The sequence below is a fragment of the Pleurodeles waltl genome, chromosome 10 (genome assembly GCF_031143425.1).
Source record: "Pleurodeles waltl isolate 20211129_DDA chromosome 10, aPleWal1.hap1.20221129, whole genome shotgun sequence".
Taxonomy (NCBI): Eukaryota; Metazoa; Chordata; class Amphibia; order Caudata; family Salamandridae; genus Pleurodeles; species Pleurodeles waltl.
The window spans coordinates 844,997,437-845,141,615 of record NC_090449.1 but is presented as its reverse complement, the minus strand read 5'-3'; the positions used below and the strand labels follow the sequence as shown (position 1 = coordinate 845,141,615).

General features: G+C 45.0%; 1 protein-coding gene across 1 annotated transcript; it reads right to left on the bottom strand.

The window, feature by feature from the left end:
* Positions 1-39,330: 39,330 nt before the first annotated feature.
* TOMM7 (translocase of outer mitochondrial membrane 7) lies at positions 39,331-140,665 on the bottom strand. Its single transcript, XM_069211538.1, has 3 exons — positions 140,465-140,665; positions 76,690-76,738; positions 39,331-40,304 (listed from the first exon to the last, which is right to left on the bottom strand). The coding sequence occupies exons 1-3, from the start codon at positions 140,565-140,567 to the stop codon at positions 40,289-40,291; spliced, it is 168 nt and encodes a 55-aa protein (XP_069067639.1). The 5' UTR covers positions 140,568-140,665; the 3' UTR covers positions 39,331-40,288.
* Positions 140,666-144,179: the final 3,514 nt, after the last annotated feature.

The window sequence follows — 144,179 nt, the reverse complement described above, 5'->3', positions numbered from 1 at the left end:
TCTATTCGTTTTCGATGGTCCAGCTCAAGATCGTCCCTTCCCTTGCGGAAACACTATTAACTGTATTTCTCCATCAGTGCGCCATTTCAGTAAATTTTGTAAATCTTGTTTCTTATATTATCATATTTGCTGTGCATTCAAAGACAGAGGTCAAATGTCAGGCTGTCTTCCAGGGAGCTTGGTGTTTACCTTTCTTTCTTTGACTTAAAAGTGAGAGGATTTATGTAACAATCAGGCTGACTCAGGGGAGTGCTTGAGGAAAGCTATCTGATGTTATTTTTTTCTCATATACAACAAAACTTAAATGTCTGTAAATGAAGTGTGCAGATATTTCAGAATTGGAAAAGCCCAAATGAAGCACATTTCTAAAATGTGGTGGAAACAAATATTTTAAAATGATCAAAACAAACCAATTCTCTAGGTGATGTCATTTACACATTTTATAATTTGTGCACTGTATACGTTTATCAGTAAAACTGTCTGCTGTGCAAATGAAATGGTAATTTCAAGTGGAGTTGTGTTGCCTTAAATGGAAGTACGCTACCACACCATGCATATTCCACCCTAAGCCACTCCGCTCCTCTCTGCATCACTTCACACAACGCCACTCCATGCAATGCCATGGAACTCTATGCCCCACTCCATGTCACTTCACTCTACACCTCTCTACTCTATACCACTCTACTCTATCCTAAACAACTCTAATATCCACAACTGCACTCTACATTCTGTGCCACTCCACTCTTTACTATTCTGCTCTGCAACATTGCACCCCATGCCACTGCACTCTGCTCTGTACCATTCCACTCCAACACAAGTGCGCTCTATGCCATCCACTCTAATTCACTTTGCACTCTATGCCATTGTACTCTACTTTGCACCACTCTACTTTGAAACAATTTACTCTATGCAATTCCCAGGTGCCACCCCACTCTACGCCACTGCACTCAGTTCTGCACCATTGAACTCCACTCTGCATCACACCACTACACTCTGCTCTGCACCACAGCACTTTACAGCAATGCACTCTTCACCACTTTACTTAAAACCAATGTTTTCTATTCTGAACCAGTGGTTCCTATTCTGGTAATAACACTGCGATTTAGGGCGACAGCACCACAGTGTGGTCCCACACCACCTTGGAAGCTGACTAGCCCACAGTGACTCACGCAACCCTAGAAAGGTAAGGTGATTTGTGGCAACCTAAACCTGACACTCTGACTCCTCAGGGAAGCCGTGGTGAACAGACAATAACCCTTTCACTCACTTACTCAGACACACATGCTGAGGCTGAACAAAAGATGTCAAATGGGTTTCAATTTATTTATTGAAACAACTGTATTCTATTATAGAAAGCTTGAGCTGCGATAATTAGACAGATGAAACATAGTACAGTAGTCATCATTACAATAAGTGTGAAGAGCATAAACAACCCCACCATCCTGGTATGATCCTAAAAGCCTGAAGATTCCTATGTATACCCTATGTTTAAAATTTGAGAGCATAGCAGTGGTAACCCTTCTGCCTGCCCAATCTAAGGGAGGGACCCCTGACTCCATGCCTGAAGAGGCTGGAAAGGGTCTGCCTGTTGTCTGGATGGCAATTTTCTCAGGTAGCTGAATACTCAGCGGCAGGATCAGTGCAACTGTCAATGGAATGACGTACACGCCTGGACTTCCTTGACCGGAATACCATCAGCACTCTTAAGTCTATGTGGTGTTTATATAACAAATCCTACAGTGTTCTAAGAACAGGCCTAGGAAACTAATGTGTCTAGGAATTGGGGACTGACTCCTGAGCTCCTTGAGTGGCAATACGAGTTATAGTATCATGTATCGAACATAACTGCCTTGAACAGGGCACAAAGTAAAATGTGTACAAGGCGCTGTAACACAAACAACTATGGGGGTGATTCTGACCTCGGCGGTAAAATGCCCTTACCGCCGGTCAGAAGACCGCCATAACACCGCCGCGGCCGCGGTCAACCGCCACGGTCATTCTGACCCATAACGGCCAAACCTCCAAAAATCCGTCCTCCACTGCAGCCCGCCACATCGGCGGGCAGCGATAAACTGGAGATGACCAAACCTCCACCGTCACGCCAACAGAAATACGCCCATGCCATTACGACCCACGAATCCACACGGCGGTCATTCAAACGCGGTATTCCATTGGCGCTACACACCGCCGCGGTCAGAATACACACACATCACCAAAACACAGCCACATTGGACAATTTGAAAAACACACACCTGATACACATACACACACCCCTCCCACACAATCAACCAACTATAAAACACACACCCACATCACCCACAAACCCCTGCGACCCCAAATACTGAGAGAAGGAGAGAGAGACACAGCAGACAATCCAAAGCAAGACACACTGAGGCACACTACACCATCACACACACCACATAGTAGCACAAAGCACCACTCACCAACACACTCCTCATCACATACACCACCCCACACCTCACCCACACCACCCCATGGCACCCCAAAGGCATACACGCTTTTCGGACCAAGAACTCCGGGTCATGGTGGAGGAAATCCTAAGAGTGGAACCCCAGCTCTTCGGCTCGCAGGTGCAGCACACCAGTATAGCCAGGAAGGCGGAGCTATGGCAGCGGATCGTGGACAGGGTCAACGCGGTGGGACAGCATCCCAGGAATAGGGAGGACATCCGCAAAAGATGGAACGACCTACGGGGGAAGGTCCGGTCGATGGTCTCGAGGCACAACATCGCGGTCCAGAAGACTGGCGGCGGACCCCCACCCACCCCTCCCGAATTTACATTGTGGGAACAAGAGGTCTTGACCATCCTGCATCCTCAGGGCCTCGCAGGAGTAGCCAGAGGAATGGACTCTGGTAAGTCCCATCTCAACTACTATATCCCCCACACACCACCAGCTTGCCAACCCACACCCCCACCCTCACCCCCAACCCCCCAGCACACATCCTTCCTGACAATGTCTCACCAGCACAACCCACCCATCCCAACACCAACTCCTGCATGCCAACACAAACCATGGGCACCCATCACCTAAGCATGACCACTGCACTAACCCCTCCCCCCCACTAAATACCCTCACAACACCTCCCTCCAGGGAATGCCTGCACTGGGGGACAAGGGCACCCACAACATGCATGCTATTGCACACACAGAAACAATAACCAAACTCTCTTACCCCATGCAGGACCCGAACGACAACACACCAGCCAGGAGGGTCCAGAAGTGTCCATCCCACCACCGGAACAGGCCCACACTGAGGATAGCAGCTCTGTCGACAGTGAACCTGATGACCAGCCCGGACCATCGGGGACCTCTGGGCAGTCGGTTCCCCTCACCCAGACACAGGCCACACCAGACCCGACCCCCTCTGCCGACACCAGCACAGCTCCCACCCAGCGGGCCCATGCCTCTGTCTCTAGGACAGCTCAATCAGCGGTGTGTCTGCCACTACAGGGCACCCAGGCTAACCCGACACCCCAACAACAACAGGGACCTGGGGGCAGTGGGAGCGGGCACACCGGCCAGGGGACAGAGGCCGGGGGAAACCGGGCAGCTCGGAGGGCTGCTGTGCGACAGGGGGGGGAGGAGAGGCCCAGGGAACCCACTCTCCAAGAGGCCCTCACCACCCTCATGGGGGCCTACCACCACTCCCAAGAAACGATGGCGACGGTACTGGCCAGGTTCACTGAGATCCAGGCACAGCAGGAGGAACGCTACATGGGCTTCAGGGAGGAGCTGAGAATCATCGGGACCGCAATGGGGACCATCGTCCTGGCCCACCACAGGATAGAGGACGCATTGCGGGACCATGGTGCACCACACAGAGCCCCTGTCACTAGGCCGGACCAGGAACAGCCTACCACCTCTGCCGGCGCTAGTGGACAGGAGGTCCCAACACCTCGACAGCCCCCCAGAACCCCACCTCCTGCTGAAGAACAACCACCCCGTAAGAGGAGCCTGAGACCAAAGAAAAAGACAGAGTAGGATGTCAAGACCCCCGCCAGCAGGACATACCCCCTCAAGTCTTCCCACTGTCCCACATTGCCACCCTGTCCAACCATGAACTGCCTATGCTCCATCCTTCCACAGGCAAAAGAACAATGCACCTGTGAGACTGAGAACTGGACTCTGCCATGGATATTCCTCCACCCCCACCCATCACCCTTAGAATCACATGTACCGGTATCTAGCACTGTAAATAAATCACATTTTGCACACAAACCTGTTTTGAGTCATGCTGTATTATTAACAAAGGGATAACATATTACTGTTCAATTTCTGTTCTGTCAATTAGTCATGACAACATACCAATGTCAATACGCTGTATTTCATGGGCGAACCAAGCAGAAGTCAGGTACTGAGTCAGACAGCACTGAGAAGGGAAGGGAAAGGCATAAATTAATAAAAAACATCTGTGGGGAACTACAGAAAGTATAGATGCAGGAGGCTAGAAGCAAGGTGAAATGGCGTGGGTGAGTCTTACCTGGGTGTTACTGGAAATACTGTTGTATCACTCTGTCCCTATTGTCTGTGTCGTCCTCAGAGTCTTCCTCCTCTTCACTCTCCACAGGCTCCACGGCTTCTACAACACCACCATCTGGACCATCCTCCTGCAGGAAAGGCACCTGGCGTCGCAAAGCCAGGTTGTGAAGCATACAGCACGCCACGATGATATGGCACACCTTCTTTGGTGAGTACATTAGGGATCCACCAGTCATATGCAGGCACCTAAACCTGGCCTTCAGGAGGCCAAAGGTTCGCTCAATCACCCTCCTTGTACGCCCATGGGCATCATTGTAGCGTTCCTCTGCCCTTGTCCGGGGATTCCTTACTGGGGTCAGTAGCCACGGCAGGTTGGGGTAACCAGAGTCACCTATTAGCCACACACGTTGTCTCTGTAGCTGCTCCATCACATAGGGGATGCTGCTATTTCGCATCACATACGCGTCATGCACTGACCCTGGGAACTTGGCATTTACATGGGAGATGTACTGGTCAGCCAAACAGACCACCTGGACATTCATCGAATGATAATTCTTTCTGTTTCGGTACACCTGCTCATCGTCTTTTGGGGGTACCAAAGCCACATGGGTCCCATCAATGGCACCAATGATGTTGGTGATATGTCCAAGGGCATAGAAATCACCCTTCACTGTGGGCAAGTCACCCTCCTCGGGGAAAATGATGTAGCTCCGCATGAGTTTCATCAGGGCAGACAACACTCTGCTCAAAATCTTAGAAAACATAGGCTGAGACATTCCAGATGACATGGCCACTGTGGTCTGGAATGACCCACTGGCCAAAAAATGGAGGACTGACAAAACCTGCACCAGAGGGGGAATCCCTGTGGGTTGGCGGATGGGGGACATCAGGGCTGGCTCCAGCTGGGCACACAGTTCATGGATAGTGGCACGGTCAAGTCGGTATCGAAGGATTATATGGCGTTCTTCCATTGTCGACAGGTCCACCAGCGGTCGGTACACGCGAGGATTCCTCCTTCTCATCCCAAGTCCCAGCGGACGGTGCCTAGGAAGGACAACATGGAGCACAGAGTCAGCCAAACCACAGGTACGTACAGACAGCTTGCACAGTTAAAGAATGGCAATGGGTTGAAAGGCGTGTATGTGTGGCAATGCAAGGCCTAGGCCTGTGTGTCGCAGTCAAAATTAAGCCATGTGGGCCCTTGAAATGGCGGCTGCCTGACCTGTGAAGTGGGACTATGGGATGTGAGGTCACTGCGCTGGCGGGGCACACCGTGGCGGTAGGCGGTCGAAGACCGCGGCGCAAAGCCGCATTGGTTAACATTGAAGCCTATGGGTTTCAGGAGCCAATAACGAAGTGCGCCGGCGGTCGCGGTACGCACCGCCGCGGTACGCACCGCCGCGGACGTGACCGCCATTTTCTATCTGCTTAATCACTCGAGACCTGATCATCCACAGGAGAGGACCTATACTGCAAGTGCTGCTGTGACCTCGGTCTGGAAGATACAATGGCTGCTGTGACTGGGGAAAGGGCCCCTGCCTTCACGTCTGAAGAATTGGACAAGCTCGTGGATGGGGTCCTCCCCCAGTATGCGCTACTCTACGGTCCTCCAGACCAACAAGTGAGTACCCCGGGTGCTAATGGAATGGGCTATGCCTGTGTGGATTGGGGTGGATGTAAGTTGGTGGGGTGGGGTGGGGGGCGAATGAGGAGTGCAACGCCCGACAGATGAGAGCATGTGCCATATGGCAAAGTGGGTGGGGGGGGCCAATTACATCTAACATGCAGGCCATTGATGATCTCCTCCTTTCCACCCTGTACATGTCTAATAGGTCAGCGCCCATCAGAAGATCGATATTTGGCGTGCCATCGCCAAGGAAGTCCGGACCTTGGGGGTCCACAACAGACGGGGCACCCACTGCCGCAAGAGGTGGGAGGACATCCGCCGCGGAACAAGGAAGACCGCAGAAACACTGCTGGGGATGGCCTCCCAACCTAGGAGGGGTGCCAGTCGCACCATGACCCCCCTGATGTCCCGGATCCTGGCGGTGGCCTACCCTGAATTGGATGGGCGCTTTAAGACATCACAGCAGACACAAGGGGGTGAGTATCAGCACATTCTCCTATCTTTCTGCGCAGTGGAGGCGTCTGGGTGGGGGAGGAGGGCTGTGGGTGACATTAGGCCAGGGCGCTTTCTGTAGTGTAGTCCTCTCCCTTAGGCATGGCCCTGTGCCCCCGGCCCCCACCTCTGTAGGGTGACAAGTACAGCCATTGAAGGTCCAGCATCTCCCATGTGCGCGTTTGACGTCTCTTGGCCTGTTGTCTTAGTCAGTAGTACTGAGTAGTGTACCCCGAATGCGCGGCTTAGTGCATTAGGCACCTGTGTCTGTCCTCTCCGCCAACGGTGTTGACATTGCATGCACTCAACCTGGTCTTCTTTTTTCTCCCCCCACCCTTTCTCTTCATCTTCTTGTGCATGTGTGCATTAGCATCATCAGGCGGAGGAGATATGGCATCGGAGCACGAGGGAGCTGCAGGACACAAGGCCCCGGTGGGCCCAGGAACAGACACCGAGGGCACCAGTGATCCGGAGGGCGAGGGGAGCACCACGACGGGGACCGCTGGTGAGAGCAGCGAAAGCGACATGTCCTCGGATGGGAGCTCCCTAGGGGTGGCGGCAACATCCGTGCCCCCCGCCTCTACAGGTACAGCCGCCACCGAGCGCACCAGCCCCGCCCTCCCAGCAGCCCCTCAGTCTTCGCTCCGTGCCGCTTCGCCCAGGAAGGCGCGCGTCTCCTTCGCCCCAGGCACCTCAGCCCCTGCCCCTGTTGCCCCTGCTGCCCTCAGTGCGGAGCTCATTGACCTGGTAAGGACGCTCATTGTTGGGCAGACGACCCTTCTGAATGCCATCCAGGGTGTGCAAAGGGAGGTGCAACAGAGCAATGCGTACCTGGAGGGCATTCATTCGGGTCAGGCTGCCCATCAACGAGCGTTCACTGCTCTGGCCTCAGCACTGACGGCAGCCATTGTCCCTGTTTCCAGCCTCCCTCTTCTGACTGCCTCCAGCCTGTCTCTGTCTCCTGTTCCTCAGCCTATCCCATCCACACCATCAGACCAGCCTGCACACACCTCAACACCCAAGAGCAGCTCATCCAAACACAAGCACCACAGATCCCGCAAACACTCACCCGAGCAACACCCAGATGCAGACATGCCAACAGCCACTGCCACCCCTGTGTCCCCCTCCTCCTCGTCTCCCTCCTCCCTCCCTGTGACGTCTACACTCACACCTGCATGCACCCCAACATCAGCCAGTGCTTCCATCACCACCTCACCCTCCAGTACAGTCCACACTCGTGCAGTCACCACCCCCACTGCCATGTACACGTCCCCTGTGTCCACTCCCACTGTGTCTGTCACCCCCTCTTCCAAGACACACAAACGCAGGCAGCCACCCACCCAACAGCCATCCACCTCACGACAGCCTACAGCACCAGCACCTTCAACCAATGACAGCACACCTGACTCTCCTACAACCACCTCCTCTACCTCCACTTCCATCTCCACTTCTCCTACCCTTTACCTTGGCCCTAAAAAACTTTACCTGGCTAACCTTAACCTCTTTCCCCCCGATGACCTCCCCCATCCATCTTCAAAGAGTCCCAAGAGCACCGCAGCCACCACCAGCCCAGCTTCGGGTGTCCCTGTTGTGCCTGGGTTCTGGAGCCCACCCTTTGCCAGCAGTGACACATCGAGCTGCAGCAAGGACACGTCCAGCCCCCCCCCCCGGCAAGAGGACCCGCAAAACCAAGGACCGCCGTGCGAGGACCGACAGGGCTGCCCCCAAGGAGCAATGTGCGGCCACTTCACCACCCACACCATCTGGGGGAGGCAAGGGCCCGAGAGCCCCATCAAAGGAGCGGAAGGGCAGCAGGAGCGCGGAGAAGGTGGACCCCACATGCCACATCCCAGCTGGGAAGGAGGACACTAAGGAGGCCAGGAGTCCGTCCCCGAAGGGTCCAGATACGTCACGGTCCGAGGGCGACTGAACAGGGAGTCCAGGCCAGGTCTGGCTCCCTTGACCTGCTGGATGGGCACCGCTGAACAGGGCCCGCGGTGCAGAAGAGCACCGCTGAACAGGGCCCCGCCGTGGAGATAGGCACCGCTGAACAGGGCCCGCGGTGCAGAAGAGCACCGCTGAACAGGGCCCCGCCGTGGAGATATTCACCGCTGAACAGGGCCCGCCGTCTCAAGCACCGCTCCGCTGGGCCCCGCCGTCTCAAGCACCGCTCCGCTGGGCCCCGCCGTCTCAAGCACCGCTCCGCTGGGCCCCGCCGTCTCAAGCACCGCTCCGCTGGGCCCTTCCTCTCAAGCACCGCTCCGCTGGGCCCCGCCGTCTCAAGCACCGCTCCGCTGGGCCCCGCCGTCTCAAGCACCGCTCCGCTGGGCCCTTCCTCTCAAGCACCGCTCCGCTGGGCCCTTCCTCTCAAGCACCGCTCCGCTGGGCCCCGCCGTCTCAAGCACCGCTCCGCTGGGCCCCGCCGTCTCAAGCACCGCTCCGCTGGGCCCTTCCTCTCAAGCACCGCTCCGCTGGGCCCTGCCGTCTCAAGCACCGCTCCGCTGGGCCCCGCCGTCTCAAGCACCGCTCCGCTGGGCCCCGCCGTCTCAAGCACCGCTCCGCTGGGCCCCGCCGTCTCAAGCACCGCTCCGCTGGGCCCCGCCATCTCAAGCACCGAGCGCTGGGCCCTTCCTCTCAAGCACCGCTCCGCTGGGCCCCGCCGTCTCAAGCACCGCTGAACAGGGCACCGCCGTCTCAAGCACCGTTGATGGTTCATAGTGCCCACCATGCCTCCTCCTTGACCAGTGGAGACTGTCATCCACATGATGGACTGTGGCTTTGCACTCCCCAGGATGGTCCAGTGGGCAATCCACCCACTGCAGAGACATTGAGAGACTGTGGCTTTGCACTCCCCAGGTTGGTCCAGTGGGCAGCCCACCCACTGTAGAGACATTGAGAGACTGTGGCTTTGCACTCCCCAGGATTGAACAGTGGGCATGTTGGCTCCTCGTGGATCTGGCGTCGTGGACTCATGTGGCTGTGGTGCCTCCCCCTTCCCTTCCCCCTGAGGTGCCTGTAGTTTTTACATCTGATGCCCCTGCAGTGTTCTCTCCAAAGGACTCAGGTCTCCTGTGTGGGCTTTGCCCTTGTTTCTCAAGACTTTGGCCCACGGACATGCTGAATTCGTAGGATGTGCAAGACTTGGTACTTCAGTTATACACTGATGTGTATGTCATTTGTTTTGTTGTGGATATCTTTCATGGTTGTACGCTAATTTTCTGGAGCTTTTTGGTACATAAATATTTATTCCAAATATGATTATGTCCTAGCATTTTTCAGGGGTGTTTGGGTGGTGTCACTGTGACTTGGTGCTCTGCATTGGTGAGTACATGATTGGGGGGGGGGGGGAGGGGGGCGCATATGTGTGTGCCCGTAACCTTTCGTCCTCCCCCTCCCGTGTGTCGTAGGTGCAGTACTCACCGTTGTCGTCTGCGCCGGACTTCGTACTCGTGGTAGATGAGAAGGTAGACGAGAGCAGGTATGATGTTCAATTCGGGTTCCATGCTGTCCTCCGTCCTCGTGGAGTGCGTAAAGGTGAGCGTTTTCCCGTTCGTAGTCTGTTTCCGCCGTGTTTTTATCGGCGGTGCTCCCGCCCCGGAAAAGGTGGCGGATTGGTGAGTTATGATAGTGTGGGCGGTACATTGTCTGCCGCCTGCCTGTTGGCGGTGACCGCCGCGCTGTTTGTCTGTACCGCCGCGGCGGTCGGAGTGTTAAGTTGGCGGGCTGTGTTGGCGGTTCCCGCCAGGGTCAGAATTCAATTTTTTGGACCGCCAGCCTGTTGGCGGGTTGGCCGCCACTTTAACACCGACCGCCAGGGTTAGAATCACCCCCTATGTCTTCTCAGAATAAAGCAGCTGATTAAAATGTGAAAACAATGAGCCAAAGGTCGGCTGTGCTAAAACGGGTCTAATGCTAAAATAATGGTGACCAACCCAGGCACTAAGGAGAACCCACAACAAAAGCACTATATGCCAACTATGCTGCAACACTGCACACTACTCTACACAATGACAGTTGACTCTGCCACTACACTCTATGCTATTGCACTCTATTTTGCATCGCTCCACTCTACGCCACTCTTATCTATTCCACAGCACTCTATCACACTGCATTCTACATGAATGCACTGTACACTGCTACACTTTACACCACTCTTTTCTGCACCACTACACTATGACACCGGACTGTACTCAAACAATGTACTGTTCGCCACTGCACCCTATGCAAATCTATGCAACTCAGCATCATTCCACTCTATGCCACTGCAATCTGCCCTGCGCCACTCTATTCTAGGCCACTGCACTCCACACTAATGTACTCTACACTATTTTACTTAAAAAATAAACACTATGCCAATCTACTCTGCACCACTGCACTGCATGCAACTATATTCTACTCTGCAACACTCTACTTTGTGCCACTCTACACCATTGCACTCTAGGTCACTTTACTCTGCCCCACTCTACTTCATTGCACTCTAAGCCAATGCACTCTACTCTGCAACACTGCACTCTCTGCCACTCTACACCTATGCACTCTATGCCAATGTACTCTAAATGTCTGTGCATCACTGCACTGTAGGCCACTTCCCTCTACACCACTCTGCTCTGCGCCAGTGCACTCTACCCTGCTCTATTATGCACCACTGCATTCTTTGCCACTATACTCAACATCACTCCAGTCTAAGCCACTCCACTCTACATTGCACCTCCCAAATCTATGCCACTGGACTTTGCAACACTGCTTTCTTACTTATACCTACTACCCCTCCTGGGATAAGGCCATCAACCAAGACTCTCCAGCCACCTCTATCCTGGGCTTTTCTGTCAATCTGAGTCCAGGTGTAACCCATCTCCTTGTAATCGGCCTTGAGTTCTCAGCAACAGGTGTTTTTTGGCCTTCCTCTTTTCCTTTTCCCTCGAGGGTTCCAGGTCAGGCTTTGCCTGGTGATGTTTGATGTGGGCTTGCGGAGGGTGTGACTTATCCAGCCCCAGTGTCTTTTCATCATTTCTTCATCAGCAGAGAGTTGAAAAATCTGCTGCCATAGGTCATTGTTGCTGATGGCGTTTTGTCAGTGGATTTAGAGGATTTTCCTCAGGCAGGTGTTGACTAAGGTCTGGATTCTGTTGGTGATGTTCACTGTTGCCTTCCAAGTTTCTGCTCCAAATTTATGTTGGTGTTAGAAAGCCCGATCTTGGTTTGCAGAGTATGAAACCAGCCCTTGCTTTGTCGATTCTTGCCTTGACGTCTGTGCCGTCCTGCTTGTCTGTGACACTGCCCATGTAGGTGAAGACCTAAATCTCTTCCAGTGCATCACCTGCAAGAGAGACTTCATTTGTGCTGGCTGTGTTAGCTTTCAGGATCTTTTCCCCTGTGCCATTGCACTCCACACCACTACTCTATGCTGCTGACCTCTGCCATGCACCACTCTACTTTGCCCTGCACCACTCCATTCTACCCCACTTCATACTACTCTAAGCCACTGCATTCAACCCTGCACCACTTCACTTTACTCTGAAACCATCTACTCTATGCTGCAGCACACTACGCCATTCTACTCCACTCTGTGCCCCTCCTCTCTAGGCCATTCTACTCTAAACCACTACACTATATGCCAATGCACCCAACACCACTTTACTGAAAACCACAGCATGCTACCCCACTGCACTCAATGCCAGTCTACTCTGCACCACTGTACTTTACGGCACTTCACTCTAGACCACTCTACTCTAGTCCAACACATGACTATGACATTACACTCTACGATACTCCACTCTATCATGCTCTACTCCACTCTACACTACTCCACTCTACAACACTCTAAGCAACTGTCTCTATGCCACTTTACTCCACTTTGCTTTATGACACACTACCTCACGCTACTATTCATCTCAACACTGCTCCACTCCACTCTGCCACTTCACGCGACTAAATAGCACTCTGCTCTACTTCACTTTACAACACTTCATGCCGCTCTATTAGCCCACTAACGTTTAGCCATGCTGAACAGCAGCCAAGGTGGTGTACAACATGGCTAAACCATACTGGCAAAACCAACAGCTCTTGCACTGGCGAGCCCTATTAGCTTTGCCAATACTCGTTTATAATTTAGACCTCCATTAGGGTAGGATGGACAGTAAATACGCTATTAGGGTTCGTGTTGGAAGCAGAATGCACTGGGCTGATTTTCGTTAATCACCAAAACATTTTTGGGAAATAACCTACAGAATGGCTTTAGAAGCCCCAATTACAAACACCAGTCTAAAGAATAAGGAGATCCAGACCGTCAGAACTGGCTTAAGAAGTTTAGGAGAGGTTTCATTTGCATAGGAAAGTATTTATTGTGAAAAAAATAAGATATCACCAGCATGATTCAGCAAAAATCTTCAATACAGCAAACGTGTGTACAGTACAGTGTGTTAGGCAGAGGGATTCCCGCTCAAAAAAATGCTATGCAGCAACAATTAATGATGATTTATTAGTGATATAAAAGTAGTGTGAGCAGGAGGACACTAATAATGGGAAAGAACCTACTACTGGTGTGTCGGCTCGCATTATACTAATGAGACTGGTGGATTTGGGCAGAAGAACCACCAGGTTGTGGGAACTGAGTCCAGCTCCACATCATGTGACAACTGTTGGCATTACCCTTCCGTCCAGCTAGCAGTACCTCACCAACATCGGGAAGTGGCAGTGATTTGTGGCAGCCGTACGCAGGACATTCTCATTTCTCACGGAAATTGTGGTGTAACAGATTTCAGCCTTTTCTCACAGTTACAAACAGAAGCAGGAATTGGTTCAGTGTGTTTTATGCTGCATTCTAGATAAAATAGCATGTACTGCAACGATTAGGACGATAAAACATAATAGCAATGCGGTGACAAGGAAAGTGAAACATAACAAAACATAATAATAGCAATTCGGAGACAAGGAAAGTGAAACGTAACAAAACATAAGAAAAGTCCCACCATAGTGTCAGAATGCTATGGCCAGCAGTGTTAGCCCTAAGGTGCCCTTCAGGGTCCCTAAGAAGGCACCATCCCCCTTACCTGGATATGGTAGTAGCAAAGAGCGCTGTTGGTCTTACTGAGAGTCCTCTCTCATGTTGGCAGAAAAAACATCAAGTCTCAGTGGACAGCTGCAGTGAAGCGACAGCATGCAGTGGTAGTTTTCTGGCTGGAACTCTCCCTCCGACGTATAGGGGCAGATGGATGTTTTATAACAAAACAGCCTGTGTTCTGAGAAAACTGTCCTAACGTAAGAACACATATGTTTCCTGTGAAGTGTTCAAGATTTTGGTGTTCCTACTTTGTACTGACAACAATATTGAGCACAGCCTTGAACAGAGCACAGAACGAGAATTTCCTACTAAGAATAATAAAAACATAAATGAAGCACTGCTTAGCAAAAATGCGCCTCTGGAATGGACTTCCAATAAGTATTACTGGATGGTGCAGTATCATTAAAATGAATATTTGGCCAACGTTTCTTTATTTTTGGCAATACCACTGTGTGTACCCAACTCCTTTTCAAATGATTAGACTGCCATAGGTAGCTTTATTAGTTGCTCATAATTAATACGAACAATATAGTTCAAATTGCTAGTAAACTTAATCCAGAGATATGCAGCGGACTCAACCACATATGTAGTCTTTTTAGGAGGATGATTAAACATTATCTGTATTCATGGCTATTCATCTTACAGCCTGATAAATGTTTGAGCCTTCGCTGCAGTAAGTTCCACAGCACGCACAGTAAGCTGAGTATATGGCTATATCATCTGCAAAGGTGCATAATTTAATAACAGCCTCATTGTGTATTACAGGGGCTATTGCCCGATTATTGATAATTTGCTGTAAACATGGGTCTAAGTAAATAGTGAATAAAAGAAGGGACATTCGGCACTTCTGGCTGGTGCCACAATCAATTCTGAATAGCTCGGATGTTTGACCATCTAAAACAAATCTGGCTGTGGAAATCTTATATAGAATCTGAACTGATTTCATGAGTTTGGCGAAAAATACCCAAATTCCTCATTGCTGCCCAGCGATATGTCCATGCAACCTTGTCAAATGCTTTTGCAGCATCGAACAGAATCATACCAGCTGATTGTTTTAATGTATTAATTAGCATCATCAACAAGTATGGGCAAAGCCACTAAGTCTCACCTTTGGGACCTACTGAGTTTGCCAGTGGCATTAGCCATGCGGTACATTATCCCGATGTTCTGCAGCATGGCTTTAGGACAGCCTCTGACCTCAACAATGGTGCTCATAAGACTGTGTGCTGGTCCCCCAACAATTGAGAATTTCAGCTCCTTGCGTTCTGCTCCACTTCTCACTTTATCAGCACCCATGAGAAGACACAAAGAAAAAGACAAGGAGGAGAGTTAATGGAAAGAATGAAAGAAGAGTTCAGCAACAAATAAATATATAAAACAAGTCCTGTGTGTCCTGGTATTACCAAACTTACGTTGCACTGGCTCCACACATGTCTGAGGGCCTGGGGAGACACGAGTCCTCAATCAGCACGTAGACTGCTACAGCAATTAGCTGAACTAATATGGGTAGGCTCTGTACAGATGCTCAGAGTTATGTATAAAAAAAATATTGGGCTTGCCAGCTTCACATCTTAATACAAACTGCTTTTTTGAAATCTACATTTATTGTCAGCTAGAGCTGGTAAGATTTCATAAAGGAATTTGGTCTGCTGCCATGATTTAAAGTACAAGTCTCGGGAAAACCTGCCTTGCAGAATCCACCACAAACCAAGATAAGCATGGGGCCTCCTTTAAAAATGACAGGGCTACAATGGGGTAGGGTAGACCAGGAAAGCAATGGGTGAAGCAGCAAAAAGGAAGGGGTGGGATGCAGGAAGCTATTGTTTTGATGTGTATAATATGTATTTAAAAAAAATAAAAATAAAAAAATAAATAAAAAAAAAGGATCGAGAGGGTGGCGCTACGGTGACCTGCCTGGGCTTTGAGTACCTAGCCTACAGTAGCTGCCCAGCTCTATTACAGGATGTAAATAGCTGCAGCTTACTTTAATGTGATTTCTGGCTCTCAGTTTTTAGAACTGTGGCCAATCGTGGGGCATTCCCATCAGTAATGAAACAGCACATATACTCTAGCATAGGAGGAGAGGCTGGGATGCCAACACAGGCCTTGTCTTTCCCGCAGCCACTCATTTATCAACTGTGCGGCGGAAAGAAAGCTTGTTAAGCTACTGGCCCTGCACATAACTCAAATATTAATAGGCAGACGGGTTTTATTTCACACATGCCACTGAATCTGCGTGCAGCACGTTTTCACTCGAAAGTTCATTCTCAAGCAACACGTAGCCCAGCGGAATGAGCTGGGTATTTGAGTGGCACTGGAAAGACATTTTGATGTGCAAGACTTTGCTCTGAATATTACATTAAATCATGCACAAGGAACAACCGGGCGAATTCCCAAAGCACGGGCTGAGCTGAAAGCAACTAAAACCGCACGCTGGGCTTGGGCTGGGCTGAAAGCAACGAAAAAAATAGTGTGGATACACAAGCAGAAATAGGCATAGGGAAGAGATACAAGTAATATGGCCACTGCTCCCTGGGAGGGAGCAAGAAACCAAAAGGAGGGACAAAAACACTGATTAACCACATACAAGCAAGCTTTTGGACAGGCCACATGAACAAACAAATCAAAAGCAATGGGCAGGCTGTAAGCCCATAGAGTAGGCACGCCTCTAAGAGACAGAGCATGCGCTGCCTAGGCGAGATTAAAAAATGCCTTTTGGCGGTAATAATAGTGGCTAATCGAGTGGTCAATATCTTTATATTGGTATTTGTATTGATTACAAAGATAGGCTGGTATAGTCCTCTTTCTTCAGGTGGTTTTCCTTTTTAAAAGAAAGATACTCATGACATTCTATGCTTCCGGTATGTCACCACCTTGATCTATATCAGATATGATATGCAAAAGAACAGGTATAAGAATATCTGCAAGTGTTGAGTAATACTCTGGGAGGTATAGAGCCTCTCTTTTAGCCTTGCTGGGTGGTAAAGATACAAAAGCCAGCCAGATTTTAGAGGTGGCGATATTGCCTTCTAGCATCAGCACCTGTGGACAGCTGTTACACTTTGGTTGATTTTAAATACTAAACTATTTGTGCATGTGATCTACTAGCGTCACCACCATACCAGTAAGATAATAATGCTTACATTGACCGAGAATGGCACATGGGCTCACAGCGTGTTCCCTCACTTTGATTGATGCATATGATCATGGTTTTATGTTGTTTCACTGTGATTTTATAAGCCAATATTTTGCCAACAAACTTCCCATACTCATAGTTTAACCCCTTTTTTGTTCAGTAGATAGTAGCAGCTTTCTCCGTAAACACACTCCCGGCTGTACTTCAGCACTTAGTTAGTGCTAAATAGAAATAGCGCTCCCTCTCGCACTGATGTTGATTATAGTTAGCTGTGAATGTTTGCTTTTAAATCTAAGTAGTCTAGCCTGATGCTGTTGGAGTTTCAGAGATTCAGCCTTGTTTTGTTTTGCAATAAACTGTGTGGGTACTCTGCAAATGTATGCTTTAATAGCCTCCAATATTATAGGGAGGAGCGCATCCCATGTGGATGGTATAAATCACTCAGTAAGACAGCCATCAAGGCATTATAAGTTGGATTTGAGAGTAGAGAGAAAGAAAAGTCAATTGCTGCACACGCTTAATAGAATCTGGACTTCAATAATAATACCTAAGAGGTTATGAGCTGATATTTCTTTGGGATACATTTCTATACTGGCGCCAGTAATGACCCTTTAAGGAACCAGAATCATGTCTACTCGAGAACAGTCTATGTGGTGCGGAATAATAAGTATGTCCAGGATTTTCTTTCTTCAAAGTTACCCAGGCATCCATTAAACCACTCTCCCTAATTAGATCCAATATAGATTATCTAGTCTTAACCATGCAGGGAGTAGCCCGAAAATTAGCAGTCTATTTTATAATTTATAACATAATAAAAATCCCCCCATCACTAGAATTTCCTTGCACCATCCTGTAAGTTCTAAGAGTAGCTTATCAAAGAGCCCAGGTTCATCAATATTTGGGCCATAAACTGCACATAGGCTGTGGAACAGTAGTTCACTACTTGTGGTCCGGGGACCCCTCGGGGTCCACAAAGGCTCTTCAGGCGGGGTCCATGACTGCTTAGATAATTAAATATTAACAGATTAATAAAGGTTATATAAATAAACTGGCTAAATGTACAACTGAGCATCTTTAAAACGTATTGTAAATGTCAAGGAATTTGAAATTGGAGTCTAAAAATGTAATTAGTGTCCTCAGATTGATTTGTGGAGGCACTGCAGGTGCATCAAACAGAATATACTATGGACAGTGTGTGGCTTCAATTGAATTTAGAAAAGCGCCAACCTATTAAATTTAAAAATGTTTCTTTTTTTATTTGTTAGCAAATTAAAAAAAATGTGCTATCATTTGTGTATGTGTTGGATGAATGATTGTTTCTGTATTTTTTGTGCATTGTTTTGAGGTTCAAATCATCAACAATGTTTAGGCCGGGGTCACCGTTTCCAGTAATGACTCAGTGGAGTATCCCTGGATTCCAACAATGATTTAGTGGGGGTACCCAGGTTCCAGTAATGATAAACTGGGGGTCCGCAGAAGTCAAAAGGTAAGGGACCACTGCTACAGGGCATTCTACTTGGTTTAAGTTAATAGCCCACCATCAGTGTTTCTCCACAGCTAACTTTATCACACTTATATGAGCAGTCCCAGAGCATATAATAAAAACCCTGGAGAGATAATACCTTCTGTCTTGTACATCCCACTAAACTATATCCCAATTGTTGTAGACCTGCTTGTTCTTTATATGCTATACTATTTTCCACCAAACAGAATATCTGAGGCTTATACATCATAACATCTTTGATGACTACCTGACACTTTAAGGGACGATTTAATCTGAACAGATTACAGCCCATTATTTTAAGACTAAATATAGTTATTTCATTAACAAATATTTAGAAGCCAAGAGTCACCTTATATTCCCTCTTCTTATTAGTACATTTTTTAGCTTAACAAGTCTGCAAACTGAAATCAGACACAGAAATCACTCATGTTACCCTTTTGAGTCCTAGTGCATGCTTATTACAGTGCAGAACACAAACTGAATCACCTAACCCCCAACCCATACCCTGCCAGAAACCTGCTGGGGAAAAAAAAATCCAAACTTAACTATCTGTTGTCTGACAGCTGTGTGAACAGTTCGCCCCCAACCAGACTCGCCGGTGCTTACCCTCGACAAACCTACTTAAATTCAATATTAGGCTTCTCTCATATCACACCCTCTGCTACGTGACACTGCTCAGCCTTCTGCTCCCTCCTCAGAAGAGCAACAGCATTTTCTTAGGAGAGCAGATGTTTTTTTTTTTTTCTACAATCACTCTCAGCATAACTGCCTTCAGAGAATCAGTCATCTACCACAGTCACCATCTACATTCCATAGTTGGGTGGTAAAAAACTGAGCAGAAAAAGTTATTGGAGACACTGTTAAAGGTGAAGAGGGGCTTGTCCTAAAGTAGAAAGTCATGGAGAAAGAAGCTCTGAATATGGATCAAAATTGAGTGCAATCTATCACCATTAGGCAGGGATGCACTTGCATTGGAATATAGTGGGCTCACTGTATCTGGCAATCCAGATCCCAATTAGACAGTTCTGGAAACACTTGTTGGAATAGTCAAATAATGTATTGTTGAGGATCACCTCTTTCTGACCCCCTCAGACACCTATCAGTCTAAGGTTATTCCACCAATGGTGTATTTACAGGTTCTCAATCTCATGTTGGATGGTCTTAATGACCCTTCACAATTTCAGCTGTGTGGGTTACTGCCTCATCCCAGGGATGTGGAATTCCTATAGCCCAACCACTGGGACATATTGTTTGGGGTCAAGGGCAAAGTGTTTTCATGTTTATTTTGTTCTTGGGACAAGTAGGCCCAACCCCCTGCAGCACAAAGCCTTTGGCTGCCAGTTGACAGAGAAGGGAACTGTCTGCAATTGAGGTAATGTGTGTTCATATGTTACTACTGTTCAAACTTGTATTCATGGTTCATTATTGAAAAGCCTTTATTAATAGGGTGAGCACTGTAAATAAATGTTTTAAGGTTACACTGCAGTACTGACAATAGCTACAGTAAAAAACAAAAAATAAAAAAAAAATAATACACACTTGTTTGAAAGGTTTAACAATATGAGGCTAAATATAATGCTCACAGAATGCTCTCTGATTAGATGCAAATGTTTGCAGAAGCTTGTAAGCAAGAACAATGATTTTTAGCTTTCAAAATAAAATGTTCAGAAAAAATGGAAGTAGGGAAAAAACATTTTGCTGCAATGAAATATTAGGTGCCTTTACTTTGAAGCGTCATTTTGCTAGTATTTCCCAAAAATATTCAAAATGGAAAAAATCAGTGTAACCGTCTTCAACAAGATTATGGGAAGCATGAAAATAAACAAGTACTGGCACAGCCACCCAAATTGACATTTGTTGTGAGCTTTTTGTTTTTTTCAATGCGTGCCTCGTTTTGACAGGCCTTTTTTTTTTAACACATTTTTGTGGGAACTGCCAGCCCCTCACCATTGTAACCAGCACTGGGGAAAAAAATAAAAATAAATTGTTTTTGTCTCAAAAAGCACACATTGCCCTCACTGGCGTAACATAGGCCCCACAGACCCTGCGTTGCAGGGGCCCTCCAGAAGGCCACCTCAGCACAGCACATGCACTGAGTAAGTCTGGGCCCCCGTTCCCGTTTTGTTACGCCATTGATTGCCACAGTAGTTCCTGGCGCTGAACAAAACTACTTTGTGTGTCAAAATGCTCCTTGTGGAAGAGCAGAATACGATCACTTACACCAAAGCCAACCCATAGACAGAGAGAAAAATAGAAGTTTATAAAAAACAAAATGTCTTTGTTAACGTCAGACCTCATTAAGGAGCCAATTGTTAAAGAAAGTTAAAAAAAAAAGTACACTTATGGTATAAGTCTTTTAATTACTATCTTTCATGAATTCACAAGAACTTACAGAAGTAGACCTGGAAGTCGTACTCCTAGAAAATATTTGTGAACTGTATTTTAGCATGAGCAAATATGCATGTGTAGATTTGCTCAAGTGAAAATCTATTGAGCGTTTACCCAACCTTGGAAGAACTTCTACTTCTGCCATTGCCAGGAGTAAATATCCAGCCTTTCTCAGTATGGGAAAAGATTAGAGAAGAACTGGTGACAATCCTTAAACATGCAACTTAGTAGGCTTGCGGACTCAGGTATTCCAGCCCTGGAACTATTGCATACTACTTCCTCCAGCCCCAATATGTAGATCTGCGAAAAGGTGCCAAAATAAGGAAATTGCTAAAGTAGGGATTGAAATTGCAAGGATTCAAGCCCTACTATAGTAGTAGCCCTGGCATATTCAGAGGCTATTATCAGAGCTCTTAGATGTGATTGCTGCCATAATTTGTCATCTAACTACATGGTGCCAAAAGGACAAGTAGATTTCTTTTTTTTTTTTTTTTTTAACAGGACAAGTACATTTAATAAGCAACCTGTCCCATGGACAAGTAGGTATTTTATTAAATTCTACCCCCTCCACTCACCCATATCTGCAGTTCTGTTCTCTAGTTCTTTTATTTGGGCAATAAGGTGTGGATAGCACTAGCGACATCCGCAAGATATTATCAAGTGCAAAGGATATTTGCTTTGCCCTTAGCGTGATTTGCTGATGCTTCCTGTCAAACACCTGTATTCAATGAAAGACAGTGGCTAAGGATGGTCCAGGATCAGAGGTAAATGATTTTCTCAGATTGTCCTCGCTCTCAGGTTCCTCTAATATAGTTTGAGCTCTTGGAAACTGAATTAACTGCTACTGGAGGGCATGACAAATTCTAAGCACTTTCCAATTCTTGGCATGGTCACTGCCTATCTTGGCTTGGAGAGAACTTGGTACGGCTAGCATTTCTGACTTCCTTTAAGTTTAAGATTTTTGGTGCCTTGTATATTTTTTATGCTGAAGTACCCTCTTTATTTTTATTTGTTCACTTTGGTTTCCCATTCAGCATATTAGAGCTTTCATGGTTTTTCCAGCTTGTTCAGATTGGAGCCACCTCCCCCCCCCCCAGGGCATTTTAATTGCCCAGTGAATTATCTGTTGGTGTGGTTCTCATAGCTTTGATGCTAGAGCCAACAAAGCCCAGGATTTTTTAATTCATTATCGGTTAACCCCCTCCACCCCCCAAATAATGCTTATAGCGAAGCCCGCTTCTCTATGCCGATTCACATGTTTACCACATTATCCATAATCCTTTCACCAGCCCAAAGATTAACGAACTCTTGGAAATGTGTGACCTGTTTTGCAGTGGTAACAGCAATTTATTGTGCTTATTGAGAAATCAAAGTCTGCATGTGTGTATGACTGTATTCGTAATGGAAGCTGAAACAGTGGTGGTAGCATGGTAACATTAGTATGTTCAATAGAGTGTTCTGAAGCAGCTCCTATTGCTTTGCTAATAACAACATTACTTTCTTACAGTCTTGTCAGTCACATGCTCAGTAATGGTAACATCTTGCTGCGTGAAAACTCTGGCTGAATGCTGGGTGACAGCGAAAACCGGTGAATCTTGAGAGGCTGCTTCACTGTCCACTGGCTCCTCTCTTCAAGAACCCTGGTTGGTGAGCCAGTACCGACTGGGATCCTGATGACCTGCATCCACCCTGACCTGCAGTTTAGCTGCTCATGTACCTGGATTTCTAACAAGTTGGGAAGACGGAATGGGAAGATGTTGGCTGGGTTTTCAGCCAGCCAACCACCTTCCCCCAGAAGGAAAAGATAAAAAGCTCTTTGGCTGTGCATATTAAATTCAGTAAAGACCTAATTTATGATTAAAACAATTTCCCTAAAAGCTAAAAAAAGCTATTTAAAAAGTGAGCAAATAACCATTGCAATTGATTGGGCTGATATGTTTTTAGTTTGCTTGGAGGAATCATTTACTTTCCAAGTTTTTTTTTTCAAGTCAACTTTAATATACAGTGCGAGTTTAAAGTTTTTCCCATTATCATTGAATCAACAAACAAGGATGAGTTACTTACCTGTAAATCCTAGTTATCCTCCAGGGGTATCCTCATCAGAGTCATAAACAGTGAATATTCCCGCCCTCGTGCGGGGACCCCGGAGCATCTATAAAATACACACATATAAAAGTATGAAATATGCACAAAAAATATATATGTATAGCATTTTTAGTAGACAAATTTTCATACTAAACTCATATATACATGTGTATAACAGCAATGCAGACTATATTCATGAACAGGCTAAAATGCTTTATTTCCATGGAGGTTTTTTTTTTAAACAATAAGAGAAAAAAACTTTCAAAAGCCCCATAGCTGGGCCCAGGGAAAGAAGCAGTAGCAACATCAGTAAAAAAAGAGAAAAAACTACATTGAAAACAATGGTGCATTATTAGCCAATAGGCTGCATGCAGGTTAACACAGGAGAACCATAAAATTCTGGCACCGTGCCTTTAAGACCCTGAGCACCTCCAGTATCCCACCATGCCTCAGGGGTGAAGGAGAGGTGACAGCTGGTTCACAGTTAGGTCAATACTTTTTTACGGTGACAACTTGTCCAGCAGATTCAAAAGATAGTGTGTCCTGCACTTCTAGGAGACTTGCGTCCGGGGAGGAGGGTGGGTTGTTTATGACTTTGATGAGGATACCCTTGGAAGAGAACTAGGATTTATATGTAAGTAACTTATCCAGGGGATCCTCATCAATAGTCATAAACATTGAATAGATTAGCAAGCCCATCCCTTAACTTTGCGGACTGTCTAATAGAAGTGCAGGAAGAGATATGTATTATGCATACAAATTTCTAAGAGATGCTTGCCCAACTTGGGCGTCTTCTCTGGATTCTGAGTCCAAACAGTAATGCCTAGTAAATGTATGTACAGACTTCCATGTAGCAGCCTTACAAATTTCAGAGTTTGGAACATTATTAAGGAGGGCAGCCGTAGCCGCCTTTCCTCTTGTCGAATGAGCCTTAGGCCTAGCAAGTAGCTGTTTGTTAGCCAATTGATATGCAGTAACAATACATGAAACTATCCATCTAGATATGGTTTGTTTTCGAGGCTGCCTCGCCTGTTCTCAAATGGACGTAATTAACAAATAAGTGGTGAGATTGTTTAATTAGTTTGGTCTTATCCAAGTAAAATTTTAGCACTCTTTTCGAATCCAGGGAGTGCAAAGCTTTCTCCGCCAGAGTATCCGGATTGGGGAAAAACGTTGGTAGTGAAATAGTCTGATTAATGTGAAATTCTGACACCACCTTCGGCAAGAATGATGGATGAGTTCGCAGAACCACTCTATTCTCGTGGAAGACTGTGTATGGTTCTTTGGAGGACACAGCCTGAAATTTCACTGACCCTCCTCGCGGAAGTAATGGCTACCAGAAAAGCCGTCTTCCACGTAAGGTGTTGCAAAGACGCTTTGTGGATAGGTTCGAAAGGAGGGCCCATGAGTTTTGATAGTACTATGTTTAGCTCCCATGGAGGGGAGGGTTTTCGAATGGGTGGAAAAACTTTTTTCAAACCTTCTAAGAAATCCTTGACTACTGGCCTTGTAAAAAAGGATTCCTGAGAAGGTGACTTACGATAGGCTGTAATGGCAGATAAATGTACCTTAATAGATGACACTTGCAGGCCCGATTTTGCCAAATGGAGTAGGTAAGACAGTATGACCTCCTCCTGAGCCAGTATAGGATTCTGACCCTGCTGACGACACCATATGTAGAACCGCTTCCACTTGAATGCGTAAGAATGCCGCGTGGAAGGTCGTCTGGACTCCTTTAAGATGTTCATGCACTCCTGCGAGAGCCCTAGGTGCCCATACTGCAGGAATTCAAGAGCCACGCCGTCAAGCTCAGAGAGGGAAGGTTGGGGTGAAGTATCCTGCCTCCCAGCCTGCAAAGGAGATCCGGTCTGCACGGCAGCCTCCTGTGAGGCTGTTCAGATAAGTTGAGGAGATCTGTGTACCAGAACTGACGAGGCCATTGCGGAGCTATGAGAATCATTCTGGTGCTGGATCTGTAGAGTTTGTTTATCACCGCAGGTATGAGGGGAATCAGTGGAAAAGCATAGAGAAATATCCCTGACCAGTCGATCAACAGGGCATTCCCTCCAGACCCCGGACGGTAAAACCTGGACGCGAAGTCTGGGCATTTCTGGTTTTCCTCGTCTGCGAAGAGATCTAATTGAGGCCGACCCCATTGACAGAAGATGCCTCAGACGACCTCGTCGTGAAGAACCCAATCGTGGGCGTCCTCGAGAGTTCTGCTCAGGAAGTCCGCCTCCACGTTTTGTTATCCTGGTAGGTGAACTGCTGTAAGAGATATTCTCCACACTAAGCCAATGCCAGATGGCCTGAGACTCCCGAGATAGGGGCAGGGATCTTGTTCCTCCTTGTCTGTTCAGATAATACATTGTCGTCGTATTGTCCGTTTGCACTAGAAGAGATTTCCCCGGAATCGATGGAGCAAAAGACTTTAGAGCCAGATGAACTGCTCTGAGCTCCAGCAGGTTGATGTGGTACTGCCTTTCGCTGTCGGACCACAGGCCCTGAGCTTGAAGGGAACCCAGATGAGCTCCCCATCCCTGAAGAGACGCATCCGTTACCAGAGTGTCGGACAGGATTGGCTGGTGAAACGGAACTCCTACTGATAGGGGAGGTCTGTGCATCCACCATCGTAACGATTGTCGTGCTCCTATCGGAAGACGCATTCTGTCCTCCCAGCGGCCTGTGCTCTGGTTCCAGGTGTTTTCCAGCGCATCTTGAAGAGGCCTCATATGTAGCCTGGCATTCGGGACAATGAAAATGCACGAGGCCATGGAGCCCAGTAGAGATGTCACCTGACAGCCCGTAGGTGTGTCGGACCTCAGAAGGTCTTGACACTTTCTCTTTAGTGATAATAGTCGTTCCTCCGAAGGATACACTCTTTCGAGCTCTGTATTCAGTATTGCTCCCAGGTAGTGGAGGTTTTGCGTTGGGATGAGGGTGGACTTTTGATAGTTGACTTGTAGACCTAGAGATCTGAAAACATTGAGCACAATGTCCCGATGGCTTTTCCCCTGCTCCGGAGAGGAGGCTTTCAGTAGCCAGTCGTCTAGGTATGGGTAAATGAAGATTTTTTTGCTTCCTTAGATGCACCGCTACCGTTCCTACGCATTTTGAGAAAACGCGAGGGGCCGATTTTAGGCCGAATGGAAGCACCTTGAACTGATAGTGCTGGGAGGCTATCAGGAAGCGTAGGAATTTCCGATGCTTGGGAATGATCGGGATATGAAAGTACGTGTCTTGCAGGTCTATGGAGCACATCCAGTCTCCTCGATGCAGCTGAGGGAAAATCTGTTGGAGAGCCAGCATCCTGAACTTTTGCTTTTTTTCTGTACTTGTTCAGTAGTCGTAAGTCCGGAATCGGTCTGAAAACTCATTTTCGACCTTTTTTTGCTACCAGGAAGTAGCAGGAGTATACTCCTTTCCCTCTTTGCGCGACTGGGACTTTTTCTATTGCTTTTTTCCATAAAAGGGCGTGAGCCTCTTTGCGTAATAGGCTCATGTGAGCCGGATTGCATTTGGTTGGTGGCAAGTGAGGGGGAGGTTGTCTGAAAAGAAGAGTACCCATTCTCTACAATGTTCAGCAGCCATTTGTCTTTTGTTATGCCACTCCACTCGTGAATGAACGCTGTGATACTTCCCCCCACCGAAGTGGTGCACGGTGCTAAGGGAAGCAAGTCCTCATTTGACCCTCGGTCTCCCGTGGCCTTACGAGATTGGAAGAGTGGATGCCCTTGCCTCTGTTGTGGCCTCTGAGACCAATGAGGGGCTTGAACACTCTGCTGAAAAGGGCGCCTGTCGTAAGGTCTATACCTTCGCCTGAAGCCCTTCCTTTTCTCCAGGCCCACTGCCCTCATGGTGTCCACTTCCGCCTTCATACGCGCCATCTCCTCGTCTGTGTGGGTTCCAAAAAGCGAGTTGCCGTTGAATGGAAGGTTTAAGATACGCTGCTGCGCTTCCTGCTTCAATCCTGTAAGTCTCAGCCAGGAAGACCTCCTCGCACAAACCCCATGCGCTGCTAAGTCTGCCCCATCGGCTGCTGCACTGATGACCTGATTGGAGACCAGACTCCACTCCTGAAGGATCTCCTGAAAATCCTGCCTGTCCTCCCTAGGCAGCTTCTCTGTGAACCTGCTCAGCGAGTCCCAGAGTGATCGGTCGTATCTGATCTGCCTAGGAGTGCGGAAGCGCTGGAGACCATCATGGAAGCCACCGTGCCACACATCTTCCTCCCCAGAGAGTCCAGGTGCCTACTCTCCTTGTCCGGTGGAACCGTGGAGAATGATGCCACGGAGTGCGTCTTCCGGGCTGAGGCCAATATGACTGCAGTGGATCAGTCCTGAGAAACAAAGGATCTTGCTCAGGTGCCTTATACTTCTTTAAGATCCTAGCAGGAGCTGATCTGAGGGTGGCTGGCGCTAAAAAGGTGTCCATGTTTGGTTGTAAAAGACCAGGCACCAGCTGTAGCAATTTCTTCGAAACCGCTCTCTGTTGCAGGGTTTCAAAGATCACGGATGAGGAGGTTGAAGGTACCGGGACCTCTATATTCAGCTTCTGTGCTCCCCTGAGAATTGTTTTGTTTTGCGAATTTGTTTGGTTCTATCAATGTAGTACCCTTTTGATGTCTAATGTATGTAATGCTCTCTCAGCTACAGAATCTGGTTCTGGAAAGAACACTGGGAGTTCCACTGTTTGATTTAAGTGGAACGGTGATATGACTTTAGGTAAGAATTTAGGATTTGTGCGTAGAACTACTTTATGTTTGTGTATTTGTATAAATGGTTCTTTTATGGTAAATGCTTGTATTTCACTTACTCTTCTGAGAGATGTGATAGCTATTAGAAAGGCTACTTTCCATGTTAGGTACTGTATCTCACATGAGTGCATGGGTTCAAATGGTGGACCCATGAGTCGTGTTAATACGATGTTGAGGTTCCACAAAGGAACTGGTGGTGTTCTTGGTGGGATAATCCTTTTCAGACCCTCCATAAATGCTTTTATGACTGGGATTTTGAATAATGAAGTTGAATGCTTGATTTGTAGATAAGCCGAAATTGCTGTTAGATGTATTTTAATGGATGAGAAAGCTAACTTGGACTTTTGTAAGTGTAGTAGGTAGCTTACGATGTTTTTTGCAGATGCGTGTAATGGTTGGATTTGCTTATTATGGCAGTAATAAACAAACCGTTTCCATTTATTTGCATAGCAATGTCTTGTAGTAGGTTTTCTAGCCTGTTTGATGACCTCCATACATTCTTGTGTAAGGTCTAGATGTCCGAATTCTAAGACTTCAGGAGCCAGATCGCTAGATTGAGCGATGCTGGACTCGGGTGTCTGATCTGCTGTTTGTGTTGAGTTAACAGATCCGGTCTGTTTGGTAGTTTGATATGAGGCACTACTGACAGGTCTAGTAATGTTGTGCACCAAGGTTGTCATACCCAAGTTGGTGCTATTAGTATTAGTTTGATTTGACTCAACTTGTTTACAAGATACGGAATGAGTGGGAGAGGGGGTAAAGCGTACGCAAATATCCCTGACCAACTCATCCATAACGCATTGCCTTTGGAGTGAGGCTGTGGGTACCTGGATGCGAAGTTTTGGCATTTTGCATTTTCTTTTGTTGCAAATAGGTCTATTTGCGGTGTTCCCCACTTTTGGAAGTAAGTTTGCAGTATCTGGGGATGAATTTCCCATTCGTGGATCTGTTGGTGATCCCGAGAGAGATTGTCGGCTAACTGGTTCTGAATTCCTGGTATGAATTGCGCTATTAGGCGAATGTGGTTGTGAATCGCCCAATGCCATATTTTTTGAGCTAAGAGACACAATTGTGTCGAGTGTGTCCCTCCCTGTTTGGTCAGATAATACATTGTTGTCATGTTGTCTGTTTTGACAAGAATGTGTTTGTGGGTTATTAGTGGTTGAAATGCTTTCAACGCTAGAAATACTGCTGGTAGTTCTAAGTGATTTATATGAAGTTGTTTCTGTTGAGTGTTCCATTGTCCCTGGATGCTGTGTTGGTTGAGGTGTGCTCCCCACCCTACCATGGAAGCATCTGTTGTGATCACGTATTGAGGCACTGGGTCTTGGAAAGGCCGCCCTTGGTTTAAATTTATAGTATTCCACCATTGAAGCGAGGTGTATGTTTGGCAGTCTAACAACACGAGATCTTGAAGTTGACCCTGTGCTTGTGACCATTGTGATGCTAGGCACTGTTGTAAGGTCTGCATGTGTAATCTTGTGTTTGGGACACAGGCTATGCATGAGGACATCATGCCTAGTAGTTTCATCACTAATTTTACCTGGAACTTTTGGTTTGGGTGCATGGCCTGTATTACGTTTTGGAATGCTTGTACCCTTTGTGGACTTGGAGTGGCAATCCCTTTTTTTGTGTTGATTGTTGCTCCTAACTACTGTTGTATTTGACCCGACTGTAGGTGTGATTTTTGGTAGTTGAGTGAGAACCCTAGCTTGTGAAGGGTTTCTACAACGTATTTTGTGTGTTAACACCGTTCTTGCGTATTGGTTTTGATTAACCAATCGTCCAGATACGGGAACACATGTATTTGCTGTCTTCTGATATGGGCTGCCACTACGGCAAGGCATTTTGTAAAGACTCTTGGCGCTGTTGTTATCCCGAATGGCAACACTTTGAACTGGTAATGTATCCCTTGTATTACAAACCTTAAGTATTTTCTGTGGGAAGGATGCATGGGTATATGGAAATACGCATCCTTGAGGTCTAATGTTGTCATATAATCTTGTTGTTTGAGCAAGGGGATTACGTCTTGAAGTGTCACCATGTGAAAGTGATCTGATTTGATGTAAAGATTTAGTGTACTGAGATCTAATTTTGGGTATGAGAAAGTACAGGGAGCAAACACCCGTTCCTTTCTGATGAATTGGTACTAGTTCTATTGCATCTTTTTGCAACAACGCTTGGACCTCCAGTTGTAATAAATCCATGTGTTTGGACATGTTGTGTGTTTTCGGTGGGACATTTGGAGGGAATTGTAGGAATTCTATGCAATAACCATGTTGGATAATGGCTAGGACCCACATGTCTGTTGTTATTTCCTCCCAGTTTTGGTAAAAACTTGTTAGTTTTCCCCCCCACTGGTGTTATGTGTTGGGGATTTGTGACACTGAAGTCACTGTTTATTTTGCGGTGTCTTGGGACTTTGGAACTTCCCTCTAGTTTTAGGGAACTGTCCCCCTCTGTATTGTCCCCGAAAACTTCCCCTCTGATACTGGCTCTGGTATGTGGGCCTTGTTTGTGAGGTTGAGGGTTCTGTGCTCTGTCCTCAAAACCCCCCTCTAAACTGTGTTTTCCGAAATATGCCTCTGCTCTGTGGGGAGTAGAGAGCGCCCAAGGCCTTGGCCGTATCTGTGTCCTTTTTAAGTTTCTCGATAGCAGTGTCCACTTCCGGCCCAAACAACTGCTGTCCATTAAAAGGCATATTCAGCACCGCCCGTTGAATTTCTGGCTTAAATCCTGAGGTGCGTAGCCATGCGTGTCTCTGTATGGTGACCGCTGTATTTACAGTTCTTGCAGCTGTGTCTGCTGCATCCATTGCCAACCGTATCTGGTTATTAGAGATACTCTGGCCTTCTTCAACCACTTGTTGCGCACGCTTTTGGAATTCTTTGGGTAAATGCTCGATGAAGTGATGCATTTCGTCCCAATGAGCCCTATCGTATCTTGATAGCAAGGCCTGTGAATTGGCAATGCGCCATTGGTTGGCTGCTTGTGCCGCAACCCTTTTCCCCGCTGCGTCGAACTTGCGACTTTCCTTGTCGGGTGGTGGTGCATCTCCCGATGTGTGCGAGTTCGCCCTTTTGCGAGCTGCGCCTACTACCACGGAGTCCGGAGTTAATTGCTGCATGATGTACACAGGGTCTGTTGGTGGTGGTTTGTACATTTTTTCCACCCTTGGACTGATGGCCCTGCCTTTCACAGGCTCTTGTAACATAGGGAGACTCTGGTACTGACTATGTGTAGACAACAGAGTATTAAACAAAAAGTAATCTTCAATTGGTTCTGCGTGCAAGGTGACATTGTGAAATGCGGCTGCTCTGGACACCACCTGTGTGTAAGCAGTACTGTCCTCAGGTGGTGATGGCCTCGCTGGGTAGCAGTAGGGACTGTTATCTGATACAGGTGCATCATAAAGATCCCATGTGTCAGGGTCATCTTGGCTCACCCCTGTATGTGTTGGGGACTGCATCATTGGTGGAGTGGCCATTGGTGATGGTTGTGGTGAGCGATGTGGTGATGGTGGCGGAGTTACTTGTCTTGCCACCTTTGCCTGTGGCTGTTTGTCTTTCTCTTGGAAAGCAAGTTTCCTTTTCATTCGGATTGGAGGGAGAGTTCTTATCCTCCTTGTCTCTTTCTGAATGTGGAGCCTTGTTTGCGTGTAATCTGGCTCCACAGCTTCTAGCTCCTGCCCAAATTTGTGTCTTTGCAATTGTGAGGATAGTCCCTGCTCCTCTGTGTAGGAACTTGGTTTCGGCTCCGAAGCTGGATGTTTCGGTATCGAAACTTTTTCAACCGTCTTTTTCGGCTCCGAAGACACTTTTTTGGCTTTCGGTGTTCCGATATCTCAGTGCCGGTTTCTCGATGTCCAGATGGCTCTGACCCGGTGTCAAGCCTGTTCTGTGCCGGTATCTCGACCGGAGTCGGATGACTTCGACGCGTGCGTGCCCTTTTTCGGTGCCGATGGTCGGTCACCTAATTTTCGGGTTAAGTCATGGCCTGCTGGCGGTGGCGTCCCCTGGGCTTTTATGTATTTTCCGTGAGTTTTGGCCAGGGGTGTTTTACTCACGGTTTTTGGCGTATGTTCGGTTTCGGCCTCGTCAGAGTCCGAATCCGTGATGGAGAAGGTTTTTTTCTTCTTCTTCCAAGTGTTGGTGTCCTGCCGGCGCCGACGCCATTTTAAGTCTTCTTGCTCTCCGGTCTCTTAGCGTTTTCCTCGACCGAAACGCTTGACAGGCCTCGCAGGTATCCTCTTTGTGTTCTGGAGACAAACACAAATTACAGACCAGATGCTGATCTGTGTAAGGATACTTGTTGTGGCATTCGGGGCAGAAGCGGAATGGGGTCTGTTCCATTAGCCTTGAAGACGCACGTGGTCGGCCCGACCAGGCCCCGCCGGGAAATCGGAACCCCGAAGGGCCACCGGAGCTCTTCAAATTTCGGTGTCGATCTGCGTTAACTAACCTGATACCGAACGCAAACAATACCGTCAAATTTTACGTAATTTAACTAACTTTCTGAACCGAAACACAGAGCGAAGAGGAACACGTCCGAACCCGATGGCGGAAAGAAAACAATCTAAGATGGAGTCGACGCCCATGCGCAATGGATCTGAAAGGGGAGGAGTCCCTCGATCTCGTGACTCGAAAAGACTTCTTCGAAGAAAAACAACTTGTAACACTCCGAGCCCAACACCAGATGGCGGGATGTGCACAGCATGTGTATCTGCAGCTACACATGCCATCGAACATATATTTTTCGTGCATATTTCATACTTTTATATGTGTGTATTTTATGGATGCTCCGGGGTCTCCGCACGAGGGTGGGAATATTCAATGTTTATGACTATTGATGAGGATCCCCTGGAAGAGAATATACTTTACCTTATATGTCAACAATATTAATCGGGCCCGACACACTCTGGACCTCCCCTTGATACCCATTTATATCTTATGATATTTTTGGGCTGGAGGCTCTAGAAACACCCATGTGTGGGTAGGGCAACTGACCCTCTTGTTCAGGATGAGTACGTGGTACATGTGAGTGTGTCCTCCAAGGATGTAAATTTAAAGATTAAGTTAGGAGTCAAAATAAATTGTGTATTCCTAGGTTCAATCTTTTATTGTAGCAGTACCTCTTTACTTTAATCCATACAAAGCGGTTTTCAACATTTCATGACACAGCCAACACGCGTTTCACCTTTGTATGGCCTGTGGGCCTAGGGCTTTCTCAAGGGTTCGAAGACATCTAGACATCGTTTCAGTTTCTGCGGTCCCCTCAGTCTCAAAGTTTAGCGAAACACTGAGACTGAGGGGACTGCAGAGACTGAAACCTTAGAACGTGCATAACCTACAACTATGAACTAATCAACAAATTTGGAAAGTTTTCATTAATGCCTACTCGTATGTGTCTACGAGGCATTGCCCTGCAGGCCACATAACGGAGGAACATGTGTGGGCTAGGTCATTGGAGGACACACTCACACATACCAAGTACTTACATGAAACTGATCTTCAGTCTGCAAGACAACTGAGCTTTACTAAGCCAACAAGACAGCCTACGAGGGTATGAGTGGTGATGTGAAGTGCTTGTACCCAGTGTACATCTGTTTGTGGCATGTAGTGCTGCAGATTCACATGCTATGAACAGGTCCTGCCATCTAGTGTTGGGCTCGGAGTGCTACAAGTTTTTTCTTTTTAGAAGAAGTATTTTTGTTTGGAGTCACGGAATCGAATGACTCCTCCTTTCTGTGATAGTGCGCATGGGCATTGACTCCTTTGTTAGATTGTTTTCCCGCAGAAGCGTGTAGGAAGGAATGATAGAGTGAAAGAATGTAAATGTACAACTAAATGTATTAAGTAAATAAGATGTCCATGCAAATTTAATATAAATATATATATATATAAAATGTTTTTTTTTCTCTCTTTTTTTTTGCAACACAAATGTCTAAAAAAGTGACAAACTCACTCTGCTGGTGCTAGCGTTAGGGTTAAGACCAAGACCCTCGTAATGTGTAGAACAAAGAAAACACGTTACACATCCGTTGGCTTAAAAATTACATACACACATATATATATATATATATATATATATATATATATATATATATATATACACACATACATACATACACACACACGTAAAAATAAATACTGCAACAACTACAGGCTTTCGGGGAGGAGGAGGGAGGGTGCATGCGAGTCTGCAGCACTACATGCCTGGATCAGATGTACACTGGGTAAGTGACATTTTCCGTTTGATGGCATGTGTAGCTGCAGATATAAGTTTGAAATAAAGTTTTAAGTACTGCTTTACCAACATTGGCCTATTGCTTTGAAAATACAGCCACACAGTAATGTTTTGTAAATGTATGTGGAGTGGACTTTACCTACGTCTGCCATTGGTATGCTACCTGGAAAAGCCATGGAAGCACCTTTTTTCCAAGCGGAATGCGCTTTAGGTGTTATTAAAAGTTGTCTTTTTGCTTAAATGTAACATGTTTGGATGCATTTTACAATCCATCAAGCTAATCCTTGTTTAGAGATAGGATTTCCTTTGTGTGGTTGCTGAAAAGCAAAAGTTGTTAAGTTTTTCTAAACTCTTGTTCTATCAACATAGTACATTAGAGCTCTTTTAAGGTCAAGAGTATTAAGAGCTCTTTCAGCAGTTGAGCCTGGCTGTGGGAAGAAGACTGGCATTTCCACTGTTTGGTTAATGTGAAAAGGAGAAACTACTTTTGGCAAAAATGTTGGATTTGTCTTAAGTACTACTTTATGTTTGTGTATTTGGAAAAATGGTTCCTCCAGAGTGAATGCTTGTATTTCACTAACTCTTCTCAATGAAGTAATTGCTACTAAGAAAGCAACTTTCCAAGTTAGAAACTGAATATCACATGAATGCCTGGGCTCAAATTGTGGTCCAATTAATCTTGTGAGTACAATATTCAGATTCCAAGCAGGAACTTCCATAAAGGTTTCAATAACAGGAAATCTAAGGAGAGAAGTATGTTGTATATTTTGTAAGTATGCTGATATAGCAGTAAGATGAATTTTAATAGAAGAAAAAGCTACATTTGTTTTTTGTAGATGAAGCAGGTAGCATACAGTATCTTGTATTGATGCTTTAAGTGGGTCTATATTAATGGGCTGACAGTACTAAACAAAACGTTTCCACTTGTTAGCATAACATTGTCTAGTTGTAGGTTTGTGTGCCTGTTTTAGAACTTCCGTACATTCTAATGAAGGTGTAAGGATCCGAATTCTATGACTTCAGGAGCCAAATCGCTAAGTTGAGAACACTGGGATTGGGATGCCTGATTTGACCTTTGTTCTGTGTTAACAAATCTGGCCTGCTTGGAAGTTTGTGATGAGGTACTACTGACAGATCTAGGAGTGTTGTGTACCAATGTTGTCATGCTCACGTGGGGGCTATGAGTATTATAGTAAGAGAGCTGTGACGCAGTTTGTTGACCAGAAGTGGAATTAACGGGAGAGGGGGAAAACCATAAGCAAATATCCCTGACCAGTTGATCCATAGAGCATTGCCCTTGGACACAGGGTGTGGGTGTCTGGATGCGAAGTTTTGGCATTTTGCGTTTTTGCTTGTTGCGAAAAGGTATATGTCTGGTATTCCCCACATTTGAAAGTACTGTAAAGTACCTTAGAGTGAATTTCCCATTCATGTATCTGTTGCTGCGTCCTGCTTAGTAAATCCGCTAGCTGATTGTGTATCCCTGGGATGTATTCTGCTAGCAAGTAACTGTGATTGTGAATTGCCCATTTCCATATTGTTTGGGCTAGAAGGGACAGTTGAGACAAATGTGTTCCTCCTTTTTTCTTCAGATAACACATTGCTGTCATATTGTCTGTTTTTATCAAGACCGTTTTGTGCCCAAGATGGGGCTGAAAAGCTTTTAGGGCAAGAAACACAGCTAACAATTCTAAATGGTTTATGTGATAAGTTAACTGCATTGAATTCAATTCCCCTTGTATGGTAAGGTTGTTGAGGTTAGCTCCCCAACCGGTCATTGATGCGTCTATTATCGTGGTCTGAGGCACAGGGTCCTGAAAAGACCACCCCTTTATTAAATTGTTGTGATTCCACCATTGAAGAGATTTGTGCGTTTGGAGGTCTAACACCAGATCCTGCAACTGACCCTGTGCTTGAGACCATTGCTGTGAGAGACACTGTTGTAGTGTTCTCATGTTTTATCTTTCATGCAGTACTATTGCTATGCATGATGCCATCATTCCCAATAGTTTCATGATAAACTTTACAGTGTAACGTTGATTGGGCTGTATCTGTGATATAAAGTTTTGAAAAGCCTGTATCCTTTGGGGATTTGGATAGGCCAAGGCTTTTTTGGTATTGAGAATAGCACATATGTAAGGTTGAACCTGGGCTGGTTGAAGATGAGATTTTGGTAGTTGATTGTGAACCCTAATGTGTGTAGGGTTTCTTTTGTGTATTGAGTGTGTTCCTGGCATTGTATAATGTTGCTTGATTTTATTAGCCAGTCGTCTAGATAAGGAAAGACATGTATGTGTTGTCTTCTTAGGTAGGCTGCTACTACAGCTAGACATTTTGTGAAAACCCTTGGAGCTATTGTTATGCAGAAGGGAATAACTTTGAATTGGTAGTGCTTTCCTGCTATTACAAATCTTAGCTATTTTCAAGGAGCTGGTTGTATGGTGATATGAAAGTAAGCATCTGAGATCTAATGCAATCATGTAATCTTGTTTTTGTAGTAGTGGAATGACGTCCTGCAGAGTTACCATGTGAAAATGTTCTGACAGGATATATAGATTTAGTGGTCTGAAATCCAGAATGGGTCTGTGAGTACCATCCTTTTTGGGAATACTCCAGTTCCCGGTTGAGATATTGGAACTGATTCTATTTCTTCTTTTAGCAATAACGATTGCACCTCTTGCTGTAACAGAACGTTGTGTTCTGGGGACAGTTTGTGATAGCCAGGGGGAATGTTTGGAGGTGTAGAAATGAGTTATAGGCAGTAACCATAGTGGATAATTGAAAGCACTCACTAGTCTGTGGTGATGTTTTGCCATTGGGAGTGAAATTGCTGCAGTCTGCCTCCCACAGGAGATGTGTGGGGTTGTAGTATACTGAGGAAATCACTGTTTTGAGGGAGTGGTGACACTGTGAGGCTCGAAATTTGCCTCTAGCTCTGAAGTGTTGACCTCTGTAAGAGCCTATAAATGTCCCCCTTTGGTATTTCTGCTGACCTTGTTTAGCTTGCGAGGTGGAAGCCTCTGCAGAGTGGGGCTTGAAACCTCCCCTAAATTGCTGCTTATGAAAGGAACCTCTATAAGGTATAGTGTATACGGCTCCCATAGCTTTTGCAGTGTCAGAGTCCTTCCTGGGTTTCTCAATAGTTGTGTCAACCTCAGGGCCAAATAGATGTTTTTTTGTTTTTGTTTTTTATAAATCAACGGGCATATTGAGCACTGCCTGTTGGATCTTTGGTTTGAACCCCGAAGATATTAACCATGCATGCCTACGGATAGTTATGCCAGTGTTTATGCTTCTAGCTGCTGTATCGGCTGCGTCAAGAGCAGATCTTATTTGGTTATTGCTAATTGCCTGGCCTTCCTCAATTTGTTGAGCTCTTTTTTTATGTTCTTTTGGCAAGTATTATAAAAATTCCTGCATTTCGTCCCAGTGTGCCCGGTCATACCTTGCTAGCAAGGCTTGTGAATTGGCAATGCGCCATTGGTTAGGTGCTTGTGTAGTTACCCTCTTCCCAGCAACATCAAACTTTCTGCTTTCTTTGTCAGGGGAGGGGTATCCCCCGAAGATTGGCTATTGGCCCTTTTCTTAGCAGCGCTGACTACAACAGAGTCTGGTGGTACCTGTTGCGTGATATAAACTGGGTCTGTGGGTGCAGGCCTGTATTTTTTGTCTTATCAGGGAGTTAAAATTCTAGCCTTGACAGTTTCTTTAAATATGTTGTCTGCATGTCTAAGCAGACCAGGCAACATCGGCAAGCACTGGTATTGTGAGTGGGTGGAGGACAATGTGTTGATAAGAAAATCCTCCTCCAAAGGCTCAGCATGCATATGTACCCCATGGTACACAGCTGCTCTTGAAATGACCTGTGTATGAGCTGTGCAATCCTGTGGTGGTGAAGGTTTGGAAGGATAGAGGTCTGTGTCCTTTAGTGGCATGGGATCTGGATCATACAAGTCCCAGGGGTCAACTGTATCTCCATGCAAATATGTATGTTAATGTGTTGGTGAAGGCAATGGTGGTGGGGTAGTGGGTGGTGGTGAGAAAGAAAGAATGTTGTGGCAAATGTGGTGGAGAAATTTGTTAAAGTGATGGTTTCTCCTTCCTTTTAAATATCTTTGCTGGTGGTGGAGCAGTGTCAAGAGTCTCTTGAAACGACAGCTTTCTTTTTGTTTGTGGAGGAGGTGAAGCAATGATTTTTCCAGTCTCCTTTTGGATATGTATCCTTCTTTGTTTGGTGTCCATGATTTCAAGGATAGGCTGAATATCTGAGTCTTCTGAAATATATTCAGATGTTGTAGCTGTTTATGAGGATTGATCATGAATTGTCTTTGAGCTGTGTTTTAATCGGCTGGAAAGTCCTTGTTTCTCTGTACAAAAATATTTTTTCGGCTCCGAAGTGGATAACTTTTTTGGTCCCGAAGACACAGCCTGTGGTTTCGGCTCCGAAGCTGGACATCAAATCTTTGACTCCGAAGAGTGTAGACGTCGGCTCGGCTCGGCTCTAGAGCTTTTAATAGATTTGTTCGACTCCAGCATCGAAACAGTAGGTCGATCGTGACGATTTTCTTTCGGGTGGAACCATGGCTCTCTGGCAGTGGTGCACCCAAGGCCTTGATAGGTCTCTTGGAAGTGGGCATAGGGGCAGGTGTTCTCACATGCTGAGCCGCAGTGTTGGTTGGCTGTCTTCGTCCAAGTCTGCTTCGGAGTCGGTGTCCTGGATCAAAGCAGCCGTCTGTGCCTGCTCTTCTACTGTGTCGGTGGACTCTGTATGCTTCGACGCCATTTCAAGTCTCCTCTCTCTCCGGTCACGCAGGGTCTTTTTCTACCGGAACGACCAACAAGCTACACAGCCTTCTTCTCGATGTTCGGGAGAGAGACAGAGATTACATACCATGTGTTGATCTGTGTATGGGAATTTTGCATGGCACCGAGGACAGAATCGGAATGAAGTCCGATTCATCAGGCTCTGGCGTGGTAGGCCTTAACAGGCCCGAATAGGGCGCGAGCGCCTAAAGGGCGTTTTCTGGTTTCCGACGGTACTATAGGCTTGATTACAGATGGAAACTCGTTCGAAACAATACAGACGGTAAAATAGAGTTATTATAAAGTTTCCAAATCGAAAGTCTTGGAGCAAGAGGAAACACATCCGAACCAGACAGCGGAAAGAAAACAATATAACAAAGGAGTTGATGCCCATGCACACTAACACTGAAAGGAGGAGTCACTCATTCCCGTGACTTAAAAAAAAGACTTCTTCGAAAAAAAAAAACTTGTAACACTCCCAGCCCAACACTGGATGGTGGGACCTATGCAAAGCATGTGTATCTGCAGCTACAAATGCCATTGAACATATATATATATATAAATATATATATTTCCATCTGCTCACTCACTTTTGTATTGAATACAACCTTTGCCATCTATATACGTTTGACCAATGAAATTTGGCCAGTTTCCGTCTTTTGACATAACTGCTGGATTTTCGTGTCTTTCATTTCAATAGTCACTAACAATCAATTTCAATAAGACTGAACATCTGGTGATTTTATTTTTATTGAAACAGTATTTGAAACAGGTAGATGACTCCATGGGTAACAAAGAATTACACAAAGAAAGAGTATAAAGCTACATAATCACCCAGTGACAAGCTGCCTAAAAAAAAAAAGATTAAAAAAAAAGTTTGGTTAAAAAAAATAAATAAATAAATCTCTGCCTTTGAAATAACCTGCCACAAGCACATAAGCCAAACACAGATGAAGTTCAATTCAAAACTCAAGAACCACCTCAGGTGAAAGTTACATTAGTGCTGGGCAGTTTGTCCAATTCCTGGTCCCTTCAATAGCTTTACTAGACATTTCCTCCCGCTGATCTAACTCAACGATATCTGCCACTGATGGACACAAACCACTGAGTTAATATGCTGGTTATTTACCCCCAGACCGCCATCCACATTACTCATTCCTTTAGGCGCCTGCATATTTGTCTTGTACTGCACATTATCAGGTGAAAAACATGTACTACCTTAGCTTTCGATTGAAATTAAAGACACTCGAATGCAAATGATCAGTTGCAACTTGTTTTCCATTTTATATAGGCCATTCATAAAAAAAAAAGAAATATGATCATTTTGTTTATAACATGAAATATTTTTTCTTTTGTTTTTAAAAAGTATGATATACAGCGCTTTGTGCATCAATATATTTTACATTCAACATATTATTCTATAACAGGGAACAACGGAAAACGTTTTTAAACGTAGTAAGAAAAAACACAATAGAACTGGATGTTTGAAAGGACTATTTCGATTTAACCAAGTAATAAATTAAAACCTCTAACGCAGAAAAATAAGTTCCACACAATGATGTGATCTATATGGTGTCTTCTGTAGTTTTAAAAGCCATTCTTATCACTGGATAAAAAGGTGGAAACCATTTCCAGTCTTCAAAATGTCTTCCATGATTCTTCAACAGAACTAGTGTGCTGGAAAAGAGGCTCATCCCCAAAGAAGGCTAAAAGGCAATCCAATAAGTAGAAAGTTAGGATCTGTACATCAAAATACACACTTTAAAACAGTTAACCTATAATTCACAACTTTCAAATATATTCAATTTAAGAGCCAACTGAATACATAATTGTCAAGCCCAACAATAATTGTAATTGAAGTGGCAAATATCAGTAACAAGGGGAATATATTTATAAGTGAAGCCACTATTCCATTTCTTAATTAGAGGGACAAATAAATCCATGCTCGACTTTTAGGTTTTCACATAGGCAAATTATTCTCAAATGAACTTATTTACAAAGTCTGCGCTTGTCTCAAAAACTGGCACATATACTGCCTTTCTAAACCTAAACTGGATACCCCTATTTTCACAGAATGAAATGGTTATTAGAATGCTCAAAAACGTGAAGACATATCGGAGAATCCAAAGGAACTAATGTACTGTGTACAAGGTAACAGGTAAAGAAGGTGATGAGTGGTGGTTGGGTGGGCTTTAGGTTGGGAGACGTGTAACAACATATTCTACAGGTAAGAGAAGAAGTTAAAAAACAATACTTTAGGAAGGGTCACAGTACATGAATACATACATGAAGGAAAGAAGTGAAAGGGGGTTCTGTACAGAGTATGACTTTGGAGTGGTGTGGCAGGATCTGTAGCTTGAGAGTAAGCAGTAGACTGAGTCGACCAAGGGTTGGACAGCTTCAGAGATTGAAGCTTTCATATGTAAAGAGAATTTGATTTCTACTTTGTTAGATGACAGCATGCTTTCTCTAATTAAAATGTACAAGTGCTGATGATGCTGAGAATCACGCAAGTCTCCTGTATAATAACAAACTGGATGTTGCAAATTAATTTGGAATCTTGAGTGTAGAAGAGGAAGCCCAGGCGTTTTAACACACAAACTTGAATCAATTAGCACCTACCTCATATTCAAAACACTTGGGTAGTGTCACCTGTTTTTTTTTAGCATAAGTAGTGTTAATTTCAATGCGATTCAACCTAGAAGGACAGTTTCAGTTGACAGTTCTCTATATTCACAAGAATCACAAATTCAGAATGTTTATCCTCGAAACCAGAAGTTAGAAGTTTTTTTCTTAAACTAATGTATGTTACACGTGAGGCAAAGGTGTGGGGATTGCATTGGATTTCAACTTATGCAGTGATATCTCTTAATGAATTAAATCCAAAGTTACGTAGACACAAGAGGTAGAGTTGTGTGCATTATTTTATCCAGCACACCACATGCGTTTATCTAGGTTGGGATATATTTTGCTGTTTATGTGAAGTTTGTACTGTCTTGTAAGATATCTGCCAAAAAACTAGTTTACCATTCATCGACTGGAGAGCAATAAATATGTTTACGATTTCACTATTACAAAAGAATCCTTTAGAGTGAATTCTGATATAACTAATTTAAATTCAGATTTATTGGTATCAAGGTCACCACTAGTATGGGCTTGTGTGTGGAGGGTGGGAGAGTGGGGGTAAGGGTGTCCATGAAAATCAAATTAACCAATCAAACAAGTACTAAATATTTTCCCGTTCCTTTATTCATCTTCTACATGCATATACGAGACATCATCATTCAGGAGTAATTTCCTCTACTGCAATGTTACGAAAAACAAGACCGTCTTCATCAGACGATGATGATGTTACATGCCCTAGTTAGCTGGGGGTATATAAATCTGTACTCTTACCAGGATAGGCATTGCGATCAAACTTAACGGCTCATTTTTTTCAATTAGCTACAGTATTAAACAACCCACCCATGGTGACTAAATCTATTGCTACAAAGTTTAGGATTCTGCATGTACATAAAAAGGCAGAAGGAAGGCTCTAAAGAACTAAGAAATTCAGGAAGCTGTGATAACATGGGAAATGGGAATTCATTAAGAATCATTTTGATGAGCCAGGTCAGCATGCTTGCTTTTGCTCTCTCAATGCACGTTATGAGACTTAACACGGAAGCAGGCTATGCTTTAAAACCAGCAAGTCAAAGATTAACTCATGTTAACATTGCTAGTATCTCTCAACTATATAGGGGTGTGGAATTTAATAAAATATCTACTTGTCCATGAGACAGGTTGCTTCTTAAGTCTACTTGAACTGTAAAAAAAAAATCTACTTGCCCATTTGGTGCCATATAGTGCGATGACAAATTATGGCAGCAATTTCATTATGTAAGAGCTCTAATAGCCTCTCGGATTATGCCAGGGCTAATACTAAAGTAGGGCTTGAATACTAGCAATTTCATGCCCTACTATAGTAATTTCCATATTTTGCCACCTTTCTGCAGATCTGCATACTGGGGCTGGAGGAAACAGTAAGTAAGAGTTCCAGAGCCGGAATATCTTCGAGTCTGTGCAAACCTACTAACTTGCATGTTTTACGGATTTTCACCAGCTCTTCTCCAATCTTTTCCCATACTGAGAAAGGCTGAAAAACTTCTGCCCTTGTTAGTAGTAAATTAACTTCTTCCAGGGCTGGGGAAAAAAAGTGGTTGAAGGGAAAGTGAACTTGTAAAAGCTCAGTAGATTTTCACATTAGCAAATCTACACATGCAAATTTGCTCAGGCTTTATAATACAGTTCACAAATATTTTTTAGGAGTACGCTCTCCTGGTCTACTTCTGTAAATTCTTGTGAATTCATGAAAGCCACTAATGCAAAGACATATACCATGGGTGTACCTTTGGGACTTTCTTTAAGAATTGGGCCCCTAATTAGGTCTGACACTAACCAAGAGATTTTGTTTTATTAAAATTATATTTCTCTCTCTATCCATCTATCAGCTGGCTTTACTGTGAGTGACAGTATTCTGCTCTTTCACAAGGAGCATATTCGCACACAAAGTAGTTTTGTTCACTGCCAGGAACTACTGTGGCAATGTGTGCTTTTTGAGACCAAACTATTGTTTTGCCACTGTTAGTTACAATGGCGAGGGCCTGGTAGTCGTCACAACAATAAAGTGCAACAAAAGCCATGTCAAAAACAAGACACGCACTGACAAAACCAAAAGACAGACTAGTGTCGGATTGGTTGTCTTTACCAGTGCTCGTTTATTTTCATGCTTCCCATAATCTTGTTGAAAATGGTTACACTGATTTTCCAATATGAATATTTTTTCAATACTAGCGTGCATCAGCACATTTTACTAAATGATGCTTCCATGAAATAGTACCTAAAATGTAACCGTAATTTAGCAATTTTTCTTTCTCTTTTTGCATTTTTTCTGAACACTTTATTTTGAAAGCAAAGAATCATCAATCTTGCTTTCAAGCTTCTGCAAACATCTGCATCTACTAAGAGAGCATTCTGGGAGCATCACATGTAGCCTCATATTGTTAACCTTTTCAAAGGTGTGTAAATGTTTTCACTGGAACCACTGTCAGTTGTGCAGTGTGACCTTACAACGTTTATTTGGAGCGCAGACCCTAATAATAAAAGCTTTGCAATAATGAATCATAAATAAAAGTTCGAACAGCATTAACATATGGACACAAATATAACCTCAACTGCAGACAGTGCTCTTCCCTGTAAACTGCCAGCCAAAGGGTTTGTGCTGCAGGGTGTTGGGCTTAAATGTCACAAGGACAAAATAAACCTGAAAACCTGTTGTCCTTGACCCCAAACAATATGTCCTGGGCGTTGGGTTATAGGAATTCACCCTGACTACACTATGGAAGCTGGGCCCAGAGGATCCCATCTTTCATTCTTGCACTTTCAGTGCTGAGGCCTTTAGGGAAGAGGCGCGTTTACATGCAAACTCTATTTGAACATCAACCAATTCACTTCATGTGAGATTTCTCTATTTTCACTGGCACTATTATTAAAAGTCAAGTGCAGGCAATTATAGGGCTACACCAAATACATATTTTTGTTATACATAAGTTGTAATAGAACTACGATGTTTATAGTATGTGCTTAATTTAGCATAGTGGGTCCTGGCTTAACTGCACTGTATTGCTTTACAAGTTTACTATTTTAATATGCCGCGCTGCCCGTCAAACTCATCCTGCTCGAAGACCGCCAGTGTGGTCATGACCCCGCCAGCCCTATTATGCGTTCACCGCCGGCCCTGCGGTGAACAGGGCCTTTACATTGATGGATCCTAATGGAGCCGGCAGCAATGTGGCGGTGTAGCAGCACCCATCGCACATTCCACTGCCCATAATTCAGGCAGTGGCATGCATGACGTGGCTGTGCATGGGGGCCCTTGAGTCACCCATTCCGCCAGCCTTTCCCTGGCAGTGTAAACCGCTAAGAAAAGGCTGGCGGAAGGGAACTCATAATCCCCAGGGTGGAGCTGTATGCAGCGCCACCCTAGTGGATTACAAATGTCGAGACTGCCAGGCTGCTGGCAGCCTGGCAGTGGCGGCATTTCAACCATGGCAGCTCCGCCATGGTCATAATATGGCGGGCGTACCGTCACGACCACGGCGGTCCACCTGCCACAGTGAGTCTGGCGGTCTCAGGATCACCAGACTCATGAGGGCCTTAATGTAGTACTTTTTAACACGTTTTAACGGTAGTGCACTCAAAGTATATTTTTGATTGATTCAATACAATAACTGCAGGTATGGGGTGGGGGAAAGGAACATTCACTAATGAGACTACAAGCCAATATATGGAAAGAAAATAATAGGCCAGAGGTATGTTCTCTTCTAACTTCGTTTTCATCTCACTCTAGGAGGATGCAATGTGATTTTGCACATTATCAAAGAACTGAAGACACAATTACATTCCATCCTTTTCCCTATATATTGTTGACTGAGTTTTATTGATGCAGCTTTGTAAACTTAAGACTGCGTAAACAGATTTCTGTAGTACCAGTGCAATGCACAATGGAAGACATTAATTGTATCATCCAATAACTGGTATCATCTGTTTTTGATGGGTTAAAGCTTGGAATAAAATTTCAATGATAAGGGCGTCTGATTTTCTTGAATGAGGTGTGTGCGGAAATTTTACCTTAACACCAAAACCATAAATAATTAGGATATGATCTCACAGATGAATGCTTCATTGTTTTTTCCATGTAGTTCATTTATTCTGGTGGAAACGTGCATTAATGAAAAACTGAGTGAATCTGGAGGGTTCGGCATGAAAACGTATAATACTTAAAAGAATTCGAGAGGTAGGCAATTTATTTTTATATCTAAATTTCTTCAAATGGGAAACTCCAGTGCTAAAAGGCTGACATGGCAGGAAATAAACACCAAGAGTCTCTTTGAGGATCTCTGGAATTTCCACCTCCCGCAGTTTCGGTCATTGAAAACTCCGGGCATATTTACATATGCATACAATGCAGCAAGGTCTGTTGATGTTTCAGCAGAACGCTGGTTTAAGAAACGTTCCCAAACAATCATAAATAAAACTAAAGCACCCGCAAGCACTTAAAATGATCTTTCATATCTCCGTCTTAATATTTATACATTTTTTGTAACGTTTTAAAATGCACCTATTTTGCTAATATTTGAAGGCGTTGCTTACTCTAGCGTCGAAGCAGAAAGTTCATAAAAATCGAGCTTTAATGACGAGGAATGCAAGATGACCATTTAAACAGCGACAGGGCCAAGGGATTTTAGGTTATTAAAACAAATACCAAGATTTTCACGGAAAGCTAAGTGTTGCAGTTTATCAGCAATGAATTCTATCATTCCATTCCAAAACCGTAGAACATGATATCCACAGTAGACAATCACACTTCAGTCACAAAAGTTGCAAATGTGCTCTCCGCAGTCATCCCAAAACAGCAAGGGATCAGTTCAAAATTATTAGATTATTCTTTCAGCCACATGTTCTGCTGCCAGCATTTCTCCGCATACAGTGCTTTAAATGGAAATATAGCAGTGCAGGTACTCTCTATTTAGAGTATCTGTTTGTTCCTGAGAAGTGCTGTTACTCATACACTGTAATGTATCGCAACAGTGCGGAGAAGTGTAGGTAGTCCCCCTTCAAATTAAAGTGCAGGTTTCTCAGTAACGGACAGTACCTGCCCATTTAATGCACTGTCCGCATAGATCGTGTCAAACACACTAATGTCGTATTGAGCATGAGCAGCGCTAAGTAAAGAGCTCCATTGTTTAATGTAGACCCTAGTAAAATCCATGGCATGTGAAGGCAAGTGTACGACAAAAGATATTCTAACCATATCGCTTTGGTCAGTTTGATATTAATGCATGTGCCGACGGCAGACAAAAAACACCAGCAGCAAAGGACGGATCTATCTCAATGTTGCATAGCCATGCTGCCTGGCTCGCATCTGCAAGCTTGGTTAGACACAGTGTTCCAGCTTCAACATAAGACGAGCACTCTTCCAGCCCATGTCCCACATCTCCCATGCAGGAAGGTGTGCACACTTTAGTGGTCTTCTGCTACTGGCAGACCCGAGACCATCCTCTGGTGGTGTGAAGGGAGAAAGAGGGCTGCTCTTCACATGGTCATTAGGTCGCCCCAGTGACACTTTCTTGCTGCGTTGGAAAAGGAGGGCGACGGCTCTACATTTCCTGTGGTCACCATGTAAGCAGTAACTACAGTCAGTTTTGATCCTCTGGCCCATTCAATACTTTGGCAGTCATACCTTCAATCGGGTCGTTTGAACTGGTAGGTCCACCTTTCTCCCAAGCCCCCAAAATTGCATTTGGAGGTGGTCTATCTAGAACTGTAATTTGCATACATGAAAGGTGCATATTATATAGAGCATACTATGTTCCCTCATCTACTTCATCGGACTATCCCGACAGCGTAATGATGCAGGCAAACTTCAAACCTATTACACACCTACTGCACTTCTGAATGTAAATTTCACACAGTCAAATCGAGACAATGAGGAATGAAAATGTACATCTGTTCGTGGCATCAGTCGCTGAGATTCACAAGGTATGCATGAGCTCGCCATCTGGTGTTGGGTCGGAGTGTTACAAGTTGTTTTTCTTCGAAGAAGTGTTTTCGAGTCACGGGACCGAGTGACTCCTCCTTCTGTGCTCATTGCGCATGGGCGTCGACTCCATCTTCGATTGTTTTCCCCGCAGAGGGTGAGGTAGGAGTTGTACTATAGTAATAGTGCCCGCGCAATGAAAAGTGTAAGTATGTACCTATTAAAGGTTTAAATAATATATATATACAAATGTACAAAATTGAAGGTAACTTCTGAACTGCTACAGGCTTCCGGGGAGGTGGGTGGGCCCATGTGAATCTCAGCGACTGATGCCACGAACAGATGTACACTGGGTAAGTGACATTTTCAGTTCGATGGCATCTGTCGCTGTAGATACACATGGTATGCATAGACTAGTAAGCAGTTAGTTCCCCATAAGCGGTGGTTTAGCCTGTAGGAGTAGAAGTTGTCTGAAATAGAGTTCTTAATACAGCTTGACCTACTGTAGCTTGTTGTGCGGATAGCACATCTATACAGTAGTGTTTGGTGAATGTGTGAGGCGTAGACCAAGTGGCTGCCTTACATATTTCCTGCATTGGGATGTTTCCTAAAAAGGCCATTGAAGCACCTTTTTTCCTTGTTGAATGTGCCCTGGGAGTAATGGGCAGTTGTCTTTTTGCTTTAAGGTAGCAGATTTGGATGCATTTAACTATCCATCTGGCTATACCTTGTTTTGATATTGGGTTACCTGCATGAGGTTTTTGGAATGCAATAAATAGCTGTTTAGTCTTTCTGATGTTTTTTGTTCTGTCAATGTAGTACATTAATGCTCTTTTGACATCTAATGTATGTAGTGCTCTTTCAGCCACAGAATCTGGCTGTGGGAAAAAAACTGGTAGTTCTACCGTTTGATTTAGATGGAATGGTGAAATAACTTTTGGTAAAAATTTTGGATTAGGTCGTAGGACGACCTTATTTTTATGTATTTGTATAAAAGGTTCTTGTGTTGTGAACGCTTGAATTTCACTTACTCTTCTTAGAGATGTAATGGCGATGAGAAAGGCAACTTTCCAGGTTAGGAATTGTATTCCGCAAGAGTGCATGGGTTCGAAAGGTGGGCCCATGAGTCTTGTTAGAACCACGTTTAGGTTCCATGAAGGAACAGGTGGTGTTCTTGGTGGTATAATTCTTTTAAGCCCTTCTATGAATGCTTTGATAACTGGTATCCTATACAAGGAAGTTGAATAGGTAGTTTGCAGGTATGCAGATATTGCTGCAAGGTGTATTTTAATAGAAGAGAAGGCTAGCTTTGCTTTTTGTAAATGGAGCAAGTAATTTACTATATGTTTTGGAGTTGCGTCTAGTGGTTGTATCTGATTATGATGGCAGTACCAAACAAATCTTTTCCACTTACTTGCGTAGCAGTGTCTAGTGGATGGCCTTCTGGCCTGCTTTATGACTTCCATACACTCTTGGCTAAGTTGTAAGTGTCCGAATTCTAGGATTTCAGGAGCCAGATTGCTAGATTCAGCGATGCTGGGTCCGGGTGTCTGATCTGTTGGTTGTGTTGCGTTAACAGATCTGGTTTGTTGGGCAGTTTGATGTGGGGTACTACAGACAGATCTAGCAGTGTTGTGTACCAGGGTTGTCTTGCCCACGTTGGTGCTATTAAAATGAGTTTGAGTTTGTTTTGACTCAATTTGTTTACTAGGTAAGGAAGGAGAGGGAGAGGAGGAAAAGCGTAAGCAAATATTCCTGACCAGTTCATCCATAGGGCATTGCCTTGGGATTGCTTGTGTGGGTATCTGGACGCGAAGTTTTGGCATTTTGCGTTCTCTTTTGTTGCAAATAAGTCTATTTGAGGTGTTCCTCAGAGTGTGAAGTAGGTGTTCAGAATCTGTGGGTGGATTTCCCATTCGTGGACTTGCTGGTGATCTCGAGAGAGATTGTCTGCCAGCTGATTCTGGATCCCCGGAATAAACTGTGCTATTAGACCAATTTGATGGTGGATTGCCCACTTCCATATTTTTTGAGCTAACAAGCTTAACTGCGTTGAATGTGTTCCTCCTTGTTTGTTTAGATAATACATCGTTGTCATGTTGTCTGTTTTGACAAGGATGTATTTGTGGGTTATGATTGGTTGGAAAGCTTTTAGTGCTTGAAAAACTGCTAATAATTCTAGATGATTTATATGCAGTTTTGTTTGATGTATGTTCCATTGTCCTCTTATGTTGTGTTGATTGAGATGTGCTCCCCACCCTGTCATGGAAGCATCTGTTGTTATTACGTACTGTGGCACTGGGTCTTGGAAAGGCCGCCCTATGTTTAAATTTATACTGTTCCACCATAGAAGCGAGAGGTAAGTTTGGCGGTCTAGCAACACCAGATCTAGAAGGTGACCCTGTGCTTGAGACCACTGTGAGGCTAGGCACTGTTGTAAGGGCCTCATGTGCAGTCTTGCGTTTGGGACAATGGCTATGCATGAGGACATCATGCCTAGGAGCTGTAGTATTGTTCTTGCTTGTATTGTTTGGTTTGGAGACATGTGTTGAATGACTCTGTTGAAATTGTGAATCCTTTGTGGAGTTGGCGTTGCTACTCCTTTTGTCGTGTCTATTATGGCTCCTAGATATTGCTGTACTTTGCTTGGCAGAATGTTTGATTTTGCAAAGTTGACGGTGAACCCTAGTTTGTAGAGGGTTTGTATGACTTGATTTGTGTGGTTTGAGCATTGTGTGAGCGAACTGGTTTTGATTAGCCAGTCGTCTAGATACGGGAACACATGTATTTGCTGGCTTCTGATGTGTGCAGCGACTACTGCTAGGCATTTTGTGAATACTCTTGGAGCGGTTGTTAAACCAAAAGGCAATACTTTGAATTGGTAATGTATTCCTTTGAATACAAACCTTAGATATTTCCTGTGTGATTGATGTATTGGTATATGGAAATATGCGTCTTTGAGGTCTAGGGTTGTCATGTAGTTGTGTTTTTTGAGCAATGGTAACACTTCTTGTAGTGTGACCATGTGAAAGTGGTCTGATTTGATGAATGTGTTTACTACTCTGAGGTCTAGAATTGGTCTCAGTGTTTCGTCCTTTTTTGGTATCAAGAAGTACAGTGAATAAACTCCTGTGTTTATTTGTGTGCTTGGTACTAATTCTATTGCATTTTTTTGCAGTAGTGCTTGAACTTCTATCTCTAGAAGCTGTGAATGGTGTTTTGATAAATTTTGTGATTTTGGTGGTATGTCTGGAGGGAATTGCAGGAATTCTATGCAATAACCATGTTGGATAATTGCTAGGACCCATGTGTCTGTAGTTATTTTGTCCCATGCTTCGTAATATTGACGTATCCTCCCCCCCACTGGTGTTGTGTGGGGGGGGTGAGTGACGTGTGAGTCACTGCTTGTTGGTAGTGGTTTTGGGGCTTTGAAATCTTCCTCTATTCCTAGGGAATTGCCCCCCTCTATACTGGCCCCGAAAACCTCCCCTGTACTGTCCCTGGTAGGTGGACGGTGCGGACTGTGAGGTGCTAGCTTGTGTGGCCTGACCCCGAAACCCTCCTCTAAAAGGTGTTTTGCGGAAGGTGTTATAAGATCCTCTGCTCTGCGGGGAGTAGAGTGCGCCCATGGCCTTGGCAGTGTCAGTGTCCTTCTTGAGCTTTTCTATGGCTGTGTCGACCTCCGGACCGAACAGAAGTTTTTCGTTTACTGGCATGTTAAGTACTGCCTGCTGAATTTCTGGCTTGAATCCAGACTTTCTGAGCCATGCGTGCCTACGGATGGTAACCGACGTATTAATGGTCCTTGCGGCCGTGTCTGCTGCATCCATGGAGGAGCGTATTTGATTGTTGGAAATGTTTTGACCCTCCTCAACAACCTGTTTTGCTCTTTTTTGCAGATCTTTTGGGAGATGTTCAATGAGATGCTGCATCTCATCCCAGTGGGCTCTGTCGTATTGCGCTAGCAGCGCTTGTGAATTTGCGATGCGCCACTGGTTTGCTGCTTGGACAGCAACCCTCTTCCCGGCTGCATCGAACTTCCTGCTTTCTTTATCTGGGGGAGGTGCATCCCCAGAAGTGTGTGAATTTGCCCGTTTTCTGGCAGCCCCTACCACCACAGAATCTGGTGGCAGCTGAGAGGTGATGAATACAGGGTCCGTAGGAGGCGCCTTATACTTTTTGTCCACTCTAGGCGTTACTGCCCTACTTTTAACTGGCTCCTTGAAGATCTCCTTTGCATGGCGTAGCATGCCTGGGAGCATCGGCAGGCTTTGGTAGGAGCTGTGGGTGGAAGAGAGGGTGTTAAATAAAAAATCATCCTCTACTTGTTCCGAGTGTAGTTCCACATTATGGAATAGTGCTGCTCTAGCCACCACTTGTGAATAGGCTGTGCTGTCTTCCGGTGGTGATGGCCTAGTTGGGTATGTGTCTGGGCTGTTATCAGACACTGGTGCGTCGTACAAGTCCCACGCATCCTGATCTTGGTCATCGTGGCTCATGGCGGTGTGAGCTGGCGAATGTGACGGGGTGTAAGTTGGCGAAGCCGGAGTTACAGGTGGAGGCGAGGGAGGAGGTGTTACCTTTTGTGCTGTTTGTTGCTGAGGAGTAAACTGAAGCGTTCTCTTTCGTTTGACAGGTGGAAGGGTACTGATCTTCCCAGTCCCCTGCTGAATAAAGATACGCTTTTGCGTGTGATCCACGTCAGTGGATTGCAGTTCTTGTTCAAATCTGTGTTTCTTCATTTGTGAAGACATAGAATGCTCTTCAGTATAGGAGCCTGAAACAGGGTCTGATGTCGCTTTTTTCGGCTCCGAAAACCCTGTTGATTGGTTTTTCAGCTCCGAGGTAACCTTCCTCTTTTTCTGTGCCGAAAATTCTTGGCCTCTATGGTCTTCGGCGCCACTGTCTCGGCGTCGATCCGTGTCGACACCGAACTCTCGGTGTCGATGCTTCTCTTTAGCACTCTCTCGGTCCCGAGGAGGCTGCGTGCCGGTGTCTCGACCGAAGTCGGACGATCTCGACACTGAATGGGCCTTTTTCGGTGCCGATTGTTGGTCACCGAGAATTTGGGTGGAGCCATGGCCGGTTGGTAGTGGCGTCCCCTGGGCCTTCTTTCCTTTTTTAAGTTCTGATCTCGACGTCTTACTCACAGTTTTTGTAGAGTCTAGTTCGTCGGAGTCTGAATCCTGGATGGAAAAGGATTCCTCCTGTTCCTCTTCTGTCTCGAACTGTCGACGCTCCTTTGGCGTGGACGCCATCTGCAGTCTTCTCGCTCGACGGTCGCGCAGAGTTTTTCGGGACCGGAACGCCTGACAGGCCTCACAGGATTCTTCGCTGTGCTCGGGTGACAGGCACAGGTTACAGACCGAGTGTTGGTCCGTATAAGGATATTTGTTGTGGCATTCGGGGCAGAATCGAAACGGGGTCCGTTCCATCGGCGTTGTTCTCCAAGCGGTCGGGCCGACTAGGCCCCGACGGTGTGCCGAAATCTACCCCGAAGGGCACCGAAGCGCTTCGATGTTCAATGCGTCGTCGTATGTGTATCTCGAACCGGATCGCAACGATACCGTCGAAAATCTTCCGTTTTCAGCTATCTTTCCGTTCCGAAACTCGGAGCGACAGGAACACGTCTGAACCCGATGGCGGAAAGAAAACAATCGAAGATGGAGTCGACGCCCATGCGCAATGAGCACAGAAGGAGGAGTCACTCGGTCCCGTGACTCGAAAACACTTCTTCGAAGAAAAACAACTTGTAACACTCCGACCCAACACCAGATGGCGAGCTCATGCATACCATGTGTATCTACAGCGACAGATGCCATCGAACTTTTTATTTCGTCAAGCCAAGCAAGGCTCCAACAGGTTTGATCATTGAATCAGACTCATGTCTCAAAGAACTGGTGAACAACATCACCCTGCAATATGTAGTAGAATAAATAAAAACACAGATCACCCAAAGGTGCATCTCTGCAAAACTCTGTCGAGTCATCCTTAGCAAGTGTGTCATCACATGCCAAACAGGCAATTTCTGGGGCATGTCTCCAAACTTTCCAAAACATGCATCACCCACATCACATTTGCCTTCGTTGGTACCACCAGCAAGACTGAATCTATCAAGTCTAGTCACCAAATGTACAACAGTATCATGCACCAATCAAAGATCCACGCATTTCCCCATACCAACAGCTTCTCCGCTGAAGAAAATAAGTAATACAACACATTAGTAAAAATCATTAATTAGCGCAAGACTGCCACTACAGAACTAGAGGCACCCTTCGCACCAAAACCACTATCAGAAAGTCAGACCCCTACAGCAAGCAGAACATACGCCGACTTCCAAAGACAAAGACAGCAATGAAGAGGAAAGGACAGTGCCAAACGTCTACGCAACGGACAGGTACATGCCTCACTGTCACACATGACTAAATGTAAAATAATTCACATCCAAACTGTCACTGCACCCTTTGGTTGCAGCAACATTAAATTGGAAGGCAAAGTCTTAATTATCACTTTTAATACCACCTCTGATGCTTCACTCGAATATTGTTCTCCATCTACTTTTATGGGAATTAATTATTTCTCCAAATCTAAGGTGCCTTCTCTTTCGATGACCATTCAGTAAAATCCAAAACATTCATCATAAAGTAAGGCTATGAAGTCAGATACTGTAAAGCTGAGCGCCTTCATCTGGTTTCAATTTACCCTCATCTAAGCATGTAAACTCGAAAAATCCTCAACTGACTCACTGAAGTGTTCTCTTCCAATGCAGTGGATGCCTTAATCAAAACTCTAAGCCTGAACATAGGAAAAACCATCTGCTCCATCAGTCTGCGTTATCGAAGGGTGCACTGAACATGCAGCATAAGTAGAAGATGAACTCCCTAAAACAGAAAGCATATACTTGGAGATTTGTGGGGTTACTCATTTGGTCTTTCTCTTTGCAATAGCAATGAAACTAAAACAGTGAGGTGAAGTGTGGATGAGCATTTTCATGCATCTACGCATCACAGCAATTAACCAAGAAAAGCACTGATTATAATCTTGTGGCTAAGGTGATCAAATCTCAGTGGTTTTATTTTCACTCCACATACCACCAACTTCTTCTCAACCCTGATTTACCCTGCATCACAACCGTGAGTTTGAGGAGGTACAAACACTTCAACTTTAAAATATTCATCAAAGCTCAAGTCTTCCAGAACAGCATCAGGTAGAACAGTTCGACCTGCTAGATGTAATATATGTCAGCAATAACATCTTGGCCCATAATACTACTGCTGACAAGTACATCAGACTCTATGCTCTTTTTAAATGACTATAAAACAGTGGCCCAACTCTTAACCACATTCTCAGCCTTGGATCAAGAAGTGGAACATCCAACTTCATGAATACATATTAAATGTTCTACATAAAACAGGTGCCTACAACCCAGCGATCTACCTCGAGAATATGCACGTCTAATCATTAAAAGGCTATTGCAAGGACCCTCCAGGACATATCTCCCACCACAACAGATGACTGCCTACATCTAGCTGCTAGCATCGTCAACGGTTGCCTGCTGGAGATCCGTTTTAAAATATTCACAATAACTATGTTGTTACATGAAGGTCTGGTTACCTTAAGCAGATGATCAGGTGGAAACATTTGAGCTGTCCGTCAAGGTTCCTTGACACTTGATCACCTTTAACCTGTGTTTTTTTATAATATCGCCACAACCCATGGAACAGATTCACAATTTTGACAGCCTTGTCTGTAGGTTACCTTTTCTAACCATGCGATCATTACAAATACCCTGAAGTTGAGATCAGTCAAATCACGTAGGCAGACAAGGTAATCCTGAAGCTTTAAAAAACTGCTTGCAATTCATGAACTCATCCAAGTATTACATAATGTTTATTGGCTTCCATGTCAAGGTCAAGAGTTAACCTACTATTTTCAGAGCACGCACGTGAAACATATCATGATCATTTCTCTGTGGCCCCCAATCCAACAGGGTAGTCAAGAGGTTCATGCACAAACGGAATAAAATAATACAAATTGCGGTTGCCTCTACTATCGCATGGTCCATTCACTCATTCCTATCAGTATATTGCAACAAACCAAATAGAACCATTCTGTGTGCGCACATGCCCAAAAGTACTATGAAAGGATCATAACCGATACCATTCTACACTAATTTTTTTATGGAAAATGGCTCCTCTCATAGATATTTCCATGTTGAGTCACAGGAAGAACAAGAATGGCAAAACAAAATAAAGAAGGCATCCTAGCAGATGTTTTTCATTATTTTTGGAAGGGTTGCAATGTTGCACATGTAGGGCATTGGGCAAGATTCCCAGGTAGGCGCCCTGAAGAATGTACAGTGGGCAGTGCAAGACAAAAACAATGGCATGCAATTACAGGATGTCATTGGGGTGTAACATGAAGAGTTGACAATGGTCGGCAGTGTGAGGAGGTGCTTATGCAGGGCTAAAGATGTACATACAGGATGGCAAAATGAAGAACAGACGTAGATGGGGAGTGTGCGAATCACGCACCTAGGGACTATATAAGGATCAAGCTGCAGGATGTAGTACAAGATACGGGTATACAATGCATTCATCACCAGTGTGAAGAGATCACATTGGTGGGAAAAGTCACGAGATAGCAGTAGCTGACATTCATAGGAGCTAGCTAGCACTGGTTATCAACATGAAATACAAAGAAATGGTGTACATCGTGACAAGCTGGCTCTGGCTGGCAGACTGCAACAAGCATTTGCAATTCAATAGGTCTCACATTTACTTGAGTTGGAGCTATTGGCGTTCTAAATGCATAACTAGACTTTTTTGCCACATAAATTGATCAACCCTGCTGCATATTTTCCTCCTTTGTGCCACATAATTCCAGTGGTCCTGCATAACACTAAAGGGCTAACAGACCTAGACTATTTTTTCAAACAAGGTCCTTAAAACACAATCTACTCCCAGGTGCAAATCAAATGTTCTAGCCATAAGAGAGCTTAAAATAATACACTGAATGGTGGGATGGCTTATTATTTGGGGACCCCACTAACCTAGTGAAAAGATGCAACCTTCATATTAAAATGATTTTTTAATTGTTTATTTTAAAAAAATGTATTTATATGTTAGCAAATTGGATACAAATTGTTATATTGTTTGTATGTGTTTTTGAATGCTTGTTTCTGTATTTTTTGTGTATTGCTTTGCACTTCAAATCATTAATGATGTTTAGGCTGGGGTCCCTGGTTGCCAGTAATGACTCAGTGGGGGGTCCCGAATTCCAATGATTCACTGGGGGTCCCTGGTAAAATGGGGGTCCACTGAAGTCAAAAGGTTGGGAACCACTGTTCTAGATATAAAGAACGTGTTGTGGTGAACATTTTGAAGGTGTTCCCATTGTCCTAAGACAACCACAGGCTGAGTTATGAACAACAATGTTTTGTAAAAAGAATGCCCTGCAAAGCATAATGGGGCGAGTTTCAGAGTGCCCCGAATATTGTAGTATGTTGGTTGTAAAGCTCAGAACATCCCCTAGAGGACACCAGAATAAAAATAGTATTTGTATGAAACATGGTCATGTAACCATATATTTAGCCCCTAGAGGGCACAACCACATGAAAACAGAACGTCAGAAAATAATGTACGGCAACTATATATTTATCTCCTAGAGGGCGTCGTGCACTACACATTTTTAGGGCTAGCATGCCTACTGCAATGATATTACAAACAAGACCCTTAAAACACAAACTATTCTCAGCTGTAAAACAAAAGTTCCAGCCAGGAGAGAGCTAAAACAACACCGAATGGTGGGAAAGTATATTATTTAGGGTCCCCACTAACCTATTGCTGGGACCTAGAGATTATCTAGAGCGAAAGTGTGTGTCATGGTCAACGTTTCGTTGTAGTCTCATTGTCCCAGGATCACCAGCAGCTGAGTTATGGGTAAAACTGTATTGAAAAATGTTAGACTTTTCATCCTTGGCGTGGTCTCCCTTAACGTTTTGCCTCTTGTTTCCCAGGTTGTTGATGTGTGCTGGACTCTGCTGATTTTGTTGCTCTGGGCACTTTACCACTGCTAACCAGTGCTAAAGTGCAAGTGCTCCTTTACAAAATGTTTATGTAATTGGCTTATCCATGATTGACATATTTGATTTACTAGTAAATCCCTAGTAAAGTGCACTAGAGGTGCAAGGGTCTGTAAATCAAATGCTACTAGTGGGCCTGCAGCACTGGTTGTGCCACCCACATAAGTAGCTCTGTAATCATGTCTCAGACCTGCCATTGCAGTGTCTGTGTGTACAGTTTTAACTGTAAATTCGATGTGGCAAGTGTACCCACTTGTCAGGCCTAAACCTTCCCTTTTCTTACATATCAGACACCACCTAAGGTAGGCCCTAGGTAGCCCCAAGGGCAGGGTGCAGTGTATGGTTAAGGTAGGACATATAGTAATGTGTTTTGTATGTCCTAACAGTGAAATATTGCTACATTCGGCTTTCACTGTTGCAAGGCCTGTCCCTCTCATAGGTTAACATGGGGACTACCTTTAAATCTGATTAAAGTGTAAATTCCCTTTGGGAGCGGATGGACATGTGGAGTTTGGGGTCTCTGAGCTAACAATTTAAAAATACATCTTTTAGTGAAGTTGATTTTAAGTTTGTGTGTTTAAAAATGCCCCTTTTAGAAAGTGAGCATTTTCTTGCTCATACCATTTCTGTGACTCTGCCTGTTTGTGGATTCCCTGCCTGGGTCAGTTTGACAGTTGGACTGGTTGCACCTCACACTAGACAGTGACACAAAGGGAGCTGGGGTTTAAGTCTGCATTTCCTGATGAGCCATCTGTGCTAGGAGGGAGGAGTGGTCACTCACATCTGAAAGGGCTGTGCCTGCCCTCACACAATGCAGTCTCCAACCCCCTGGTGAGTGTCTGGGGCCCAGCCTGGGCAAGGCAGGATTTCACATTCAAGAAAGACTTTGCTTTGAAGTAGGCCTACTTCAAAGGAGAAATTGGGTATAAGAAGGGCACCCAAAACCACATACTTTAGAACACTTCGGGAAACCAAGAGGAACCTCTGCCTGGAGAAGAGCTGAGGAAGAAGAGCTGCCCTGCCTGTGACTGTGCTTTGTGGAGCTATCCTGCAGTTGCTGCTTCTGCCAGAGTAAGAGGGCAAAGACTGGACTTTGTGTGCCTTCCATCTTGAAAAGAACTCTCCAAGGGCTTGATTTAGAGCTTGAGACAGCAAAGACTTCTCTCTGCCAGCACCTGGAGTCTCTGGAGAGACTCCTACCCTTCCCTGTGGTGCCCATCCAGTTCCTGGGACCCTGAAAGGAGAAGCTGGCAGCCTAAGAGGAGGAAATCCATGCACAGAACGCCGTGCTGAGAAAAGTTCAACGCAGCTCTGATCTGCAGTTGAAGAAACGCGCCGCTGGCTCCGCGGCTCAAAATAGATGCTTGCCAGAAACGCAACTAAAGAATCTAAGCACGGAGCTAGAGAAACGACGCAAGCATCGCTGACAGAGGCTGGGAGATCGCAAACCCACGCTGCGTGGTTTTCGGATCATCGTGTGGCTGGATTTCTGACGCAAGCACCGATGGGCGTGTAAAATCAACGCAAGGCCTGCCCGGACACGAGAGTGCGGACCGGATCGACGCATCGCTCTCCTGCAGAAAGAACGAACGACTAATCCCCGGCCGGACGAAAGGAGAAACGACGCAAGGTCCAGCTCTTGAGTGGAATTGAAGCATCGCAAGCCCTTTTTGATTTACACTACCCCGTGCAGGGTTATTTTTGACGCACCCAAGGTACATTTTCACACTAACAGTGTTAGTGTGTGTTTTCAACTACATAAAGACTCTTTTTGCTTTTTAATTGATAACTTGACCTGTGTACTGTGGATGTTTTTGTCGTTTTCGTCTCGTTTTGTTTTGTTTAGATAACTATTTCCTATTTTTCTAAACCTGTGTTGTGTCATTTTGTAGTGTTTTCATTAAGTTACTGTGTGTTTTGGTACAAATACTTTACACCTAGCTCTCTGAAGTTAAGCCTACTGCTCTGCCAAGCTACCAAGGGGGTAAGCAGGGGTTAGCTGAGGGTGATTCTCTTTTACCTTGACTAGAGTGAGGGTCCTTGCTTGAACAGGGGATAACCTGACTCAACCAAAGACCCCATTTCTAACAAAAAAGAAATGCCTATAAAGCATTATGGGCTAAGTTTCCTCGACTGCAGTGAATATTGTAGTATCGGCTCTCCTGCTGTGCCGGGAGGGCCGTGTTGATGATTTCTGTGTGATTTTTTTTTTTTTTTTTTTTAATTCTAATGCATTTACCAATTTACAAGGGTTTTTTGAAAGCCTTGGAGCATGAAGGGGAGAGACACAAGCAAAATAGAAATGACTTAGATTTGGTAACAATGTGAACAATGTGACAAGCGCTCCAATACTATCAATCGCGTTTGCAATATTCGTGCTCATGGCAGCCATGAAGAGCGAAGGGTAGAGACCTAACAACAAAGTAGCTCGCCCTTGCTAAAGTATTTTGGCAATCATGCAATAATCCATGTAATAGGGTCAGTCTGGAAGGCGCGACAAAAGAGGCTCAAGGTGGGACAAACAAAGCATTTACCAATGATATCAAGAGATTGTTGAAAGGAAAGTACAGGAACGGATGAAAGTGATGGACGTGGTTAAAGCCCATGGAATAGATTACAACAGGTCGAAAAGCAGCGCTTGCCAAGGGCTAAGCCTAACTACAAATTGGTAGTGGGTGTCTGGCCTGTGTAGTCTACAGCTCTTATTTAATATATATTCAAAATAAAGTACAAAAAATGACATTCTTTTTAGCACTGACCCATGAACAATTTTAAGTATGTAGAACTTTCTGACTTTGGTGTGTGGATTCTTGTTTTTTTAACGCAAAGAAATGGTTATTTTGTGCTTGTTAAACCTAGTATACCATACATAGATTTATTTTAATTGACAAAAGCTCTAAGTAGGTCTACCTAGATGGTGAGGAAATGCTCAGATATGGGTTGAGTAGTCCGCTGTTCAATAGGTATTTACCATTGGTTCTGATTAATTCAGACATTACCTCCTCTTCCCTTGTATTCACACCAGTCATTAATTATGCACTACATCCCACCTCATTGAGACAGGAAAGATACAAGAAAGTATGCTGAGAAACCAGTCTCGCCCACCCCCCTGGGAACCATAAAAAGGGTCTGGCATGCCAGTATTCTACTGTTTTATTTCCCTGTCTCTGACCGAGATGAGGATTTAGGAAAGTGGAGGGATTGCCCTTGTAAACATTATTCTTTTCGGTTTAGAAGCCGTGTTGTAGAGTAAATGGCTCACTTGTCTTCTTGTCATACAGAATTCTTAAGAACTTCAACTTTAAAGTCATTTCAAAGATGTCACGATGCAAAGTATTCTATGTCTAATAGTTTTTGTAGGAAGATTTTCAGAAGAATTTAGCATTCTCAACACGGAGAACCCAATGGGTGGCTACTAGAGTCTTCAGGGAACCTTGGACCAGTGTAAAAGAAGGTAGATTTACTGCAGAGTATTAACTTTAGCCTGTCTGGACTCAGTAGAATTGAAATTATTGTGGATGAGAAGTTTCATTCCTAGTAGAAATTAACTCTGATTACAGGTGACAGGGTAATTTTACATTAAGATTCTACTTGTATGCCAAAAGTGGCCATTGCTACAAATTTGAGCTGGTAAATTGTTCTACCTGTCTTTTCCCTTCTTCCGCTCCAGGGGAGGGGGTATTGCATTTAATGGCTGTGAAAAGGCTTATTTTGATTTATGTGCATAGATCTAAATATTTTTGACTTAAGATGATACATTTGTACTTCTGTTGTGGTAAATTAAGGTTGTAAGGCCTCTGCTTTTATGATAAGTAAATGGAGTAGGCCTACAATAGCCTTTCCCTACACTTTAGCAAAGTATTTCCTTCGTGCCTGGGGTTAAGGGGAGATCCACCAGAAGTTTAGATATTACATTGTTTGAAATGCAAAGTGTGGCTATTGCTGAGATTTCCAGAGCTGCAACCTGGTCTTCTGTAAATACTTTTGTAAATGATTACAGACAGCGTGATTTGGAAATGGATAATAGGAACTTGGCATGGATTTCTCAATTTTATTTTGTTTTGAAATGAAGATATAATAAATCACTGAGTTTTGGCAGAGAGTGAGTTGTTACGTATATTTTATTTAGTGGTCGAAAGGCATCTATTTGCTTGGGTATTCCTCATAAGTAATTGCTTAAGTACTCCCCAGAAGCTATTACTTATGAGGGACAGAGGTCATTCCCTCACTACTTAAATTCATCTTCATAACTCTTAGGGGGTCATTCCAACCTTGGCGTTAAAAGGCGCATACCGCTGTCAGAAGACCGCCAGCATACCGCCGCGGCACACCGCCACGGTCATTCTGACCCACAACACACAAACCGCCAAAATACAGACACCCACAAAAGTCCGCCACACCAAAGGCCAGCGAGAAACTGGCGATAACCAAACCGACACCGTCACGCCAAAAGAAATACGCCCACACTATCACAACACACGAATCCACGCGGCGGTCTTACAACCGCGGTATTCTATTGGCGGTACACACCGCCGCGCTCAAAATACACACACACTTACAAAACACAGCCACATTGGACAATTCAAAATACACACACCTGATACACATACAAACACCACTCCCACACACCCAACACAATATAAAACACACACCCACATCACCCACAAACCACTACTCCTAGAGAATCGGGACCACGCACAGAGAAATAGAGATCCGAGCACCCAGACGTGCATATTACCATCACCCAGCAATATTACCACGCACTTCACACAACACACCAATACACATCACAACACTTAGCACCACACAATCCACCCCACCCATCACCTACAACACCCCATGGCACCGCAAAGTCACCCCAGGTTTTCTGAGGATGAACTCAGGGTCATGGTGGAGGAAATCGTCCGGGTAGAGCCACAGCTATTCGGAACACAGGTGCAGCAGACGTCCATTGCCAGGAAGATGGAGCTATGGAGCAGAATAGTCGACAGGGTCAACGCTGTGGGACAGCACCCAAGAAATAGGGATGACATCAGGAAGCGGTGGAACGACCTACAGGGGAAGGTGCGTTCAACGGTATCCAGGCACAACATCGCGGTTAAGCGGACTGGCGGCGGACTACCACCTCCTCCCCCAGAATTTACAACATGGGAGGAGCAGGTCTTGGCGATCCTGCATTCTGAGGGCCTCGCAGGAGTATCTGGAGGAATGGACTCTGGTAAGTCTCATCTTCACTACTTCATCCCCCCCACCCCACCAGCATGCCAACTCATACCCCCACCCTCACCCTCACCCCCATCACTCCTACTCCTTGCAAATGTCTCACCATCACAACCCACCCATCCCAACACCAAGCCCTGCATGCGACCACAAAGCATGGACACCCATCACCAAAGCATGCCCACTGCACATCCCCATCCCCCCCCCCCCAACCCACCGTCACAAAAGCCCCCACACAGGAATACAAGCACTGGGGTACACGGGCACCCACCCATTGCACACCATGGCACAAACAGATGCAATAATCATGGTTTTATACCCCTGCAGGACCCGAACGCCACGTCACCACGCAGGAGGGTCCACAAATGTCCACTCCACCCCCAGAAGAGGCCCAGAGTGATGACAGCACCTCTGTCGACCTGAATCTAGATGACCAGCCCGGCCCATCGGGGACCTCGGGACAGTCGGTTCCCCTCAGACAGCCACAGGCTACAGCAGACCTTCCCCCCTCTGGGAACACCAGCACAGCACCCACCCAGCGGGCCCATCCCTCTGTCCCCAGGACACGTCAATCAGCGGTGTGTCCACCACTACAGGGCACCCAGGTTAACCCACCACCCCAACAGCAACAGGGACCTGGGGGCAGGGGTAGTGGGCACACGGTCCAGGGGACAGAGGCCCAGGGAAACAGGGGAACTGGGAGGGCTGCTGTGCGACAGGGGGGGGGGGAGGGGGGAGAGACAGGCCCAGGGAACCCACTCTCCACGAGGCCCTCTCCTCCATCATGGGAGCCTACCATCATTCCCAGGAGACGATGGCGACGGTACTGCCCAGGTTTCAGGAGATCCAGCTGCTGCAGGAAGAACAGTATTTGGGGTTCAGGGAGGAACTACGAACCATCAGTTCCGCCCTGGGCACCATTGTAGGGGCTCTGAATCTGGTAGTCACCACATTGCGGGACACTGTGGCACCACAAAGGGCACCTGACACTAGCATGGACCAAGAACTGCCTACCACCTCTGCCGGCGCTAGTGGACAGGAGGCCCCGCCACAGGACCAACAGGCCACCAGCACCCCACCCCCTGCAGAAGGAGAACCACCCCGCAAGCGGTCCCTGAGATCCAGGAAGAAGACAGAGTAAGATGCCAAGACCCCCGCCAGGAAAGGATACCTCCCTGATTGTTGTCCCACATTGTCACCCTGTCCATCCTTAAACTGCCCCTGCTCCACTTTCCACAGGCATTTGGACAATGCACCTGTGATACAAATAGACTGGACTCTGCCATGGACATTCCTCCACCATCACCCCTCACCGATTTGCAACAACCCACCAATATAGAGCACTGTAATAAACACAGTTATTGCACAAAACAATCAGGAGTCTGGCTGTGATTTTGAACAAATGTATTAGACATTACCGTGCCAAAATGCTTATTTACATTGTGATGCCAACATACCAATGTCACACAGCTGTAGTCCATGGGGAAACAAAGCAGATGTCACACAGTGGGGGCCACATCTCTGAAATCGGAAGGGAAAGTCACAACTCAGTTACCATACACTGGGTGAAAAGGACAGACAGTAGAGAGGTAGTAGTGTTTAAGTATATGTAATATGCCGGTGTGTATTCTTACCTGTGTGTCATTGGAAATACTGCTGTATTACTGTGTTCCTGTTGTCTATGTCGTCTTCTTCGGCTTCCTCGTCTTCACTCTCCACAAGCTCCACAGCTGCTACACCACCACCATCTGGACCATCCTCCTGCATAAAAGGCACCTGTCGTCGCAAAGCCAGGTTGTGAAGCATATAGCAGGCCACGATGATCTGGCACACCTTCTTTGGTGAGTAGAATAGGGATCCACCTGTCATATAGAGGCAGCGAAACCTGGCCTTCAGGAGGCCGAAGGTCCGCTCGATCACCCTCCTAGTTCGCCCATGGGCCTCATTGTACCGTTCCTCTGCCCTTGTCCTGGGATTCCTCACTGGGGTCAGTAGCCATGACAGGTTGGGGTAACCAGAGTCACCAATTAGCCACACACGGTGCCTCTGGAGTTGACCCACCACGTAAGGGATGCTGCTATTCCGCATGATGTACGCGTCATGCACTGAGCCAGGGAACTTGGCATTAACATGGGAGATGTACTGGTCTGCCAAACACACCATCTGCACATTCATCGAATGATAACTCTTCCTGTTTCTGTACACCTGTTCACTCCTGTGGGGGGGGGGGGGGAGGGCCAAAGCCACATGGGTCCCATCAATGGCACCTATGATGTTGGGGATATGTCCAAGGGCATAGAAATCACCCTTCACTGTAGGCAAATCCCCCACCTCAGGGAAAACGATGTAGCTCCGCATGTGTTTCAGCAGGGCAGACAACACTCTGGACAACCCCTTGGAAAACATAGGCTGGGACATCCCTGATGATATGGCCACTGTTGTTTGAAATGACCCACTTGCTAGGAAATGGAGCACTGACAGCACCTGCACGTCAGGGGGGATCCCTGTGGGTTGGCGGATTGCTGATATCAGGTCTGGCTCCAGCTGGGCACACAGTTCATGAATAGTGGCTCGGTCAAGCCTGTATGTCAGTATGACATGTCTTTCCTCCATTGTCGACAGGTCCACCAGCGGTCTGTACACCGGAGGATGCCTCCATCTCCTCGCATGTCCCAGCGGACGGTGCCTATGAAGGACAACAGCGAGCACAGATTCAATCAACCCACAGGTACGAAACCACAGCTTGCACATAACACGATTCTCAATCCAATGAATGGTTTGTATGAGTGTTGATGCAAGGCCTAGGTATGTGTGACGCAGTAAAAAGTAAGCCATGTGGGCCCCTGAAATGGCGGATGCCTGACCTGTAAAGTGCGACAATGGGATGTGAGGTAAATGCGCTGGCGTTGCACACGGTGGCGGTAGGCGGTCATAGACCGCGGCGCAAAGCAGCATTGGTTAACATTGAACCCTATGGGTCTCAGGAGCCAATGACGATGTGCGCCGGCGGTCGCGGTACGCACCACCGTGGTACGCACCGCCGCGGGCGTGACTGCCATTTTCTATCTGCTTAATCACTCGATACCTGATCTTCGACAGGAGAGGACCTACATTGCAAGTGCTGCTGTGACCTCGGTCTGGAAGAGACAATGGCTCATGCGACTGGGGAAAGGGCCCCTGCCTTCACTGCAGAGGAGTTGGAGAAGCTTGTGGATGTGGTCCTCCCCCAGTACGCGCTACTCTACGGTCCTCCAGACCAACAGGTAAATACACTGGGAGCATTCTTTATGGGCTATGCCTGTGTTGAGTGGGGTGGATGAAAGATGGTGGGGAGGGGAGCGATTGAGGCATGCAAACGACAGTGAGATCATGTGCCACATGGCAAGGGTAGGGATGGGGGGCCACTCACATTGAGGGTGCAGAAGGTGATGACTATTCTTCTCCCCCTGTATATTTCACATAGGTCAGCGCCCACCAGAAGATCGATATATGGCGTGCCATCGCCAAGGACGTCCAGACCCTGGGGGTCCACCACAGACGGGGCACCCACTGCCGGAAGAGATGGGAGGACATTCGCCGCTGGAGCAGGAAGACGGCGGAGGCTCAGCTGGGGATGGCCTCCCAACGTGGGAGGGGTGCCAGTCGGACTTTGACCCCCCTGATGTTCCGGATCCTGGCAGTGGCCTACCCTGATTTGGATGGGCGCGTGAGGACATCACAGCAGACACAAGGGGGTGAGTACACTCTCATTCTGCTGACTTTGCGCGCAGTGGAGGTGTCTGGGTGGGGGTGGAGGGCTGTGGGTATCCCTAGGCCAGGGCGATTTCTGTAGGCTAGGCCCCTCCGTAAGGCATGGCCCTGTGCCCCCGCCCCCCACCTCTGTAGGGTGCCAAGTACAGCTATTCATGGCCCTGTGTCATCTATGTGTGCAGATGTCGTCCATAGGCTTGTAGGCCATGTCCCACGGATTGAGTAGTCGACCCCAAGTTCGCGGCGTAGTGCAGGGGGCTTCTGTGTCTGTCCTGTCCGCCAACGGTGTCGCCAATGCATGCACTCAACATGTCTTTATTCTCTCCCCCCCCCCCTTTTTTGTGGTCTTCCTGTTCATGTGTGCATTAGCATCATCAGGCAGAGGAGAAGTGGCATCGGAGCACGAGGGAGCTGCATCCCACATGGCCATGGAGGCCCACGCAACAGACTCCAAATTCACCAGTGGGACGGAGGGCGAGGTGAGATCCACAGCGGGGACTCGGGCAGACATCAGTGACACAGACTCGTCCTCTGAAGGGAGCTCACTTGTGGTGGCAGCAACATCTGTGCCCCCCCGCAACAACAGGTACAGCTGCCACCCACCGCACCAGCACCGCCCTCCCAGCAGCCCCTCAGCATTTGGCCCGTGCCCGCTCACCCAGGAAGGTGGGCATCTCCTTCGCCCCAGGCACCTCAGGCCCTGCTCCAGTCACCCCTGCTGCCCTCAGTGAGGAGATCATTGACGACCTGAGGACGCTCACTGTTGGGCAGTCTACCATTTTGAATGCCATCCAGGGTGTAGAAAGGGAGGTGCACCAGAGTAATGCATACCTGGAGGGCATTCATTCTGGTCAGGCTGCCCTTCAGCGATCGTTCCAGACTCTGGCCTCGGCACTGATGGCAGCCATTGTCCCTGTCTCTAGCCTCCCCCCTCCAACTTCCTCCACCCATACCCCATCACCTGTACCTCTGCCTATCCCCGACACACCATCAGACCAGCCTGCACACACCTCAACACCCAAGGGAAGCTCAGCCAGACATAAGCACCACACATCACACAGGCATTCACACAAGCAACATCCACATACAGACATACCAACACCCACTGCCTCCACTGTGTCCCCCTCCTCCTCGTCTCCCTCCTCCCTCCCTGTCACGTCTCCATTCACACCTGCATGCACAACATCTTCAGCCACTACCCCCATCACCAGCACACACACCAGAACCCCCGCACACGGGCAGTCACCACCCCCACTGCCATTTACAAGTCCCCTGTGTCCTCTCCCAGTGTGTCTGTGACCCCCTCTTCCAAGATACACAAACGCAGGCAGCCACCCACCCAACAGCCATCCACCTCACGACAGCCTCCAGCCCAAGCACCTGCACCCAAAGCCACCAGACTTACAACTCCTACAACCACAACCTCTTCCTCCACTCCCATACCCACTACACCTACCCGTCCCACTGCTCCTAAAAAGCTTTTCCTGTCTAAACTCAACCTCTTTCCACCAACTCCCCCATCCCGTCCATGTCATAGGACTACAGTCAGCACCTCAGCCATGACAAAACCGGGCCCTGTCATCACAGTCTGCCATGGACTGTGGAGTGCCCCACCCTCCAGGGCAGCCAGTTTGGTGCGAAGCCAAGGCACGGGCAGCCCACCCCCGGAAAAACATCCCAAGATAGGCAGTGGCCGGCGCGAGAGGGTGAAAACACCAGGGACTAAAACCCCTACCAGGGCTCCGGCAGGAAGTGTAGAGACAGCTGGCACACCGCCCAAGGTGGGGAAGGGCCACAGGCGATCAGGGGATGCTGGGAAGGGCAGCACGCCCGACAACACCGCCATCAGGCCAGCTGGCCAGGAGGGCCCCGCCAGCCCCATCCCAGGTGGGCAGGAGGCCACCAACAGCACCGGCACAGCTGCCCAGGAGGGCCCCGCCAGCCACAGGACAGATGGGCAGGAGGGCCCCGCCAGCCACAGGACAGATGGGCAGGAGGGCCCCGCCAGCCACAGGACAGGTGGGCAGGAGGGCACCGCCAGCCACAGGACAGGAGGGCACCGCCAGCCACAGGACAGGTGGCAAATGACCTCCCCGCCATGGCCGGAACCGTTGAACTGAGCCCTTCATCTCAAGCACTGCTGCACTGGGCACCGCCGTCTCAAGCACCGCTGCACTGGGCACCGCCGTCTCAAGCACCGCTGAACTGGTCCCTTCATCTCAAGCACCGCTGCACTGGGCACCGCCGTCTCAAGCACCGCTGCACTGGGCACCGCCGTCTCAAGCACCGCTGCACTGGGCACCGCCGTCTCAAGCACCGCTGCACTGGGCACCGCCGTCTCAAGCACCGCTGCACTGGGCACCGCCGTCTCAAGCACCGCTGCACTGGGCACCGCCGTCTCAAGCACCGCTGCACTGGGCACCGCCGTCTCAAGCACCGCTGCACTGGGCACCGCCGTCTCAAGCACCGCTGCACTGGGCACCGCCGTCTCAAGCACCGCTGCACTGGGCACCGCCGTCTCAAGCATCGCTGCACTGGGCACTGCCATCTCAAGCACCGCTGCACTGGGCACTGCCATCTCAAGCACCGCTGAACTGGGCCCTTCATCTCAAGCACCGCTGGCCCATGAGCGGCAGGGGCTGGCCCGCATCTGTGTCGGGCAGGGCTGCACGAGGCACTCTGGGCACCAGGCCCTCTCCAGAACCAGTGGAGACTGTTATCCACTTGTGAGACTGTGGCTTTGCACTCCCCAGGATGGCACAGTGGGCAGCCCACCCACTGTCTGGACTTGTGAGACTGTGGCTTTGCACTCCCCAGGATTGAACAGTGAGCAGCCCACCCACTGTCTGGACTTGTGAGACTGTGGCTTTGCACTCCCCAGGATTGAACAGTGGCCATGGAGGCCCCTCGTGGATCTGGCGTCGTGCACTCATCTGGCTGAGGTGCCCCCCCTTCCCTTCCCCCTGAGGTGCCTGTATTTTTGCTATCTGATGCCCCTGCAGTGTTCTCTCCGTTGGAGTCAGGAATCCTGTGTGGGCTTTGCCCATGTGATTTGGGCCCAGTGGTCCACGAACAATGCCTGCTACAATGCTCGGACTTGTACATTTATGTATATAAGAGTTTTTGATGTGTATATATTTTTTTGGGGCAGTAATGCAATATATTCCAATATTTAGAATCATTTCCTTTGGTATTTGCATTCTTCCGGGGGGTGTAACTCTGATGTGTTGCTATGCATTGATGTGTGTGTTGTAGTGGGTGAGGGTGGGTGTGTCGCATATGTGTACCCGTAATATTTTCCCCTCCACCCTCCCCTGTGTCGTAGGTGCAGTACTCACTGTTGTCTTCTGCGCCGGCGTTCGTGCTCCTGGTAGAGGAGCAGGTACACTATCGCTGGTAGTATGTGGAGTTCGGGTTCCATGCTGTCCTGATTCCTCGTGGGGTGTATGGAGGTGAGCGTTTTCCCATTGAAATGGCTGTTTCTGCCGTGTTTTCATCGGCGGGGCTACTGCCCCGGAAAAGGTGGCGGATTGGTAGGTTGTGATACAGTGGGCGGTACATTGTCTCCCGCCTGTCTGTTGGTACCGCCGTGGCGGGCGGTGTGTTAATGTGGCGGTCTCTGTTGGCGGTTTCCGCCGGGGTCAGAATTCCATTTTTTTCCCCGTCAGCCTGTTGCCGCCACTTTAACACCGACCGCCAGGGTTGGAATGACCACCTTAGTCCTACGTGTCCTTGTTCTACTTATTATGTCAGACACTACAGCCCTGGGCCTATCTAGCCTTCGACGTACGGCTAGGTGTTCCACAAGATTGTTGGGATGCCATATCTGTTTATGACTCCTCGCTGACTTCTCAGAATACCGGCCTGTGTTTTTCTTGTGTCAATAAAGTGAGATGCACTTCATAAGCAATGATTGGTACGAGGACTAAGAGTTAATACTATATAGCAGGCTATGTCATAGGTGTGGAATGCTGGCAAATTTTGCTCCAGTTGCAACGGGGGTGGGGAGGGGTAAAGCGGTGGGTTATCTCCACAAGGTAAACACCAGCAATGATCAACACTGCAGCAGAACTTCAAAACACCACGCACTGACAGACAATCATTTTGGCATTTGAATCTATAATCTGATTTGTGCAAAATGTATATTCTACGTGCTCCTCCCATTGAACGAAACATGGAAGGGGTGGTCTGGTGGGAATAATATAAAAATGACACAAAGCACTCAGCTTAAAACCGTGATCATAATTGCTGGATTTATTTAAAAGCACATCAAATTACAGCTCTGCCCCAAGGCCTTTCACCATCCCATCCGGAGAAGTGTGACACGTTGCTCCTTAATTCCCTCTCCAGCTATGGCTGTACACCTCTCAGGTCACAGATGAGAGAGATCGAGGAAGGAGTGCAAGTGCACGTTAGTACTGAGGAGCCAGATCCTATGCACAGCTGCCGATTGAGCCCACAGAATGTGATACCTTCAGTCAGATCCACCTTTTTTAAACAAAGACATTTTACATGCTGGCACCTGTAAGCCTGTTCCGTGAGCGTGAAAGTAAAATGTGTGTCCCAAAGTACAAAGTTATTTTGAGAATAAAGTTGTAATTTGTTGTAGAGGTTTAGCAGTTACAATTATGGTTCTTTTAGTTTTAGACTTCATTTTTTTTCCTCTCAATGTAAAACACACACCCACTCGCACGAGGTACAGATTTTACTATCACTTTCAGCCTTTTATAAATGAATATAAAAAAATTACCAAAAGAGACTTGTCACACCTCAAAAGCAGGAGTTGTGGGGAAAAGGCTGGGTGGGGAGAGGGGCAGCAGAGCAACATCTAATTAACAGAATCAGGAAATGAGAATGTGCCACGAGGAGTAAGGATTGCAGCTGAGACTGAAGGCAAAACCAGACAGGGAGGAGAGGCCATCACACACTAACAGGATGAAGCGTGACGTCGGTTGATGGCCAACAAAAAATGTATTTTAGTGAAATCCCCTGGGAGGGAACTTAGCATGCAAAGGAGGGGTAGTTAGCAAAATGCACCAATAAAAATGATGCATTTAAGACAAGCACAACAAAGAACGAATAGCAAGATTGGGCGTAGTTAAAAACCCATATTCAATACAATATGTCTTGCAGACAGCGCTGCGAAGCTCGACCTAAAAATGGCAACCGTGGGAAGACAGACTCTGCCACTGGTAGGAAGCATAATGAGTTTGCACTTGTTACTTCAGGCTCCAGTCTACTTCACTAGCAACAAATTCACTCTTAGTATACTCGTAAATGATATACTGGGTGATACAAAACGACTAAGATGGTAAACAAATGGGTCACAATTGAATTCAAGTTATTTTACTCTTCCTGTAATCTAAACAAGAAGATTTTAAATAAATGTAAAAAGCAGAAGCCATGTTCAATCTTCAATATCAATTAGAAGGGAAACTGAGCTGATGACACCAGCAATGTGAAGAGGGAAGGGTGAAAAAGGTAGGGTAGAGGATTTCGTAGCAGGTTACTTAGTGGGAGTGCTAAGCTTAGATTGCACTCACCCTCTTGACTGAATACTGAGACAGGAAGGTCACCTGAATGGTTAACAGTCATGTTCCCCTGCCCTGAGTGCCAGAATGCATGTATCTGGTATTCAGGTTTTTTATTTTCGGCCCTGGCATCCAAGCGCAGAAAGGCCTAGGCTTTCTGCAACTACGAGTAGGTCTTGTGACCTGGAGGGACACAAACTCTGTTCTCATCATAGGTAGAGAAGTAACATCCCGGTCACTGGGATTACCATAGAGGTTAGCTGTGTCAGGATACTGTGTTTTAATAATGAACAGTGTGACCATTATATCTGAGTCACTGTGGAGTAGAGGCTTACAAGACCACTTGTGTAAAGTCAGCTTTTATGCTATTACCTCATCATGTGTGTTAACAACACAAATTCATATTGATATGTGCAGTCTGCATGGTACACGTATGGTGTGAATGAGCCAGAGTAACGGAGGCCTGTGGGGCTATTAAGAATACCACAGTCCTGACCTTGCACAATATGATGGGTGAGGCCTGTACTACCAAACAGTGGAAGTGAATATCCCACATTCCTGTACCTGTAAGGAGAAGACAGACACTAAAGTGAGAGAAGAGGATGCAGGGCTCCTTTAGATATTCTATAAGGTATTCTGCTTAGCAAAGGGCTGCTGAGTAGTCCTCCAGAGCACTGCCATTTGGTGAATGTAGGGGTGAGGGGTGGGAAAGGTTCTATTGTGAAAAGTGAGAAAATCCTTGGATGAGTCCTGCATTTTTGTCTTTCTCCAATTACTCCTTCAGTTGGGCTGATGACCAGTCAGGTGCAGAAATCGTACACCTCTTTGTGCCCCTGTTGTGGGTGCTCCAGGAAGGAGATGACCCTGCTGTGAAGACGATCATGCTGCACAAAGGGTGTGGCTAGAAAAGGTCACTTGAAATGAGTCCCACCCTAAACTGGTTCCACAGTTTCAGACGGGGATCCACATCTCATCTGCCAGCTTGGTACCCCAGTATGTTGTTTTTGTTCAAAGTCCTCTGTGGCCAAGGAACTAAGTGCTATGATGAGTGTTCAGAGGGCTGCTGCACAACCAGGGCTGTTGAAAGGAAGAATATTTGAACTTAATATGAGCCGGTGCACTCAAAATGCTTCCAATAATCCAGGACAATTATTATTCAATGCTTCCAGTCTGTTGGTAAAACGCATTATACTATGGCATTAATTATGATTGGAACCCTTTTGTTTACTCGGTATATCGGTCAAAACCTACTACTTGCATCTCAAGTCAATGTTGATTTGCAACAGATTCACATCACATCAGTTTCAAATCGTTAAACCTATCAGGGTTTACAATGGTTCAAGCCACCCAATCATTTTAAGACCCATATGAACTGCTATACTTATCACTATGGGCTGAACGTTTTGAACTTATGATAAATGAAATTCATCAAGGATAAACTATTTTTGTGCTAATTCTAAAACTAAGAGAGCCGTGAATAAGGATTGGTATGACAACAAAGTGAATGAACAATGAAAACTTGAATGATTACATATTCAAGGGCTTATTAATTACAATATCCTAACAGAGAATAAAAGGTGTTTATTAGCCCTAATCTGTCCACTGTCACCTCCAGATCTTCAGCTTTGTGCTTGAGATGGGGGAGGAAATGCACAAGAAGGACGAAGTGCAAGACCCACCCCTTTTATTCTGTGCTCTCTCCTTAGTATGGTTTAATTTTCTCCTAGGCGTTTCCTTTCAGCTCTCCCCTTCAGATTTTTTGTATTGTGCTTGTGGAGTGAAAAAAGCTGAAGAGAAGTTTGGAAGGATTGGGTACCTCCCTCATCCTCCTCGTCCCATTCCTCTTTTTTTTTTTTTTAGGTTGAGCGCAAGGTGTCAGGTTGCAAAAGATCTACTGGGACCTTACCAAGAAGTTACGGTTGCTTACTATAGGTTTGTTTAATTGTCACTCATTTGCTTGCTCACTGATGGCTTTCCTTGTCCATTCTGTGTCGGTCACTCCCCTGGAGCATAGCCTCTTTAATATTCTCTTCACTGGCTGACTTATTTTATTCCACTTCTCACTTTTTTCTTTTTAATCAAGCACTCCATCAAACAATTTTACCAGTTCAACCCATCTTGTTTTTCTCTCCCTTTTCACCAAAAAATACCCACTACTCACTTGTTCTCTTTCCCTGCTGCTTGATCTCTTACTCATGTACTTTGCCCATGTATCCTCACCTGTGTTCCTTGTAGTATTAAGAAGCACTGACTGGAATACTCCTTTGTAAAGGCCATCAAGAAATACTGATGATCTTGGACCTCTTTTCCACTGCTGTAGCACACAGTGTGGGTTCAAGGGTATTTCCCGAACTTGCTTACAAGCATTTTCCCTAGTCTCAAAGCAACCTTAGATCATGAAGTGCCAAAGCAGAGCTGTAACCTAAACACATGCAAAAGGTCTATAAAAATTTGGGAAGTTAGGCATTTCTGTATATGGGGAATACTGGAACTAGCTCCCTCTCCTATCACCCGTTGACTTGGCTTGCCTATTTCCTTGTACAGCTCTCAACTGCCCTTTGGCTAGGTTTGTGCTATAGAAATACCAAATATATACATAGGATAAGGGACCTAACGTGAGTGTCTCTTCCAACTGGTACTCGATCTGTCACATCTCATAAAAAAGACGCATATGTGCGTCTTCTTTCGTTTACTACCCTTGAAGCAAAAGTAGCCTTCACCTTGACTTACTTGCCTGAAGGGTTGATACATCGTAACCTTAGCACAAGCCAATCCAGTTACACAATTTTAATCAAACCAAAGAAAAACTACCTGAAATATTTAGTAGACACACCTCAACATGGTGTTCTGTTTAGCTTCAAACAGAGAGGAACTGAGGCTAAAGAATGCAGCAGTCTTAGTCTGAGTAATACATTTATTAAGGCACTTCCTAGGTGTCAAACAAGGGCATATACAAATATTAAAGTGAGCATTTAATTTGTGTGCAGTAAAACACGTGCAGATACTAAAATGATCACAGCAGTAATAAGAAGCAGAAAGTGCAATACATCAACAATGGATATGCACGCAGTGAATATATATATATATATATATATATATATATATATATATATACACGCATGTACACAGCAAAGCTAGATGATTAAGAATTAAAAATGCATCACCATGGGGATCGAATCGAACATCATCCTTGTCCTTGCAATGCCAAGCTGTGGAACCCAGCTGAGACAGAAGAAACATTCCCCAATGGGACTCATGAGCAGTCGTCCACCATCACAATGAGTTCCTTCTGCCTCAGCACCAAGCTTCCCCAACTTATATACCTTAAACAAAGCCAAGAGAAAGGTTCTGGTAACATTCCCCCTCCCTTCGAATAAGTTGTGAACTTCAAGCACTGGCTGTATTTGGTCTGTGTTGAAAACACACAAAAGAACTAGCCAGATCCCAATGTGCATTTCCAAGACATAGCCGTACTCTCTCTGCTATAAACATTCTCATCCTGGTACACTCTATCACCTTTGCATCCCCCATGATATGTTCCCATCTCTGGTGAGAAGAGCAAAAACACGTTCAATGTAGAAAACAAGCTGTGAGTGGAAAAATACACGTGCCACCGATGTGACAGCATTTGAAACTAAGCACAGCACAAAATGGAGTAAGTGGTCAAGATGGAATCAGTGATTAAATACAGGTAGCATTGCACCTGGTCAGTTCACAATGAGTTACTGGGACTGAAACTGGCCAATAGGGTCCTTCTTGCGTATCTTTCCAGTTCAGCAGTCTTGTCCTGGAGGTGTAGTGCCCCAATTACAAAAGGAGTTACCTAAAACTGAGCTTAAAGACATGCTGGGCCAAATTCTGCACTGTTTGACTGAATATGCCATTTTAAGGGCCAGAGAAGAAATCCCTTGTTCTCAAAGTTCCCAAGAAGGGATGGAAAAGCCCTCTTGCACCACTGGAAAAGCATTGCCCACGGAACTCTTGTGCAGACATTCTAGAACCACTGATCAAGGAAAGAAAGGAGAAAAGAAGTATGTGAAACCCAAGCATGTTTCCAAGGTACCCACTTCGAACACCACCCAAAAACGTCAAAGGGAATTCTTACAGCTTAGTTGTCAAAAGGATCATTAGGCTGAGCTCTACACAACTTGGGGCACCTTTTCTGGATAACAAAATACCACAACTTGAGAGACACTGACTCACCAATGCAAACTTTAGCTTGAGTAGAGGATAATAAATGACCAGCGTAAGCTGTAGTACATTTTTGGGAAATGGATACATTTGTGACTCTGTGTTCTAAAAGTACCTTATTCCTTTCTGAGCAGGCAAGCACTGGGCGACACACATTTTGGGCCCATTACCTCAAAAAAACACTTCTACAAGATATGGACAAATGGGCATGTGGACATGGTCCAATCTCATCTTGTTCACAGCCCAATATTCTGTTCAGTTCCACTTTACCATTATTTTGAAATTCAGTGAGGAGTCAAGACCATTCACTTGATATAACCCCTTTGCCACTGTCAAAACTAAAAATTCCCAACAAAAAATAAAAACTGTGGAAGCCATGTGGCTAAATAATTAATGTACAAAAATAATAATTACATAAGGAGATGAAAGTGGTAAAATATGAACAACTTGGAAGAGGATAATAAAGACAGTAGGTTTGACAGAGAAATTATGAAAGAACGTGTCCTCAGTTCAACATAGAGTATATTGTTTTTCAGAGAAAATGTTATATTTAAAGGGAAGAAATACATCACAACCAGAGCTCCCCAGGGTTTGAACAAACTCAGTTTACCCCATTGTTGTCCGTTTGGTAACAGGATTGTATGAAAGGTGCTCATGGTAGACAATATTTTACCAACAGTGTTCCATAAATAACCATGGCAAATGATCTGCTAGAGCCAGTCTGAAATATACAATACCTCACAATGGTTGGCTCCGGCATTCCAGGATCGGCACCCCTTTTAAATCCTGAAAAACAAAGAAAATCAATATACGTCTAATTAAAATGATGCAAAACGGGAGACTTTGCAATTAAAGTAAAGTAACTTCTGAAACATGTGGATACAAGCATTAATAGGCCACACAATCGGGGAGTTTGATCTCGGTTTTGGAACAGCATCTAACATTTAGTCACCTAAAACACAGCAGGTCATAAAAAGTTTATTTTGTCCGTCCTGAAAAGAAATCAACGTCTATCGTCTTTTTTTGAGCTAGTCCATATGATTAATAATGCAAGATCCATATTAGCCCTTTTCATTATGTACTGATGAGCCACATGCTTCTTGATGACTTTGTTATTTATAACAATACATTTCTTGCTACATGCCAGGATTTTTAATTTAACATGCATTCAAATTCTTACAGAACTAGAACTTACTTTTTAGGTTGCGCGTAAGTGTACAAACTTGTGTATACTTAAGTATACTTCTCTGAGCTTAAAGCCATTGCCCCTGCTTCTCATTTGTTTGTTTCAGTGTCCTTTTAAAATCCTTGCTTGCTAGTGGTCCGTCCTGCCTCTTTGTCCCTCCTTTTCTCTTTGGTCCTTCCCACGGAGCAGGGACTAACTACAGTAGCATTACGCTTTGCTGTGTTTACCTGTTTGAGGGACTTTTTTTTTCTTGGTTTCCTGCTCGTGTTTGGCAAAGCGTCCCTTTTTATTTTTGCTCTGAGCTTCGCTTCACTCCAATGCTGTTTCTGTAAACAGTGCTGTAAATCATGCTATTATCTTGGTCACGTTTGCTAAGCATTCAAAGGCTGAAAGTTCGTGCACCAAACAACCCTCATTACTGCCTGCTCTTCCCGACATATCAAACTCCTGATCGCATTTATATTTTTAATTTTTTCCTTAACAATCACACGATGATGAGCATCCCGCAGAGACTCAAAACCAGTTCCCCGGGTTAAACTTCAGCCACTCTAGCTGTTATGCCACATACATATTGATTGATGGGACTGATCTTATTTTGTCGCTACCTCTGTGCTGCAACATCACTGCGCCCACAGACACACAATTTATATAGCGCAAACTCAACCAAAGTTCTTGGAGCGCTTTACATGAGTACCAGTTACGTTACATTAGGACACATTCATTTAATTTTTATTTTTTTTGGTAGGCAAGTGATTTGCCCAGAATCACAGGATGTTGCGCCATTACAGAGACTCAAACCTGGTTCCCCTGCTCCAAAGTCGGCAGCTCTGGCCGTTACACCACATCCTCTCCTTCCTCATTGGGAAAGGCATCTGCAGGAGACACCAGAAAGTGAAAACACTGCTCACTACCCACTATCGCTTCCCCTAGTCCAGCCCTTACCAGGGACTTGACTCACTAAGGTTGGTTAGCAGATAACTCCTTGTCTTCAGAAATGCTGTGTTTTAGGAGTCTTCTTTCATTTAACCACCTACTGCACTCTGAGATTTGTAGTTCTGGTTGACATTAATTAAATCGGTTGGATTACATTTCCCTATTGGAATGGTTTGTGGTGGTAAATACTGGACTGGAATCAAGTGTTCATAATGGCAAGAACCAATCTGACAACTTTAATAACCTCTTTACTCCCAACCCTTTTATCCACTTTAGTTTCTCCTCCATTTATTGGAATGCAGCATCTGCTTTTTTGCAGTATCTTTCCAGCATCCGCTTTTCAATGTCAGAATATAAATATTACTTTCAGAAAATGCAAGCACTTTCGCCTTTTGCCTCTTGCAACTAGGAAATTGTCACCTCTCATTTGCAGCCCAACTACTCTTTCATTTTTTTTTATTTTTCTGCATTTCTCGCTTTATTGGAAACAGCACACTGAGACAATCTTTTGGATGCTGTCCCTGTTTAGTCCACCCTTACACCACCACCACCACAAGAAAATAAGCAGCCTCCAAGCACCCTAAAACATGTGTGCCTGTGCAATACACTACATGAACAGGAGATAGTGGGATTTGGAGAGACAGCAGATGGAATACTAGGAGGGAAATCCATTCATTTGTTTTTTGGTAGGCACAGGGAGATAAAATGATTTGCCCAGAATCACAGGCTCTTGAGTCGACGTCCAGATTAGAACCTGGCTCCCCAGCTTCAAAGTGGACAGCTCTGGCCGTTAAACCACATCCTCTCCTTCCTCGTACAGCACAGAAAATTCATGTCACGACCACCTTCCACACTGAAGTCAGGCAAAAGGCCATGTGATTTTTATTGTGTTTATGGGTGAAGTTCCTTGTCCGTGCGAAGGGCCACTCCCCTACATTAGTAACTTGTGTTAACATGCCTGATCCTAGCATGGCACGGCAGGGACGCTGCCCATCCCTTGCAGTCTGTAGTGCACAAGTGTTTCTGAAAAACTGCATCACTACCTGGTAAACCTAGGTCCAACTTCTCACCAAGAACTAGAAAAGAAGGCAGACCATTGGGTCAAGACTAGGGTATCCAAGGAACCTCATGGTGAGGGAGACCAAAAGAAAGGGGTTGATAAGCATCCCACCAACTCCCCCCACAAGGGAAAAATGGAGACCAGTCTAAAGATAAAAACAAAGTTTTCTAAAGTCCTCCAAAAACCTGTTAATGAGGGTGGGCCCTGAGACAAGACACAGATCAAGGGTAGGTACCATAGTAAGAACTGGGATCCCCAAAAGGCTTGGTGCTTTACTTGCAAAGCCAATGGGCACAGAACTGGAGACCCTATATGTCCCAAAAAGAATATCCTGAGAGCACCTGCAGCTCCTGCTGTGGTTTTAAGTCTCTAGATGAGATCCCAGGTGGGCCCTAACCATGTCAGAGAGCTCACAGAAACAACTTTAGTGTTTGAGGGTAGGGTGGATGTAGATGCCCCGACTGTGTGGTGTAGTTATCTGGGGAAGTACACGTAACAGCCTCATATTAATGGGATCAGAGTTGAAGCACTGAGGGATACAAGTGTAAATGTCACCAAGGTGACTGAAAAACTGATATCCCCAGAACAGTATCCAAATGGTGAGACTTTCACAGTCATCAATGCGGACAACCAAGCTAAGGTCCATTCAGTGGCAATGGTGTCCTTAGAGTGGGGATGGGTTACTGGCCTGAGGAAGGTGGTGGTATCCTCTGCAATTCCTGTAGCCTGTTTGCTAGGAAATGATCTAGAGTCCGCAGCATGGTCGAAAGAAAGACCGATGTGGCTATGCTGGGTATACCTGAATGGGTGCGTGTGAAAACAAGAGCACAATGCAAAAACCAGGGTGAAAAAGAGGTACTGGTGTCTGGAATAATGGCCCAGCCCGCCAAGAGAAAAGCAGGAAGTATGGTAAGCCAGCCTCTGAGATTCCACAAGCTCAGATCCCCTCTCCTTCGGGAAAAGGGCTAACAGCCCTTGTAGACATTGAGCCCCATGAACTTGGGCCTTACACAGCATGGCTCCTGGGCCCAGGGGGCCTCTCTAGGGAAGAGCTGTGCCTTGGACAGAGGACTTGCCCCACTCTTGAATGCCTGAGACAGCAAGCTGCTGACCAGGAAAAGAGAGATGTCAGTGGCTCACACAGAACCTATTGGGAGGAGGGACTCCTGTATACAGAGACCTCAATCTGGTGACACGAGGAGAGTGGTATTGTCTCATATGTATAGAGTTCCTACTAACGTTGGCTCATGACATTCCCTTAGCTGAGCATCTTGGCCAGATGGAAACCTGGAGTAGGTTGGTATCTCATTTCTACTAGCATGTATGGCCCAGAAGGTGAAGGAGCTTTGTAACTCCTGTGTCACCTGTCAAGCCAGTGGCAATACAGGTGACTACCATATGTCCCCTTAATTCTACTTCCAGTGGTTGGGGTTCCCTTTGAAAGAGAAGGGGTTGACATTGTTATTCCCCTAGACCCTCCAACAGCATCACGGAATTGATTCATACTGGTGGTAGAAGGTCATGCCACCAGTTACCCAAAAGCTATACCCCTTAGGACTACCACTGCTCCTGCAGTTGCCAGGGCCCTACTCAGCATCTTTACTAGAGTGAGCTTCCATAAGGAGGTGGTATCAGACAGAGGCAGTAACGTCATGTCTGCACAACTCAAGGCAATGTGGAGTGACTTAAAAGTTCACTATCCCATATATCACCCACAAGCAATAGGTTTAATTAGAGATTCAACAAAACCATGACTGGCATGATTGCAGAGCTACCTGAAAAACTCAGAAGGGGATGGGATATCCTGTTACCATGCTTCCTTTTCACCTACACGCAAGTGCCACAGAAGGGAGTAGGTTTTTCCCCCTTTCAACTTCTGTTTGGACATCCTCTAAGGGGACTATTGTGTCTAGTGAGGGAAAGCTGGGAGAGACCTCTCAAAGAGCCCAAGAAAAGACATTGTGGACTATGCTTGGTCTAGGTTCTAGGATGACATGGAGAAAGCATCCAAAAACCTTGAGGTCAGCCGCCAAGAGCTCCAGATGCTCTGGTATGACCAAAAGGCTGCCACTGCAGAGTACCAACCAGGGCAGAAGGTATGGGTACTTGAGACTGAGGCTCCCAGACCATTCCAGGACAAGTGCAGTGGCCCCTACCCTATCCTTGAGTAAGGTCACCTATCTGGTTGACCTAGGCACTCCCATTAACCCTTACAGGGTCATCCATGTGAACCACCTAAAACTCTTCCATGCCAGGGCTGATGTGGCCCATGCTGATGAGGATCAGGAAGAAGTGAGTGAGCTTCTCCCTGACCTCCTCTCCCACAGCTCCAAAGGTGGGCCCAGCAGCAAACTGACTTCAGACAGGTCCTTCAGCAGTATGCTGGGCTCTTTTCCCTCACCCCTTGTCAGACTATCCGGGGTAACCATGTGGACACTGGTGACTATATGGCTGTCAAAAGTAAAATATCCAGACAGTCTGACCAAACAATGGATAGCATCGAGCTGAAGTAAGCAAGATGCTGGTGTTAGAGGTAATTGAGCCTCCGACAGTCTCTGGGCCAGCCCTCTAGTCTTAGTCCCCAAACCTCATTGCAAGGGAGGTAAGCCAGACCTGAGGTTCTGCATGGACTAAAGAGGTCTCAATGCCGTCACCAAGACACACGCACACCCTGTCCCAAGAGCAGATTAACTTACAGACAGGTTAGGGGCAGCCAAGTTTCTTAGTACTTTTGATCTGACATTAGGGTACTGGCAGATTGGCCTGACTCCTGGAGCAAAAGAAAGATCAGCATTCTTAACTCCAGATGGGCATTACTAGTTCACTGTTATGCCATTTGGTTTAAAGAATGGCCCTGCCACCTTCCACAGGTTGGTGAATAAAGTGCTTTCTGGGCTGGAAGGCTTTAGTGCAGCATTTCCAGATGATATTGCTGTCTTTAGCTCCACTTGGCAGGCTCACCTGATCCACCTTGGCAAGGTTCTTGAAACTCTGAAGTGCAGGCCTCACTATCAAGGCACAGACAGGGCTGGGCACGGTTGTATTCTTGGGTCACCTTGTAGGTGGAGGCCAAGTTCAACCACTACAACCCATGATCCAGACAATTCTGGGCTGGGAAGTACCAACCACCCAGATGCAAGTCATGGCATTCCTTGGCTTGACTGAGTACTACAAGAGGTTTGTGAAGGGGTATGGTACCATAATGGCACCCCTAAAAGAACTCACCTACAACAAAATGCCAAAGAAAGTAAACTAGACAGTGAGCCATCAGAAGGCTTTTGACACTCTGAAGGAAGCAATGTGCTCACCACCCATTCTAAAAGCTCCAGATTATTCAATGCAGTTCATAGTGCAGACAGATGCTTTTGAAAACGGGATAGGAGTGGCCCTAACCAAAACCATTGATAATGGCCATGACCAACCTGTTGCTTTCATTAGCAAGAGGTTACTCCTCGGACCGCAGCGTTGGAGTGCCACTGAGATGGAAGCCTTTGCTGTGACCTGGTCCCTGATGAAGTTGAGACCATACCTGTTTGGTTCTCAATTCCTTGCTCCAACTGACCACAGGCCTTTCCGATGGCTGATGCAAATGAAAGGTGAAAATCCCTAACTGTTGAGGTGGTCTATCTCCTTACAGGGAATGGACTTCGCAGTGGAACATAGACCTGAGACTGACCACGCCAATGCAGATGGCTTTTTCCAGGGTCTTCCACTTAGACAATGAAGACTCTCTTAGGAAAGGTTAGTTTCATTCTCTTTTGTTTTGATATGGTCACCCCTACTTTTTTGCCTGGTATTTGATGCAATTTTGACTGAATGTGTACTGGCTTTCTGCTAGCTAGGTCCCCAGTGCCAGATCTCTTTCCCTAAAAAAGTGTATTTTTTCCCAATTGGCAATACCTTTCCCCCTTATAAGTCCCTAGTAAATGGCACCCCTGGTACCTAAGGCATGGGTACTAATGAAGGTCCCCAAAGGTTGCAGCTTGTGTTGGTGTCACCCACAGCGACAGCCTCATCTAGCACATGCAGACTGCCATTGAAGGCTGCGTCTTGGTGCAGCTAAAAGTGAAAATATGACATGGCACACAGCCTCTGTGTCATTCCCCTAACACTGCATGCAATATATGTAAGTCACCCCTACAGCAGGCCTTACAGCTCTGAGGCAGGGTGCACTTTAATACACTTCAGTGCATATCTGCCGGAGCAGATATACCCCTGCTATGTCTTGCTAGGTCTATGTCTTAGACATAGTGAGTGAACAGGAAAGCCATTTTAAGTGCATGTGCTTGACACTGGTCAACACGAGTTCCCCAGCTACATGATGGATTCACTGAATATAAGGATGTTTGGTATCAAGCATCTTGTATTAATAAACCCAAAATGATGCCAGCGCTGGATTTATTAATACATTCACCCAGGGGACACCTTGGAGGTGCCCCCTGAAAAACATGCAATTTACCCATGTGCCAGCTGACTAGTTCTAACTAGCCTGCCACCACCAGACACGTTTCTGACACTCAAGGGTGAGACCCTTTGCTCTTGGGCAGACAGAAACAAAGCTTGCTGTGGCATGGTTGTTAGCACACCCCTTCCAACAGGATGACCTGCAATTCTGCATTTCAAGGCAGGGGCCTTCAAAGAAGCCCACTGCCCTTGGTATGTAGCTTTGGGTTCCCTCAAAGGACAGGATGCCCCAAACACCCGCCCCCATGCCAGGTCCCATTTGGCACCTGGACAGGTGGGAAAATTAGTAGTCAGAGAGGCATACCCACCTCTCAGGTCAGTCCCACCTCTAAGGTGAGCTGCCTGATGTGGACACAAACTTTGAAAGTTTGCCATCTTGGTGATGTCAGAACTAGGAACTCTGGGGCAGGGTTATGCCTGCTTCCCACAGGAAGTGGTCACATGGGGGGGAGATAGGGGGGTTCAGTGACCCCAGGGGTAAGTAGCCCATGGCTACCAAGATACACTCACGTAAAATCAGTATTTAGGGGAGGCCCTGAAACTTTTGAAATTGGATCTTGCTGACCTGAAGAAGGACACTCCAGAGACGCAAACTAAAGACTAGTGACAGACTCGACGCTGACCCTGCCAGCCTGCCTGCTGACTTCGACAATTACGAGAAAGACGCCTCGTCCTCCAGCTGCTGAAACATCCAAAAACCCAGGAAGAAGGCTAACCTCCACCCCAGCACAAGGAACTTCATGGAGTAGCAGAGCTGCTTTTCTGCACCTTTGCAGGCACCCAGAAACACCGAAGAGGACTCCGGACCGCCAATACCCAATGCCAGACAGCACCACCGCATTCGTGCAACCTAGCCCAAGTTAAAGTGGGCCAACAGTGCCAGCATGGTCCCCAGCCTCTAAAGAGAAAGTTCATTGTGGGTTTCTCCAGTGCGACCTTCACACAGATGACTGTCGCCTCCTTGTGCAGGCACCCCTCAACCACAACGGCCTCCAGTGACAGCAACCTGACAGACCACTGCACCAGGACACCCCAGACTGGAAAGAAGACCGCCACTGGTGTCCCTGCATCCTCCAGGCTTGTAAGACATGAGCCCACTTGTTGGTTCAGCCAGACTACCCCTCCACCCACACCTGAAGCCTGTCTCTGTGGGCCCTCTCCACCACTACTGGTGATGGAGACAGCAAAGTCCAAGAACCCTCTGCACCCGGACGCCCCAGACCGAGGAGAAGATGACCACTGGTGTTTCCAAATCCCCAAGCATTGCAAGAACTGAGCCCACTTGGTGGTTTACCCTGACTGCATCCCTGGCCCTAACCTGCAGCCCCTTTCCAAATGGACCGATCCCATTAACTAACAATGGACACACACTGCTGTACTGCACCTCTGCTCCTGGCCGCCTAGTGCAGACCTGTTGGTGTGGCCTTGACCCTTGCACAGTACTTACCCTAAGTCCAGGAGATTGGTGCCTTAAGTGGCTGCATTATACCCGTATGCAGTACTTGCTTCTCCTCAGCAGGATAACATTGCAGCTTTCAATAATTGCTTAAAGTGTCAACTTTCCTAAACTGTAAAGATTTTTCTTGCAAAATGTACTTACCTGATCGTATAGACTGGGATGTCAAAACATAAATAAAGATGCTTGTGTGTGTGTGTGGGGGGGGGGGGGTGGATGTGGATGTGGATGTGAAATGTCAAACACTCCTCTCTGATAAGCCTAAAGCTGCTCGACCACACTACACTCTAGAAAGAGCATGAAGGGACTGCTAGAGCAAGCCCTTACTACTAAGAGGGGACCCAGTGGACTTTCTGCACGGTATACCTCATTTTGGTATAGCATATGAAGAGCCAGCTTCCTACACTGAGGCAGGCTGAAGAAGGCCTCTTTCTTTGTATATGTATCAGACTTTCAAAAAAAAAGTGCATGACTATTATCCCCAAGGCAGAATGTGGCCTCCTTTCATCCTACTGTTGATACGCCACAAGTCACTCAAATGAGCAAAGAAAACCTGAGGAAAGGAGTCAGTTTAATGCACCCATCCCAAGGAGATGTCTGGTCAGGGGTCCATGGGACCCCTCTCTCTCCTCCAGAGTGCTCCCTATCAGTGTACCTCTGAACCCGCATCCATAATACGGGGCACGTGCAGAGGCAAAGTGATTCCCTCATTAGCATGGGGCCACACCATCCATGCAAATCAGGGAACACACACTGATCTTGCCGGCAGTACATGTGCGCTAACGCTATATGTATTACAGAATGGGGCCACAGAATGAGGCCAAAGAATGATGCTGCACAAGCGCCTGCAGCCCGCTCTGTAAAACCAAAGTGTCCCAGAGGGGCACAAAGCAGGAGCACATGCCTTTTGCGCCCTTGGGGAAGTCTCTGTAATATTGCATCTGGTGTGTCTTTTTAATAAGACAATCAAATGTAAAGTAAGTTTTTGCTACACAGCCTGAAAAAGAACCAGTGAAAGGCACCAGTGCTTCCAAAATTCACTTGACCGCAGGTTTCACAGCCCGCAGATCAACTGGTGATTTCAGAGCCACACCGATCCGCTGATAGGACTCCACAGTTGCTCCATCCACAGCTGCCGTAATGTCCATCAGATGTCTCCTTGTGACAACTTGCTCAACAGAACGTGCTGCCTCGTCTCAACAGCATCAAGGAACCAAAGCATGTGTTGCCAAGGTGACACTTTTTAGCAAGATACGTTCAACAGTGAAACCTTCAAATGAACACCAGTCGGGCCCAGAGGGCGTACAGGCCAGAAAAAGGAAGCAGAAGTTAGGCTGAATAAAAACCCACAGGACACATTATCCCAACCACAGCACCAGACAAAGTGAGTTTCCCCCACCCGTACCATCTTTTCAGTTGTGGAAAAAAGGAGTCCCATGAGGAAAAACCATAAACATCACCGTGTGGTCTCTAAGACATCTATGAGACTACTATCGCCACCAGTGTTAAGTCACACCCGAAAAGATCACACTTTGTTGTGGAGCACATACTGCAGGAAGCTACAAACGTGGATATTAATGGTTAAGTTCAGGTGTGCTACTTATGTTTAATGAAAAACATCGGAGCTTAATATTAGTAGTGTTCGAAGAGCGACTACGAGAAAAGGGCACACTAGAAGGAGTAAGTCTGCACAGAGGAGCAACCTAGCTGCTGTGACCTTGAAGAAGGAACTTCCCAGAAGAGTGGGTCTCCCTGCATCCTCATATTTGAGCCCGACATGCAACGCTGAAGATTCCAAGCATGACTACTGCCAGTGGTCACACCAGTAAAGGAGGGGTGTACAGGAGCAGACTTGAGGGCTGGTTTGGACCTCTCTGCATTCACCATTGAACTCAAAGATGCACCAATGGAGAGAGGCATGACTGCCCCTTAATCTATCATGCTGTGTCCCCAAGAACTGCGATGCATAATGGTACCATCCATGACCACAGCCAGCCTCCCGCCAGCACCCCCCCCCCCAACCAACATTCTTGCCAGTGATCTGCAGGTGGGCTATCCTAATTTTTTGTATTTGGACCTAAATTGCAGGAAACTGAAGCCATCCCAAATGAACACGTCATCAGCAAACCCACTGGCAGTGCAGAGAGCGAAAGCAGGTTCATCTGTACTCAGTACATTCAGAAAGGACCTTGCTTCTGGGCACGGCTGTACCCATGAATGTAAATACTAACTGAACAATACCCCAAAGACTTACAGGACTTCAATCTTGGGCTGGATTTCCAATTAATAAAAAAACAGGTACAGTTAAGAGGCAAACCTGCGGGACATACATGCAGTAACCTACTAACACTTCCCACTGTAAGCTGGCACGAGTGGTGTTCCTTCAGAGTTTGCTATTGCCTTACCTGTAGTACTTCATTAGAACCCACATTCTATTTGGGTAACATTACGTAGCTAGTGAAAAAATATATTTAAATATATTTAAAAAGTAGTTCTTTGAGTTTTTCATAAAGAGTAAGTACTGAGAAGCACAGTCAATACTGAGTTAAAGCTTCAGAACTCAAGTCCCACAGCTTACCACCACACTACCTTCCTTGGAAGTCCTGGGTAGCCCACCGTGTATGAAGAGCGTGTGTAGGACAGGCGACTGAGGTGAGTCAAGTGTTGCAGGAGTATCCTTGGTGCTAAGTTTACAGCAGCAAGAGCAGGCTTGGCCCAGGGAAATCAGTTGTAAAAGGCCTCAACAACCTCCATAGTGGGGGGTGGCCAAGATGGCAGCCGCATTGGATGCTTTTTGAGGAGCTCCGAGGCAGGCTCATGATTATCCTACAACAATACCTTCCACCCAACCTAAATCATTGTGGATTCTCAGCCCCAGCCACTTGTACAGTGGGCTGGCATCAGCCGATATCTCTCTGGATGAGAATGCACTGTATTGGAGTCCACCAAGGCAGAGAGCCCTGTTGGCGGGTTCCATAATGCAGCGGTAGCTTCATTATAACCTGACCCGCCTATGGGCACAATGAACAGCTAGTCCCCAACCTAATGATCAACATACCGGGGTGAGACTTTGCAGGTTGCGCAACTGCCCATTTGCGTTGCAGGCTTGGGGGCCTACATGAAGCACTGAGATCACATTTGGAGGGCTGCAGCCACCTTGACTGTAAAGGTCGAAACAGCATTTGGACAGCTTCTGGCGACATGTTGCTGGACTTTGGGGCAACCCGCATCTTCTCACCTGTATTGAGGGATACCCGACTCTACCAGCGGTACTTCGATTTATTGGCCTTAGGGGATTCTGGTGAGCGTCCTGTTCTTTTGTCCTCTATAAGCTGTGCCCCCGCTGCCCGGCCCTTCGCTCCTTCCCTCTGCACCACAGGTGCTCCACAGTACTTCTGGGTCCATATGATTCAGATACAATCATGTAGAAACCATAGACTGCCAAACAGCTTCTCCACAACAGCAAAGAGCTGTCTCCGTTACATCTGCGGACTGGACCCTGGATACCCAGCACCACCTTGAAGCTAATCTTCGTCATCATTCCACTCAGTCTGACAATGTCCTGCAAGCCATTCTAGACAATAAAACCGCCTCAGAGGTCCAGATCCATACTGTCTTGCTTGATGTGAACTTACTGAGGGCAGATCACCGAAAACTGGCTAACCAGTGAAAAAAATGGAATCCACCCTGGCCGTAATGACGACGCCTACTGTGCAGGAGTAACTGCAAAAGGTGAACAGCCTATGCCGTAGAGCAGAGGATGCAGAGGGGCATTCTAGGCACAGCAACATTCACCTGCTGTGTTTCCCTGAACTTTCTGAAGGACCCAGTGTGGAATTATTCCTTGTAGAATGGTTGACATCGAAGGTACTCACAGACAAGGGGCGGAATTCTTTTTCCAAAGAAAGGGCACACCGGCTACCTGGCAGACCACCACCCCTGGATTCCCCACCACGTCCCATCATTCCATGACTTAACTACCGGGACCGTTATTTGCTGCTGCAGCAGTGCCATGTGACGGGTCCCTGGCACTATGAAAATGCAGTGATCATGGGGTACCCCAACTTCACAATGGAAGTGCAGCGATGCCGTAGCTCCTACCTGAAAGTCCAATAACACTTCTGCAAACTGAATTTCAAATATGCGCTTCTCTTCCCTCCAAAGCTGAGAGTAATTGATGGGTGGTGGCCCCACATTTTCTCTTCTCTGGAGGACATATGGACCTGGCTGTATGACAAAGGACTGACACAGTTTACAACAGAGGACTTGTGCTGGGGACTGTCTGGGGCTCAAACCCCAGCGACTCAAGTGGCGGACTATCAGGTCAAACTCATCCAGAGACCAAGCGGTGGTGGAGCAGGCTCAAGCAGTGTCTGAGGCTTCGCAACATAGCAAAAACCTCATTGCTCTCTTGCGGATGGAAAGTCCATTGGTGTCTGGATCAGATTCAGGAGACTCTATTTTATCGGGGGCTGATGTCTTCCAAAGGCCCGAAAATCACACACCAGTCTGCAGATGGCATATGATGCAGGTAGTGAGGGTCCAAACGTGGGTGTACCTGTATACCCTGAGAGCTAACTTGCCTACACACTCTTCAGGTAAGCCGTGAAGCCTGGGTAGGCTGGATGATGACCGTTATGCTCCATGCCTTTGCCATGAGACAGGCAGACGTTAACTTCTCATGCCCTACTGAGAGACTCTATAGTGGACATGTTTTGCCAGACACAGTTTTACTGTTTTGTGGTTTTTCTTACGAGGCAATTGGTCGGAGACTTGCATGTCACCTGATTTTGGTGGTGGTGAGGGGATTCTTATGTTTTGCTTGTTGTTATAGGTTTGTTCTTAGAAAGCCACTGAACACGTCAACTCCTATGGTATACACACAACTGAAAGGGAGAGGTGCACTATCCAATAATTACACACTGCGACTGCGGGATTCAGACCAGTTTGTGCCCACAGCTCGATGGCTAGCACACGCACTATTGTGACTCACCATGGGGACACGTACGGATACTCACCCCCTCTACAATGTGAGGACATGGAATGTGTGTAGCATGGCGACTCCGACCAAATGCTATCATACTTATGCATACTTGAAGCGTTGCCACACAAACAGTCATACTGCAAGAAATGCTTCTCACAGCCTCAGAACTTCTGAAAGTTCAGGTCAAATGGAGGCGGCAGGTCTTTGGCTCATCCTCCTCGGTGTTCGTCTGTGGTGTACTCATATGGATAGCACCAGGGGTTCCTTACGTGGTGGTGACAGAGCACAGATGCAGGGGGTAGGCATGGGATATTAGAGAGACACCTAGAAGGGGCACAATTGACACTTGTAGGTATTTATGCACCCAACTCCAACCAAACATAATTATGTGCTGCACTCACCCCAGCCCTCTTACATGACCCAACAGCGCCCACTCTTTGGAGCAGGGACTTCAACTGTGTAGTGAATCTGCTCTGGGACAACTCTACTCTACCCCTTACCGGGTGCGACATAGGCTCGGATGTCACAACACTTGCAGGCATGGCTGACAGATGCCTGCACAATGCGTGATGACTAGGCAGTCCAACGGACCGCGAATATTCATTTTACTCCCTGGTTCATGCTCTCCATACCAGGCAAGACCCGATTCTTGGCTCTAACCAGTAGGCTCTCGGACCACTGCTCTACAATGGAGCAGACCGAGTGTGCATATCGGTACCTGGTTCCTTCATACCGATGCACTGACGGACCCTCCCTACTGCGAGAGCCTCTCTACATGCATTACTCATTATTTTGAACTTAATAAGGGGTCCACTCCTCTCAGGGCTACTGAATGGAATGCCCCCACAGTGGTAATATGGGGTCACTGTGTGTCTGCCACCTGGTCTGTCTGACGGGCACTGCAGGATGAACTGATAGCGGTGGAAAGGGAATTACGCCCTTTAGAGCGATTGGTGGCTGCCCGTGAGAAAGGGGTTGAGGGTCTCCATAAGCGATTTAAAGAAGCGGAGACCAGATTAGGTCGACATGCTCCAGCTGACTATGCTACATGCAGAAGGTGACCGATCGAGCAAGTTACTAGCATGGTTGGTGAAGGTAGCACAACAGCGCACCCAATTGGTGTCATAAAGTATGACAATGGTTCACTGGCCTCCACGCAGGCTGACATTAATGATGCATTCCACACATACTACCATACTTTGTAACAGGCCAGTTGATCCTCCTGAAGCTGGCCCCTGCCCTGCTACAAGACTTTATGGCTGAGAACCCACTGCCGCATCTGTCTCGGACTCAAAGGGCCAAATTGGAAGAACCCTTCTGACTTGAAGAGATGAGAGCAGAGGTCACCCAGCTAGCCCGCAATAAACTCCAGGACTATTAGTTCAATACTATGCCACTTTGAGCCCTACTCACCCAGCCCTTCCTGGAGGGGTTATCTGTTAGATGTCTGATCATAACGCTCACTGTCCCTCGATCTTGACTGTAGAGCCCTCGGGAAAACACTAGCCAACAGACTTCTCCTGCTGATCAGGTCATTGGTTCACAATGACCTGTCTAGATTCATTCCTGGTCGTAGCACCTTTCTCAACATAAGGCAACTCTTATGGATCATTCCTGACCTCAGGAGGTGCAAAACAAGGTTGAGATAGCCTTAGATACCCTGAGTTAGCAGTTTTTACTTATGACACTGCAGCTCATGAGATTCAGGGTGGGGTTTTTGGACTTGCACATTGTATTCGAACCTGACGGATAGAGTAAAGATGACCAGTTGATATTTGACTGTTTCCCCATTCTGAGGGGCACCAGGTATGGTTGTCTGCAATCATCCTTGCTCTTCGCGATTTGCCATGGAACGACTTGCCTGTTGCCTGCAGCAACAAGAGCAAATATGGGGAATTTTAGAACTGAAATCTCACCACATTGTGTCCCGCTATTCATATGGTGCATTGGTCTTCCTATGCGATGTTGGTGCTTCACTGCTAGACTTGATTAGACTACTTGGCAACTTCGGTGCCGTTTCGGGCTGAAGAGTCAAGGGACCCAAATCTTTGTCTGTTCCCCTCTCCCGATTCCCGAGCCCCAAAGGGCTGCTTCCTCAGAACACTGGCTCAAATGGTGGTACAACACATTTTAATACCTTAGTGCTCAAATCTATCACATCAACAGGACCCTCTAAGAGGGCAATGTGGATCAGGTGGTGTTTTCAGTGCCAGGCTCACTCCCTTTTTGATGCTTACTGCCCCATTAGGGCGGGTGACCGTGGCAAAGATGTTGGTGCTCCGTCAGTTATTGTATTTTTTTGCTGCACAACCGACTGTACTTGCCAATTTTTTATTTTTTTTTATTTTGAAGAACTGAACAGGCTGCTATTGACTCTGATGACGGGGCGGGTTACGAGTGACTAGCTCTGTGCATGAAGCAGTATCACCTCCTCGAAGGTGGAATGGGTGCACCCAACTTCGAGCTAAACTAAACAGTGGCACAATTCCAGTGGGTGCTGCACTGCTTGAGTACCACACCAAGTGCCAAACAGGCGATTGTTCTAGCTATACTCGGCGATGTGAATGTATACACCTGGCTGTCCGACTGCACTTGTCCTACACGAAGAGGATCAAACCTGCTGATGGTGGCGCAAACATGTTGCCGCCAATTTGCACAAAGGCGTCACCCTATCATCCCTTACTCACCATTAATTTCACTGGACCAACTGCTAAATATGTGGACGTTAGCTGCACAACACGACCTGACGCAATGGAAAGCGGCGCGACTGCGCTCCCTGGGAGCCTTGTTTCATGAGAGAACCCTTATGTCATTTGCAGACATTATCGATACGTATGCCTTGGGCACGGGTTATTTTCTAGCTTGCCACACCATCCAATGTGTGGTGAGAACCACATGGGAACTGGTAAGGCAGAACCATCTCAACTGCCTGTCCTACACATGCTCCTCATACACAGCGGGACACGTCAGGCCATATCGATATCATATGTGGCATTGACTGCTGATGTGGTGGGCATGGAAAAGCCACTGACCCAGTAGAATGAAGTCCTCCCTCAGCAGTTGATAAACAAGGCTTGGGCGCAGGATCTACAGAATGTAAAAAAGGTTTCCAGGAATCCCAGGTTCAATTTAATTACACACACCACGCTGGTGGAGGCTGGATTCTACCATATGGTGTGGGGTTGTCCGTCTCTGCAACTGATGTGGATAGAAATCATAACTACCATGGCAGAGCTAGCTGGCCATGCACTGACACCTACCCCTGAATCCTGAGTCATTGGCCTACGCCCCACAGCCAAAGGAGATCAACATCTCCACTGGTTTATTGACCTTGTGTTTGTTCTATTTAAAACAAGAAGCTGCTATGCAATGGAAAGCGCCTTCAATAAGGTTAAACAGTAGACTATACTACTACAATTGGCACGTGCAGAATCCAGCATGCTGCAAACGTTGAATGCCAAGGGAATTGCACGTGCAGGGGGTGAAATTTGGGATATCTACACAGTGAACATTGAGGCCAAATATGACGCCCGCCCACCCTGAACGGTGCATACTGCTGCCAGTACACTCATGCTACACTGGGATGACGCAAATTAATTACTGGCCCACCACATTGTTGAAACCCAGGGAGTGATGGCCTTACCACACACAGACATGACCAATCAATTAGAGAACACCAGTACTTGCTTTCTTGTTTGTCAGTTGCTGCTGCCTGATGTACCACGAACTCGCACACTGCCCAATTTATGACTTGCCTACTCCCCTCCTCCTCCTCTCCATTATCATTTACAGGAGATAAAATGTGCATTTTTTCCCGTGCCATTTTCTGTGTTACTTGGCGATGAATAACGTCATGACAATGTATGGTATATACACAGGAAAGTGCTGTATGTGCCCTTATTGGCTTCCTTTTGTTGTTGTATAATAATATTTGGATAAAAGTATACACACACACACACACTCTCAACCCCCACCCAAAAAGCTTTCCTGACAGTCTTCCCTGGCTGTGCGTTTTAACTGTGCTATAGTCACACTACCAACTTCAAACAAAGAGCAGAATAAATTAGGTTACAAAAACTCTAGATATGAGTGAAGTAGTAAGGCACTCACCATTACCTTCACATGAGATCAAGCAAAAAAAAAAAAAAAAAAGGTTACAGCATGCGTAGATGAAAAAAACAAACATTGGAGACTACGAACAAGCGAGGTCACAGAGAGATCAAACTCAATCAGCACACCAAAGTTTTTACCGGAACGGGACTTACATGAGCTACCAGTGAATTTGGTCAACAAGTGACATACACCTCAGCAGTTAACTCTGTTTTTAATAAAAGTGATCTTGGGTTTGGTTGGATTCAATTTTAAGCACTTGGGAGTTCCATCACAACTGAACCGTTTTTCAGGGCTGAACAGAGTGAGCTACTCGGGGCAGCCACAAATTTCATATAGTGGACAGGGTCAAAATGACACAGGCATTAAAGAAACGTTGAATATACAATGTATTATGAATGAGGATAAAAAAAGATACATTGCATCTAATACACCTACCCAAGGTGGGCAAAATAACTATTATGGTTATTTGTAAGAATGGGGTGGGATCATGCATACGTGCATCAACTGCCAACATACCAGTTTTAAGTTGCAAGGACGGAAGGAACCCTCACTCTACCTAAACATCTTGGTATGCTAGACTCTTTCATCCTGAGTGACGAATCAACTTTATTATCCTTAGACTCAGAAAATATACTGGGTTCTCAAAAGAAGTGTAATATCAGGATGTAGAATGGCATTTCACCAATCTGATTTAATCCGCTTTCAAGGAACATTGCATACACAAGGTGTCTCAATTATGCTTAGCCTAATGTCGTCTCCTGCGATCAAGTCACATATACCAGATATAGTAGCTCACCTGAAATAAGCATTTAATAGACATTTGCATGTCAGGGACCATGTTCAAAGGCATAGGTTTTATTGATAGTACCTCCTTCCCTGTGTGGGGTCCAACACTCACCCGCTGCCTCATAAAATCAAATATAAAAGAGCTAGTGTTAGTGTGGTGGCAAAGTTATAACGGGAGATGGCGGAAAAACTAGAAGCACCCAAGATAGCACAAATGGAGGAGACGGTGGCAGCAAGGAGCCAGTCAAACACATTCCATAAAACATCATAGCAAAATTAAGCAAAGCTTCTGGAGATGGTAACGACCACGGAATGCATGTTGATACGCCATGTACTTAACGTATATATTTCTCCAACATATACAGGCCTAGAAAATTTTAAATGGTTAATTAATGGCGCACCTTATTAACCAGGTGAAAGATCTGCCCCGTGTGGATTCTAGCAGTCAGAGATGTATGGTGCAATCCATCTGGCAATTGTGGCCTTTGATATTACAGGCCAGCATAATTACCCCGGAATGGCAAAACCGGTTCAACTGGCAAACGTGGAGCCCTTGTTTCATGTAAAAGCATAGGGTGCCCCAGACAAAGGTTTTGCAGAATTTAGCAGACAATGAAGGATGTGGAAGCAGAAAAAAAAACAGATGGAGAAAAATGTCCACGTTTATCTTAAACTTAGTTAACACTTTAGGAACAAAGATGGGATGAATTTTCAGTACCATTTTGATCAGAGGGAATAGGATGGCTGGTTCAAAGGCACATTAAGTACCGTGCTCACCAAATTCTGAGGCCAAAGTTACAACGATTAGGAAAGAAGCCTTTTAAGAACAAGCAGGAAAGTGAAAATAAGCTCAAAGACTTGGGATCAAGTTTCCACAGGTTTGCCATGATAGAACTGGAATAACTATTTGTGAGAGGAATTCTTGGACTCGGACATATTTTTGGCACAGGTCTCTAGGCCTTTATGGAATTCTGTTCTCATCAGAGCAGCTTGATGATTTCTAGAAATAAGTGTGCGTCCGTCTTCGAGTGCCAAATATTCTTGTCCGAAGACTGAGTTAGTTGGATAGGAGGTTGGCTTCTTCCAGGCCTCCTGTGCTTTATTAAGGACCTGGGGTTTGATGAGGAGTGCTACCTTTTGGAACTGTCACCAGAACATACATGCTATTATCTTCCAGCAGGTACTCTGCCGTCGCCATAGAAAGAACTTTAACAGCCTTAATTTGCACTAAGGCGCTGCTATGATTGAGTGCAAAACCTAACATTCATTGCTAACAGCCTTGTTAACACATCTGGCTTCCCCAAGACGTACCTCTTGAGGTAAGTGGCCTTTGGGACTAGATCAGCTGCAGCCTCACCCATTCCCATTTGTTGAGATGGAGGATCTCAACATGGGCGAGGAAGCTCGAATATCCAGATGGTGCCAGGAAAGCTGATGTTTATTAGTGCTGACTTCTGGTTCTGGGGCTTGGATTAGATGCACTGGGACCAACACCAACAGCAGGGCAAGAGCCCGACCAGTCTCTGCACCAACCCCATACCTCCAGACATGCTGCACAATGTCTCTGGCAGTGGACTGCATACTCCGAGCACAGGACATGATAGCCAAGCACAGCACTAGCCCCAGTGCCGGCTAACTACCCCCAATGCCGTTGAGACAGCTGAACAGATTTAGTTGGTAAAGGTAACTGAACACTCAAATTATTAGCTTGTTTTTTTTTTATACTGTGTTAGAAATGGGGTCTCTAGTTGGCAGTCGGTTTACACCTCATCCAAGTAGGGATCCTCACTCTAGTCAGGATAAGGGAGATACCCGCTCAGATAACTCCTGCACACCCCCTTGGTAGCTTGGCATGAGCAGTCAGGCGTATCTCAGAAGCAATGTGTAAAGCATTTGCACATAACACACAGCAATAGGTGAAAACACTACAAAAGGATACCACACCAGTTTTAGAAAAATAGCCAATATTTATGTGTGTAAAACAAGACCAAAACTATAAAAATCCAACATACAGTATTAAAGATATGAATTTGGCAAGATTAACTCAAAAATAAAGTTCCCTGAAGTCAATAGCTCCACCTGCGGCTATCTGGCATCGTGATCAACAAAACTAACAGTTCAGGCCAGCCACGGTGTCAGGAAGACCAGCAAAACAGTGCCTGTGGAATTGCAGGGGCATTGGGAGCCTCGCAGTGAGCTCCGGAAAGCGGCGTTGTGTTGTCGGTTCCGGAGTCGGTGCGGGAGTCGTCGGGCCCTTGAAGTCACACGTGTGTGGATCGAACTCTGGGCTGATGAAGTCAGGAGCGCTGGCATGGATGGCGTCGGGCTGTGGTGCAAAGCAGGACGATGTGACGTGCGGTGCCCACAGGTCACGGTACAGGGAGCAGCTCAGTGACGGCATCCAGTGGTGTCAGTGAAACCAGGGCTGAGGTGTGAAGCGGGGCAGTGAGACGTGCGGTGTCACCAGGTCACGGTGCAGGCAGCGTCATCATCATTGCTAAAGGGCTGCCATTGCTAGGCCCAAGCCAGCAGTGCAGGACGGTACTTCGTGATCCTCACGAGCGGTGTTCACAGGCCGTGGTGCAGGCAGGATGCCTGGTGATGACAGTGGAGTCGATGATGCTGGCGTCGGTGGACCGCAGAAGCAGCAAATGTAGGTCAGTCCAGCAAAGCAACACAGCAAAGGGACAGTACTCCTTCCAGCTCTTCTCCTGGGCAGAGGTTCCTCTAGATTCCAGAAAGATTCTAAAAGTCTAGGGTTTTGGGTCTTCTTCTTATACCCTGTTCTTCCTTTGAAGTTGGCAAACGTCAATGCAAAGTCTCAAGTGTTTGCAAGATCCTTCCTTCTCCAGGCCAGGCCCCAGACACACCCCAAGGGGTCGGAGACTGGATTGTGCGAGGGCAGGCATAGTCCTTTCAGGTGTGAACGACCACTCCTCCCTCCCCTCTAGCTCAGATGGCTCATCAGGCTACACCCTACCCCCTTTTGTGTCACTGTCTACAGAGGTGCAAAACAGCCCAACTGTCAAACTGACCCAGACAGACAATCCACAAACAGGCAGAGTCACAGAATGGTTTAAGCAAGAAAATGCCTACTTTCTAAAAGTGTAATTTTCAAACTAACAATCTAAAAACCAACTTCGCTAAAAGATGTATTTTTAAATTGTGAGTTCAGAGACCCTAAACTCCACATTTTTATCTGCTCTCAAAGGGAATCTGTGCTTTAAGGATATTTAAAGGCAGCCCCCAGTAACCTATGAGAGAGCTAGGCCTTGCGCAGTGAAAACCGAATTTGGCAGTATTTCACTGTTAGGACATATAAAACACACTAGTATATGTCCAGCTTTAAACATACACTGCACCCTGCCCCTGGGGCTATCTAGGGCCTACCTTAGGGGTGCCTGACGTGTAGTAAAAAGGAAGGTTTAGGCCTCGCAAGTGGGTACACTTGCCAAGTCGAATTAGCCGTTTTTAAACTGCACACACAGACAATGCAGTGGCAGGTGTGAGCCATATTTTCAGGGCTACTAATGTGGGTGGCACAACCAGTGCTGCAATTCCACTAGTAGCATTTGATTTACAGGCCCAATGCACTTCTAGTGCACTTTACTAGGGACTTACCAGTAAATCAAATATGCCAATCATGTATAAACCAATCAACCATACAATTTACACAGAGAGCATTTGCACTTTAGCACTGGTAAAGTGTGCATAGACAATAAACCAGCAAAAACAGACCTGGTAAAAAAATAGGCAGAAGGCGGCAAAAAGTTTGGGGATAACCCTGCAAAAAGGGCCATTTCCAACATACTGTATGCGACTGAACGATCTGTGTACCTCAATATGGTTTTATTAGTAAACCACAATACGAATAAAAAATAAAAAAAAAAGTAAAATGAGAGTGCTGTGGAGAAATGGCTGAATAAGAGCAAAAAAGAAAAGCAGCCAAAAAAGTGAGGAAGGGGTAAAGGAAAGGAGAAACGTAAGGAAGAAAAGCAGTATGAGGATCTACAGCAGAGGACAAAAACGGGAGACACTGCTCTGGGCAAAATTCCATTCCACCATTTATTATGGGCTGCGGTGGTGAAGAGAATGAGCTTCCATAACTGACAGAGTGGGTCCCTTGTGAATGGTAATGCAAGCAATCCTAGAATTGCTTCAGTGTCAGCGGACCACAGCAGTGAAGTGCAACATGAGCGTCTGTAGCGCAGAGAGCTATGGTATCCGTGTCTGAAAAACCTGTCTCTGACTGTTTCACATAGGGAGAGACTCATTGAGAGAAAAAAAACAAAAATACAATGGAAAGAAAGACTGAATCAGCCATAACAACTGTAATTGTTCTTCGCACAATCCGACTACATTGATTTTTGCTGAAAATTTAATTACTGAGAGGGGCCTAACAAATGCAAATCCGTCTTGGCCCAGCCCAACAGGGGCAATTAAGTATCAACTAATCAGTTATGCTGAAGACTTCTGAATCTAAAAGCTTGTGAGTTTGCGGAAATCACGTTTTCACAGTGAACCAATACTGCTGAAGACTTATGAAACAGAATGATTGAGATTTTGGTCACATTGCGTTTTCACCGTACACGAATATCCACCAGGTGGAATGTCAGCCTTACGTGTTTCATTAAAACAACTTTAGCAAAAATGCAGGAAAGACCTGGCTGCAGAGAAGATTAAAGGCCTGATTAAGAGTTTGGCGTCTGGCGCTACTCCATGACAAATGTGACTGATATACTGTCGCGTGGGCTCTCATTATTCTAAATGAGACTACTGGATTTCTAGGTAGCAGGATCTATAACGGTGTGGGGGACTGAGTCTGACTCACGTGTAAAGAACTCGGTCACCCTAAATCCGGTTTTTGCTCCGGCTAACTAGCAGTGCCTCATTTCTCCCATGTGGAAGGAATGATTCGGCAGCCGAGCGCATGACATCTTTGGAACTTCTCAGGGAAGTCGTGGTTACTCAGATCCAAACCAACTCTCTTATTTCCAATATGATCTCATATACAAATGACAAAGACAGTATAAGTTTTATATAATGTTTTTTAATAAAACGACTGTATTTTAGATATTAAGGCGTGAGCTGCAATAACCAGAACGATACAACACAGTAGGATTGTAATAGTTACCAGGAGAGTAAAACATAAGAACAAAGCTATCATATTGTCAAACAGTTTCTACTCTCCCTCTGCTTGTTCTATCTAGAGCACAGCATGTTAAGCTTCTAGCTTGCCTATTAGAATCACTGTGGAGACATCAGCCCTCATACCTGAGCAAAGACCTATGATCTTGGTTCAGCATCTGCAACGAGGCAGTCAGCGTCTAGTTGTGGTTCCCTGGTCGGAATCTCCCTCTTGCGTGTATTGGGACAAGGAAGTGATTTTATAACTAACATGTCATCGTGATCACAAAATGTCCCTACGCAGGAATGCCAAGTCTAAACTCCTACCACGTCTATCGGCAATGTACCAGACTGTATCCTTGACTGAAGCACAGAGTAAATATGTTATGGAGAACTCCAGTGCTGAAGTAGGCAAAACAGTGTGATATGAATAAAAAACAACACCAAGAACTGGCTATTTGAAAAATAACAGTACGAAGCCTAATAAAAAGCATGTAGAGCAAAGTGCACAGAGGCTGTAAGCTGTCAGCAAATGAATAAAATATATTCAGGGCAAAGTGCACAAAGGCCTAAAGCCTGAAGCTAAAGCGCAATGAATCGTAAAACTAACCACACTACAATACCGTCCTCCGTACTACAATCCAATTGTGGCCCACGGAGATCATAACAAGGCGGATGGGATATCCGTCACGTTTGTGACAGAATAACCCAACTGCCACACTCTAAATCATGCACTTGGGTACTAACCTGTAACACCAGGTTTAAATCACTGGTATTTTCATTAAATTCTTAATCGTTGGGGCAGCTCCCTGTATATGTGGGAGGCAGTAGCATTTTAATAGAAAGAAATACATTTCTCAAGTCTTAAACAAGCAATGCATGTATGGTGGGAACGTACCTTGTATTGCTTTATAGTTGCACATGAGTTTCACGTCTTCCTGCAGACTGCAATCTAATAAATCTGACATTACTCTTAAAGCATCTTCTCACATTCTAACATTGTATTCAGCGTCTATGAATAACATGACATGGACACAAATTCAAATTACTGCCAGGATGAACTGAACCATGTAGACCAGTAGCATTCTTTACTTTGTCACTCGTGTGATTCCTTCAGCTAGCATTTAAAATTACTGCTCTTTGCAGAGGAAACAAAAATTGCGTTTCATTGGTAACTAAAATAACTGAGGTACAGTAATGGAAAGTCACCCATGCGCAAATTTATGCATATATAAATGTTCTGTCAAAATGCCTGCCTTAGATGTGTTTTACGACGTGCTCTCCTTTGTGCTACGATGTTGACAGTGTTTATGTAAAAAATCTTAGCAGATGCACAACTTTTTTTTTCCCTTCTGCAAAACATCGTTTTAAGGTACACTTCACAGTGACTAATGCACATGCCAGTATTATATCTTAATTTATGAGGCTTTACTATTATAGCCTCATTCTCACCCCTTCAATATAGATAGACACAAAATGTATATGTGCAAACTTAGAAAGTGAGGCAATCTAACCCAAACTAAGAAACCACTATTATAAGAACTCCCATTGCAGAGTAAAATAGCTAAACATCTAAAATCAGGAACTGGCCTCTCCCCATCACCGCCTCTAGTGGGCGGAGGATTTCCTCATTCCTCACTACAAGAAGAAACAATGAACTAAATCAGTGGTTCCCAACCTGTGGTCCGGGGACTCCTGGGGGTCCGCGACTGCTTAGAAAATTAAATAATATTAACAGATCAGGGACCCAGCTTTCCATAACGACTCAGTGGGGGGATCCCCAGATTCGAAATATGATTCAGCGGGGGTCCCCGGGTACCACTAATAATAAAGTTGGGGCCACAGACGTCAAAAGGGTGAGAACCACTGAACTAAACGGATCTAAGGCAGCAATCCGATTTGAGGTTATAATTTGAAAAACATTAAGAAGGCAAAAGAAGGAAGTTAGAGAAATTTTCAACTTCTCTTTGCTATTTTTAAGGGGATGGATTGCTTGCCTTTTCCGTTTCTTCCAAGAAAATTAATGACATGCGGTCTGATTAAGTTCCCTTTCAGAACTAAAGACAAACGACTTGACCTCAAGCTGGGTTTCCCGTGATGACTGGAGAGAGAGGATTCCCCTGCATAAACTGCACTGAGGGAGGGAAAGGAATCCTTCAAGGGTGTAGGGAACACATTTGCAAAGCTTCTATTCGGGAGCAACTGCCTCTTTTTCAACAGGCATCTTTAATCAGGCCCATTTAGATGTTAATTGCACAAAACATAATGTATTCATATAAACGCAAACCATGCACTGAATGTCAAATAGAGCAAGGATCATACACCTCACATTTGAGGAGGGGAGTTTTATCCCCATGATGTAAGGGACTACACTAACTTTTTGGAGCAAGGTCAATCAGAAGAGCAGAGCTCAGAATCCTGCGTGAGAGTGCAAAGCAGACCATGGAGTAGGTTGAAAATCCACTTTTAAAACTTTAAAAAAAAAACTCTATGCCATACGTAGCTTCCATGCAAGTATTTGTTTTCACAGTGCAGTTCTACAGGGTAGAGGCAGACAGGAAAGGTGGGCAGGTTGAAGGAGGAAAGAACAGCGGCCCAGGTGTACCAACACTTTGTGGCAAGTTTGTGTTACTTTTCTTTTTAAAGAAAAATCGAATGTTTTAGACCAGATCTTGGGAGAGTTTGTCACTGCTAAAATCTTGTGAAACTTCTTCGAAAAGCAATCAGCTTTAACTGTGTGTTGGGCAGAGTTGTCTTTTTGTGCTTCTGACAGTTTTCCCTAGACTCTATTTTAGTTGCATAGCGCGAGAATTAATATATTTGTAATGTCTGGGAAGTCACTAGATCCCTGGTAAACAAAGTACGCTGTGCTACTGTTATTGAATAGGAAATGTAACGCTGCAGGTCGTTAGGGAGTGGGCATTCCATGCTTAACTACTTACTGACAAGTTTAGAATCTTAAGAGGTTTCGGTAAGTAGTACAGTTGAAGCGAAGACGTATCGGATGTACTGCGGGGGTTGGTCTGCAATAAAAATGCACGGGTCATACAAAAGGAGTATGGAGTTATTACTACAGAGATTGGTGATGAGTTAGAATGACCCCCTGAACCCACAGTGTTGTAGTGCCCCTATGTGTGGTCACGTACCAGTAATGTTGGAGTATTCATGTGAGCTGAGATTCGTAAAGCAGTATGATTTTAAATTCTGTCAATCTGTGTTTAAAAAGCATCAGCTCTATGTGGACATATCGGTATGTGTACATTGTCTTGTTGGATTGACTGTCATAGTAGTTTTAAACTAAATGGCTCAATCCTCAATGGAAAGCTTTCAGCATTGTTTAAGTACTGCCGTGCACCGCCCTTTAAAGGTCTACTGCATTGTGAAATCTGTTTCCGCACTCCCTGGATTAAATACCTCACATCAGCAGCATTACTGTCTTTTCGTCATCGCACAAGTAACGCTACATGACCTTTACGTGCGGCCATTTTGCAGGATATTACAAGCCATCTTTCCATTAAAGGAGATTTTAAAAGCATGTTTTTCCATCTTACGGAGCGTCTTTCCATTAAAGGAGATAAAGGTACACAGTTTATTATTATTATAAGCATTTATGACTGGGTAATTTTACACACAATTCTCTTCAGTTTTGTTTGGAACTGACCAGTGTTCCTTCCTGGTTTGTTACCAGAACACTGGACACACAAGTCTCCTCCACATATTTAGCTAATTTTGCTATGTTCTGTTCAGTTATGCAGCATGACAGAATCTACCTCTGTAAATTTGAATTTAGGCACACAAAAGGAGTTTGTATCAGTTCCCAGAGATCCTGTAATTAAATGAATAGAGTGGAAACAATATTTTCTTAACTATATTTCTACCCTAGAGCAATGGTTCCCAACCTGTGGTCCAGGGACCCCTGGGGGTCCGTGAAGCTTCCTCAGTGGGTCCGCGACTGCTTAGGAAAATAAATATTATTAACAGATTAGGTCCCCAGCTTTCAGCAATGATTCAGTCGGGGGTCCCCGGATTACCATTATGATTCTGTGGGGGTCCCCGGGTTCCAGTAATGATATAGCACAGAAGTCAAAATGTTGGGAACCACGTCCCCAGAGGATAATGGTAGCTCGCTATACCCTGAAAGAAAAATAACAGAATTTTAATGTATTGTTTAGGCCTTGAAGGCCTTCACATTTACAAATCAACTACAGAAGGTAGAAAGAGCTGGGGATGTTGATGTTTAAAAAAAAAAAAAAAGTCTTGACTTGGCTGAGTACTGAGCAAAATTATCAGAACATTGCACGAAAGCTACCTTACTTCAAGATCAAAAGTATTACAGCAATTGAGTTGATAACATTTCTGAAGGAAAAAGTCAACCAACAAAACGGTGGCGTAGTGACCAGGAGTCCCTAGGAAGAGAAACAATATGAATATTTTCAAGGAAAATTAATGAACGTGGTGTGCTATTGTTGGGGAAGCATTTAGCATTCTGCAAAGTTTGAAAACTGTCCAGCTAAATCAGCTGTCTATTTAGAATGCGGTATTTTGGGGCATTGTGCCAACCCATGTAGGAAAAAGTCAAAAAACACAATAGTGTAACATGTATTACAGAATCTGACTTGGATTATTCATCAGAAGAGGATTCATTTGATGCAAAAGGAAAGATTATCAAAGAAAAGTTTGGTACTTAATATTAGGAAGAAAGAGCGGAAATAAAAAAATAATTTGTAGGTGTTGAGTTACTAGAAGCTTCTGACTAAGGATCTATGTACACTGTTATTGCTCAATCTGTGTGGGAAAATGAATTTGTACCGGTTATAGTACAAGTCCGAACCGCTTCAAGCCCTTTCCGTAAAGCACCCCTTTGCCTTGTTTTTCCCTGATAAAGTGGTACTGAAAACCAGGGCGGCTTTCCTGCCAAAAGTTGTCACTCCTTTTCATATGGAGCAAACTATTACCCTTCCCTCTTTCTACCCTCCTCCCCACCCCTCTAAAGAGGAAGAGAGACTCCATCGATTGGACCCTAGAAGGGCTCTCAGTTTTTATATTGAGAGGACGAAAGACTTTAGCCTGGTGCATCAGCTGCTCATGGGGTATGTTGGTCAGCGGAAGGGCAGAGCAATCCATAGAAGAACAATCTCCAGGTGGGTCATTCTTTGTATAAAAGTTTGCTACTCACTGGCAAAGAGAGTTCCTCCTGAGGGTATCAGGGCCCATTCCACAAGGGCTAAGTCGGCCACTTCGGCCATGGCAAGGGGAGTCCCGGTGGTGGACATTTGCAAGGTGGCAACTTGGGCATCCTTCCATACCTTTGTAAGGCATTACTACTTGGATTCTGAGGTTCGGAAGGATGGCCATTTTGCATGATCTGTCTTACAGGATTTCTTGGTGTAATCAGACTGGCTCCCACCTCCGAGTGCGGTACTGCTTTGGGACTCTATTCATAAGGTGAGGAATCCACAGGTAGTTTGTATCCATCAGAAGAACAAGTTACTTACCTTCGGTAACGCTTTTCCTGGTGGATACAATAGCTACCTGTGGATTCCTCACAGTCCCACCCGCCTCCCCGTTGCCTGTCTGATTGCACTAGGATATGTGGTTGTATAGATATGTGTATATTGGTATTTTTTCCTGTATATATAAATGATGGTTTTTGATTATGTTGCATCATGAAGGTTTTATGTATATATGTATTTATTGAAGTTATTGTGGAAGTTGGTTCACACCTGGCTGCCTCACAGGCACGTCAAAAATGGGTGAAACCGACGTCAGCACGCCGGCGAGGACCTCTTATTGGCACGGTGACGTCAGACGGAGTCGCGTGGAGCCGTGCAATTGTGACGTCGACGTGGAGAGCTAGGAAGAAGACTTTCTGTCGGATGCTGGCGTAAGGACGAATTCATAAGGTGAGGAATCCACAGGTAGTTTGTATCCATCAGAAAGTTTACTTTAAGAACGGACTATAAACCTTTAACAAAATTGTTAACCACTGAAGGTTTATTGAGAGTTTATTCCAGGATTGCCAGACTGTCTATTCATCTACAAGATTTGTTGTATAATGTATAGTTTGTTCCTGGTTCCAAAAATGTAACAGCTGATTTTTTAAGTAGCATGTCTCTACCCTTGTAGGACGTTGATCAGAACATATGGAATGAATATTGTGTAGCTGGAATTTTCCACGTGGATGAATAGAATAACGAGTGTGTAAAAGAAAACAAATTGTTGGAAGCATGTGACAGGGATTACCTTCTAAAAGAAGTTGGAAAAAAAATGATTTCATGTTGGGACAAAGGGACCAAATGTAATGGTGTACAGGATCTCAATGCTTGCTGGGAAGTGAGAGATGAATTATGCATTCCTCCTAAAGATGCCAGAAAGAAAATCATTCCCCTTTGTGCGTGTAATGCAAGAGTGTATTTCGTGACAAAGAATAACGTAAAGACTTTGTATTGGTGCCAAAAGTTGATTTAGAAATTGAAAGGTTTGTCATATCGTGTTGTGGATTGCGAAAAAGCTGCTAAGTCATTAAAAACCTTGAATCCACCTATGTACCTACTAAAATGTCCAGACTTACCATGGAAGTACGTGGCCTTTGACATTATGGGGGTCATATTATATCATGCTGACAGTCATAAATACATCACTGTGTTAGTGGATTTCTTTTTAAAATGGACTGAATTCTGTATTGTGGACAAAGTAGATAAAAACAAACAGTGATTTATTTCTTAGATCTAGTGTTTCTAACAGAAGATGTTCCAGCATCAAATTTAACAGATAATGGTGTGCAGTTTAAATTGGAGGAGATGAGAGTTTTCTAAACGGGTTAAGGTACTCAACAAAAGTTTGTTGCTTTATACCACCCCAGTGGAAATGGTGTAGTTGAGACAGCAAACAGAGTAATTAAAGGCATTACACAACTGCCTAGTTGTAGAAGGAAAAGTTGGAATACAAAAGTGAAGAGGATGTTGTGGGCATACAGGATAACCAGTCATAATACTATTGTAGAAAGTCCATTTGCAATAATGAGGTGAAGAGTAACGCATTCTAAAGTGAATCCGGTGTGGATGAAGAAAGGCAAAATTGTTGATTGGAGTGTTGAAGATGTAAAAATTTGTATTGTGCATTTCCAACAGAAGAACAAGAAGTATTTTGATAGTAAACATGGAGCGCATGAGGCAAATGTCAAAGTGTATCAATAGGTCCAAGTTAAGTATGCCAAGAGAGTTGTAAAAGGTATGAATAAATATAGTTTGCCCAAAATAATTGTTAAGGTAATTAATAACACTGTTAAACTGGACCATGGCGGTATTTGGCATATGAGCAGAATAGCAGTAGTCAAGAAACCAGCTGATGAAGTCTATATGGAATGAACTACTCAAGTTCCATCTAGTAACTTTTGGTGGATGAGTACTACACATGTGATAGGTAATCTGTCTAATGCGAGTATTCAGGATTCGGTTAAGGTCTCAGATCAGGTATCAGTTTCGGACAACTGTCTGCCTTTCTCAATTTCGAGTAATGTTGAGGTAAGGAATGATGATTGTACGCCACCTGTACAGAAGGAATCATTAAAAATTAGCTCTTTTGGAAGAAGAATAAGGAAGCCAAGAAAATTAGATGTTTATGTGTAAGTTAAGTAAACATGCTAAATGCTTGTCAACTTATGGACTAATCTGGTGCTTTTATTCAAGAAGTTGTGTGTTATTTTAAATTAGTGTATTATTGTTATATATATATATACACACACACACATATATATATATAGTTTTTTTTTAAAGAAAAATATATATTCATATATATTTTAAGGGGGGGGGGTGAGTAGTATTGTGTAGATGAGTATATTGTCGGATATGGAAAGTACATTTGAAGAGTCCTGGGGAATGGAAATTCCATGCTTGGGTTTAGAATGTTAATGGGATTCTGAGAGGAATACAACTGAAGTGAAGACATATTGCATATAATGCAGGGTTTGTTCTGCAACAAAGATGCATGGATCATACAAAAGGTGTATGGAGTAATTACTACATTCCCTTAGGCTGATGTTCTGCACAGTCTTGTACAATATGTCGACAGTTTATGCTTTGTGATGCAAGGATACCAGAGAAGAGACTGTGGGGCCCAGACAGGCACGGTCCAATATACACCAATGGCTTCAGTGGGAAAAATGTGCAACTGTCTCAAAAACGTGAGCTCTAAAAAAATAATGTCCAGTAGCAGATGGGTATTTTTGTTGTTGATGTAATATAAACATATATCACAGATGGCAAAACGCACAAATCTCGCTCTTGAGGGAAATATTGCTGAAAACAAATGTATTTTTGCAAACAAAAGATATATAATCACTTAAAAAAAAACACAAAGTTATGTTATGGGAAGAATAGTATAGTTAACATTTTTTAAAAACCTCAAATACACTGGAAAAAACACAGTTAAGGCGCAGTAATGGTTACAAAACGAAACCTAAAAAACCCCACAGAAACTCGTCAACAACGGCAAGGTCAACCAACCATAACTTGCGGCGCCGGCCATACACTGCTCATAAGCTCACACGTATGACATGGCGGAGACCTTTTAAAGAACATTATCGCCATCAAGGGGGGGCAGTACAGCCTGCACAAGTACGGACCAATTCACGGGCTGCATCTGGGCAACAAACAGTCAGCGACATGCAGGGCCACAAGAGGACAGAAACCTCAAGGTGTGAATGACTGCATTGCTCACCCTAGATAAATACACATGCCAATGGGAGGTGTTGACTGCTGGCACAAAAGATACTGCCGTGTTGCAGAGCCCGCCGCATGTCACAGCCCCAATGTGTGACACAATGACCGATTAAGGGAACGATGGTAGCCTCCACTTAGCCTCTCCTCTTCAACTACATGAAAAAATTAAAACAGGCTATTTTTGCTACATGCATGTGAAATCCCTCTGGTAGTAGGCCTGATAAATAGGTTATTTAAAAAAACATAATAGCTTAAAAACATTGATCCAACAAGAAAAAATACTGCAGAATCTGAAGTTCAAGACACAGGCATCCTCCCCACAACAGGGGATGGATTTCTGGAAAAGAGAAGCAGGCACAATCTCGAATTCCCAAAGTAAATTGGGAAAGAATTAAAGATATGTATGAAAGACAACTGTGTCCCTGAGGAAGAGAGCGCAAGGGTTCAAGAAAGATAAAGCCCGTAGCTACCGTACGTGATATTCTAAGAGAGTCTACATGTAGTTCACTGTGTTACGTTTTACCTCTGAAATTTAATGCTTGTTTGACAAAACGTTATTTTGGAGCCCTTCTTTATCTCTAAAGAGGAGGGAGTTATATTTAGTCATACAATCATATGTAATTATTCAGAATTTTTTAGGCAGACACTAAAGCCTCACTATGCCTGAAGCCACCTGCCTTTATGCGGTCTTATAGGCCGTCACTGGAGAAGAACGTAAAACCGATACATACATGCGCAGCACTTCCATTTAACAAAAATGCATTTCTGAATGAAAATAGTGCTGTGTTTTTAACCCCTTCGCTGCCAGGCCTTTTCCCCATCCTGTGCCGAGCCTTTTTTTGGCTATTTGGGGCAGTTCGCGCTTAGGCCCTCATAACGTTTTGTTCAAATAAGCTACCCACGCCAAATTTGTGTCCTTTTTTTCCAACATCCTAGGGATTCTATTGGTACCCAGACTTTGTGGGTCCCCTAGAAGGAGGCCAAGAGATTAGCCAAAATACAGTGAAAATTTCGTTTAAAAAAAAAAAAAAAAAAAAAAAAAATGGGAAAAAGGGGCTGCAGAAGAAGGCTTGTGGTTTTTTCCCTGAAAATGGCATCAACAAAGGGCTTGCGGTGCTAAAATCACCAGCTTCCCAGCTTTCAGGAACAGGCAGACTTGAATCAGAAAACCCAATTTTTCAACACAATTTTCCATTTTACTGGGACATACCCCATTTTTACGATTATTTGTGCTTTCAGCCTCCTTCCAGTCAGTGACAGAAATGGGCATGAAAACAATGCTGGATCCCAGAAACCGAAACATTTCTGAAACGTAGACAAAATTCTGAATTCAGCAAGGGGTAATTTGTGTAGATCCTACAAGGGTTTCCTACAGAAAATAACAACTGGAAAAAAAAAACAATTGAAATGGAGGTGAACAAATCTGCTATTTTTCTCTACGTTTTACTCTGTAACTTTTTCCTGCAATGTCAGATTCTTTAAAGCAATATACCGTTACGTCTGCTGGACTCTTCTGGTTGCGGGGATATATAGGGCTTGTAGGTTCATCAAGAACCCAAGGTACCCAGAGCCAATTAATGACCTGCACCCTGCCTTGGGTTTTCATTCTATACAGGGTATACAGCAATTCATTTGCTGAAATATAAAGAGTAAAAAATAGCTATCAAGAAAACCTTTGTATTTCCAAAATGGGCACAAGATAAGGTTTTGAGGAGCAGTGGTTATTTGCACATCTCTGAATTCCGGGGTGCCCATACTAGCATGTGAATTACAGGGCATTTCTCAAATAGACGTCTTTTTTACACACACTCTTATATTTGGAAGGAAAAATGTAGAGAAAGACCAGGGGCAATAACACTTGTTTTGCTATCCTATGCTCCCCCAAGTCTCCCAATAAAAATGATACCTCATTTGTGTGAGTAGGCCTAGCGCCCGCAACAGGAAATGCCCCAAAACACAACGTGGACACATGCCATTTTTTGACAGAAAACAGAGGTGTTTTTTGCAAAGTGCCTACCTGTAGAATTTGGCCTCTAGCTCAGCCGGGCACCTAGGGAAACCTACAAAACCTGTGCATTTTTGAAAACTAGAGACCTAGGGGAATCCAAGATGGGCGGGACTTGTGGGGCTCTGACCAGGTTCTGTTACCCAGAATCCTTTGCAAACCTCAAAATTTGGCCCAAAAAAACACTTTTTCCTCTCATTTCGGTCTCCCGATAAAAATGGTACCTCACTTATGTGGGTGGGCCTAGCGCCCACGAAAGGAAATGGCCCAAAATACAACGTGGACATCAAGTGCCTACTTGTGGATTTTGGCCTCTAGCTCAGCCGGCCTTGGGGGGGGGGGGGGCAAGGGGCAGAAATGGGCTAAAATAAATTTGCCCCCACCCCCCCTGGGAGCGACCCTTGCCTACGGGGTCGCTCCCCTTGCGTGACGGAGCAAAAAAAAAGATCCCCAGTGCCTAGTGGTTTCTGCCCCCCTTGAGGGCAGATTCACCTAAAATCGGCCGATTTGCCCCCAAGGGGGGCAGAAATGGTCTAAATACAATTTGCCCCTCCAGGGGAGTGACCCGTGCCTAAGGGGTCACTCCCCATCTCTAAAAAAACAAACAAACAAAAAAAAAAAAAAAAACACAAAAACAAATTTGCCGTGGCGCCTAGAGGTTTCTGCCCCCCCTGGGGGCAGATCCGCCTAATACCAATAGGCCGATCTGCCCCCAGGGGGGGGCAGAAATGGCCTAAAATAAATTTGACCCCCCACCCCCTCTGGGGAGCAACCCTTGCCTACAAGGTCGCTCCCCTTGCATGACGGCGCAAAAAAAAAAAAAAGATCCCTGGTGCCTAGTGGTTTCTGCCTCCCTTGGGGGCAGATTGATCTAAAATCGGCCGATCTGCCCCCAAAGCGGGCAGAAATGGCCTAAATACAATTTGCCCCTCCAGGGGAGCGACCCTTGCCTAAGGGGTCGCTCCCCATCTGTAAAAGCAACAACAAAAATCCCCAGTGCCTAGTGGTTTCTGCCCCCCTTGGGGGCAGATCGGTCTAATTAAAATAGGGCCTAAAATAATATGCCCCCCAGGGGAACAACCCTTGCCTAAGGGGTCGCTCCCCTTACGTGAAATTCACGAACTAAAAAAAAAAAAAACTCCCTGGTGTCTAGTGGTTTCTGCCCCCCTTGGGGGCAGATTGGCCTCATAAAAATAGGCCAATCTGCCCCCAAGGGGGGCAGAAATGACAAATATAATTTGAACCCTATGGGAGCGACCCTTGCCTAAGGGGTCGCTCCCCACACCTAAAACAAAAAACTAAACAAAAAATGTATCCCTGGTGCCTAGAGGTTTCTGCCCCCCCTTGGGGGCAGATCGGCCTAATAATAGGTCTATCTGCCCCCAGGGGAGGCAGAATAGGCCTTAAAAAAAAAAAAATTAAAAACCCTGGGAGCGACCCTTGCCCAAGGGGTCGCTCCCTTATCCCAATTTCCTTTCTAAAAAGACATCCCTGGTGTCTAGTGGGCGTTTTGGCAGCCGGATTGCTTTCAATCCGGCTGCCAAAACGCAGAGAGAGACTTCAAAGGGAAGGAAATAAATTTCCTTCCCTTTGAAGCCTCTCTCGGCCTCCCCCACGTGATCGGAAGAGAAATGCAAAGCATTTATCTTCCGATCGCAGTGGAAGCTGGGCTTCCAGCGCAATGCGGGAGGCTCTGTGACAATCAGCGTGCGCTGACGTCACAGGGGGAGTGGGGGGGGGGGGGGTCGGGGGTAGAAGCAGAAGGGCTTCCCCTTCCATCCCTGCCTTGGGGGGTGGGGAACCCCACAGAGGGAGCGCTAGCACTGTGCCGCAGGATGTAACCATTACGTCCGCGGCACAGAAGGGGTTAATAAGCTGCATGTAATATGGCAGGATCCCAATTAAATTAGATACTTTCATTATGCTGCAACAAATACATCAGAAGTTCATGGACAGAAAGATAAGGTAGCAGGCTCAACCCAAGATGCATTATTTATTTAAATCAATTAATAAGGAGCATCTTGCTAACTCAACAATTCAAGATTATGGTGCTTCTCTAAAATGGAAACGGCTAGAATAACTTCACTTAGAGTCTCCATCCTATCAAGCACAGCTTTGTTTACGTCAAATTAAAAATGGCAATAGGCAGTCTCTTCTCACTACGACACACAAAAGAAAACTAATTTTACGCTCAGTTGTTATAACTCCCACAAATTTTGCTAACAACTTAAAACAAGCCCAGGTCGGCTGAAAATGTACTGGGCAATTTATTTTCTGACATAACTGCTTGCGCTGCGTGCAACATTGCCCTATAACTGGTTTTTTAGGTCTGGTGTTGGCCAGGACCTTTTATCTTTTAGTAAACTTATATGTATAATAATGTGCTTATAGTTTTTTAAGCTAGCCCTCTCACTACAGCATACAGCAGTAGATCAGCCCACTTCAGCCACTAACTTCATTGTGAGTGGCACCATTCTACTCTTTCACATGGAGCACATTTGCACACAAAGTGCTTCTCTTGAGTGCCAGGGAATTAAATGTCAATGTGTCCTTTCTGAGACCAAAAAATTGTTTAGCTTTTTTCCAAATTACTTGTTTACTATTGGTGAAGGCCCAGTAGTTTCCACAATAATGTTTGATGAAAACCATGATAAACCATGCTAAACAAAGCAAGTACTGGCAGAGCCAAAAGGCTGGCAGTCTAATTGTCTTTGCCAATGATTATTTAATATATGTAAAAATACGAACATCATCCATGTGAGAAGGCCGGTTATTACTCGTGCTGGATGTCAAGCACATCGGATACCCAGGTGCTTCTTGTGGTGGTGGAAGCTCGGTAAGCCCACTCCCCACCCAGCCACCACTCCTTGTTGCTGGCAAGGGTGTGGCAGTTGTGTTCTTCCAGCCCGCTCCGTTCAGGCAGGGTATTGCTTTTCTAGTGGTCACCCCACTGCCCCTAGACAGGGAGAATGGGCGAGCCCACCATCACTTTGGGTCAAAGTGCGCTCCCCCTTCCTCCTCTGCTTTGGAGGGCCAGTAATGGGGTACCAGCACCCTTTACAATGTATACAGGCTGAGGGATGGAAGCCCCTGGCCAACAGAGAGCCTGGAGAGGGAACCTAGGCACACACCTTCCCCATAATTAATTTAATAATAATTTAATCAACCCACTCTGCAGGTAATTTTGAAAAATAGAGAGGATCTACTTGTGCTCCATTTTACTGCAAAATCAAAGGTCGACAACATTTACAAGGCCATCTCGGGCCCTGTTGGGCCAATTCGGATCACCCTGGTCTCATTCTTTTCTTGGTGGTGATCTCTAGCCACCAGGAGCAGCTTCTCCACTACGATGCCCTCCATAAACCAGGTTTTCCCCCACCAGTCCTTACAGGGTGTAAGGGAACCAGCCTCACTGGTCCTGGAGAAACCCACTGATCCTGCAGTCAACTGTAGGCAGAGTCCTTAGTCCAAAGGGGGCAAGCCCTTCCAGCCCTCCATGATTTTCTCACAATCTAGGTCCAAGGTCCAACTCCAACAACAACCACCTGTTTTAACCTTGTGCTAAAGTTTTCACATGGGGGTGGAAAGCTCTAGAAACCACGCATCACTGGCCGATCGTAAGGTGCCACATCCCCCTTCACCCTTTTCCCCCAAACCTCATGCACAGGATGCTGCCACTATCCAAGACTGCACCAGGAAGAAGTCACTGCTCACAGCTCCTGTGTTTCCTCAGGTCTGACCCTAGTTGACATCACTGCCAGAGACTTTCCCACCAAAACTTCAAAGGGAAAGCCCCCTTCTGTGTTGGCTCCAGAGGTCTGGGCTTCCTCCTTTCATCGGCGAGCCTGGGATGTTCTAGCCCTGGCACAGTATGACAGGTAATTAACAGATGCAGGTTTTCTTCCCCACCCCTTCCTTTTCAGGAGCTCAGGAAAGCATTGGTAATTACTTGCAGTTGGGGAGCTGAGGGAATAATTTGGTCCAGCAAGGTGGCACAGAAAAATGAAAATTCTGGATAACCCATAATGTGTACATGTATGTTCTTGGGACCTGTATAGTCAAACTGGGTGCACATGTTTTACCCCAGTTTCATACCTTTGTCACCCTAATGAAAGGAAACTGCATTCCAAGATAGATTTCCTCCATATGTCTAATAAAGTTTCACTGCAGACAAAACATAAACCATACCGACTTTACCTATGAATGCCCACTAATATTATAAGACCTGTCCCAGGTCAACATCTTAAATTTGCAGAGTCCCCATGAGCCAGGATACCTGTGTGCAATTACTGGGCTGTGCACAATGGTAGTCTGACAAACACTGCCCGCACACGTTCACGGGTAACCAGCCAAGTGCCTCTTACCTCAGCTGCGTCCCAGTGTCCTTATGTTAAAGGGCGGACACTAGTGGCAAATGTGCAGTGCATTTACCATACGATTATCATGAGAGACCCACAGTAAAAAGTTCAACTTTGGGTGATCACAAAGCAAATACAATCTGGGTGTATTAAATTGGAGGAACTCAAAATGCAACTACCCAGCTTTATTAAATTGGTCTAACCACCCAAAATAAACAATCTAGTTTTTCGTATATTAGTTTGGGCTTAGGACCCATATAACTTTTTCTTTTCCTACACATAAGCTATCCATGCCAAATTTACATCTTTTTTTCCAACATCCTAGGGATTCTAAAGGTACCCAGGGGTTTGTGGATTCTCCTGGAGGGGACCAAGAAACTAGCTAAAATAGAACTGAATTTTTGTTTTTTTGGGAAACAAAATGGAAAAAAGTGCTGCACAAGAAAGTGTCTGTCTCCCCCCCCCCCCCCAGACATTGCCCCCCCCCACCTGCAAATGGCATCAACGAAGGGTTTGCAGGGCTAAATCACCATCTACCCAGCTTTCAGGAACAAGCAGACTTGTTTTTCTGATTCAAATTTTTAACACAGTTTACTGGGCTATGGCCCATTTTCATTTTTTGTGCTTTAATCCTCCTTCCAGTTAGTGGTAGAAATGGGTGTGAAACCATGTCCCGGAAAACTATGCACTTCTGAAAAGTAGACAAAATTCTGAGTTCAGCTAGGGGTCATTTGTGTAGATCCTTCAAGGTTTTCCCAAAGAAAGTAACAGTTGAAAAATAAATATTGAAAGTGAGTTGAAAAAAAACATCCATGTGTATCTACATTTTCACCTGTAACTTCTTCTAACTATGGCAGATTTTCAAAAGCAATATACTGTTATGTCTGCGGGGCCTTTCTGGCTGAGGGGGTATATAGGGCTTGTAGGTTCACCAAGAAGCCTAGGTACCCAGAGCCAATAACTGAGCTGCACCTTGCAATGATTTTTCGTTGTGTACCAGGTATACAGTAATCAATTTGGTAAAATATAAAGAGTGAAAAATAGGTATCAAGGAAACCTATGTGTTTGCGAAATGGGCACAAGATATGGATTTCAGAAGCAGTGGTTATTTGAACATCTCAGAATTTGGAGTTACCCATACAGGCCTCAAAAAATCTCACCCACTCCATATGGCGAGTCATATTTTATCAGGCCTGGCTATTTTTAGGACCTACTCGCCCCTTCTGGCTGCTGACAAAGAACAGGTGTTCTGTTCAGTCAGAAAGTGGAGGAGCAATAAAGATGCCTTTAAATCTTGGCTTTGTCACATTTGCTCTGTGTTTAGAGACAGACGTCAAACATCAGTTTTTCTATAATTAATTTTTCTTCTCACTGCAGATTTCCAGGATTTAACAGGTTTTTCCTAACGCACATTTAAATAGTTAAGTCAACTGTAGAAACATTTACAAAATATATTTTAGCAGTTGTGAATGCCCATTGTTAGTACTTTTGTGTGATGAAAAAAATATTTTATTAGGATGAAAAAGAATCAGAACAATTTACTTGGTTATGTGCAAAGAATAAATATGTTTTCTGAAACCCGAATTTCACAGATTGTTGATACATTATATAGTCTTATCAGTAAAGCTGCAAGGTAGTGGGAATGGTGTTTGGACATTTCCTGGAAACGTTCGGTCTGCAAATTACAGTGTGCAACCACATCATTCTTTCGTAATATATTTATTAAAAGTAAGTGCTTAAACATAAACTGAGAAACACCCTCGCCCTGATGGGAGAGGCAAATAATGGTTCAAGTGTTCCCCACATGCGGGCTAGATTCTTTTTATACATGGAGCAAATGTTTAGTCTATTTCATCAAAGTTGTTTTGTACAGAAGAAACGCTGAGCTCACATATTTGAAGGTACACTCATGTGACAATGAAAAAAAAGGTTACTGTAAACTAAAATATTTGACTAGGATCACACAAGTTGAAACTCGTTTACAGGTCAAGTATGTTACAGTTATGGGTGAGTAGATTATTCAAGTTATTCAATCTGTAGGTCTAGTAAAAAAATTATGATTTTTCGAGGCCTGCCAAACTAGCATGTGAATTAGAGGGCATTTCTCAAAATTACTTTTTGCCTACACACTGTCTTACATTTGTATGGCGCAAATGCAGAGAAAGACAATTGGTATTAACACTTGTTCTACTATTCTGTGTTCCCCTAGGTCTCCTGATAAAAATGGTACCTCACTTGTGTGAGTAGGCCTAGTGCCAGTGACACGAAACAGCCCAAAACACAACATGGGTACATCAAAGTTATCCACGCAAAACTGACCCATGAGTGGCAGTGAGTGTTGTGTATTGGAGTGGCGTAGTGTGGAGTTGCATAGGGTGGCAGACACTGGAGTGGCATGGAGTAGAGTGGACTGGTGCAAACTGCATTGACGTAGAGCAATGTGTGTTTTGGGGACCAGGACCTCACCATTATAACAAACATTGGCAAAAAGCAATATTTTTTTTGGTCTCAAAAATTACACATTGCCACAGAAGCTTCTGGCACTCAACAAAACTACTTTGTGTGCTGATATGCACCTTATGAAAGAGCAGAATGCTGCTATTCATAGCAAAGAGAGTCTATACATAAAGAATAACTGTTAATAAAAACAAAAGGTCTTCGTTAACTTAAGACCCAATTAGGGGTCTAATTCTTAAATAAAGTAAAAAAGTTCACCCATGATATGTGGCCTTGCATTAGTAGGGATTTACAGCTTTTGTGAATTCACAAGAATTTACAGAAGTAGGCCAGGAAGTCGTACTCATAGAAAATGTTTGTGAAATGCATTTTAGCACAAGCACATATGCATGTGCACATTTGCTCATGCGAAAATCTGTTGAGCGTTTACAAATTCACTTTCCCTCCAACCACTTTTTTCTCAATCGTAGAATAAGTTATATTTTTGCCCTTGTCAAGAGAAAATTTCCAACCTTTCTCAGTATGGAAATTTCTCAGTATGGAGATTAGAGAAGAGCTGGTGAAAACCCCTAACACATGCATGTTAGTAGGTTTGCACAGACTCCAAAGCACATTCCAAACCCGGAACTATTGCTTTAGGCGAGCTCCAGCTCCCGTATGCAGATCTGTGGAAAGCTGGCAAAATGCAGGACTTGCTAGAATTCCAACCCTATTATAATCTGAGCCCTGGCATAATCTGAGAGGCTATTATCAGAGCTTTTATATAATGAGATTGCTGCCATAATTTATCGGCGCACTTCGCATTAGGGACAAGTGGCTTTTTTTATTTTTTATAGGACAAGTAGATTTAGAAAGCAACCTGTCCCACAGACAAGTAGATATTTTATTATATTCCACACCCCTAAGCATCATACAATGCATTGTTGTATAATGCAGTGGCATAGAGTAGAGTGGTGCACAGTAGTGTGATGTAGAGCTGAGTGATGCAGAGGGCAGTGGTGCAGAGTATAGCTGAGTGGCATAGAGTACAGTGACAGAGAGTACAGAGTTACGTCAAGTGGCATAGAATGCAGTGGAGTAGAGTGGTGCAGAGTAGAGTACCACACTGGTGTAGAGAATCGTTCCATAGAGTGTAGCAACAGAGTGCAGAGGTGTAGAGTGGACTAGGGCAGAGTAGAGTGGCGTAGAGCTCAGTGGCCGAGTGTGCAGTGTTGCAGAGTAGATTGTCAGAGTGCAGTGGTCTAGAGTGGCGTAGAGAGCAGTAGCATAGATTACAGTGATGCAGTGGCGTAGAATGCAGTACAGTACAATGAACAAAGGCCACACAGATGTCAGCAGGGTGGAAGCTGAGTGGGGTAGATAGTAAGGTGTAACAATCTAGTGTCTGGACTGCATAATGTGAAAAAAAGACTGGGATTAATCCTAGTTCCTCCACTCCAACAATTGCCCAGGATCAAGCAATTTGGTTATTTCACTTTCCCTTATTTTTCTTCATAATCAGTACCTCAAAATACATGACTTCAGGATGTGTGCTGTACAAAACATTCAACTGTGTTTGATTTAATAAACTATATTGTCCTTGTATAATAAAAACCCAGGGCTCCCAAAGAGTGTACATAACAACTGAATTGCCTCTTAGTTAACCACTGGCCTTGTTGTCACAGTGAGGGGGGGGGGGGGGGGGGAAGAGAGAATGAATTTTTATAAATTCATTTTTGAAAACTTACTTTTCCAAAAAAATACTCCTTAATGTAGCGGTATAATCTGATATACTAAAGTGAAACGGTTCTGCATACTAATGAAATAAACTTTTTATATTTTTAACAGACTTTCATACTTTTGCTGCAAGATGAAGGTGTTTCTAATGTTAAGCAGTGCAGGTCATCCTTGTTACTTCTTTTCTTTAACTTCAACTAACCTTTAAAAAATTAATTACCTGTTCATTTAGCCTATTTTCATGTTAATGGTGAATCAAGTAAATATCAGCCCAGTGCTGCTGTTGACCAGGGTGCTGCTGGTAAAGGCCAGGGGTGGGGGCGAATGCAGACCCCTGGCCATACTTTGAGTATCACTGGCGATTGGTGTAGAGTGCAGTGGTGCAGAGTAGATTAGAGTGGTGTACAGTAAATTGGGGTAGAATGCAGGGGCATGAAGTTGAGTGTTGCAGAGTAAAGTGCATTGGCTTAGAGTGTATTGGCATAAAGTGCAGTAGAGTATACAGTGTTGCAGAGTGGTACATTGTACAATGCCACAGAGTGGAGTTATGCAGAGTAGATTGGTGTGGCCTAGACTGGAGTAGTGTAGAGTGAAGTGGAGGACAATAGCGTAAAGTTGAGTGGTGCAGAGTCGAGTGAAATGGCATAGAGTTGAGAATACATGGTGTGGTAGCACACTGCTATTACACACAACACATTTTCAATTGAAAGGACCAATACATTTGCATAGACATACACTTTGGCTAATAAAACTATACAGTGCACAGACAAAAATGTGTGGAAATTGCATCACCTAGTTTAATGATTCGTTTTGATCACATTAACTGGATCCACGCGTTGGACAGCCGGGAGCCGTCTGTGGCTACAGTGTTCATATGCATCAGCTGGCTACCGGCCGTCTGTGCACTTGGCACTTTACTGCCGGAAAGAAACAGCATCGTGAAATGGTGAAAAGCTTCCCCATCTCGTGAGGCTGTTTCTTTTGTTTCAGTGAAATAAGAAGCAGCGCACTGACCTAATTTTACTAAAACCTAAAGTGAAATTAGCTGATTGGCTCATTTCACTTTCACGGCCTCGTGCTCATGGGGCTATCTTAACCCCCAAGCACTGAGGCAGACGGGAGAGGTATCACTGGGAAAGGGAGACACTCCCTTTTCCAATGGTACCCCATCCTAGTGGATCCCTGCTTGGGGACCGCCACAAGAGGGTGATCCCCAAGTAGGGATCCAACTGCTAGAAACCAGGGGGGGGATCCCCTTGGGGAGGGTCTTTTCCTCTCCTCCTCAATAATTTGGGCTATTCAGTCTTTTTGCCCCCCCCCCCCCCCCCCGGGGGCAGAAGCCCCCGATCTGCCCCTAGGTGGGGAGGGGGGCAGAAAGCCCACTAGGAACCAGGGATTTATTTTTTATATACATTTAGGGGTGGGGGCTGCCATGAATGGGCATTGTAACGCCCTCACCTCTCCCAAAAAAGCAGCACAGACTTTCTGCCCTCCCCTTGGAGGGCAGATGGGGGCTTTAGCCCATGAAATGCCCCACCCAGGAGCCAGTATGCCCACTAGGCACCAGGGACTTTTCTTTTTATTCATCCAGGGGTGGAGGCTGACCGGAACGGGTGCTACAATGACCCCAACCCTACCCCTCCCCCCCGAAAAAGGGAAGGCAGGGGTTTGGGTATGTCAGAAAGCCTATGTCAGGATTTTTGTTTATTCATCCAATGTTAGAAGCCGACCAAAATGAGCACTGCAGTACCCCTGCCACCCCCCCCAAAAAAAAATCATCACAGTCTTTCTGCCACCCCACCCTAAAAGGGGGGAGATTGGTGCAATAGTTTCCAATCGGTCCTGGGCAAGGAATGGGTCAGGGGCGCAGAAAGCCCATTAGGCACTAGGGACTTCTGTTTTTTTAAATCAACTAGGGGTGGGGCTGCACAGAAAAGGCATTTTGAATGCCCATTCCTCTATAAAAAAAAAAAAACAACAACAATAATAATCAGCAGTCTGTCTGCCTGTCAGACCATGGGTGGTGCGCGATCTAGGCCCCCCCGACCAAATTAACTGTGCTAAAATTGACACCTTTGTGCGCTAAACCATTATGTGGAAAGGCTTATGAGGCCGCCTGTGCTGCTAACTGGTGGTCTCGTTCGTATTTACATTAATCCTCTTATGAACATGATTAGATCTACTGCTTGTAGATATGCAGCTGTTTGTATGTGGTCACCGCCTTATATTGCTGTTACACTGGCTCTTTCACTTTTAGATGTGTAGTAGTCTTTAGAAGACTTCATTTTCCAGCATGCTGCATGGACGCCATATTGGGTGTGGCAAGCAGTATAAAACCTGGCCCCACCCAACAACCGATGCTCACTATTCTTTCTAGATCCTCCTGAAGTTGAGCTGGTTTCCTGTCTTCGGCTTCAGGCTTCCTCTACTTACGGGGGAGTTTGCAGCAAGCCGCCGGCTTCCGCAGGTCTGTACTCACCATTCCTCACTGCGGCTGCGTTATTTGACCATCCAATTCTTTGGACCTGTTTTCTGTCCAATTCCTCTGGGGCGTGACTTGTACGAGGACGTTTTCTTCTGCACACCCTGCATCAGAACAGGCCGTGTTCTGAACGGTAAGGTTTGTTCACCTTTTCTTTGCCAAGCTCATTATTGAGCTTTTTCCCTGAATGAGGTATTACGAGAATTATCAAGAAGCAATTACAATTATTCCAAGGTGAACTATTATCTCTGGCGTTTGCACAATTCTATTATGTGTTGATACTTGGTAAATTTAGTTTGTTGAGTTGTTTTAAAGACGCCTTTTGGCCCTGACAGTTTTACAGGAATTAATGTTGTTTAGGTGTGCATGAAGAAGAATGTTTGTAAGAATCTGTGCTATAAAAGCATACTGATTTTAAGGTGCCTGGAGGTGGGCCTTGTTGTCCTTCATGCAGATCCGGAGGAAGTGATGCTCAACTGACACTGTCCGCCTCCCCATAGCCAACCCCCCACCTCCCAGGGTTGGAGGGGACAGAAATCCCACTAGGCATTTGTTTTTGGTAATGTTGCTGTCTCCAACCCGGCAATACAGTACCGAGCTGGAGAGAGCCTAGTGCGCATGTGTGTTTGGCCAGCTCGAGACGGCCGGCCAAACATACATGCGCACTGAGAGGAGTGCTGTGCACTCCCCCAAAGGTCCCTGCCACGCCCATGACCCAGCTCCTTTTACAACAAAACTATAACAAGCAGTTTGTTATGGTTTATTGTAAACGTTTTGAAGCTGCTGGTGGAGGGGCGACGCTCCACCATAGCGTAGGAGCCACGGCAGCCAAAACCAGTGGTATAGCTGCGAGGTATTCATTTGTGAAGAATCCAGTAACCAAGAAATCCAGAATGTAGCACTGGATACATGTGGTGGTTTACTGCGCACTTGGAATTTTACAGTGTGCTGAGGAGGTTTAGCAGCCCTTTGACACCATTCCTCGCTTCTTAACCGAGATTCAAAAGCAAACCAAATAGAACCCAGGAGTAGCTGAGCTGGTAATCTGAGGTAGGCGCGTTTTACAATGAGTGCTTTCAAACAGTTCATTTACATGAAATGAAGACAACAAGCAGGATGCCAAAAGAAGCAGTGTGAGGCCTGATGATTCTATATTAGCGTTTAAATGCTATCAAAGAGGACCTGTAAAGTAAGGCACATCTATTTCTGCAGTTAATATAAACATGTATTTAATATGCGAGGGGCTAAATAGATGGGACTTGAGGTAGGAACTGGTTTTCAATACAGCCAAGAAACAAGAGTTGTTTGTGATCAGCAAATAAATAATTAAGAGTAGAAAAAGACAGACAGTGAAGGTTACTAACAAGTGAAAGATTTGAGGTAGGGGTGGGGGAGGGAGGGGGAGGGGGACAGAAAGCACATATTGGGAAATCTAAGTGGGGAGTTAAAGGAAATTCCAGACCAGATGTACAACTTCACTAAACTAGGTATAGAAGGAAAAGAATATTGCTGCTCTTTAGGAACCATTTTCCAGTACAAGGGAACGTATTGGTCTACACCCCTTATGCACGTTTTGCTGGACAGAACTCTCCTAAAAAGACACTGGGCTCTTACACATTCACTGTGACATGCTTTATCATTAAGTTTACTCCTGAGCTGTGGTATATTATTCAAAGTGAGCTCATTATAGCTGTTAAACAAACTGCTCTTGAAGGCTTTACGGCAGCAATTAAAACTAGGTACCTGCGTGTATTCCAGTCCACTGGCTACCCAACAAGGAAATGGACTAAACAACAATAGGGGGTCTGTTGATATGGACAAATGCCCCCAAACCATCAGATTAGAAAGAAACACTGACTTTTTAAATGTACACCAGAGGTCCTAAAATTATGTTTCCTCTGGGTTTAATCGTATTTTAGGGAGGTTAGGACTAAACTTAATCAACCACCACTACTAGCTAATTTTAGCTGTATTTGTCATGACATAGAAAAAGCCAGTCTACACTTTGTTCCTCACTGCAAACGCTGTAACAAGAGTGGCACAGGTGATATCATCCAGCTTTCCGAACAAATGCTGCACATTTCCTCCTAGATAGGCACAGGTTAGTCCGGAGACCCACGTGGAAGCCCAGTGTAGCACTCAGCAGAAATATAAAAGGGGCTACCCCAGAAAACCACTGCTGCAAGTGCAGGCCTGCTGAGAGGTGACTACGTCCGAGGGACAGACTCCTTTTTTGAGCCACATTTTGTTACTTTACTCTTCAATGTCTCAAATGTTGGCGGATTGGTCCAGCATCCGGTTGTCTAGCCATCTATCAGAATCATGAGAGCCCCTTAGGATCGGAGGCAAGCCCTTTGTGCCTGGGGACTTGCACATATTTCTGACGATCAGAATGCAGTCTGACACCATTTTAATTGAGGTTGGACTAAAGTGAGTAGAGAAAACCTCTGCCGCAAAGCACTGAGGACTCCCAGATAGCACAATATGTCCATTTGAGATGACGAACAACATTAATTCTAAACCTAGAAGATGGGTTTCACACTGCACCCAGTAAACACACTTTATAGTCTTTAAATTGCTGGCAATTCAATTTATAGGTTCCACAGCAAAATGGATAGCTGTCTGCCGTTGTTCATTTTTTTCTGCTTGCTTTCGCCTGCTTCTGAACACCTGTCACCAAAGTCACCACTCATAACAAAACCTCGGTTTTGTAGCAAGTATTACCATAGCCAGTTTTACAGTGAGTTGACTCTTTTGTAACTATAATGCTGTGTATTGTGCTTTTGTGCTCACGGTTGTGACAATGATTGCAAACATTTATGAATTACAAACAGCATATAGTGTTGATAACCAGGGCCTGGCTTCACCACTGTATTGTGTTCCATTGCCGTTTTATATACTTCATACTATTCGGATTCTCATTCACACCATAATCTGTTATAAAAGAGTTGTGTGCTCACAAACTTAGTTGGACATTAATATCTTAATTTCACCTTTGATGATTGTGTGGTAATGTACCTATTTGTAGTTTTTTTGCAGAAGAGTCTTGAAAGGAGCCTTCCAGTCATTTCAAAGAGCTCTGAAGTTTATAATACAGGTTCAAGATTAACTTGGGTAGCAGTGGTCCAACCAAGTTTTACTGGGGTCATGCCCAATACATTACTCATTCGCTATCCTCAAGCCTGTGCTAAGGTCCCGAGAGACCATTATCAAGGGGCATATTTACTAACATTTACTGTTTACTAACATTTGCTTATAGTTCATGTAGGGCAGCAAGGCAAGTTGCTGCATTGCACTGACGGGAGAGAGCTGAATAGTGCGATGTTTACCAAGATATGGCACTACCTAGCACCAATGCAGGCACCCTTGTGCCGTGGTGCAAGGGTGCCTGTGTTATGGACAGGATTGGTTTTGTGCAGGAAGGGATACTTTCATGCGAAAAAAGCACTCCTTGGAGGTATATTCCTTTTTTCATGGGATGGAAAAATTAAGTAAAGAGAAAATATGAGATTTCTCCTTGTTACAGTTCTGTCGGGTAGGCACAACACTTTGGCACAAACCCAGGATTCCAACTATTTTCAAATCTGGGTTTGCTTCAAAATACATGAGTGGATGTCAGGGAATACCCATGCTTCACCCATACAAATACCTAACCAACGCAAAGTAACACAAGGCAGCAGTATGAGGTGTGTTGTGTTACTTTGAATTAGCTGAACCAAGCAAAGCCACACAAATCAACTTTGCGTGGCTTAGTAGATGCCAAAATGGATTTTGCATTGAGTCCGCGCCACAAAAGTGACGCAACCCTGATGCAAAATCTTATTAAATCTGGGTCAGAGTCTTTAAACAAATTCTATCCTGAAGAGAGGTTACCAGACATCTTCTGAAATGGAGTTGGATGGGTCCTACCCTAACTCAGGAGTGCGATAGCAGTTCAATGACTGGACTCCAATAATCGGCCTCCATTTCTCTCATCTGAAGGTGTGTAGCTGAACAAGATATAAGATGGTGCGATTACAGATTCCAGGCAGGAGGCAAGTAGGGAGAAAGGACTTAAAGAAATCTGAAACCTTTGTTCCTCAAGCATTGTGGACAGTACAGTGTATCTTATATTTTCTCCTCAACTCCACTAGGAGGAAATGAAGAGATTTGGCCTAGCTTTGATTGAGGATATATCATCAAGTTTGTAACTTAAGACAAGGAAGTCTAAATGTTCATAATATTCTTGCCTGGCATTCAGTCCGGTTGGTGAACCCATAGGTTGAAGTCTCCTAAACGTTTGTACTTGGGCTATAGATACAAGGCAAGGTTAATCATTTAGGCTGTAGATATAAGAATAGTTCAAGAATGCTTTTTCCTAGAAAGGAGGGTCATAACTTGAGGTCAGTGGAGCACTGCAATGATAAATAGATTGTCTGGGTTTAGTTTACAGTGGGCTGCCACACATTTGTAAAATGGGTTTTACATTTCTGCTATTTCTTAGCAGGTTATACTCAACTAATACATTAGGACTGCTCACCCCTCTTCTTTGCTTTTCTGTTTTTGAGCTGCAGATTAGTAGTACCAAGAGTCGCTCTTCATCATCTCCCTTGAGATGATGATGATGAGGCAACTTATAGCGCACACAGCTACTCACAGAAGTATCCCAGAGTGCACCAACAGATCAGCAAAGTATGCATAACCAGCCTTAACTCTGCACAAATAGCCAAGCCTTAAGCTTCTTTTTGAATATTGCAGCATTACTGAACCCTCGAATATCCAATGGGAGCTTATTCCATGCCAGAGCACCTTCGTAAGACAGGGACCTGCCACGGGTCCTGGCACGGTGAATTTGGTGGAAGGTAGCTAATAGCTTGCTTGCCGATCTCAGAAGTATGTTATAGTGAAGGCACATTGGTTGGAGTCAATTGTGAGAAGACTGGGGACCAGAACTGTTGATTCGGTGGAGTTCAGGTTGGTACAAAGCACCATGTATCAGAGCTTTGAACACAATTATTTTTTGATAGGCACCAGTTCCAAGCACGTAGCTGGGGGGGGACATCTGTGTTCTGAATGGCAAGTTATGCAATAGGCGGGCAGCAGTATATTTAGTTGTTGCTCTGGTAGTCCAAGATACAAGGCATTACTATAGTCCAATCTAGTGGTAATCAAGGCCTGGATCCCCAACTTTTTTGCTGGAAAAGATGTTTTTGCAGGGAATGCAGTACCCCAATGCACCTCCCAACTCAATCAATCAATCAGATATTTATAGAGCGCGCTACTTACCTGTTAGGGTTCCAAGGTGCTGGAGGGGGGGGGACTACTACTGCTCGAAGAGCCAGGTCTTGAGGAGTCTTCTGAAGGCAAGTAGGTCTTGAGTCTGTCGGAGGTAGGTAGGGAGCGTGTTCCAGGTCTTGGCGGCGAGGTAGGTGAAGGATCTGCCGCCGGAGGAGGTTCGTTGGATGCGGGGGACGGTGGCGAGGGCGAGGCTCGCGGATCGCAGTTGGCGGGTCGGGGTGTAGAAGTTGAGTCTGTCGTTGAGGTAGGAGGGGCCGGCGTTGTGGAGTGCTTTGTGTGCGTGGGTAAGGAGCTTGAAGGTGACCCCTTTGGTGACAGGGAGCCAGTGGAGTCCTTTGAGGTGATGGGTGATGTGGTTGTGGCGAGGTGCGTTGGTGATGAGTCGGGCTGAGGCGTTTTGGATGCGTTGGAGTCGCTGTAGGTGTTTTGCTGGGATTCCTGCATAGAGTGCGTTGCCGTAGTCCAGTCTGCTGCTGACGAGGGCATGGGTCACTGTCTTCCTGGTGTCGGTTGGGATCCACTTGTAGATCCTGCGGAGGGTGAGGAGGGTGTTGTAGCAGGAAGAGGTGACGGCGCTGACTTGTCTGTCCATGGAGAGTGCGGAGTCGAGGATGAATCCCAAGTTGCGGGCATGGTCGGTGGGCGTCGGGGCAGTTCTGAGGGTGGTGGGCCACCACGAGTCGTCCAAGGCGGAGGGAGATGTCCTGAGGATGAGGATTTCTGTCATGTCGGTGTTGAGTTTCAGGCGGCTATTTCTCATCCAGTCGGCGACTGCTTTCATTCCCTTGTGGAGGTTGGCTTTAGCGGTGGCAGGGTCGTTGGTGAGGGAGAGGATGAGCTGGGTGTCGTCGGCATAGGTGATGATGTTGAGGTCGAAACGGCGGGCCACTTGTGCGAGGGGAGCCATGTAAATGTTGAACAGCTTTGGGCTCAGGGAGGAGCCCTGGGGGACGCCGCAGATGATGATGTTGGATTCTGAGCGGAAGGGTGGGAGGCGGACGGTCTGTGTTCTGCCGGAGAGGAAGGATGAGGTTCAAGCTGGGGCTTTTTCCTGGATGCCGGCTTCTTGGAGGCGTGACAGTAGGGTGCGGTGGCAGACTGTGTCGAAGGCCGCGGAGAGGTCTAGGAGAATGAGGGCGGAGGTCTCGCCGCGGTCGAGTTGGCGTCTGATGTCATCTGTCGCGGCGATGAGGGCGGTCTCGGTGCTGTGGTTGCGTCTAAATCCGGTTTGTGAGGGGTCAAGGACGTTGTTGTCTTCGATGTGGCGTGTCAGTTGAAGGTTGACGATCTTTTCTGCAACTTTAGCTGGGTAGGGGAGGAGGGAGATGGGGCGGAAGTTCTTGAGGTCGGCTTTTGTTTTCTTGAGGAGGGCGTTGATGTCTGCGTGCTTCCAGCTATCTGGAAAGGTGCCAGCATTAATTTGATATTTGAAGCATAGCAATTTCTTGGCAGCCCAGGGGGGCCGCATCATTCAGCCAAAAGGTTTTCCAGAGTTCTGGCGTAGTATTACCAAAAAACTAAATTTCGGTTTTATCCACATTGCACTTAAGCTAGTGGCTAGTTAGCCACTGGAAAACGGTGGACAGACAACATTTAATTCACTCCCCGGATAGTTCTTATCCCAAGAGAACAGCAGTTGTGTATCGTCAGCGTAAAAAAACAATTTCAGCAATAAGGGCTTCAGTAGTCCAAGCCAAAGGAGTAAGATACAGGTTAAACAGGGTGGGGCTCAAGGTCGAGGCCTGGGGAACTCCAACCGTTAGTACGCATGGTTTTGACGAATAAGGCGGTATCCAAATATGTTGATTTTGACCGGCCAAGAAGGAGGCAAACCAGTCCAAGGCTAATCCTGTCACCTAGATAGCATGGAGAAGCTCTAGGAGTCTTGAATAGGGGACAGTGTCAAAGCCAGCCAACAGATCTATCATTATTAGCACTACCTTACTCTTATCAAGGGTGCTTTTGATGTATTCTGCCACCTTCTCTAGCGCAGTCTCTGTGTTAAAACCAGACTTAAACCCAGATTGGCTTGGATGCAATACATTATTAGCATCCAGGTAGTCTGAAAGCTGATGCTTCACATGCTTTTCCATGGTCTTAGCAAAGGCTGCGAGAAGGGAGATAGGCCTATAACTAGAGGGGCTGCAAGATCAGCAGAAGATATTTTGAACAAGGGCAAGATCTTAGCTTGTTTCTAGGAAGAGGGTACTATTGCAGTAGTTAAGGACATGTTGAGTAACCCATTGACCAGCGGAATAATTATGATCGCCCCTTCCACTAGTAATTTGGGGGTACCAGTTTATGCAGGTGACGAAGATTCTAAGGTGTGTAGAGCTTGCAGCGAGCTCACCATGGTAAAAGGCTCAAGACTGGATAACGTAGCCGAGGCTAAATAGGTCCAATTAGCCTGCAAATTGTCAACAAATTCAACATCTGCCCTAGAACCATTAGACAGTGGTCAGCGCATTCTTGGTGTGACTTATCACTTTGACACTTCGTTCCTTACAAGTTAGTCTGACATTCTGGTACTTTATTATTTTCTGAATTTACCTTGTTTGTTCAATGTTGAACCAATGATCTGATGGTTTAGTGATCGTATAGTCCCAATTCTAAACCATCACCCCTTTCCCAAATCCTCCTGAAGAAGTTTAAGCTGTTTTGTTGATCCTTAAAGTTAGGTAATATGAATAAACTGTGCATTATTGTTTGTCTTTTGTTTTTCAGGTACCTACTGCTGTTTTGATAGCACCATAGCTAGATGTTTGCTAAATTTGTGTTACTATAACTTTTGCATGAAGTCCAGCATGCTGATGCTAATCTATGATTAGTGAGGTGTTACTTTTCCTATCCATAGCTCAATACTATTCAGTTGCTGAACAAATGTATGCCATTTCTCTTGCTCAGATATTGTTGTTATTACTTTGTGTGATCTCTATTGAAATCACTGTGATTATAGCTCTGTTTAAATTGAGATTCTTTAGGAGATTTGGTCAGCCTGTGTTGTTCCTTTAAATGCACCATTTGGTTCTGAGACAAACTTTTGTGACCTTAGCATTGTTGATATAGGGAAATAAATTGTGGTTAATTGTGGCCAAATAGGTCATGGTGCATTCTTTACTAACGATTTATATGATTTAATATTGATGACTTTTATTGTGTTACCTAGGTTATGATCATTTTAAACAAGTTCAAAGGTTCATCGGCCTTGAGAATGCGTCTGCATATAAGTTACTATAACTAAACAGATAAGCCTGGGCGCGTTCACAGTTTGAGAACCAAGTGCTTCGCAACAAACACTGCTTTGCATTTACAGGAAGGCCTGCATTAGATTTTCCCAGGTCTACACTTGCAAGCTGATGACAAGAATCATAAGATGAATGTGAAGGATTTCCCACCTATAAACACATGACTATTCATCCCCCAGGGACAACACTCAGAAGGGCTTGAAATTTAGAATAAAATTAGTTTCCCAGGGTTTTTACTTGTAAGTACTGTGGCACCTGACAGGAAGTATGTGTGCATTCATTTAGAAGCTTAAAAAAAAAAAAAAAAAAAAAACACACTCACCACAGCCTTCATTTATACAACATGTTGCGCCCAGTGCCTCGGTCTCTTTTTCCATAGGCATGTGTCTAGGCTTTCCAAAATCTGCACTTATGAGACACCTGCTTAACAGGATGTGCTTGTCAAGAATGTCTGTGCCCATACCCTACATCTTCATTGTACTTTGCACACAGGTAAATAGATTAAACGTTTTAAGTTGCGCTTTCTTACAATTCATCTCTGTCTGCTTCTCACTGTTTGGCATTCGATCTTACAAAACCAAAGTACTAAGGAAAGTGTAACATATTGTTCAATTATCCTTCTTCACCCAATATCACCATCTCCTCAAGCTGAACGGCACAACTGCACTCACAAGAATGGCTGCACACACACACAATAATAAATGTACTCCTTCACCATAAACCTTTGGACCTCTCCAGTCATCTATTCAACAGGACTGGCATCTCGATTTCCCATTCCAACAATATAAACCTTCCAAAGTCAGGATTCTCTTATCGAATCACAGGACAAAGAAAAGCATTTCCAGACCTATATACCAGGCCGCTTTTGATCATACCCTACGTGATTTTAAACTATTAACAACCCTTAAAATCACAATGCCTCAAACTTGCAACAAACATCAGCTGTGTTCCTACCACACATTCTTAATGTTGGCTGACACAGCTAATCACTTAAATTGTGTATTTTAAGTCTGTGATTACAGTATATGCAGCAATGTATAAGTAACATCCTAGAGAAGAATTCATTATTTGCTTAGAAATAAGAGGAAGAGAAAAAGTCACGTTACCACAAAGGGAACACGCAGCATATACAGTCTGGAAAAAAAAAATAAAAAATTGACAAAAAGTGAAGATTTAGAAATATTTACGTTGCAATCTTTGCAGTACAAAAAGAGAAATACAGCTCAATGATTAAAAGATCCTCGCTCTACATTTTTGTGCAATCTGCAAAATGTCTTGTAATTCGGAAGATGATAAAATGGCCAAACAAACACAAAGCCCAGTGCCTTTTGGTGTACCCCCCCCCCCCAAGGAGTTGAATCCTGGCTCCATTACTGTTTAATCTGCCTAGGGGCACAAATACCTGTGTTATGTGTCAGTTACAGTAGTACATCAGAGGGCACCTGGCAACATTGCTGGTCTATGAAATAGGAACTCGCAGTGCCAAAAATACTACTTATTCCCTACAACTTACATAACCAAGACTGAGTTTCTGTTCACACTTAATTACCATTCCAAAATATTTGTCTTTACTTGGATGCATGAGTTAGCTGCCAAATGGAAACTATAACTCATCCTGTTCTGGCTTCGTTTTTATGGCTTGAGTTATCTTACCATAAACACCCACGCTCAAGTTTTGTTAATGGTATTTTTTAGGTCGGGTGTGTTAAACCTACGTGCACAACAGGCAAATACATACCACCATATGACTTTTAGGACAGCCCAATAACAAATTTATGAACAAGGAGTATAACTAGACTTATTCATAAAGCCAGTGGTTATCCTGAAAATTGTGCATGGGTCTGGCCCTCCTGACCAACGTACAACATAAAGCTGACTTGTAAAAGATACCATTGACGAGGCAAACCATTTGAGAAGAGCTACCAATTCTTAACTATTAAAACTTAACACACATTGGATATTTTTGTATTAAAGATTTGCAGATTAGATTAAATAGACTTGACAGGTGGGTGGAGGGTCCCACACTCGAGAGCGAGCCTGTCCTAGTGGATTCTGGAAGTTTTAGAACACGCAATACTGTAGTAGTGGTTGATTCGACATGCCAATGCGATCAGTTGGGTAGACCTCATTGTGTGTTTTCAATGACATACTTAGCTGAATGTTAATGTCTCTTTGTAAGGATGAGGATGACGATGTAAGAGTTGCCCCTACAATATCCATGCTAAAGTGCCAGACAACTCCCAATACCAGTCTGCATTACCCCTAACGAGCAGGAGCATGTATAAAGCGGAGTGAATAAAGCAAAACCGGATCAGTCCTCGCAAGTCGATTCCAGTAAATGTATTACATTGTAGCCCTTATAGTAATCAATAATCACTTCAAAGCTCAAACACAGCTAGTGCTTTAGTCCTCGACAATGTTTAGTACTCGTGTATTGTGCTATTTTTAACAGAATGTACTGGGGAGGATGAAAGTTGCTTGTAAACCAATGTGCGACTGAACTCCCTCTCATCAAGTTTACAAAAACTCCTTAGGGAAAGCAGGTGAGTGGTTTTCAGAGTCTGGATCTGACGCTTAAATGGGGATACTGTAGAGACAAGTCATGCATCCCCAGAGGCTCTACCCTTATGAGTAGCACAGGAGTAGGAAATGTGTCAAGAGCTATTGCACTGGCTGTTTTAGAACAACTCAGCAACCACTACTCACAGGGAAGTAAGGACTATTGTGTATGATGGCTACCCAAACGCAACACGGAGAACATAGGGCTGGGTTTCTGCTCTCCTATTTCTAGGATATGGGGTCTAGCAACTCACCACCTCTGAAGCAGTGGAATGCTCACTTTGGAAGTCCTTACAGCGCACCCTTGTCTGTCTTGCGTGAAGCAGTGTTTGGCTGGTGTAGGTAGGCTGTACCAGCTGGTTGATGAACTACTGTTACATAGGACAAGACAGAAGCAAGGAATAAAAAAGGCCGACAAGCCACAACGAATAAAAGGAGGACAACCCAGACTAATTCCTAAGACAATCAGCAGCTGCATTCAGACTGACAAATGGTTGACAAAACGAATAAGCATTGGTCACCTACACCGAGAAAGAAGTCAGCCAACTGTGATCCCTAAATCTGCCTGCTAGTTTTAGAAGTGTACTGGCGGCCAGAAGTCCCCCATGAGGGAAAAGACATGTAGAGCTCTGTATTCATTGAAATGATGAGCGCAGCACTTTGAGCCACAAACAAATCAGACTTCAATTTATTTATGAGATAAAGAAAACTGGTAATTGAAGGTGTGAGTGTGAATTTTCTAATATGTTTACTAATGATTTCATATTAAAATGTGTAATGAATGTGTAAAACCAGAAATCTTCAGAAATATTTGTTTTTCTGTTCTTTGCTAAGTGAAATTATATTCAAACGCTGTGGTTATTTTCCATGATTCAAAGCTTTCATAATAGGTGTTTTCAAAGCTTGTGTAGACGTATCCACAGCTACCCCTAGTGGGTTGCAGTGTTCTGTCTTACAAGGTCATGTATTAACTGAGCATTGAATAAGTTGAAATGTCCTATTGTTTGGATATGTTACTAATATCTGGTCTTTCCTCGAGGATGAAAGTAGACGGTTACAGTAAAAGTTTCTTCCCGAGTACAAAATATTCGAGAGGCGTTGAGACAATGCAGTTACAGACGAGACGAAAGAAATAAAGATACATTGGGAGAAATGTTATAGTTAGGGTAGATTTGTTACGTTTAGGTCGTCAATTCAGTTGTCGATTGGCTGAAATTAAACCACCCCATAGACTAACCAATCAGGAGTTGATTAGATTTTAGTATACCAGCCTGTGTAGAATGATTAGGAGGGATTTCATTAGTTTAGGAGTTAGGAGTTGTCATTCAGACAAGGTTTGAGACTAGCTGTCGTTAGGCCCAAATCTTCTGATGAGATAGTGAATGGTGTCCTCAAGCTGAAGCTGATCATTTTCTGTTACTACTATTGTGGTAATGTATGTTATTAAATGTGAATTGTGTCTCTCTTGCTTTCCAGGTACTAGCTGCAACTAATGATTTTATTGCTGCACATTAAGAGTTTATATATCATAATCAAGCTGAGTTTTCTAAATTAATGTTACTAAATTATTTTCACATGAAGCCCAACATGTAATGCTAATTTGGGGTTAGTTAGGGAATTAACCTTGATATGCTCATGAATTGACTCAGGATAATTTGATGCTGAACTTCTTTGCCATTATTACCAGTTTTTGTATTATTAATGAGTGTGATTCTTTTGGAGATAATTTGTTTAATTGTATTAATTAGATTAAGATACATATGTGGTTTTAACCAGCCTCTATTGATCTTATATGCTTGTCATTTGTGTTTGAGAGTTATTTTCGTGCCATTAGCATTGTTAATATAGGGAAATAAATCTATGAATTCTTATTACTAAACTTGTGTAGTTATTGTCTGAAAGCTTTATATTGATGGTCTTCACACATCCCATTGGTGACCTCCCCTCAAACGTATGTTGCTTCGATCCATCGTCTTCTAGCGCTGAATCCACTATTCAGTATTGATATTAGCTAGGGTTCTGTGGCGTGTTTGCAAAGGTAAGAGGATAAAGGAGATACAATGGATAACGCAATGTTGCAAGTTCTGTTATGGTCCAAGTAAAACCTGAAATACATCTGGAGAACTGTCAATGACGGTGAGGAACTTAAAAGTACCATTTAACTTGATAGCGTCCTATTGTAGTACCTATGCACTTGCGTACAAACTTTTGGAACGAGGTAAGGAGATAGTTCCAGTACAAAGGATCTACATGTGAGGTGACATCATACCAGGCTAATGAGCTTTTAGGAGAAGCTTGAATTGTGGCTTAGAAATGGTGATAAACAGACTAGACTGCTTAGGGATGGAAACAGTATGAAATTGGTGAGGAGAAGGGAATTACAAAAATAAATGCCAAATACAACACTTCTCTTGAAAACACGAGGCCAGTTAGAGCTTTAAAAGTGATACACCAACCTATAAACTAGATGCAATGGACAAAATGGGGCTCAAAGCACATGCAAGACAGAAATAAATGTGTGACGCATAACAGCAAATGCTGCCAGGGAACACATTGGTTCCAAAAGGACTCCAGGTGAAATCTTACATGAAAAAGTCGATAAAAGTGACTTCCCATTTGTTATGAATGTTTTAAGGCAGTCAGAAAGTATAGATTTGAGGCAAGCACACAGTTGTATTTAAACTAGGCAAGCCCACAGAGGTGTGTGAGTCACTTTAGCGAATGGGCTTGTCTCTGCAATCAGAGTTAACACACATCAGTGTCGTTTTAGGTCAAACAGACCACAAAAGCCAATCCAAACGCTCAACAATGCACTGGCGATGGCCCATAAAAATGACCGACTAAGCTGTCTTCTCATTCGATATTACACTCAAGCATGTGTCCAAAACAACAATCCTCATCCAAATTCATCTTAATTTAGAAAGGCCCACTTCCAGTAAATACATTTCTCACCGTAGATTTTGGCATGGGAATTATTTAAAAAACAACACACATTACTAACTCTGTACCCGCACCTCTTGTCATAACGACCACAACATTGGTCTACCTATGAAGGATAGGCCTTTTAACTGACAAAAACATAACAGGGGTGCAGCTTTCACTCTTTTTCAGTTTTCACTTTTCCACTTTGTATAAAATACATACATTTAGATACACAGTACACATTCTAAGCTCCACAAATTATTACAAAGTTCTCTTTCACATGTTGCAGCTCCCTTCAGCAGTGTGCATAATGATATACAATACAATTGTTTTGTTCTCTCAAGTCACTCCATTAGCGACTAGGTTTCAGACATAAGGAGGCAAGTGCTGATCTGCCTATGTCTTTCGAATACCTAGGCTACAACATGAAGCTATTGCTATAAACCCTGCACAATTACAGTGGGAATGCTAGATACAAGGTGAGCGTTTCCAATATAGTATCCCGAGGTTGCTTGAGAACTTTGCCCAAGCCAAAATACCTGAACAGGACAGCTACTCTTTCAATTAATCTGATCCCCCCAGTAAATCCTATTGCGCTTTCTTGATTTGCGACGGAACAAAGAGTACACTGTTCCAAAAGGACACACAGGGGACCCAGAGGTTTAGGAGCAAAAGCCCTCACACACCCATTAGGATGTCATGCTTCATCATCGGGAGATGCTCCTCGTCAGACCGGCGCTGCAATGTCTGACGGGCTCCCTTAAGAGGGGGCTCTTTGCCGGAGATCTTTTGTAGAGGCTGCCAAGGTAGAATATCTAAGTTAGTGCATAAAGGCAGACTCTCATCAAGCAGGAGAAGAAAAATTTGAAATTGGTTCTAAACCTCAACAACCAAATCATTTACTAGCGAAAACCGAGGATTTAGACCAAGATTAAAAACAATGTGAAAGTGAAAAAGTGAGGAATGATGCTCAACCACTTTCTATAAATAAGTCAGGGCAAGGAAAATATCACAATGCCTCTAGACATGGGTCGACATGTTTCGCGTCCAGTGGTCCGAAAGGATCCAATGACGCTTTATCAGGACCAGCAAAAACTTCTCCTGAAATACTTGAAGTATAGACACAGTAAGGTCTGTATAAGGACAAAAAAGGGGTGGGGGTTACGACTCCAATCACTTCCATTAAAGTCTATTGTCCGTCTGGTCAACTAAACAAAAGGTCGCCCATCCCTAATTTTAGGATTACGCTCCCTGGGAAGATAAAAGCCTAGGACTGTTGCTGTAATTGTGCAGCAGTCCGTCCTTATCGAACCTACCCCGGCGTCTCTTCCTGGTCTTTATACAGATCTTACTGTTAAAGTTAGGACATATTTTCAATATAAAAAGTGTTTATTTACTTGCCTATATCTTTGGTGCTGCTTGACAAATCTTCACAAAAAACTTTCTAAAATAAATTTGCCAGTCACCTCTGCTGCTATCTGGAAAGTTTCGGGGTGATCCATCTAGGGCGGGCTGAGAAAAAGGGGGTGATCCCAAAACACATTTTCCCCATTGATTTTTCCATAGGGATTTTGCACTGCAAGAGCGCAGAAACTACTGGACGGAATTACACCAAATTTGACAGATAGGTAGGCCCCTGGACCAGAAAGCAACCTTCATTGTTTTGGTGTAAATCCGTTCAGTAGTTTTAGAGAGAGTAAAGAAAATCCAAATTTGTACATATAGGGACGCAAAGGATTCACGACCCCTCCCGATCTCGTGCCGAGATCTGATTGGCAAACTACACTTCAACAATGAAGCCGCTGAAGTGTTATCAGCCATACTGGGACTTGGCTTAAGCAGTTCCTGGAAAAAAAAGAATAAAAAAGAAATACAAAAGGGACCAGGGTACGAACACCCTGCCCCCTAAGCTCTGATGCTGGGGTCCCAAAGGGACCGAGTAGGGCTAAAAAGCCTTTTTATTTTTTAAAATGTTTACAGCAGAAGTGCAACAGGGTCGTGAATCACTGTTTTTTTTTTTGTTTTGTTTTTTCAAGGGGGGGTTCTGCGCTGGTTTTTAAAAAAGCGTCCGACGGGGCACGGTCCCAGGTGCTCTCTTTTCAATATGGAAGGGCCTCCTGGCTCCCCACCGACCACCACCTCCCTGGGGCAAAAATGCATTTATCATGTGGTGGAGGCCCAATGGCCTCCCCTACAGCCCTGGGGTCCACCACCTCCCCCAGAGCATTCCAAATATAGTGTGCATGGGGCGCCCTGCAACCCCGAAGCCCCGGGGACCTCTACCTCCCAGGGGAATTTAGCATTTTCTGTCCAGGGAGGCCGCACGGCCCCCCCGCTGCCCCGGGGACCACCACCGCTCCAGGACAAAGATTAAGCAATACAAAGGGGGTCTGTTTAGGACCCCGTTAGCCTCGGGGACCACCACCTCCCCGGGGCTTCCTTCACGTTGGAGGTGGGCCATGCGGCCCCCTTCGTGGAGCCACTGATGGCCCTGGGGACTGCCATCCTGCAGGGACGGCTCCTGCTATGTCACGGGGTGCCCATTCCCAGTACATAGCTGTTTGCTGTGGCTTGGCTGCAGCTTTGAAGCTACAGCCAAGTCACAGCAAACACGCCACTGTTTGACAGCAGGACCTATAAATCAGGTCCCGCTGTCAAAAAGGGGAGCTTTCATCTCTGACCCCTGCGCGCGTGCAGAGAAAAAAAGAGATGAAATGCTTCAGCAAGCTGCTATTAAAAGCAGCTCTGCTTGCTGAAGCAATGGAACTGTGAGGTAAGCTTTGAAGAGCTTACCCCACGGTGCCAGATAGCCAGTAAAGGGCATTTTCCTTCATAACTAAAAAATAAATAAACACGTAGGGGCTGCGGGGAGCCTTCTCTTGCGGTCCCAGAAAGGGATTAAAAAAAAAAAAAAAAAACTAGACCTCCACGCTGAGCGTTCAGGGGTCAGGTTCAGGTTCAGGTTCAGCCGGACTTGCTTCCCTTTTTTTTTATCTTTTTCTTTTCAATTTAAAAGTACAAATTATTTTAATTTTTTTAAAAATGACAGATACTTTTTTTTATTTTAAGTTGTACAGAAATATCTCATTCTAAGTATATCATACATCAAAGCCTAAAAACCTCTCTAACTCTACCTCTCACTTTCTTTCAATTTCTCCCACTCGCATACCCACTCAGACACTCCCGCACCCACTCACAGATCATCTGACCCTCATGCACTCATTCACAGCCCCAGTCAGACCTTTACGCACCCACTCACAGACCCACTGCTACCCTCATGCGGCCTCTCGTAGGCCTGTGCAGACACTGACACACCCACTAAAACACTAATGCACACCCAGAGATTCTCACAGCCACTCTCACCCCCAGATACACCCTCTTACACCTATTCTCACACCCAGCGATATAGGCTGCAGCCAACTCTACCGTGCACTGCCAAAGGGCCATGTGCAGAGTAGGGTTGGGGGTTGGCTGGAGGGACTGGCACCAAGCCAGGCCTTGCGGGCAACCCCTGCTGCACATGGGCGAAGGGTGTGAATGCTGCAAGGTTGAGTGCTTTATAGGGGGATGCCACGCACGGTTAAAGGCTGTGGACGGCAGTGGTTGGATTAACTTATAGTAATGAAACCGACTATACATTAAAAAAATGAACATAGAAATTCACTGGGAAAAAAACAAGGTTACAGTGATGGTATAGTTAGGCTCACATTTTAAAAGTACGAAATCATAGAAATTCACCGGTTATAGTTGCAGTTACCTCAAGTAACTATAGCTCGTGCCCTAATAACTTGCACCCTCGCCATGCACTGCTAATGGCATCACAAATGATGGCGCTCACATCTTTGATAACGTCATTGATATTATCAATGTAATATCTGCAGTATAATCTTTGATGAAAAAAACTGTGCATGGCGAGATTGCGACTGCCTTGGGGGCAGCATATTTATTATAAAAGGTAAACTGTACTGTCCCAGTTTGAGCCAAGGTGCACTTGTTTAAAGGTGCGCCGGGGTACTAACAGAGACGGCATCCCCTATCACTAATAAGGGCCTGTGTGCTATTCTTATCGCCTTTCAGTCTGCCAAAAATCCCAGTTTAAAAGTCACCAGCACTTTGGCTGACCCATGGTAACGGAGAGTGACTAGATTTTGGAAAGTGATACACGTTTTAAAAGAGGGTGATCCCACTGAAGTATATAGATAATTTGTGAAAAGAGAACGGCACTAGCCAAATTAATGCAGGCTGAAAGGGCAATGCTAGATATGTGGCTTTATTGGTTAGCAGTTCTATAGTGTTTTGGAAGAAAAATTAAGCCTTCTCTACCTTCAAGTGACTTTACTGTAGCAATTAAAACTAGTCCTAAACAAAAAATACTTCAATCTCCTTTGTTGAGTGACGTGTCTGCGTCCTACTTCCGTTAAACACTCAATGTCTGTTTACTGTGTGGTTGGGTAACTGCTTTCTTTCTAAATCACGCGTTTTAACTAGAGCACTCAAGTTTCTCAGATTCATTTGTAAGTAGCTCAGACAGTATCATTTTTTTCTGTGAGTTGTAGTAATCTTACCCATTATAAAGTCAGGACTACATTTCCCAGAGTGCATCTATCGCATTCCTACAAGCTTCGAAATGCCAACACGCGCTTCATTCTCAATTCTACTGACCTAGATACAGGACGGCAGGTATAAACCCCCAGCGAATAACAAACTGGCTGCACTTGAAGACCTGCTGCAGACGCTGCTTGGTGTCTTTGCCCATCTTCGCCATTGTTAAGCCTTTGAGTCAGACGGCTGCAGAGGTCCCAAAGAGCGAAGGAAGGAGAGCACTGGAAAATGTGGCAAAACGTCGCTTTGCGGCAACTGTCGAAATAGAGTGCTGAAAAGTAAGGCGCGGGGAGGAGCTTCAAAGAGGCTGAACAGCAGAACGGCCGCACAACTACATACGCCCCCGGCAAAGGGAACACATTGGATTATGGTACTTCAGACTTGCTGAAGTACTCCGTTAATCAAATAACAAAAAAAACAGGTTGCACTGATTTGGGAAATTAATTTTAACGAAAAACAGCGTTAAGAAAGTAGATACCTTGACTTGATAATATTTTAAATTCAGTCAAAATGAACGGTCTGCAAAGATATGTAAATAGACTTTTTGAACAAAAAAGTCTCAAAAAGCAATACATTTCACAATATGTGTTTATAACTTCCCTATGCTTTATCTGGAGGCTGTTGCTCTGTAATGGCCGAAAGATTACACGTGCATATCCACAGACCTTGCTGAAATCGGAGAAGTTGATGCCCTAGCCTTCTTTTATTTCTAAAAAACGACTAGTTATAACATTACACCTTGTCCTTGCAGCCGATTACGTGACTTTAGGCCTGATTACGACCTTGGCGAATAGGCTACTCCGTCACAAAAGTGACGGAATACGGCGGACGGGATATCCGTCCGGAGTAGCCTATCCGCCAAGGTCGTAATCAGGCCTAAGTATGCGTTTAACATGCGGAGGCTTACTACTTAAAACAATAAAATGTGGGTGTCCGTGTCGCCCACCTTAGCTCTCAAGCGAAATTTTATAGTGGTCAACTTCGCCTGAGATTTTATGTTGCTAAATCTAGTTCCATTAATACACTTGCGCAGGAGGGGTACAAGGAAGAACGTGCTTAAATGTGTTGATGGAAGAGTGAAGGTTGGCATTTGATATTTGGAGGAGCACAATGAAATTGAAGATGGGACAGCGACCAGGTCGAGTGAGATAAGACTACCTGTGTTGCTTGCCTGTGTTGGCGCGTGTGTTGGCGCGCCCCGTCTTTAAAAAGTAAACTTAGAAGGTGACGTGCGTAGGTCGATGAACCTTTTGATTTGCATGGAGTATCCTAGCTATGATGTGACCCATGTTGCTCAATAATCAATACACAAAATTAGATAACCATAGTCAATTGTTACTTTGCAATTATTAAACATTACACCATGACCTTACAGTCATGAATAACAAGAACTTGATATACGTTTTGCATTTTTATTCCCTATTAGTTACAATACTAAGGGCCTGATTACAACTTTGGCGGAGGGGGTTAATCCGTCCCGAATGTGACGGATATCCCGCCCACCGTATTACGAGTTCCATAGGATATAATGGACTCGTAATATGGCAGGCATGATATCCGTCATATTTGGGACAGATTAACCCCCTCCGTCAAAGTTGTAATCAGGCCCTAAGTCATGCGATTAATTCAAGCTTATTCAAATTCAAAATTTCATATTAACTCATTAAAAGGCGCCATAAACATAACCTAATTAGAACTTGCATCAAAGCATATCCTAAAGCATTTGCATAGTCATCGATTGAATCAAGGCGGAAAGGTCAACATAAGTAGCACAGTTCAGCAAATCAGTCCGTCAACATTTGTCTGTGTAATTTTGTTGGTGTCATAGAGTAGGAACCTTGCCTAACCGAGATTAGCATCAGCATGTGGGACTTCATGCAAAAACAATATAGAACAAGAATTTAGAAAACATCTAGCTAAGGAAAAACTACTTAGCGCAGTTGGTACCTAGAAAGAAAAGGCACAAAAAGATAATTCAGTCACATTGTCATATCTACTTATCCTCGGTTTGGATCAGCAACAAAGTCAGTCTTCGTCCTCAGGTCATCAGTCGATCAGCATCACATCAGTCTCTCAAAGAGTATGAGCCCAATGGCAGAATCTCAAATCACCTCTTCGATCTCATAGTCTCTCCCCTAACATTTGCACCTAACATTTGAACTCTCTTCCTTCTGTCACGTTGTTATATCAAAGTCTCCCAGACTATCCCCCAATTCCTAATTGGTCAATTAATCATACGATTTTTCTTTACCCAATAATTTTTCGGAACTCAAATTTATGAATTCTAATATGACACAGTTCTCATGTCACTGATTGGTTCCCTTTACGATGTCATCATCATCCGGCTTGTCAGGTATCAAAAATGTTGCATCTTCTTCTCCTGTCAGTGTCTTCATTGTTCGAGTCCTGGGAAAGTACATCCAGTGCACTTTACACACTATTTGTTACATTTCTAGTTCCATCGTCCCCTGTCCATCGGTTCATGCAAAGGTTTCAGCTAAGCAAATTTTATTAAACAATAGGCAGTTCACGGTTAGTTCAGTTTGTCAGCATTTTTCATTGAACGTTAAAGATTCAGCATCTGCATGAGGCCTGGCAAGACTAGGCCAAGACTTTAGCTAAGTTAAGTTCTACGATTCAATGCAAAGCACAGGTTATATCTCTTAATATGATACATTACTACATTAATCTAATACATTTTCAGTATTTCATATATGTTAGTTGCTCCTTTGATATAATTCATTAATTTCTGGTGGACACTCTCGGAGGTCACGATTTCAAACCCACACATTATTTTCTTTTTTCTACGTTAATCATTTTCTACCAATTTCATCATTCAAAATACATAAACATTCATTAATGATTTCTAATTAAGACATTTGTGTTAACACCTGGAATGTAAAATAGTAGTTTGAAAAGAATACCACATGTGCATCTCCTAGTAAATAAGCCCAACCGACTTTTTAAGCATGCAGTGCCAATCATTTTGGTTCTTGTGCATTCTGTAGAGAAGCACGAGAAACAGAAACAATGGTAGATGTCTGGCCTTTCAGAACTTCTTATTAGTAGTTCCCTATTCAAACCTGACTGACACTTGCAGACCCTGCCTAGTTTCCCAGGTCCATGCTTGATGTGCTGCCCCAGTCCATGGTTTTTCTTTGAATTCTGGGACTTGTGGTCTTGTTTATTACATTCTAAAAGAAGACTACATGAGCAGCACATCATGCTGTACAAACCAGGTAAGTCTGGCAGCTATGCGTTACTTGCCTTTTCAGTCACACATACATGCCAGCATTTTAGTACCAATGTGGGGGTGTTCTCAGTGCTCGAAATGGAAAAATAGAAGTGCAAGTACTCTGTACCAGCTTGTTTCTGAGAAGTGCTGGTACTCTCTAAATAAAAGTATTACATTTTTCTTAGGAAGTGCAGGTACTCTCCCTCTCAAAATAAAAAAAGTGCTGGTGCCCAAAGCCCTCCTCTTAAACACGCGGTTGCTGCAATTAAATGTGCGAACACAGGATACTGAGGCAGCGTAATCCTGAAGCCATTTCGAGCCCCTTCAATCCACTTAAAGCCACTTGCTGCCTTTTCAGCTCACTCTTGCAGCTTTCTGCTTTCTCCCATAGTGATGCTTTTTCGTTTTTCTCTTCCTCCGTCTTTCCCATATGTGTCATTTGCTAGCAGCAAATGTTTGTGGCAGAAAAATAAGTGCCGCCCTAAAAAATAAGTGTGAGTGCTCTGCACTGGAAACAACAGGCTCAAATTAAGCACTGGT

What these genes read in the sequence shown, in the direction of transcription:
- TOMM7 (XM_069211538.1), bottom strand. Translation starts at nt 140,567, where the DNA reads ATGGCGAAGATGGGCAAAGACACCAAGCAGCGTCTGCAGCAGGTCTTC. An exon ending in ACCTGCCGTCCTGTATCTAG is followed by an intron (nt 76,739 to 140,464) that starts GTCAGTAGAATT and finishes TTTGTTTTTCAG; the next exon opens with GATTTAAAAGGGGTGCCGAT.